This window comes from Serinus canaria, chromosome Z, assembly GCF_022539315.1.
Source record: "Serinus canaria isolate serCan28SL12 chromosome Z, serCan2020, whole genome shotgun sequence".
Lineage (NCBI taxonomy): Eukaryota > Metazoa > Chordata > Aves > Passeriformes > Fringillidae > Serinus > Serinus canaria.
In genome coordinates, this window is record NC_066343.1 from 43265318 (window position 1) to 43409496 (window position 144179).

The 144179-nt window shown below is 38.5% G+C and overlaps 2 protein-coding genes across 2 annotated transcripts in view; both read right to left on the reverse strand.

Annotated features, from left to right (window-relative positions):
- Positions 1-12573: 12573 nt before the first annotated feature.
- Positions 12574-98556, reverse strand: SH3GL2 (SH3 domain containing GRB2 like 2, endophilin A1). The gene is made up of 9 exons (XM_030236786.2): positions 98421-98556; positions 30361-30429; positions 28058-28130; positions 24545-24688; positions 22489-22622; positions 21263-21421; positions 19754-19857; positions 16408-16538; positions 12574-14010 (listed from the first exon to the last, which is right to left on the reverse strand). Exons 1-9 carry the CDS (start codon positions 98463-98465, stop codon positions 13811-13813), a joined length of 1059 nt encoding a protein of 352 aa, XP_030092646.1. The 5' UTR covers positions 98466-98556; the 3' UTR covers positions 12574-13810.
- A 30457-nt stretch (positions 98557-129013) lies between these two features.
- CNTLN (centlein) overlaps positions 129014-144179 on the reverse strand; it is a 181750-nt gene continuing 166584 nt past the window's right edge. Inside the window, 4 exon segments of the mRNA XM_050987362.1 lie at positions 129014-129076; positions 136966-137043; positions 138340-138448; positions 138450-138523. Coding sequence (XP_050843319.1) covers positions 129014-129076; positions 136966-137043; positions 138340-138448; positions 138450-138523 — 324 coding nt within the window.

A 144179-nucleotide genomic window follows, 5' to 3' on the forward strand; every position in this document is an offset into this window, starting at 1 on the left:
TCATAACTATTTTTGGTGTCCTCTGGAACATGAGTTCTCAAAGTTTACAATGAATGCACAGGAGAGACATGATAACAAGAGGAAATGAAAGTTAAAAGAATAATCTTGAAAACAGAGATTCAGAAATTGGTATCATTTTAGCAATATTTCCTCCTTCAGGGCAAGCTTCTTAACAAGGAGGTGTGCATCCTCTACAACGGTGCAAGTTGTACAGTAATTTACTATATCAATGCATCTATAGACACCATTTTATGTAACAGGGTCCTGAGGAAACTAGCTGGTGTTGTAACCAAGACATTTTTAATCGCAATTGAAAAGCCAAGTGATGTCCCCTATGACTGGGAAAAAGAGTAGCATTGCTCCCATGTTTAAAAAGTGGAGAAAAGAGGACACAGTGATCTACAGACTGGTCAGCTCACTAGCCTGGCAAGATCATGTAGCAGATCCTACCAAAAGATGGACTAAGGCTCATGAAAGATAAGGAGGTGATGTCAGGCACATAGTCCTTTACTAAGGGCACATCCTGACTGACATATTTCGTGGCCTTCTCTTATGGGATGATGGCAACAGTCAACAAGGGATGACTGATAGATGTTATCAGCCTAGACTTTTGTAAGGCCTTCAGTATGGTCCCACTCCATATTCTCATCTCCAAATACAAAGATGACTGATGGATGATTCAGTGGACAAGGAATTGGATGGATGGATGGATGGATGGATGGATGGATGGATGGATGGATGGATGGATGGATGGATGGATGGATGGATGGATGGATGGATGGATGGACGGATGGATGGATGGACACAGCCAGAGAGCTGGGGTCAGTGGTTCTGTGTCCAGGTGGAAGATGGTGACAAGTTATGCCATTGGCGATCTGTCTTGGGATGAGTGCTCTTCAATATCTTCATCAATGACATTGATGGTGGGGTTGAGTGAACCTTCAGGAGATTTACAGATGGCCTGAAGTTATCAGGTACTGTTTACACCATAGAAAGATGGGATGCTATCCAAAGGGACCTAGACAGGCTTCAAAAGTAGGCCCATAAGAACCACAAGAAGTTCAACAAGTCCAAGAGGTCCTGCAGCTGGCTTGGGACAATCCCAGATATAAATATGGAGTGGTAGAAGAGGTCATTGAGACCAACCTTGCCAAGAAGGACTGAGAGCTCCTGTGAATAAAAATCTGGACATGAGCCAACAATGTGGACCTTCAGCCCAGAAGGCCAGTCTTTGGTCTGCATCCATTTGGTACCTCATTCCTTGCAGTGTTCAAGCCCCAGTTGGATGGGGCTCTGAGCAACCTGATCTAGTAAAAGGTGTCTCTGCCCATGGCAGGAGAGCTGTAACTAGATGATATTTAAGGTCCTTTCCCAAGACATTTTATGATTCCATGGTTCTATAAGACCCTGTGTATTTTAATCTGGGTCTAGGAAGTCTTGCTGTAGGTACATCTTTAATTGCAGACATACTTGGGAGGTTACTGAAAATTGTTTGCTAAAGCTTATTTTTCTCAGAGAAAGTTAGGACTTATTTAGTTACAAACTGTCTCCCATGGCCTTCTATCTTAGAATACTGACTCAGAGGAAAACACCTGAAGAGAATAAAAGTTTGAGTACTTTTTCTAAAGCTAGAAATACTAGTTTTTTAAGGGGTTTGTTTATTTGTTTGCTCTTTCTACTGAAACACAAGAAAAATATGGCATATAGACTGCATAAGCAAGAAAAAACTTTTGCTTCAGTGGAACACTTAAAAACAAGATGGCAGAACATTAAATCTTTTCACTCTCCATTTTGGGTCAAAAGCATGAATTTAACAAAGAAATGAAAAACTCTCCAGTGCTGAGACATTTACATGTAAGAAAATAAAATTTATATTTAAATGTTAGAAAAAGTTATCTCTCACAAAAATGGATAAAATATTTTGAAGTAAGGTAACTTTAATCCTTTGGTAATAACATAATCTCATGGGGGAACAAGAACACCAGATAACATGACACAGATGAGTTGACTGCTTTATTAAGTGGACCAAACCAGCAGAATGGATTGTGGTAAAGGATTTTGCACACATGTCCACATGCACAGAGTTTCATGCTAGAATGCTGAGGATGCAGAAAAAGTGACAGGGCCTAGTGGCTCCATGTTGGCCTCTGCCTGAGGGCTTGGCAGACAATGCTTTAACAGTTGAATTCTGGGTGTTCTGTTTCTTCATGGTGCCAGATGTCCACATACCGGCTCCCCCAAGCTCTTACTGCTGGGGATGTTGGTAGCCACATCCTGTCTCAAACAGATACACAGTGGTATCACACTAGGCCTTTCCAGCTGTTTCAGGGGTTGTTCTGGCACTTTTTGATCCATGGCTCATTCCACTCAGTTCTTGCTTGCTTGCTTGCCTGTCACCTGTGGCTTATTATGTTTAAGTACCTTAGGGAAATGGTTGCAATAATGCCGCAGAAAAAAAAATACTTTGAGACAAAAATACCAAATATTTGGAAAAGAATAAAAATTTAAACACCCTATGAAAAGGATTTGCTTTCATCCATCACAAGATATTTTGCCATCTGTACTGTCTAGAAATTTTGAGAATCTATCACAGCACAGAATATCCAAATAATTTGGCATTGAGACTGCACATTCCTTGGAAACCTTGTATTTTGTAATCCAGATGGATTTAACTGTAGGGAATTCCCTTAGGTCTTTAGGAACAAAGAGCTAGCTGATACAATTGCTGTCACTAATGATGCTTTGAAAGGACCAAGGGATAAAGACAGCAAAGATTGCTTGCTAGAAGGGATTTTCCAGAGCTCATCAACAAAACATTTCTACTCTGCACATTCATGATACTTGCAAGGAATGTGCTGACACTGCCTTCCCTCCTACAGTGGTGTGCTCCTGGAAACAGAAGCCTGTATCCATGGAGCTCTATCCCCACTCTTGTGTTCTTCACTTATTTTTCTGTTCCAATAAGACCTAGTTTCTTTTTGTCAGACTGTTTTCTTTTCTTTTTAATTAATTCTAAATGGTCAAAACAATAGCTAGGAGCAGTGGAAGTCTAAGGAAAATACTTGTCTCTGTGTGATGCTGGAGAAAGACACATTTTACAGAGCTTTGGCATTGATGATGACATTTGGCACTGGTGATGACATGTCGTGTGGAGTCACGCAGGGACACATGGCAATGATTTGCCATCATTGCTCCCGTACCTTTGAAATCCTGATTCTTCTCTGCTTCATCTATACCAAGTTCCAGTGCATTAGTTTATTATTTTCTTGCTCCACGCCCTCTCCTTCTGCACATCAGCATAAAGTTGATATGATTATAATCCAGTTATGATGATGGTTTTAAGATTTCTCATGAAGAGTGCCTATTTCAGCATTGTTAAGAGGTACTTTCAGCTTTGCTGTTTACCAATAGGAATAACTTTTGGAATGTCCCTGCAGAATACAACTTTACTCCTAAAAATAGTTATTGTTCCTTATTCTCTCACTTTTATCTGGCAGTCAAGTTACAAATTAATTTATTTCTTAGTCAGTATTAGTTCCCACACCTCCTCTTATTCTTCATGCATTTTTAGAGGAACAAAACAAAACCCATTTGAAATTACCCAATGCTCACAGTGAGCACTGAAACAACAATTTCAAAACACACTTTGCAAAAAGAGATTTTAATTACTTATTCCTCAAGGGCTTAAATATAAACTAGTTATAATAAAAAATTCTGCTACTGGCAGGAATCTCAGTTTATATATGTGAAATATTTAGGGAACTTCAGATGAAAGATGCTATGACTTGTCAAAATATTCGCATTCTAATATATTTTTTGAGATAATTTGGCCCAAAGTAAGCTACTCTCCCGCAGATGGATTTTGTGACAGAGAGCTTGTGCTTGAATGAGCAATTTCAGAACCTATTCAGATTTTTCTTTTCAATTTTATGTTTTCTGAAGGTGAGTATCTGCAATTCTATTATTATATGGGGCAGAAGGGAGAAAAAATCTTAGTCTAAGTGTGTGTGTGCCTAACTGAAATAATAAAATTTTGTGCTGGAATGATCTGTAGCAAGCTGACAGCTAAAAATAATTTTATACAGAACTGATTGGTGATGTGAATGCTATTCAACTGTTTTACAGGACTTTTTGATCCTTAGGTGTATTTTATTAGCTAATTCTAAGCTCCATATGAAAAAAAAAAAAAATCTGCCACATTATGAAAATGTGACTCATGAAAGAAAATAAGGTGAGCTTTAGCAATTTCCACAGCTTGGGATTCTGTGTTATTTGGGGAATTTTAAACTCTAATATTCAGGTTTTGATGATACTGAAAAAGCAGACTTTCAAAATTGTCGTTGTACAATAGCCATTACCTACAGAAGTCACTACGTGTGTTAACAGCATCCCTTAAAACTTTACATTCCAGAAAGACAGCGCATCTATTTTAAAGTTAGTAACACTAAACTGAAATGTCAGGGCGCTCTCTAGCGGCTCATAGTGGTAGCACCTGACAGCACCAAAGATCAGGCGTTTGTAGCGCGCCGTGGTCCAAAATCCAAAAGATCGACTGCCGCATTTAATTTCAGACCTCTTTCACTCGTTAAAAACAGATTTACATCCCTCTCACATCTTGAAAAGGTGGCGGTACAACAGGCTGTATGCAGCTTGAAGAAACAGACTGGTTTCTCCAGTGGCTCCTGAGTGTGTGTCAGAATAAACCACGATCATAATACATCAACGAGGCTGCAAGGTTGTGCACCGTCAATTGACAAAATGCTTTCCAGAATTTTATGAAAATAGCAACCAAGAGTGTCCTGTTATCTTTCTTCATCTCATGAGAACCTACAAGCTCACTAAAGATTGTGAAATTCCTGCTTCTGCAGAATCTTTCCCTGCTCTAGTTTCCTACAGGAGCTGAGACAAAAATGGGCTAGTGACCTGTGTTAAGTTTAGAAAAAGACTGACAGCAGCACACTATCAAAAGGGAGACAAACACCAAGTAAACAGATGCCTCAGCTATCAAGTGAAAAGCTTCTTGTACAAAATGGAAACATTTGCTCCAGTGTGGCAGCAGCTAATTGCTGGGCATCAGCATCCAGTGTCTGACATAGGGAGAAAGATTTTAACATGTGTCTGTGATTCCAGTTTCTACCAGGGTTTTAGTATTAATATTAGAATTAGTATCTCTTAAAGTGTGCATAAAAGCCAGATAAGCAGACTTGTTTCTTGATACCACTCTTCATACTTCAACATTGAAGAGAAGCAGGAAAGGAGAGATTTTCTTGGGTTACTGTAGCCTCTCTCCCGTGGCCACGGGGCTGTGTGGGAGCCCGGCTGGGTGCCCGCGGCCCGGCCGAAGATGGCCACACCAAGTGCCACTCCCGGATTCCCTCCGGAACCCTGGTAGTAGTTACCGTCTGCGGCGTGGGAGCGCAGGCGGATCTCGGCTACGAGGTACCGAAGCAAAGGAAGGAGGAGGTACGCCTGGATAAGAACCAAGGATCTTTTTATCTTCTTCCCGGTGGGTTCAGGGACAGGCGACAAAGGGGGCGAAGAGCGGGGGACATTGATAAAGGGACTGGGTGTGATAGGAGGAGACACAAAGCTTACCAATAGCGAGGACCCAAGGAGGAGCGTGGGTTACAGCTAAGCCACTGAGGATCACGCAGGGCAGGGGAAAAACCACGGGGCAAATCATACATCAAATTAAGGAATGACTGACACAGAGAATTCTCGAGGTAAGGGGGGTGGTTACCATGACAGGCAGGGGAGGGGGGGCAGCTCCAATAGGGAGAAACCATTGTGAGGGAAGTACATGGGGGGAACCGAGGGCCGAACCATTATTGAGTTGCAAAGGGAATTACTGATTCTAAAAACACACAGTGCCACAGGTTACATGGAATTCTGGAATTGCATGAAGTTCCTTTAGACAAAAATAAATGAAAAATGTGTAAGCTCAGCATCACTTATTACTTTTGCAAGATGAGAATCAGAATAGAAATAGAAGCACCAATACTCATTGCAGTATTACTTGACACACCCTTGGACGTGGAGGTGTGGCGAGCACATCACCATTAAGCTGCTCAGTCCAGTGCAGTGCTAATGTTTTGACTTCCAGATAACTATGAAATTGCTGTGCATTAATACTTCTTTTTTGCCAAACACAATCCCAGAATTCGGTGGAAGACACCTTCAGCTTAATTCTGTTTTCAGACTCTCAGCTGAAGTTTAGGGTTTTAATGCTTTGTAAACATCAAAATGTCTCGCCTTAAATAAAAGCAGAAATTTTGTTTTGGCTGGATTAATACCACAGTTTTACAAAGAAAACAACAGATTTCTTTTTTTTTTTCTCAAGTCCACAGTGAAAACTCTGAGAGGTTTACGTTCATTTTTATCTATCCTCAATTACTCTGTCAAATATGGAATTATTATCATTCTATTGCACAGCTGGAGAATGAAATCTAAATGCACTACCCAGGCAACAACTCTCTATCAGCATGGAAAATCAAATCTATGCTGAGTTTCATCCTAGAACCTAAAACTGATCAGGTAGTTTGTGACCTTCTGATTTTGGGAACCCCATGAGATGCTGCCAGACTTCCAGCTCAAAGCAAAGAATAACTTCATGATGCTCCAGAGTGAAAGCAAGGAGCAGTTTCTGGAAGAAGGAATGGTAAGGATGTGGTGAAATGATCTGTAATGTCCTGCCTCTGGAAGCTTACTCATTTTTAACAGCTACCTCAGATTTACATACAGCCAAGATACCCGTTCTGCCCTGTCATATTGGACATTGTGGCGCACCAGACTTCTTATCCTCTTGATCAAAAGTGTTAAAATGATGGCATAAACATGCCAGCTGCCTTCTTACTTACTTTATATCTGTAGTTCTGCTTCTGGAAGACGACACTTTAAGGCAACTGATTAGAGGAGTTGCAGAAACTGATCTGCTGCCTCAGCACCACTCTTCCCTATACCTCACAGAGGAATTGGGTGCAAGATTCCATCAGAAGATCACTGTAGGATTGATGAAGCTGATGCATCTGCAGCTTCCTCTGGACACCATCACTGATGCTATCACCATACTGTGTCTTTCCCTCATGGTTCAAGTTTGCATTATAGTAACTGGAGCTGCTTATTGCTGCTTATTGCTGCCTAATGTAAAAGGACTGTGAGAGGCCACCTTTTTTCTCAAGGTTAAGGATTAAATTATGCCTGCAAGGTTTTCCATTTATGAATATTTTTCTCTTTGTGCAGTATTTGTTCTAGGATCATCTCTGATCATGTTTCACTTCCAGGCCAAAATCAGAGAAATTCCAGGAATACACATCCTTTACCTAGAAGAACAGAAGAGAAATAAAATTCCTCCCTCTTTTTCTTACTGTGCTGTTCCCTTACGATTTAGGAAGTATTCATTTCCAGTATTACCTGAAGATTCATCAATAAGAGAGGATGGTTCTGGTGAAACTTCCTACTAGCAGCTTGAACTTCCCTTCTCCCTCTTCTAAAGCTAAGGAGGTCTTGTACGTCATGCAGCCTCATACATGGGCTGAAGCTTCAGGCATATGATACCTCTTACATTCCTACCCAGGGTCTTCTGGGTTCTTCCTACTGGGTTCTTCCTGCTGATCTGTGGAAGATCCAGGCAGGTGCAGATATGAAATCTTTGACTGGGACTGCCCAGTTAGATTAAGTGCTCCAATTTTTGCTCAACATTTTAGATGTATTGAAGATAAATCACACAACAGATCTCAACATAAGTCAAGAAAATTAAACTGCATACTGCACTGAGTTCTACTTGCAGAATTGGCAAAGGATTATCCAGCTTATCAATTGCTAAGGGTCACAGATGAGTTTTGGCAAGCTGTCATTGCTTCTGAATAATAAATACAAATACTTGAGGTACAAACAAAACCCATGATGGCAACTCAGCTAAGTAAAAACTCAGTGGGCACTTCCAGAAACCAAACTTTAAATACAGGCACTTCAAGTGCATGTTAAATGTTTGATATTTTGCCAAGGTATTTGTGGAATTCTTCTTCTGCAGTCAGCTTGGTGCAATTATGCAAGTTGTGTATTGCCACATCCCCGATTAGATGCCTCAGTACCCCTCAAATACTTCAGACTGTCAGCCATTACAGCTGTGACAGTCTCACAGAGTCATAATGCATATTCCAGCTTTCACAATGCTATGATTTTACTATTTCCAACAGAAACAAAGTAAATTCTACCTCTCTTACAGAGAGAAAACCTAAAAATTGGGAAAATTGCACCTCCAGCTTATATATGTTCATTAGAAATTTTACTAAAAAAGCTGTCTTGGTGATGTGCATTACAGCTAGTGGCTATTGAAGGATCTTGCTGCCCCCGTGAAGGCTCTGAGCACAGGATATGTCCCATGTCAGTGCCTGCTGAGGGACAGGAAAGTCTCTAGATAAGCACCGTTGATGGTGGCTGGATAAATTGCTGAATCCTCCAGTTTCAGACAGTGACCTGAAGAAGTAACTGTTGTATCTGCAGGTGCTGTTAAAGCAGATCTTTGGTCAGAGAGAGGCCCAGCCTCTCCTGGAGCATCTCCATTGACAGACGAGGTGAGTGTAAGAGACGGTCTGAAGTTTCCCTCATTTGCGACACGATCGTTGCAAGGACAGAGACCAGGACCCTGAAGACCCTGCCTGGAGTTCTGGCCTGCTTGAGGTGGATGCTTGCCAAGTGATTGTTTGCAGGTGTGCTCGCTGTGTCACCACGGTCTTACACTTGCTTAACAGTGCCCACTCATCACATAGCCCATGAATTTCCCCACCTCTTGGCCAGATGCCACCTGCTTTAGAGAAAGTCTAACTTTCTGGAGTAACTTTGGTGATCCCCCAAGGAAAATTCTTCATCTGCCTCATGACCAGTGTCAATGATGGAGGTTGAAGCCCCCCCCCCAAGGACTGAGACGAGACCCTTATAATTTTAACAAAGGGGCGCTGGGCTGACTGAGGTGGGATGTCTGCCAAGTGTTACCTGCAGATGTGTTCGCTGGACCAAGACTGGTTTCCCATAGGCACCAGTCCTAAACAATGGGTCCTGAACTGGTGTGTCTGTACTTGTTCTCAAAGGACTTACTGTCCATTGTCCTGTACCTGTTCCCCTCCTGGTGGAGAACTATAAGAGACCCCTGAGTTAACCAAAGGCTCCAAGACATGACAAGACTGATCTATAGGCCGGACCACGAGGATTTTGTCTCTCCAATGGTAGAGATGAAACATATATACCCCTCCCCTCTTTCTTTCTCTCTCTCTCTATCCTTTATCTCCTTTCTAATCCTTCTATAGCATTTGCAGTGGGCAGTCAATAAAAGGTGCATTTGTTTTGATTAATACTGAAATCCCCTCTGTGTTGTTTTTTGCACTCTCAGATCAGTCCATCACGAACCATCACAACCCCCTCTTGTTCGAGCGCATTGTGACGGTGAGACAGAGGAGCTTGAGCCCCTTTATCTTTTCCTGCATTGTTAGTGCTTCAATTCCATGTTTTACCAAAGGTGGAGAGAAAGTGAAAGACACAAGCCCTAAGCAGAGTGCAAGGGAGAGCAAGAAGCATGAGGCTGGCTGCCACTACCCCACCAAATGAGCTGCGTGCCGGGAGATGGCTCTCACTACAAGGACTTCAGCTTGTCCACTGTTTGCCCTAGAGGCACCTGAAAGGGAGATGTTTTCTGTGTGTGTCCCAGAGTGACCAGAGCTTTCAAGAGCAAGCAGCTCTAGAACAGCTGCTTGCTGGCAGAAGTTGCTGTTTCTTTGACTGCTCCACTGTGCTGCATCTCCAAGGAAATACTAACGAAGATAACCGGCTTAGAAATTTTCTGTACATTACAGTGCACAGCAAGAATATGTGTGACAAATCTGTTCCCATCTTTGGCAACACGTTCGATCCAATGGCAAGGAAAGACAGAAAAGCCTTCTGGAAATTTCACCAAGTTGGTGCTTAAACTACCAGAGCGCTAAAAGTTTAACAAATATAAAATAATAATTACATAATAATAATTAGGAACATTCTAGACATTCTGAGCTTAAGTCTAAGACAACCTTCTGTGCTTTACAGAAAATTAAACATATCTATAGAATGTACTTGCTTTTAAACAGTGTTACCTGAGTATACATCCAAATTCATTGCATCATTTGCCTATCACAAAGTCAGCCTACTCCTGTGCTGGGAAGATTAACCATTTACACTGACCAGCAAGCACCTGAATCCTTGAGAGATGAGAAGCTTAGGATGCATTCTGAAACAGAACTACTACTCAGCATACAAGTGGCCATAAAGATTTGCAAGACCTACAAGTGTGAAACTAGAAAAGAAGTCCTCATAGCAGTTTTCAAGTCTTGTCAGAGTAGCTCTGTGGGAAAAGCAGTACAACTGTCTTCAAAGGGAGAATTGTCTGTAACCCAGATTCGACTCCCATCTTCTTTCTTTCTGGAGGGAAGGGGCTATTTTAAAAGAAGAAAAACCCCACATTTTCAATCACTTCTTTATTTAGACGGAGAACTGTTCAGGGAACTGTTGGGGTATTTTGCTATGTTTTTCACAAAGATTCACTCTGCAATAAATAAAGCAGGATAAGAACCTTACAGTTCAACAGAAAAAAAAGAAACCAACATCTAACCTAAAACATTTAGCTATATCTGTCAGTTGATATCTCAGTGCTGGCAGGCTTCCTAATTTCCTCTGTGACAAGCAGTTCTGCAGCCAAGCTTGGTAACTAGGAACCCATGTAATATTTTTACAATATTTCTGAAAACATACACCTTAGGAAGCAGGATGACAGGAGCTGTAAGCTTCCCAGAGAAAAAAGATTTCATCCATCAAAATCATATCTTATGTGATTTTAGATAGAGTCATGGAGCTCCATAGGCAAAGCCTTGAACTACCTGCTGTGCAAAAGCAAACATCCTCCTGCTTTTTTCTGGATCACCCTCTTTATCCTAGTACTGAATGTTTAGATACAAATTTTTGTTAGCCCTGGTAATTCCTGTCTTAGCCAAGTCAGATTTTGATCCTACCACCTCAGGAAAAAAGCATTCTTTAGGTTTTACCTGCAGGAGACTCAGAACAGAGCAATAAGGAAGTGCCAAGAATTCTGCAACATGTCAAGGCTAGGCCCACGTCATCAGGATGACTGTTTTGTGCAATCCTGATTCTATTTGTTGAAAGACACTACCATTCCCACACCTTAAAAACCGGGGCCCCTCAGCAGGGTGGGAAGCACTGTACACCAACCACCCTTTTGCTCTTCATCATGTAAATCTATCTCTGAGGTTGTTGCCCTGTGGTTGCATGCTCTCCAGAAATGCTATGGAATTATAATCTGACAAAACAGAGGTACACCAGTGCAGTACCTGTGACTCCTAGACCTTGATATCAAACACAGTTATTAGTTCTGCAACTGTTTGTAGTAATGCTAACTAACAGTAGCTGTAGTATGGCACCACTGATGCATCTGTAAAAAAGTTTCACGTCGATTGAGTTTGATACAGATTTCTTCCAGTCACTGGCAGAAACTTCCTTAGATACCAGCCATAGGATTTAGGACTGAACTGCAGTAAAAAGTTACAGGAATTTTATCTGTATCTATATTTTTTTAAATAGTTTGGGTTGGAAGGAACTGTAAAATATCACCTAGCCCAAGACCCCTGCAATGAGCATCTTCAATTACACACGTTTGCTCAGACCCTCATCCAGCCTGACCCTGAACTGAGCCCTGAATGAGGTGCCATCTCTGAAAGACTCTTCTGCTCTGTCAGTCTCTGTCGACGTGCGCTGGGACATGAACGTATGGCAGAGAGCAGAAGAGGGGAAAATATGAGTGAGAAACACTCTTAGCAGAGGAACACCAAGGCTGAAGAACAGTGAGGTGGAGACAGTCCTTGAAACACCAGCAGATAGTCACAATGAGTCCTGTGCTCAACTCACCACTGAAAAAGGGGGAAAAAATGAGGAGGGAGAAGCAGCAGAGAGGAGCTTTTATGGACATACTGTACACCTACAAGTACCCATGCCAGTGAGCAGCTGGTGGGGAGAGTCAGAAGTGAATCTGAGCTTGAGAACTGGGACAGGAAAAGTGAGTCTTTTGGTTCTCACTGCACAAAAATACTTGAATTTGTTTAAATTAGTTTTATCCAAGTCAAGTCCGCTTTGCTTGCAACAACATCTCTGTTTTTACTATAACCATAAATAAATTACAAGTTCCCAAATCTTTAAGCTTCATTAGCATTGTGGATGCCAGGGTTCTTTGATAAGCAATAACTTGTATCTACAAGACTGCATGCTAGTCATTGAGAGACTATTTTAATGTGGTCACTGTTAAGTTCATCCTGCTTATAAAGGCCATTACATGTATGAGATTTATTTGACTGAAGTAAAATGATAATGCCAAAAAAAGGAAAGATTTTTCACATTTTCAGGAAATGAGGAATATGCTTTCTAAAATAAAATTCTTGTCAGTTGAAGTTATCAAAGCAGATTTTAAAGCAACAAAGCAATAGTCCACAACATCATTCTAGTTATTCTCTCAGCATTTATTTGAAATAACAATACTTTCCATGATATAGTTTAAACATTAAGCAGTAGGGAATTGTCTTCATTTCACATCATCCAGTACTGAAGTGGCACATTCGAAGCAGCACAATAAACCTCTGATAGATCTGTACAATTTAGATAAATAGAACTCTGGATAACTAAACTAACAGAACTACTGCAACTGTTACCAAAAGAATGCCAAGAAGCTAGGCACAGCACTGTACACACCAAGTGCAGGAAGGAGGAACACAGGAGAACCAACTAAACAGATGGGAAATGTTTTTATATATACAGCCACATGTCTTCAGTTGCTCAACAGAAAAATAACATGTTTTATTTTGTCCTCATTGAGGAGAGAGTATGCACAAATGATGTTCAAAGAACACATGGCAGACTGAAACAAATGAAATGAGGGTTGTGTTTGGTTGGTTACTGTATTCCTCAGTGAATGAGTTTACAAAGGATATCTGGTGCTTAAGCAGCAAGGTTTTGTGCCAAGACTTGACAAGAAACATTAAATAAATGCCAGTTTTATTCCCCATCTTGCCCGTTTACTGGCATTTTGGTGAGCATGCTAAAAGTTCCTGAAGGGCAAATTCAGGTGGTTTGTGGTCCAACATTTCTACTACAGGAATCCCCATTTGATAGCTTACAGTTTACCTCTGGAGGGAAATAGGCCTTTTAACAATAATTAAGAATATAAAACTTAGCAGAGAGCAGCAGGACACACAGTACAGTGGTTCACTTTCTGAGAAACCATCTACACTTACACTCTCTCTGTGAGAACAGCCAGCCAGTTTGGTTGGAAGATACAATTCTGGTTAGTCAATGTTAGACCTGTGTGAACTGTATCATTAGGAAGGGAAAGATGGAATGGCAAGAACTTTTCCCTCTTTTTATAGAGAACTAAGACTGAAAAAGTAATATGGTGGTGACAGGCATTATCTTCCCAACACCACCTTCACTTCCTGCTACTTCACTATGAATTACCTGCTTTGCTTGCCATCATCTTCCCCGTTTCATCTCACTAATGGCTCTGGTTTCTACCAGGCCAGCACAGTCAATAAACTAATCCACGCTATGCTGGCTCAGAAGATACAACGCATCACCACCACATAGTATGACAACACGTAAACCAAAGATGCTCATTAGGAATCCGTAACTCTAACCACTGCAGTTTGCACTTGTAAGGTGTAAGAAGCAGCATTTTGAAAGCAGTGGTACTGACACAGCTATCTGCGTCAGAGGTGGTGGGTCAGCATTCCTAATTGGGTAATGGAACTAGAATATCGACATAATTGATGGGGAAGAAACCTGACTGGCCATGAAGCATTCCCTCATACCAGTTTTCATCAATCTGGTTAGTGAGGGTAATAATATCACCCTCTTTAAATCCCAGCTCCCCTTCATTCTCTGGTTCAAAGTCATACAGAGCTCGGCAGCATGGCTGATCCATGTGAACACCTAAGGAGAAGAAACACAGAAACAACATGCTTAAAAATCTCAACACTTAAGAGTAACCCTTTTACTACTGTACCTATGACAAATTTTGTTTTTTTCTGTTCTCACTAATATTATGATGACAGTTCTTCAATATTTGGACTGCCAAATTTGTTAGAAGACAGCTATTAGCTTCTGACAGTCTTCAGTTACTCTAGGTGCCTGCTGGTAGAAGTCTGAGAATCCCAAAAGAAAGCTACAGTCAAGCCCAGACCTTAAAGCACAACTATGATCAATTTGGAATCTAATTTTTATTTGTTAATAAAACACAAAAAATTAAGCAAAAGCTCTAACATATTTCCAGCTTTACTGGCAAGGAGATGTTTTGTCTGTTTACCTCAGGTAAGCAGTGTAAGTGGTAGCTTAAAACAACAGTGAAGATATAACTGTGTGTTTGCCCTTTATTTTGGAAATGTCACTGGTACAGCTATACCACTGTATATGCTCCTAATCCTCTTAATTTTAGTACCACACTTCCAAAGATTTTTATTCTCCATTTCCAAAAAACACTTTACTACAGGGCCATCAGGACAGATCCAGAAAAAGTTTAAAATTGAGAGCTTTCTAATATACTAATTCAGGAACATCTGACTGTAAACTCTATAGAATAGCTAACGGGTATTATTATAAGTCATTAGTTTGATGGGATTTTCATATTTTATATGAAATTAACAAACATACCCCCTCTTCCCTCTCCCTGAAGTCTCTATAGCTTCAAGCCTACCAAAACCAAAATTGTTACTGGTCAAAATATTTAGGATTTAGCAGCACTAAATTGTAAGAAATCATATCCCCTCCAGAATTTCCATAGTAAAAGTTCATACACTTTCAGTGGTCTAAATGAACCCACACATGCCACTTCACCATAATGATAGTTCTAAGAATATATGGTCTACTTTTTCATGAATACTGGCTTTAAAATTAGTAAGTTTCAGATTCAAACATTCTGTATATTCGTTTTGAACACTCATTTTGGTTAGAAGGCCCATGCTTGAGTTATTTTAGAACAAAAATTTTCCCTGTCTATAGATCTCAATAGAGTAAGTTTTTCAAATACCAGACTTAATTTATTAAATTTGATAGTGAAATCTTTTCTTTTCTTTACATATTGCTCAAAGTGTATTTTGGTTTCTTTGTCATGAAGACTGCTGTGCTGACATCAACAAGCCTTACAGCCTGTTTGGTATCCTCATTGCTACCAGATGAAATTTAGAAGAAGTAGCAAATAAAATCTTTTAATTAATCACTCCAAAGACATATTCAAGAATTTTCAAATAAGGTGTACTTCTGAAACCAATATACACTTCCAAATAAAAATCCTACTAAAGAAAATGTTAAATACTTCCCTCTGAAGAGGGAAATATAAATGCTGGAGAGATGTCATGAACATCAGTCTGCTCTGGCTCATCACAGACAAGTGTTCATGACTCTGCAAAAAAGGAGTAAAGAAGAAAATTACTGATGGAATGAGGAGAGCTCTAGCATGCAAGACTAAAGCCACACTTATGCACTAGGAATCTCAATTATATCCTTCTCCTTGTTAGTATAGAGAGGAGATTGTTAGGAGTTTGCAAGGTTGTGTAAAATAATTTCAGAGCCAAATGGTGATATTCTTCGTGTCCATATGTGGGAGAAAATCAAATATTCACATAATGATGTGATGGAAAGAAAGGAAATCCTGAGTAAAGATCTAGTGAAAAACACCTACTTTTGCAAGGTGGAACATGATAGCAATTGTCACTGAGGCAAACTTGAACAACTAAAATCAGGGTCTGGACAGAGGCCAGCCCTCACCATACCATGGGATAACACATCATTATTGTGTAAGAAACAAATAATAAGACTTCCATGGTATGCGCTGATATTAAATAAACCATTCTTTAAGATAGTAATTATGTACACTCATACTAATGGTTAATCTTGTATGTGCTGCTCCTACTTGGACAAAGAAAATAGCTCATATAGCTTAGTTTTTCTTTTCCCTTATTTTTACTTTCAGGTTCATTGTGTTATAATACCTGATTTTAAAAAGGAGGGTATGATTATGGAGTTCTGGCTGGCCTAAGGTTTCTGTATTTTCGTGGAAAACTTTCAATTGTTATTTTGGCTTTCTAAATGCCTATTTTGTAAAGATCTGTATTTCAGAGTAATATTTTAGGAAAATATATTTTTGACCAAAAGACAGCTTTAAAGCAGTGGATAATCCATCTCTGTTCTCCTGCCTGAGGATATGGACACTTCCAAAAAAAAAACCACTTCAAACATCTATCTTCTCTATACTATCCCCATTCCCATTTTCCCTCACGGAAGAACTAATCTCCACAACAAAGCATGCAATTTCTGCATGGAGACTGCCATTACCTGATGGTTTGGGTGTGGTGGCATGGGATATTCCTCCATTGTGCTGTGTATTGTCACCAGTGGAGAAATCCAGACTCATACGAGGTTTGGGCTGGTACTCTCGCCTGGGCTGAGACGATGCCTCTTTTATTCTGCCAAAACATCAAGGCTAAATGTCAAGACTTAATGTCTTGTTAGCAGATGAGATGCACCAAATATTTTTATTTCCAAGGCTGAAATTCTCATCCACCAGTTCTCCATAGAAAACAAGTTGAGTAATTTGGGGTAGGTTTTTTTTGTTTACAACAGTAGTTTAAATTACCAAAACTAGCCAAGGTGTCTCTGCCATGAAATTGTTAATTCTTCATTCCTTTTAGAAACCTACCAATTTGTCTATCTTCCTCTCACCTAACAAAATCAAAGAGCTCATAATAAAGAAAAACTTGTTACATGACTATCAATGCTTAGAGAAGGGCTAGACAAACATCTCTGTTCCCGTTTTTAGCAAGAATTTTGCTTCTAATCCATGCAAGGATTATTTATTCAGTTGATTGATGCCAACTCTTGTCATTTTGTAAGAAGACTCTGTGGGAATGTACTGACTTCATCTGCAGACTTGGTTAATTTGCAATTTGGAATACTTGATTCACAAAGGTACAAAAGTCCACTCTTCCCTACTCTCAAAATAACCATTTATTTATCATTAATTTCAACTATTTCTTCTAACTGAGAAATCTAGAGTTTCTAGAGAAGGATCTATTTACAGATTCCAGGGTAAAATCCAAGGAAGGGATGAACAGAATCAGAGCAGCTTATACAGAACAACTACCACATGTATTTCTAATTCCACATATGAAAGAACACTTAATATGTACTTACAAGACAAGTTGATTTTTCTAGCCTTTCCTATATCTGCCCTAGACTTGCTGCTGGAAGCACATTTTGATTCATCTATTGTAAAGACCTGCATCTAACTTACTGACTTTTGATCCCTCTAACAAGGTTTTCCTCACCATCCAAACTACCAGTATAAGTCAGCTCCTAGAGAGTGCTTTTCTTTCACAATAAAAAACCAAATCCATAAGCAAAAATAAAAAAAAGAAGAAAAAATAAGTCTTTGTTTTGTTTCACTCATTAGCAAAATTCAAGACAGTAAATTTTTTAAAATACTTAAAGTAGTTCTGTTATACTTAATGCTTTCATGAAACACCATTTTTTTCACATTATGAACTATAAGGTGACAGTTCTACCGACTTGCTAAAAATTAACCAAAAGCTCAGCATGAGCCATGTGTCTTAAGAAAAGAAATACCTCCAAGGAGACCATTCCTACTTCCCAGCTGCTCTGTCATGATACTGTGTTGGGAAAACTTCATCCCATTTCACGTGGTGAAAAAGGGAGTTTAAAATAGTCTTTGCTCACCTTCCAGTTTTCATTAATTTTACTGAAAATTTCCCAATGTTTGCCAAGCTCCTAATATTTCCCAGTTCCTGGAATAATGGCATTTTAAGGATATTTATGCCTTCCACTAATGTGTAGAAAAGAAATGAAATTCTTTCACTTGTACTTCCTGAAAAAAGTCTTGAAGTCTAATCTAAACAGCCATGAAAAAATAGAAAACAAGTGCATTTTTAAATTTTTCATAGTTTTTAGATTCTATTTCATACTTTTTAAGCATTATTTTGTGAATATTGTGCAGGACAGTCAGGAATGTGTTATAAATTCCAAGACAGGACAGTCTTGGAAGTTATAAGACATTGTCCATGCCAGGAGCCAGCATAAATAGGTTCCATTCACTCTTTCAAAGGCTACCTAGAAATCGGGCGGTATGTGCTGAATACATCACTGACAGTGAACAGTAACAAATCTGATCAGTAAAAAGTAAATAATTATTTACTTTCTGCTCTGTATAGTAAAAAAAAAACACCCCAAAAACCCAAAAAAACCCCCAACCAAACCCCAGGGGCTATGCATTACTTGCTACCTGCCTATCACCAGCAGAGAAAGACTAGTAGTTTGGACAGTAACAGCTCTGCATCCCTGACTCATCTCTGGCATGAACACATCACAGTGCTCAATTTCTGTCCAGCAGTGTGGATAAAGTATGATTTAGCCCGCAGCCTCTTTACAATTAGGGAGGCAAAAGATTTAGTTTGACCGAATTACCGTAGCCTTCTAATGAGAGGTCCTTGCAAAGCTAAAATCGTTCACAGCTGAAACTTGGAAGTAAAACTACTGACCAGTTAGCACAAATTTAAAAATGGCAAAAGATCATCTGAATTGGTACAGGAAGAGAAATCTATTGCAGAGATGTATGTTCACTTAATGGCATAATTTATGGACTACCAGATAAAACACCTGTCCCTGAGGAATTTTTAATGCTTCTGTAAAGAAAGAAAATTGCAGTTCTCTTTTGCAAGTGCTGAAAATTGTTCTGTTAGCTGTTTAGACAGTACTGCAAACTGTACCCAGGAACAGCCACCACGACAGCCTACCCACCAAAACAAGTGCTGCTTCTAGACACAAAGATTTTAAGACTCAGAAGTGAATGAGGTTTTCAGGATGCATGCTCTGAGAAAATTAATACTGACAAACCCAGCAGTATTAGCAACTTGATCTATACTAATGACATCAGAAAACAGCTGCCTTTGCACAGTGTGTGAACATTATCTCCCGTTGGGAATTATATCCAGCTTTTTCTAGGAGTCTGCCAGAACCGTATTAGTAGAGAAACCTTCCCTGAATGTTAAATTTCTTTGAAGAAGGATGTGTGTGTGAGAAGCTGATCAATTTGTTTTGATTTCTAAAGTAACTCTTTTAAAAAAAGATGTAGGAATTCTGATAGCATATGCAGTTATATAAATGGAGATGGAAGAGATAGCTCAAGTCCTGTATCAAGTTTGATCTGATAATAGGAGGAATATTTAATAAAGTTGTTAATAATGAGGGTCTCACTACTGGCTCAGGAAGAATTTCAGGTAGACAAGAATGCAATAAGATACTCTTTTTTCAAAATCAATTTTTAACATCTTCTTTCAGAATGAGCACACTTTGCGTATAAATGCACGAACAGTAAAGAATCCAAAATTGCAAGTATCACTGAATTCAGTATTTATAAATACTTACGTTCGGTTAAGTCAGATTTGATAGTTGTACTGAGCTGAGGTGCTTCCCTGAACTCATACTTAGTAGATGCATCACCGAAACATTTAAATCTCAGCTTGCAATCATCTAATGAAATGGTCCTTGATTTCATAAAAGAACAAGTACCAAGCTGAGAAGCATAACAGCATCACATTCTAGTCATAGGTTTTCTACCTCTGTAAAACTAACAAACTATTCAAGAAACTTACAAAAAGTGCATTACCTATCTTCCAGTTTAGAAGTAACTCGCTGTAGGATCTGTGTGGCCTGCTTGTGGTACTCCAGCTGGGCTTGCACAAGAGCAGAAAGCTGGCTCACTTGTTCAATCTGAGGATTGACATTAAAACATCAGATCTTAGGAGAATACTAAAAGCTCAGGCAATAGAGAATAAAGACCACTGTCCACTGCAAATGTAGTTTAACTTATCTCTCTAAAACCTTGATTCATCTTTGCAGTTAGCAGTAAATATTTACTTATTAGTCTTTATTCATTACCACATCTGATTATGACCTGATCTGGAATGGTAACTGCAACTCATCTCTGCTGATCATCTCTTCATGGCTGATTTGTATGAACAGCAGCCCACAGACCTACCACATTCAGCAAACACTATGAAAGTAAAAACGAGACTGTAATGAGAGTATAATACACCTTCTCTCTCCCTGCCTTTGAAGGGCACAGAACCACAGGGACTGTGGCCATGCTTCTATTGTATTCTGACCTGTGAAGCAGACCAAAACAGAAAGTTACTACAGACTCTGGGATGCAGAATAATTGCTGTGAGGGCAGAGAGCCTTTCACTTCATGAGGGAGAAAACACCCAGATCCCCACTTTGGGGGCAGTGCGATTGCTAGCGGTTTTCATAGTGCACAACGCCACAATGGTGTAATGTTTGCCAGCACTATTTGCACACATGGTATGGATGTTACTACAAAGATTAAAACTACAATACATTTCCTTCATTTCAGTGCAGCTATCTTTAATTCGTATGCAGATACCAGGTTCTATATGCAAATATTTTCAGGTTTGTTATAGCTCCTCTACAGCAATCTGGTAACAAAATGAGGGGTTAGAATAGATGTGTAATTAAAATAAATCAAATAATTCACATAAACAGGAACACTGAAAATAATTTCCTTTGACTACATATTCTATAAGACAGACCTCAGCTGACTTGTTATAGAGATGTTTTTTCTTGCTTAATTCAACAATTTCAACACTAAGTATAAATAGATTATTAGATAAACCTAAAAAATGCTCAGTCTGAACCAATATATAAGCAAAACATATTTTGCAGAGTCAGATATGAGCAGTCACAGTAACTTTGTATTTTCTATTCCCTGTTACATCCGATCACAGCAGAGACCATAGGGTTATGAGTTCATAATTTCTGATCTTTACAGTCCTCTCAGCAGCCCATACACTTGAGAAAAAGCCTTGGCCCAAACCCTATAACCACAAGCAAACATAAATAGTTATATTTACATAATACTAAGAAGAAAGATACTTCAGTTTTGCAAGTAATGCTTTGCATTTAGGAAGCACAACAATGCTGCAGAGGACTCACATCCTCTAGCTCAATTACCTATAAAATACCTAAAACAGTGTTCCAACAAGAACATGCTGTACATTATTACAGATTCTGAGCCTTTCGCTGTGTCCAACAAGGAGGAAAGTGCCTCCACTATCTTTCTAAGACTCTGGTCAAAGATTAACAAGAGTTATCTCACATCCATCTCCAGAAGGTTAAACATGCTTGACTCAGCAATTTCTTTTGATTCATCAAATTTCTCTAGAGCTTGACGAAGTTCTTCATCAGGGAGCTTGCCCTGTCTTTTCTTCTTGTAATCAAAATCCAGGCGTCGACCCTCCATTTTCTTCAGGTGATGCTAAACAACCAAAAAACACAAATACAAGTAGAAAATAAAAGACCTTCCCCAGCGTTCCTGAATCTAAGCAGGTAGTCCATGCACCCTTGGAAGCATATGTTGTTTGTTGCTCACTAACCCTTTCCTACAGGAGAGAAATATGGAACAATGACATACGTGGGTTTAAGTATCATTTAAGAAGCAACAATCTAAATGACAGACCAAGACTAATAAGAGGCCAGACAGAATGGATAACTTCAATTGCCATCTCTATAAAAGATACGCAGGTTTATTGCTTTTTAACTCTGATGAAGAATTACCTGAACACAATGTTTTTTTTCCCCAGATGTTCAGGAGAAATACTTTTAAAAGCACAACTTACTATATTTTTGTCTGTGTAACAGCATTCAGGAACAGAACAACACAGGATTTATTTTTATCATTTCTACCAGACCACTAAATTATCTTCATGTTATCTTATACTGAAGATTTCCTAGACTGTTACCTGCAGTAACGTTCATGTTCATCTGTTTAGCAGCTGCCACGTTCAACTGGCCAGAAGTAAATGCTACCAGCATGACCATGATGACTTGAAGTGTTTACTTTCTCTCAGAAGAATCAATTTGTCATGCACTACGATATTTATAAGCACCCATTTTCTAAATTATATCAAACAGTCCAAGATATCTTTCATCCACATACATTTAACAGTATGAGAGCCTTACTGAGCTAAGAAGAGCAGCTACTTGTGAAGATAAGCATTTGCCATACACTAGAAAATGGCATGTAAACATCAGCACATCTATTTTGTGAAATGAGCTTTCAAATGGCAAGATTAGAGTACTGTGTTCTTGCCTGCATAATACTGAAAATTTTACCATCAAAAAATGTTCAAACTTTTATCTTTCTCTTTCTATAGCATCATTAAGAGATACAGCATTGAAAGCAAAATTCAAGCCAAAGGGACAGAAGTCAGGTCATTTTCAAACCTGAATGTCCCGTTTTAAACTACGCAGCTAACAAAAATTCTAAACATATAGACAGTCCACACACTTGGCATTATTAAAATCCTGCATTGAGGGCAATACCTGTATTTCTCTCAGATCTTTGTCATGGAGATTCTGAAGTGGGTCAATGAAGTTTTGCTTCACTTCCATGTCTAAAGAGTCCTTGACTTCAGAAAGCTCCTTCATAGCTTCTCCCACATCAACAAGTGCTGGTCCTGAATTAAAAGATGCAGTCAAAATAAGTTCATTTCAAATCACTGTAGTATGAAACTGAGTCATGGAAACTTCATGACAACTTCAGTTAGTATTTCATTTTAGGTCTCAAATTTAGGAAAGAAACAGAGGATGATGCACTATGTGAAAGAGATAGATTTTACACTCCTGCAGCCACCAGAGTTCATGCCTTGTAATACAGCTGAATCTGTGCTTCTATGATGTGTAGGACAGGCTCCTCCACATCCCCTGTTGTCCATTCATTCCCCACTTTGTTGAAATAAATACGCTAGAAGAGAATTGTATTTATTTGGTGTTATCATCACCACACTGCATTAAAAAATAGTTTAATTCGAGTCAAGGTCTCCCCATTTCTATCAGTGAGACTGGTGACAGTACCAAATGTAAAAAAATCTTAAAAACTTCACAGATTGTTTTAGTGAAAGTTTTTTTGATGAGACTATAGACTTCATAGTACTACTACACTTGAGAAATCTGCTACACACACTACTCAAGTATATGAAGATCTGCTACACACACTACTCAGGTGTATGAAGCTCATAAACTTCATTAACCCTAACTGCCTTTTGAAATTTCCTCCAAGATTAACTTGAGTGCCATGAAAACTACCACTTTGTTTTACTTCTGCTCCACAAAAAAAAAAAAACCAAAAAACCAAAACAAGAAGCTCAAACATACTTCCTGTTTTGAGGTATAGGTTAGGGAGAAAAAAATAAAACCACTTTCAAAGAATATGAAGGATCTAAAAATCAAAATATGTGAGAAATCAGAAGCTTTGTCTCCCAAGCAGCAGATGCCAGCAATGCACTGCAAAATGAGAGAGCCTTCCAGATTTGAACAAAGAATGACAAATAGCTGTAATAGCTGCTGTTAGTTAAGAATGTGAAAAAAACTGTCATATCTATGCTGCATGGTAGTGCTATTGTCACAGAATATAAAGCAAGTTGCAAGAACTAGATCATTTTCCTTTTAAAAATTTGTTTGAAATTTAATAAATGAGAGGCAGCCAATTAAAAAAGTCAGCAGTATTCAGCACAAGTCAAACTACATCTGTCAAGCTTACCAGTGAATTACATAAAACAAGTAAGAAAGTACTTTTTCCATTCCTCATGTCTTTATGTCAGGAAAACAATTTTATGATGGTTCAAATAGAGAAGAGGATTTCCACAGTCCCATTTGAGGGTCCTGTATGTTGTCATGTAAAAATGGCCACAGAAAAGTCCATACAAACAAGACAGAAAGACAAAGCATGCTGTTGTAATGTCATAATGTTATGTTTTCATAATCAGAACTCTACTGCAGAATATAGTTTTAAAAGTCAATTTAACATATGTAACCCAGACAACTATAAACTCATTTGGGCTTGGAGGGAGGAGCAGTTAAGACAGGAATGTTCATTAGTTTCTTATAATGTGGAATTTGGTTGGGAAAAAAAAGGCCAAAGCCTATTAAAAATCTATTAGTTTTTATTCCTTGCTTGCAATGATGACAGTAACAGTTGGTTTAAGGATTCTGAGGACAAAAGCGCTTTGTTCTAGATATGGATAGATAATAATACAATTTCTGTACATGAACATATTTCAATCCAACATAGCCAAAGTGTCACATTTTACAACAGAGAGCTAAAGCCTATGGGTCAAAATGAAAACAATTTGACTTCCATTTAAACAAAAAGTTTCTCTAGTTGAAATCTTCAAAAGTTACTCAAAACAGGCCTAGACAAACCTTCAAGGAAAAGTCAGATAAAGCAGAATTTTAACGCTTCTTGCAGAGAAGCAGAACTCTAATGCTTCTTACAGATGTTTTTCCTCTATAAGAGTGCAACCCTTCAACAATGAAAGCTGTATGAAATTTTCCTACCTTTTTCATTGCATTATAATGGAAAGGGAAGTAAACAAGTTACCAAAGTTGCATTCTTCACCAAGTTCTCGGCCAAATTTCAGCATCGCATCTGCCAGCAAGGCTTCTGCCTGCGGATAGCCTGGTCCTTTTTCCTGGCCTCGAATTTTTGACATAGTGTTGATCATGCTGAGTTTAGCTCTGGAAGCTGAAGAAGGCAAGTGACAGAGGTTACAAGCATGTAATTGTTTGCCTACACAGGCATAAATCCATTCTTGTGTTTAAATTTATCTGAGTAACTTAAAACATATTTTAAAGCTACCATGTAAGTTTAGGACTAAGCCCTGTTTTTCATCAATTCTTTTCAGAACAAAGGAATGAAATATTGTTGGTCAATACTGTTTTTATGTTGCTGGCAGACTAGAGAGGAGTGTCTGTCCTGAACTTCTAAGACAAAGCTTCCCAAGAAATAACTTGGACAGGAGAAAGCCCAGGAATACTCCCAAGATAGCATGTTTGACATGTGACAGAGATGAAAATCTTGTTAAGATATCTACAGATGCATCTTAATCTTAAAATCCTTAGGTACCAGATGGATACCAGATTGAGCCAGCCTTACCCTCAAGGAAATGTCATCCCAGGTACACTAAAGATTAAACTGTGGTATGCCCCATTTTCTAAATATTTGAAAGTTTTTTGGTTGTAGAACATTAAGGAAAGACTATTTCCCCAAATATGATGTGCAGCAACCTTTGCAACACTTTTTGATTTTTATTGGGATTTAGGGAAACTCCTACTTCAATAAGGTTTTCAACTGTACTTCAGCTTGCATTTTATTTCAGACACACACCTGAAGAACAAATATTAAAGACAAAACACAACTATTCTAATTGATGGAAACAAAGACAGCAAATATAAAAGAACTAATTTGTTTGCTGCTGTGCTTTAGCTAATTTTTGCAACTACAGCATGTGAATGGCCTGAAGAGAGTGAAATAGTTAATACCACTTGACTTCAAATTTTTCCAGGTAAATCCAACTGGCAGCAACACAGACTCAGAGCATGCTTCTTATCTGTACTACTGTGTCTGCTACTGAAGGGTAGCTATGAATTCTACCTTCCCCCTTGAAAACGCTTGTTTTAAGAACATGATGCATACTTCTTTAACTGGTATTTCAAAATACCATGGACTCAGGTGAACTGTAGTATCACAGTACTATGTTATCCAAATGTTTTCCAGACACATTATTTATCAAGGAATGTGTACTACATCTCAGCTCCTGTTCTTCCTACCAAACCCAGGAAAAGTTTTAATTTTCTTTAAAATACTGCTATTAAAGGGGTTTTTTTCTTGTTTGTGGCTTGTTTTGTTGCTTTTTTTTTCTTTTAAAAATTAAATTTCCTCCCTTTTCCCAATGTAAGATTCCTAATTTTTATGAAAATGGGAAATACTAGAGAACGGCATTTTTGGTGACCCATGTAAAAGGTAATACAGCTGTAGGGAGAATTTTAAAAGAGAAAATGTTTTATTTTATTGAAAAAAAAATTACAATTCTTCTCACTATAGGGAGCCTTTATGCAACTGATGTAAAAAAATCTAAGATCAGGTGAGTGCTGAAAAGGTTTAGTCCTCCTTTTCTCGTACCTTTGGAATGAACAACATGATGTCATTATATTGGGACAAAAGTGAATCTTCCCCCTGCCTATTACGATGTTACTTTTTTTATTCCACCTGCATGTGCCACAAGCAGAGGAAGGGATATGGAAACTGTTCTTTCTTGCAGCACTGCAAATTTAAAACTGCCTGAAGTGCCTGAAATCACACCCATAGCTACCTGCAGCAATTTTGCTGTCTGCTTTTACCGTGAGCCTGTTTCACCACTCACAGCAACCATAACCACTCAGATGTGTCAAGAAGGCAAAAGCTTATTACTCAGTCTACACAGTGTTGCTTAACAGCAGTTTGACAGCAGTTAACAATTTTATCACTATCCCCAAAATATTTGCCAATCCTGTTGCTTTTCCTGCAGAGTACATTACGATGAGCAATGAAGCTGTGGACTCAAGTCATAAACAGAATTTCGTCTGCTGACATAGAAACTGTTCTGGTCACCGTTATTTTCTATCTAGCAGTTTTTGAACTTGTAAATACTATTTAAATACTATTCCTCCATTTTTTTCTTTTTTTTCAAACCAATGTCAGCATTATCAAAATATTATTTTATTTTCTGTGGTCTAACAAAAAAAAAAAATCACCAATTAATCTGTAGCAGCAATAGTCCTTCAGCATACCACACTGGAGTTGAAACATTTCACAGCAGTTCAAATTTATTTCTAGCTATTAGGAATAAAACTTCTCAGTGTTAATGTGTGAATTTGGTCTGTAGTTCCATGAAACTCTAAGATACTTATGGCAGACAGAAGGCCTAATTTTACCTTCAGGGAAGTGGTCCCAGAACCAGCCTGTCAGAGTCTGAGAAGTGTTTGTACTACACTCAGGCATATTGTATGACTCTTGGGGACAGGGCTGTTCAGGACCAGGACTCAATAATCCTTGAGGGTCCCTTCTAACTCTGCACATTCTGTGATTCTGTGATTTATCACAAGATAACTCCATTGACCTTAACAGTGACACTGGCACTGACTTACACTAGTATCAAAACACTTATGTTCCTAGATCACTACAGAAGTCTCTTTAATATTCAATGTAATGGTTTACTGTGTTTTGCAGGTCCAGATCACCCATTCCTGCAAGAAACCTTTGGCAAAAGAGGAACATGTAGTTCTCCATCAGCCCAATTTAACCTGTTCTTTCATCTCCCTATGGAAAAGACTCATTGGTTTTTCTTCCTATGGAAAAGACTCATTGTTTTGAGGGTTCAGTTTAGACACATCTCATAACACTTGATTTTCTGTCCTTTTCTCCAGTATGACATCAACAGCTCTTTTGCACCATCCCTTTCCTGTAACAAGGATGGGAAATTGGCAGAGGACCAGAGGAAAAGGGGTATCTCTTCTTACACCATGAAGGAAGTGTCTTTTGAACTTCGCTTTTCCATGGTCGGCAAGGACTGCCTGGTCCTTTTTCCTTCACATGGCAAATGACTGGTAAGGTAAAGGAAAGAGCTGCCTCATGCTCCCACCATGCCTCCCCTGATACCCAGGTGTGGGCTGTGCTGATGCCAGAGCCGGAGCTCCTGGCTTGAGCTGAGGGACGGGCACTGGCTGTGCCCTGCCCTGCTACCCGGGGCAGCCACAGCCATCACCAGCTTCAGGGAGACCCCATGCTCTCAGTGCTGACACACTGGCTCCTACAAGCAAGTTCATGGGCATGTGCTGCCCACTCACCTAAAGAAGGAAGGCTCCGAAGGGAAACAAAGCCTTCCAAAGCCACTCTCCATTCACCGTGGCAGCCCAGCATGGAGGCCTGTACTCATCTCCACTGTTTACCATAACTTCGCCAATTTTGTCAACCTTGATTGCACCAGTGAGGATGAGATCTGTCAGACTTTATACTGGTAAGAAAAAGTGTTTTCAAGAAGTGGTGCAAAACTGTAAAATTGTGAAATTAGGTTACCTGGATTTGGCTGAAGATACTCTATTGTCTTTGCCATTATTTCCACAACTGCCCTGCTGGTAACATCCACTTTCTAGAGGACAGAGTGTTAAACAAAAAGAAAAATGGAAGTTAGACAAAAGGAAGAATTTTTTCTCTCATTTTGTACTTATAAATTTTTTTAACTCTTCTTATAATTTTACTTTTATGGGCTTCAGAACAGCTCTGGTACCAGAACCTGGAAGCAGGTGATAATACCTGAAAAACTACTTTAGTATGAGTCCACCATTTCAGTTTATAGCAGGTCTCAAGTAAGGCCATTAGTACAGAGTACCTCAGAATGTGTTAGGAATTTGATACGATGTGCAGTGTTATTGATACGTTTGATGCATTTGATTATTGTACAGGAATAATTCTTTATATCACCATGGGAACCATCCACAATAGGGAAAACCTTTTGATAGAACATTCACAGACAGCTTTTTGGAGAACTATCTTTGATCCCCTAATAAGTGGCAAAATGAGAGGAAAGCAGAAGCCACTCAAAACCAACCACTAACAATAAAATGTGCTGTTAACCTCTTCCAGTGCAATGTCTGATAAAATTGGGGTAAGGAAGACTAGATATCCCTCAGTTCCCAGTCTCAAGAAACCAATCAGCATGAAGGCACTGACCTTTTATTTCTCCCTGGCTGATTCCCATATATAGAATTTAAAAATATTTAGGACTGAATAGCATTACTTTCTTCTACTTTCTTTTGTAGTAAGAAGTCTTCCTTTCTTAGGAAGCAGTCCCTGTCCATATCCAAGACTGAATGTAGCAAAGTATGCAACTATTCTTACTCTCAGAATCAGGTCTCAGAGAAAAAATGCTGCTTTGGCAGATTGGGGCACCCCTATAATGCCCTGTGCTCTGTATTTATGAGAACACATTGCATTTCTCTGCAGGGTAGCTTGCATCCCACAGAGTGAACTCCTTTATCATAATGGCAAGTTCCTATTTTAAAAAAGAACACCTGAGAAAGGTTGGTTGCATTATGCTGTCATCATGTCCTTCCTGTTTCCTGTTGCCATTGCCATCTGTCAGGTCTTGCTGTATCCTTTACATAGAGAAGCAGGAGAGGTCTGCCAGACTAGGGTAAATAAGTAGCTGAACTGCCTGGCAGGGAACACAGAAATGGCTAGGAGGCTGCAGAGGATAGTGGGGGCGAGGGAATGGAAGGCCAGGGATGTGCAGAAGGATCATGTTCACTACCTGCAGAAAAGCTGGCAGTGGACACAGAGCCAGGCAGGGAGTGTGGAGGCAGCTGCTGGATTTACTCCATTCCTTCCGCAGCTTTCAGTGCACCTGTCTCCTGGGCTGCCAATCCATCTCCCCCCCACCAAGTATGATGTGGGACCCACACCTGGCTGTTGCAATGTCCTGTTTTTCACTCTAAACTTTACCTCAGTTTTCTGAACCCACGTTAACATTTTCCAGAAGGAATGCCTATAGTGGTTACCCACCTAAACAGAAGCTGAGAGGAAGAAACCAGCTCTGTGCTTTCTTTGTAAGAAGTACAAAGCATATGCCCTTTATTTTCCATCCAAGTTTTTTTCCCCCACCTCATTATACAAAGGTACAGATAAATAGCTTCTTTTTCGCTTAATCAGAGTTACATATCAGATACATATGTTACAAATCTCCTAGCACAAGCTTTTATTACAAGATTTGACAGCACCTTTCAAAGCTGAAGCCTGAAAAAAAGCTGCACTACTGCTCCTTTCAGGTGGAATACAATCATTGCCACACACAGCTGTGGCTTTTTTTGCCTTTTTTTTTTTTTTTCCCTCCACTGAGATGCTCAGTGCTATCACTGGCAGCCTCATCAAACAGAGGGTTCTTCTCTATCTACCTGAAGCACATTGCCAGTGGAGGCTGCCTAACAGGACCTCCGAACCTGTAAATGAATACCCCAGTGCTACTGTCATGCCTAGAGCCTTGATACTCAAGGAACCAGGAATTACCAAAACCCTTCCCCACTGAAATGGCTGTCTTGTAGACTGATTCAGTTTTCAGAGATCATCTACAATGGTTTAAATGCACCTAATTTGTAGATGACTTCAGCCTCAATCTCTGGATGAAGGATTTGCATTATAGAGTTCCACACATCACATATCCCTTGTTTAGAAAACAAAAAGAAATAGAAAACTGACAACACAGTCCTGCTGAGCGAAGTGTTTCAAAATTCTCTGAGTGATTCCAGGACCAAAACCTTTGAAATTCCTGCCCTAGAAAGAAAAAATGCATGCTAATAATAAATATATGCTGTATTTAGACTTACCCTTTCCATTTCTTTGAAATCATCATCTAGTTTTGTTCCTTCTGCACCTCCTACTTTTTCACTGACTTTCTGCAATTAAAAAAAGAACAACAGGTTCAGCAACAACTGAAAAAATCTAGCTATAATATTTCCTTATAGAAATACTAGGTTTTTTTTCTGTTAAGTCAGTACAACAGTAAAACTTATTAGTCCTTCTGTAAAACTTATTTCCAGCACACTCTAAAGTTAAACATTCAGAAATAACATATTGCTGCTTAAGCCTCAGAGACCCAGTCTTTGACCAAGGATAGAAGCCACACTTAAGCACAAAGCAGTAAGAAGCTTCCAAGGCCTGGCTCTAGCTATCCAGAAGGCAAGAGGCACCTATGCCTGAGAACTTTCAGATATTGACTCAACCTGAAGTAGATCACCAGTAAAAACCAAGAGTTTATATATAAACTTGATGGACAGAGAGACAGATAGAGAGATTGATTTAAAAAATCCATATAGTCACACCATAAAAGAGCTTGAGTATTACGCAAGTTATGCATAAAATACCCAACTCACTTATCTGGATAGAAAGAAATAAAGGGAACTCTGTTAGTATGAGTTTAGTAAATACTCTGGGTTTATTAATCACTATATAAGTTATTAATTACTGATTTCAGTGAAGTGATTTGAGTAATAAATAAGAAGAAAGAAAATTAAAATTTCACTTTTCCCCTCTTGGTTTTAACTACTGTGGTAAGTCCTCTACACTATTTTTTTAGTCTGAAAAGGAGGAATATCCACAGTCACTTACATGCAATTAGTAAAATCCAGACATCTGTATGATTTTAAATTCACTTCAATTCACTACAACAAAGCTGCAAGTGCATCATGGCCAAGCACTTACTAATGCAGGGTGTAATTATCTGTGCAATAGGAAATAGCTATCAGCTCTGTTTGTTTTCTGTAGCATCTCACAAATTAGTAGCCAAAATGGTGCATTAATGAAACAATAATACTTTGACAAAAACCAGGAACTGTATCTTCCAGCATTTCCTGTAGAAAAGAGATGTGTAAAACCATAGAGACAGCCTCTTATAAATAATCTGAATATTAATGAATCTGTGGGGTCTGTATTACTAGACTTGTGCTCTACAGAGATAAGTGAGGTGCCACAAAACAAGCAAACACAGTACTGTTAGGAGTAGTGGACAAGGGATAGTTTCAGTGTTTTAAAAGTTTTTATTAATTAGTTTCATGAATTAATCTTCTGCAAATGGACATCCTACAACAGATAATATGGCTAAATCTGCACAGAAGCTTCCTACTATAAAGATTTCACATCCCTGAAAAAAACAGTATGCTAACATGCTAGCACTTTAATATTTAAAATAGATTTTTAATATCTGTAGTTCAACTCCAAGGCTACAAAGTACTCAAAAGGAATGAATCTCCCAGCCCTTTTTGGCTGTAACTCTACATTTCATAATTTTGAAATATTTTCACGGTTGATGAGGATTTGCAATGACCCCTCTTTTCATCCCCACAGATGCCCAAAATACCCTAATTCACATCTATAAAGCATAGCAATTGCTCCTTTCTTTCACATTCACCACTACTCCAGCTGAGGATTGTATGACACTCTTAAAAGCACAGCCCAGCCGTCTTCTGGAGTGGTCACTGCATAGTCAAATGGGCAAGTCACTCCTCTCTTCTAGACTTGCTTTCAGTTTTTGCTTACCTCACCAATATTAGGCTCACAATTACCAGAGTCACTCATTTAAGGTGGCTAAAAATACTATGTGCTAAGCAGAAAATTAATTTGTGAAGCTCTGAGGCAAGTAAAGATACAAATGGGTGAGTCAAAGGAGAGAGAGAGAGAGAGAGAGAGAGAGAGAGAGAGAGAGAGATGAGCTGTTAAGTCTTCAGCCCTTCTGGGGCTGGGAGTCTCTTCTCTCAGGATAGTTACATCACATGCCCTCAAGGAACCGTGCTCAACTCCATTATCCAGACAAACCTCTGGTTTGGAGAAGCACTGACAGACCTCAGGAGAAAAACAGCTGAACCAAAATCCCACTTAAAAATTTAAGCACTCTTTAGTTTTGATTACTTTTTTTCCTTGAAGGCCACAGTTGCTCAAGCAGTCAGAGATGAGTCTGACTGCTTGAGCAACCAAATTCTTCTAATTAAGAATTCAGATCTAAGGATAAAATAAAATTAAACCCTCAACAGTTCTTGCCCCTTGGATCAGAAGGGGATCATCTGATATCATTTTGATACCTCAAAAGAGGGTACCACACCTCCTTTCACACCAAAATCAAAAGTAGTCAGGTGGGACCTTTGAGCCTGAGAAAGGCATTTGCAATAGGGCCCACACCTATGCCATTATAGTAGTATTGACTAAATTTAGAGATATTTTTCAGCCTGTTTATATTCATCCTCCAAATCAACTATTAAAGCATTTTACTCGGGCTACCGCTCCATCAGTATCTAAGTTTGTCAGACCTGATTACCATAGGTCATGAAGCCATGCCAGCTTCCATCAGCTCAGGATCTGCTCTCACGCCAAAGATTTAAGAAGCTCTCAGGAACATCGTCAGCCAACAGCTACATCTGCCCAGAAACTGAAAGTCTCCCTGGCCACGTCATTTTAAAGCTTTAGCATTTTGGTTCTTGCTTTACAACAGATCTAAAATTGGGCTTTTTAAAGGAACAAGGTGATATCCTGAAAACATTTTTATGAATCAAGAATATACAGACTTCTTCTACCCATAATAATGTCACATTTTATGGTTGGTATTTTTACACTTTATTTGACTGAAAACCAGTGCTATATAGTCCTTTGGAGTAAATTCCAATTTTATAATGATCCTATTTCCAATTAGGTAGAATATGAATTCAACATCGGCTGGCCAGAATGGTTTCAGCAGGAACAAAAAAACTGGCATGACTCTTACACATTTCCCCCCCCCCCCCCCCACTGATAGTTAATATTAAAACACAGATTTTGGTAAATGTTGACAGGAGCTTGAACATAAGCCACAGTAACAGGAATTAGGTTTTGTAGATGGATTTCATGTGAAAAAAAAACTTGTTAAGTCATAGTTAGGAAGCCATTTGTTCCATTTTTCATGTATTAATGCAAATAACCCTTTTTTTTTTTTGGTGTATTGCTATGTTATGATGCAGTATGTCAAGGGACAAAAGAATGCTTGAGCAGTCACTATGAATATCTTGAAAATTCCACTAAACTTTTAAAGAACACAGGGATCATCACTTAATATCTCATATAGCAGTCCTCTAAAGATGCATCTTTGATGCTATCATCTCTCACTATTCACAAAATATTAATATAAATCAAACACGCATTAGACAGCTATTCTAGGGCACTGAATTGTACCAGAGTTCTGAACAATTTACAGGTCAAAGACCCGCTACCAGAAAAGACTATGATATGATTCTACCCAAACTTGAAAATGCAGTAAGACCTGCATTAAACTACACTCTAGTCACCTGAGTTTGCAGCTTGACTAATTTAATGACATACTAGTTTGGCAGCAAGAGTAGACAGCAGCTTTGTTTCTATAGAGGAGGAGAAAAAACAGTTCAAAATAGATTACCAACACAATACACTGCCTTTCCATATGATGAAAATTGAATGCCCTGATTGCAAAGTGGTCATAACACAGTAAGACTGAAAAGTAACAGTCTCCTCATTGCATGTATTCCTAACTCCAAACACGTATCCGTGGCACAATTTTCTGTTCCTCAAAGGAAGGCTGTTGACAGCAGAGTCCTATCAAATGGTCACAGAGGGAACAGGTTGGTAGAAAGAAAATTTTTATTATGAAAGCTATGGGAAAGATTAATGAATGAAGCTTACAAAATCACTATGGAACCCCTCTGTAGTTCATGCTCATGAAATTCAAGTCATCCTATTGATTTCTTATTCCTGATTGCTCAGTGTTTCTTCCACAGGTTTCTACAGTTCTTCCATGGTGTTTTTACTGTTTTGAGTTTTTTCTGTCACAATAAGGAAGCACAGTAAATGAACTAACTTCAGGTTTGTTAAAAATTTTCAGATAGGCTCTAAAATACTGTGAAGCTTTTTAAGCTTTTCAAACACAAGGACGAAGCACACATTTCAATGGAAGAAGTCTGCGTATGTGCAGTGAAGGTTTTCCAACACTGCAGCCTTTTCAGGAGAAAATATTCAAAAAGGAACATATTTATTTTTAAAAAAGCACAGTCTCTAACCAAGACTTTCTTTTTAAAAAATTCTGTCACACTCTACTAGAGCAAGAAAAAAACTGCCACTTGCAGGCTAATTTTTGTGTCTGGCTGATCCTGCACTGTTTGGCATTTATGGTATCAGAATTTGCTACCACAGAAAACATGTGACATCTGTAATTTAGATTTATGATCATGACCCTGGCTCTCTGTAGATTATGAAACATCTCATGGCAAATCACATTCTCAGCAATAACAGTCAGCAAAAGTGGAGGTATTCTGCTTATTCAGATAAATTAGAATAGCAATGGTAAGCAAATCCCACCACAAAAGCATATGTAAATTAGCTGCATTTAAGACTTCTTCTTTTTCAACTGGCATCAATATATAGACTTAAAAAGGACTTTTCCAGATTAATATGGAGATACCTTATCTCAGAAACATTAAGAGGCCGTAGAAAACATCAATATTGATTCACAGCACCTTATCATATATTGAAAATCATTTGAGCAGATGTAGAGCAATCTCACCCAATTTTTCCAGAATAACCATCTAGATAAGGGTAGTCGTCATTTACAAGCCAAATGAACCAATATCATTAGTTGTGGAAACTCAACAAATGTAATAAATCTCACAAGAATCCAAAGTGTTTGATAAGCCTTACATTCATACTGTAGTGATTTGTTAGTGAAATCGAGCAAACCCCACACTTGCATTAAAGACAACAGATTTCAAAAGGAAAGCTTGTAACACTCAACACTGCATTTCACATAATTTGAATTTTATTCTATTTTTCTTTTAAATATGTAAACAACTTGTGCAAAATAGAGACTGTCAATAGAACACAACATGAGAATATAAAAAGCCACCTTAGTAGTAAAATGAAAATAGGATCCAAATTTTACCTACATTTAAGTAACAGTAATGACCATTTACATTTCATTAGTAAATTTCTCTTCTTCAGCTGTAGAGCCACAAACGGAGGGCCACCATGCCAGCTGGAGCTCAGCCCCAGAAGATCCTTTCCATAGAGAACTGAGGAGCATAGTGACACCACTGCTATCACAGAAGCTGTAACAGGTCATGAAGACAGAGTGAAAGACAAAAGTAAAAAAACTTCGAGAACTAAGAATCTCTAGAGAACTTAATTTTTTATGTCCTGTTTTCACTGAGATTCTGATCATGCCATTGAGGCTTTGCTTTCTCCATGGCAAAATGAAGAAATGCACTTGCAAAGCACATGGGAAAATAGTTAGCATTAATTTGCACCTGCTACTGCTTGCCATCAGCATATCTAGCAGAAATGTTCACAATGTATTTTAGGTAAGCATCTGCCAGACAAGCCCGAGATTATCTTTTCTTTTTCCCTTCTGTCACTCAGTAGATATATTTAATCAGGGAATAATATACTCTGTCCCCTGATGGCACTGAAATCACTTTCTTCCTGCTAGAAATTTTTGTTTGCTGGCCTGTTCTACCACGACACCAAACTAGCCACAGGCTGGCTAGCTTTATTCACCCTTAAACGTTCCCTTGACTCTGCTATTGGATTCAGAGTGTGAACAATAAAGTGTGCTATTCAAAGACCAGGAAGTAAACTGAATTTTGGAAACTCAAGCAGGGAAGGCTATGACTGGATTCTAAAAGGCTTGCCTTCTTCTCTCACAAAGCATCGCCTAAATACCCTTTATACATATGCACAATAGCTTGGCCTTGCAAGTCCTCACAGCTGCTAGTAGTAGGGCCCACAGCCCTGTTTATGAGTCCCACTAACAGTCTGAAGGCAGGTCAGAAAGCCAGGGAAACTGGCTGTGGATGGGAACACGTAAGACACAAGAACTGCCAGTGTGAGAGACAGGCCATTGCTAAAGCCTGTCAAACCATGAATGAAACTCCTTGTGGGACAGGCTGTCCAGTAATGCCAGTGTGGAGCAAAAGCATAATATTTCAGCCAAACTATTTCTCCTCAAGAAGGATACACACAGGTAGGGATCCCAACCTCAAGCATTGTTACATGGTAAGAAATATGCATTTTAAACCTGTGAACCTGTCCCATGTTCTTTTACTCTTTTTATTTAGATTCAATCTCTTTTTTGATTTTTCATCTTCAGCCAGAGTATTCCAAGGGGAGGGACGAGGGTGGCTGGAACAATCCTTTCTTCAATCTGATCCAGCCTTTTGCTTTCTAACTGCTACCAAGGACCACACTGCAGAATTTCTGCAACTCCAGCAATGCAGGGGAAGTCATTCCCATTCAGCGCTAGTACACAATATGAAAGTATGCCACAAGCTCCTGCACTGACAGGAGTTACTGCAGAGACTCTGCTGCAATGCTGCTGCTGCAGCATCACTCTGCAGGCTGTCCTCTGGTAAGTGAAATAAAACAGGCTGAGTGAGGGCAGGGAAGGAACTGCAGAGGAAGTGCTGGTGCAGTACTGCTCTGTGCTGTATCTCTGTAAGGGAAGTCCCTGTCCAGAGGCATCCACACCATGGCAGATGAGGAAGGTACTACTCTATGGCAGACAAAAATTGAAACCAGTGTTATGTGTTATTCCAGTGACAGAAGTGGGCTGATAGCAGAGGCACTGCAAGGCATCCATGATAACAGAATTAATTTCACATATTTAAACTTATTACTGAAGTCTTGCCTGTTTACCAAACACACACTTCAGGAGGCTGGCTCTCTGCAAAGTTTAAGTTCAGCCAGAAAGCTGGTCACAACCCCAGCACCCCTGAAGTTTAGAGTGGCCTTGGGAGCTGACAAAGAGAAGCTGGCAGAAGCTCAAAAGCTGACAGAGAGCTGAAGACAGTCAGAACACTGTGTGCTTTTTTCAACACTCTCTGTCCCCAGAAGGACACGAGTATGAGAAAAGGAAGAAATTGGAATTAAAAAGGTGGCTGTGTTAGCTGGAAAACATGCCGATCTCTGTTTTTTTGCAGTACAGGAAAGGAGCAGAGAATCTATTCCTACATGACATCCCTACTTCCAGTGACAACAGCACCATGATTCTGTCAGTCTCTATAGTGAACCTGTGGGCAATAAAATGCCCAAAAGTTTTTTACTTTTGTGCAAAGGGATCTGGATTCAGACCCACATTTCTTACAAGTTCACTGCACATCAGTAGTGGGAGCCCTGCCCTACACTGCAGTGCCACAAAGCAAGAAGACATCTGTACTATATTTCTCAGAGTGCCAAAAAAATTCAGTAGCTGCCTGTTTCTTTGATGTAAGATGATAAGGGTGGTGGTAGGAAATTGGGTGATAAGGAAATTCTAAGAGAGCGGCAAAACTAATCCAAAGCCACTAAAATTTTTTTGAGTGCTCATGTTTCTTTCTTAGAAAGGTACATAGCACTGGCTTTCTCATCTGGATTGCTACCAGTGGCCAGCTTCTGACCTATCATGCTCTATTATCATGTGTAAATAGGATTTGTATTTGAAAGACTGTACACCTTAAAATGACACATTCACTCAAACTTCCATACCTCTCTCATTTCTCAAGCAATCTTTAGGGCAGATGAGTGGCACATGTACAGTATGACAATATATGGAGTGCGAAATGAGAGGAAAAGAACACAAAACAGATATATCCATTCAGTTAGCATCCTAATCCTATTTTTATGGATCGTGATCCATCTTAGCTAAACTACACACACTAACATATTTGCTTCCTCCAATGCAGCTTCTAAATTCATCAAGAACAATGATCTCTGTCATCCCAATGCTTCACTTGGCACATTCCTTACCACAAAGTAGACGCAATCTGGGCCCAGGTGACAGGAAATTTAAATAATCCCATGGTTTTTAAACTATGTCCCCAGACTGCTTGTCCTCACCTACTCCATTTCAGCACAAAACAGTGTTCTCTACAGCAGTGGTTTAAGCTGCCAGCTGGGAGGCTGAGCTCATACTCACTCTTCATGAAGAATGTTTAGTCTTGGTACTGATCCAGCAGACTTACATGTGCTAGACATCAACTTTGAAAAACACTGGAGTATTTCACAAGTGGTGAAAAACAGTCACAGCAGGTAAAGAGGGCTAGGGCACAGTCTACAGCTTGCTAAAATCTCCACAATAGAGAGTCCAAATATTTGATCAGCATTATGCAAGTAGTGATGGAACAATATTGATTGGTAAAGCAGACATTACTTTGTTAGGCAAATTAACAGCCCATTTTTCTAGAGCGTTAAAGCTTTGTAATTTTTCCCTCAATAAAGGAATGAATTAAAGTCGAGCAGAAATACATAGGGCATAACTGTCCAAAAAAAGAGAAAGAGAAAGAGGAAAAGGAAAAGGAAAAGGAAAAGGAAAAGGAAAAGGAAAAGGAAAAGGAAAGGAAAAGGAAAAGGAAAAGGAAAAGGAAAGGAAAGGAAAAGGAAAAGGAAAAGGAAAAAGGAAAAGGAAAAAGGAAAAGGAAAAGAGCAGGCAAAATAACAGCAACCAAATTTAGGGCATATTTTACACCTCTACATAATGTATATTAGACTACATGCCTTCTGCTGAGTGAAAGATAGCCTAGTCTTTAACATCTGGAAATGTGAGAATGCAGGGAGCATTCAAAGCTGCTAGAGGATAAGAGAACGTGGCTTAAGTGTGATTCATCAATTTAGCAGCCGTACAAACTCTGCCATTGTAAAGTTGCTCCTGCTACATTTGGAAAAGGGTTTGTTGGAAACTCTCACTGAATTAATTGTAATCTAAGAGAAGAAATTAAAAGAAGATTGTGAGGAAAAACCTGTCTGTAAGCTGTTGCTAGTACTGACGTACATTTTATTTCTGGTTTTCCTATTGCCACTACATCTAAAAGGCAGTCTACACAGCACAGCAAAGTGCCAGTCCAAACTATTTTCTTATGTTGCTGGCAGGCAGTGTTGATAGCTTATTAACTACATAGTTAAGAAGCCAAACCCATCCAACACTTTCAGTTTGATAGCAGCACATTTAGAAATTGCTGAGATCTGCTTTAAGCTCCAATTTTTTTTTTTTTACATGAGCACTATTTAAATTAAACTGAATGCATTCCCATTACACTGATGTCCTCTGTCTCAACTCACCATGTAAGAGCAATATATCCCAAAGCACTGGCCTGTTTTTGGGGCTGGAGAGCACCACAATGTTACAGTAAAGCTCTGTCAGCCACTGGGCATTTCTGGGGTGACCACCTGATGAACTGAAATGGTGGTGTGCCTTTTTGTGCTTCTGAGATATATGCAAGAGAAAAAGATGGGGGGGCTGAGTGAGCTAGGATTGGATGAAACATACCCAGATAAAAGAAGAAAATGACTGGAGGCACCACTTAGCCTGACACTGCCTCTGCTCTGTGTTCATAACACTCATTGTGTTATGAGCACACTACACAGAGCAGAGGCAGCTTTTTTCTGCAGCAGCAGCAATACATGGAGGAAGAGCATACCTTTCCTACCAAAATGAAAGCATAACCACAGACTTAGGGATTAACATCTTAATTTGAAGATGATAATTTTCCTCTTTTCAACATTGTGTGTATCAGCTACCAATGATAAAGATCATTTTAAAATGTAAGGAAATTAAACTTGCATAAATAAACAAGAGACCCACCAGAAGGACCTCTGACATCTGTGCAGCTACACAAACCTTTCTGCTTTAAGCAAAAGCAGAGCTGAGTCTGCTGCTCTCTGATGGGTACTGCTCCCCAAGAGGCACCAAAGAAATGAGAAAGATGACCATAATATCCCCCTGAAAATAAATTATACAGTAGCATTGATCTCACTGGCTGGTTCTTGACTACTGTCACATCTGATCACAATGCAACAAACAAACTCTGCCCTAGTTGCAGTAATGAGTCTATGGTTCTAGCTTGTATTCAAGATATCAATGCTCCTGTGACAAAGAAAAATTAGAACATTTTGGTAAGTTTTTAATTTACAAAGCAGAATCTTACTACTAGAAGGGATATACAGATTTTTGAGAGACAAAATGAAAAATTCTTTTTTGTGCTAATGTTAGCTCACAATTTATTTGATGGAATCCTGGTGAAAATATGATTAAAGAAAAAAGCCAGAATTTTTTAAAAACCCAAACAACAGAGGACACAGGTCCTTGCTCTAAGGATCTGTGGCCACCTCAAAACTTGTAAAAATTTACACCGTTGAGTATCAAGATATTTGCAGTCCTCTACAATCAGTGTTTCAGGTTTACATAGCAGTCAAACCTCTGAGCCATTGCAGATCTAACCATATACATACCTGAAGTTTCACAGAAAAGAGGAATGCTTCTCTTCATGTACAAATTCAGTTGCTGCCTTCTGCCTTTCCCCTGTAATTTTAACAGTATGAGAAAAAAGTATGGCAGTTTTATGAAGTCTTCAAGACCTGGCTGTGCAAGCTCACTAAAAAATGAGGACTTTGAATTTTAAAAACTGGTTTGGAAGTTGCAAATGTGGAACTGCATACATTTCTTAATTTTTACAAAAAATTAAAAGTGACAACAGATTATTTTTGAAATTGCCTTTAACAGTTAATCCATTTTTATGGCCACTCCCTGCCCTCAGTGTCTGGAAGTCCATCACTGACAATGAAAGTGTTTTTAAACTCCATAAAGAAAATGTTCTTAAACTCCATCAGCACACACGAAAAACAAAACAAGCAAAGTAGATTCTAATGTGCACATGCACAAGTAAATAGGCTACTTGCAGAGATGAGAGAAAATAAATCTGAAAAACACTGAAGTCTTCACAAAAATAAAGGTAAAATTTTATAAATGCTGCCATTTCGTCCTTCCTAAACCACACCGGAGGCATGTTCCTCTGAAAATTGATCAATCCCTTTTTAGACAGTGCACAGTGAATAAAACCATACATACATAAAGGAAACAATATTTTCAACTAGGAGTGCAGAAATGTAGACATGGAATATACCATCTGGTGCTAAAGCCCCACCTGATTCTTTCAGCATTTAACGCAGATGAAGAGCTATCTTAAGAGTCCTTCTCTTTAGAAAGGCAGCTGCAGATTCATGTCAACTATTACACAGCAATAGTTTATTTAGATTAGTTTATTCAGTTTATTTCATCCCATTTAGAAAGACCACGTTTGTCTTTGAGAGACTTGGAAAGACCTATGCCCATGGACTCTGCCTGCCTCCACATCTACAGGCACCTCACTGACACCTCTCTTCTCCATGTTGCAGTATACTTCTGACACAGGACACGTCATACACTCCTTGCCACATGCACAGAGACTTTACTGGTCCGGTATAACACGTGGAGGTTACAATCTCCTACCTACAAAAGAGTACTACCTCAGGAGAAAAGAGGGCACGCGAAAAAAGCAAGGAAAGCAGAGCATGATGGAGACAGGCCCGTCAGAAGGTGTAACACAGATGAATCAGCTTCCATTTGATGACACAAGTTTTTCTAACAGATGCTCTATGCTGCCCTATCAGTGGAAGATTCGCTTCTTCTTCTTTCATCCGTTTCTTAAAAACATGTACCTCGTGTTGCCAGGCACTGATTTGCTTTATTCCAGGTCCTATTCTAGAGGTAATACATTTCAGCAAAAAGAGTATTTGTACTTTACAGAATACAATTAAAGGGACATGCAAAATAAAGCTCTGAAATGCATAGGATTCCCCTTCCATTTGAAATAAACTAATGAGAAATGTTTTAGAAGACAATCACCTTACACTACAGTGGAAAGTAGAACATTTTCTTCCCTCTGTCCTCCCCATGTTTTCCATAGTGGCAAGTATTAAAACCTGTCATGTATTATAGGGTAAAAACACTTTGCAGTCTGCATGGGATATCAAAGCAAGTATGATCCTTTATGTTAATCTGCTAATTAAAGAGAGAACATTTATATTCAATATGAAATTAACCACGTGTTATTCTGTGGTGATGTAAAAGCAAATGTAACAAAAATTCAAACCAGACGAGGTTTTCAAATGTCAGAATTTAAACATCACAACCACAAATAAAAATATAGCAGTAATCTCCTAATCTAATTAATGAATGAGACTAATCTGCCTAATTATCAATGTGTTCAGAGCTACTGTCCATTTTGCAGACAATTAACATGTTAATTTCATCCAAAGTTTCATCTTGAGGGGGTGAGGTGAAGAATAAGTTGGACTGTATTCTTACAGAGCCTTGAGACATGTAGTTGGCTATAAAAGTAACACAGAGATAGAAAGGCCACTACATACTTTATTGGTTTACTCTGCCTTGGAAGTTGCTCAGTATACACAATCTGAAGTAAAAAGTAATTCCTGAGAAGTCCTAAATGTTTTACACTGCTTTTTCTTGATTTAAACTACTACATTCAAATTAGTTTCTGAAAGAAACAGGCAAGCAAAACTTTACAAAAGGAAAGCAGCAGAAGTGATGCAGTGCTAAACATCTGACCTGCTTAGCGGATGAGGGAAGAAGAGCTGTGGATGTTGTGCTGTGGATGTTGCCTACCTGGACTTTAATAAAGCCATTGACACCATTTCACACCACATGCTCTGGGACAAACCAGAGAAGTTTGTCCCAGAGTTTTCACTGTGTGAAACACTGGCTGGATGGCTGGGCCCAGACAATGCTGTGAAGGGAGTTAAATCGAGGAGGTGGCTGGTGACCACTGGGTATTCCTCAGGGATCAGAACTGGGGCCATTAGTATTTAATGACAGATGAAGGGACTGAGTTCAACCTCGGTGAGTTTGCTGATGATACCAAGTGGAGCAGAAGTGTTGATCTGCTGGAGGGCAGGGAGGCTCTGCAGAGGGATCTGAACAGCTGGATTGACGGGCCAAGGCCGAGTGGATGTGGTTCAACGAGGCCAAGTGCTGGGTCCCACCCGTTGGTTACAACAATCCCAGGCAGTACCACAGGCTGGGGGCGGAGTAATACAGGCATTACAATACATATCCATACAGATGAATAGGTTTTTCTAAATAATTAAAAATACATAAATAGTTTATTTAAGATATATATAAATATAGGCATATAAGTACTAGTATTCTCTCTTTTACTGTTAGCTACTGGCAATTCAAAATTAAGGATTTTAGCGGTTGAAAATGATGAAAGTAAATGAAAGTAGGAAGTACAAAGACAGATAAATCAAACTGGATTTTGCAATATCTCATTTTTCATACTCCACTTATGCTGAATATGTCACTCACTTTGAAGTTGTATAGACTGGTGGACAATAAATAAACTATGTTGTGAATATGGATGAAATGAATAAAATTTGAATATTTGAAATGAATAACATTTTCCCTGTGAACCAGTTCTTTAACTACTCTGTGACTGGTAAGATACAGAAAAATAAACCATTTTTATATCTTCTTAAAATATGCAGGAGGAGTTGTGATGGATTTACAAATCTGTCATGTTGTGCCTCCTGATTATGGTCCAAGAATCCCATACCCAGACACTCTATGCCAATATAAATATGGACAAATGCTAAACAAGAGGTGCAAAAAGAGATTTTTGACACAAAAGTTTAGTAGCACTTTTCAAAAGCTAAAAGAACATCACATATAATGTCACTGTGAAAATTAGCTTGATAGACACAATCTGACAAATTAGAGCAAAAAACTGTATGGATACATGTACTATTGGTGCTCTCAAGACTTACTTTCCACATCTTACTCTTCAACCCTTAGGTGCCCCACTATGAATATGTGGACCATGACAAAGTGGGCCATGATCCACTGAATCCTGTTTGTATTAGAAGTTTCAAAAGAGACACATGGGAAAGCAAGCTGTGGCTGTTGCAGTGGTGGGAAAACAGGAGCTTGGAGAAGAGTTCCTTCCAGCACAACAGAAACGTAGGACTGGTTCTGCCATTACACTTGTGAAAGGGCACAGCGGGATGTGTGTGTGCAGGGGCTGGGGCAGAATTAGGAAAGCCAAAGCCAATTGGATCTCCTTTTAAAAATGTCAAAAGATGCACAGCCCAAAGATTGTTTTCTAAGAGAAGGAAAACTACCTCCAGCTATACACTGTCTCCTGTACTTCACAAGCATGAGGCAGCAGCTGTTTGTGGAGATGTCAGAAAAATCATTACAAGCTCCTGTCCTGGTGGCCACCCAACCATTTGCTTTTATTTCTGATCACTATATACCACAGTAGAATCTGTTCATGCATTAGCTCTGTCACAAGCTACCCTGACTTTATTTTTGTACAGTTTCAGCAGCAGTACAACCTTTGCTGAGATAACCTGGTAGTGCACTCCACTCTTGTGACTGATGACCCATTTTATTTAGTGGACAGTGGGGGGATGAAAAGGCATTTCTGCTCTACAGTTTATATTTCATTATCAAGCTTATCTTACCACAGTACAGCCATTCTGAGGGATAACGCTACTTTAAATTACTGAGGAAATTGAAGAAAGAATTACTGTGCTTAATGGAAAAGAACATGTAATTTGCTCTTACAACAAACATTTTACTTATCTTTAGGAGTAACTGATAAGTTTCTAATTCTTATTTTCTCTATAAAGTTTTTTTGTGAAGTCGGGCTTTTGCCAATACATTTTTTCTTAACACACGATGCTGCTTCTGTCAAGCAGAGCAAAATGAACAGTTAGAATTGCAAATGAGTACTCCCTTCTCTTATACTGTGGGAGTGTCAGGAAAAAAAAAAAGCAAAAATCCCCTAAGTTTTAAGTATGAAAAAACACCTTAAAATAAGGACATCATGCCTTGACATAGCTTTATCAATAAAAAAATTAACAATCATCCTAAAATTTGAAACAGTAAAAATAATTCAGCACAAAATGATATCAAGTTACAATTTTGCTATCCTGACACAGAAAGAATCCTAGTTAAAATTCTGAGAAATTTTACCTCTAAATACTGCAGGACTGGGACCAGATGTAATAACCTACAAACTGACAGAGCTAGCCATTTCCTGAAATGAGGCTGCTAGTGTTTCAATGTCACTGTTCTTTGTGTGAAGAGTAGCACCTACTTCCTCAGCTTTTCTCTCTTTTGTGTCCTGGAGCTGTAAGTCTGCCTGGGGAACATTGGGACTATTTTTATACACAGTATATACACCATAAAGCTAGTTCAATCTGTCAGGACTGTATGCTTGCCACTGCTGAGGCACTAGTTCTGAGGAGAGGTGCACCTCAATTTTGACACATAAAATGCAGCAAAAGGATACGTCTAAAACCCTCTCATGTTCCTCATGAAGCTGCAAAGCCTCCTGCAAGCTGCAGACAAAACCAGTAAAACTGAAGCTTTTATGACACTGACCATCTCATGTGGTACAATCAAGGAGATGACTGATCTGAGCATTGATCAAGCAGGTCAAATGAGACAGCATGATGATGTTTTGTTCTTCCCTACATCTCTTCTATGTAATAGCTTCTGACTGAGATGCCTTTTGTAAAGACCATCAGGAACCCAGAGGATCTGCACCATTAATAATTGCAGAAAGATTTTTGCAGTTCAGGGCATCTGAACAATACCTATAAATAGTAACGGCCAGTACACTACAGAGTAAACTTAGGTATCTTTAAGAATTTCTCAAACAGTTTGAATTAAAATTTTGAAGCAAGTGAAGAGAAGAAGGAACTCAAAGTGGAGAAGGTCCAAAAGACATTATTAAGATCACCTAGTGCATTGGAGAAATTTGCATGTACAGTACATATTCAAGTAGGTTGCTATCAGCTTTTTCCAAAAATTTCTCTGCGACCTCAGAATACTAAAAATCCCTTCAGTATATGGTTCTTGATGATTTAAATGACCAACCATTCTTACTCAGGTAAAGGCATTCTGGCTGTCATTATAGACTTTGCTGCTGCTAAGACACAGCAAACCTTACTTTCTTTTGCTATAAACTATGTATTTTGATTGTACTGAAATGCTAAAATTACTGCATGGTAGCCTGCTTACCTAACTAAAGGTTTTACTTTTACAAAGGATAGAGTAATAATGGTAAATTTGTATTAAATCTGTCAGTCTTCTCAATGGAGAAAATGGTAATAAGGGTTTTCAGACAGGTCTTGCTCCTTCATGGATATTTGAGACAATTGCATAAGTGCAGTGCAAAGGATTGGTGGGTTTCATAACAGGCAATATTTGAAAAATTTTTAATAACTAAGTCGGTTAGTGAAACTTTTGTGTCTAGTCATCCCACTCCCATGCTTTCTTTTCAATACTATATTCCTAGTTACCCCACAGAAATACTTTCACCAACAGAGGCAACAAAATTTGATTACGTTAAGAGTGTTGACAAAGCTGCAAAATTGAAATTAGTATCAAACATATCCGGTTTGACATCACTGAGGCACATGTGCATGTCTGTGCTGCGCAATGTAGCCCCAAGACAAAAATACCCAGCTGCCTCTGGGCTCATCAATAAGAGCCAGGGTATGATAGATGTGATTGCACAGAAGGCAGTACAGGAAGGCAGAGGAGTGCAGCAAGCCTGGCACACCTTGAGGGGCAGCCACCTCTGAGCACAAGTAGGGTCTCCGTAATGAGAACAGGCAAACACTTCGGGTGTTTGCCATGGCTAAACAGGCACTGACAGCTGAGCTTCTATGCACGGGAAGTGGCAACATGAGAGGTTGCTAAGAAGGAATGTAGAAATCTTGACTGCATATATAGGGATAGCAGTGGAAATCTTCAGAGCTCAGCTGAAGCCAGAACTGGTGAAGAACACCAATAAATGCAGGAAAAGCTTCTCTCGTTGTGTTAGGATAAAGAGACAATGGAGACTCCTTGTTGAACAGGGTGGGAACAACTGTAAAGGGCATGGATAAGGCCAGAACACCTACCATTCCTAATCTTGGTATTGATACTTTTTGAGATTATCCCAGTAACTAATCAGAGACTAATCAGATTCTGCATGACCAAGCAGATGAATGAAAAAATGGCTCCATCAGTCTCACAGGCTAATGGTTCATACTCTGCCTATAGGCTGATAACAATTGGACATGATCAAGGGTCTGTCCTGGAATCTCATCATCTGTTCACCACCTTTTTATCAAGTTAAATATTTAGAGAAGAAGAAATTTTAAGGAAGCAGTGTATAACTGAGCCCCATCTGCAATGCAGAGCTACAAAAGCATCACCTCAAAATGCACGCAGAAAAAGAAAACTGCCAGCTTCAAGGCTGACAATCACTAAGCACCATAGGTTAATATAAATTTTCAGAAACACAGTACATTTTTACTGATTTATAAGCTGAGGGTGCAACAAAAAAAGGGAGTTCTAGGACCAAAAATTATGGGCATTGAAAGATCCTGAGAGCAATCACCTTTTTAGCAGTTATTCTCCTAATACTGATGCCTTTTGCAAACCCTAGGAGATAAGAGAGGTCCCTCAAATGAGAGAAGAGTGAACTTTTTCATTATTTTCTTAAAAGAGCAGTAATTATTTTAAGAAATGGAGAAGTCTTGCCCGGAAAGCTCCCTAAATCATGTAAACACTCTTATTCAAGAAAAGCAGTGGACACGTGCTCTATTTTCAAAATCTACCTGTAACCAATTTACATTAAAAAAATAACAATAAAACACTCAAAGATAGATCTAAGTTAGATATAAGTTAGGATTGCAAAGCCAGGAGACAGTATTCATCATATAGAGGTTTTTACCATGTATTTAATAACCCTTACTGCTCAGAATTCAGCATAGAGTTTTATTGCAACAACTCTGAAGTAAAATGTGTCATCACTCAAAATTTGTTTAACTTTTTATTACACCTGTACAATTTTATTCTTTATAAATATTACTCTCTCAGAGAAGAAGTATACTACTGATACCAAAGTATAAAGGCTTAGATCCACTATCCACACCACAACAGGGTTTTGTTTTTCTGCAAGCACTCTCAAATGGCAGCTAAAGAGCAGAAAAGTCCCAGGTATGCTGTCAGCTATACATCCATTCCGACATAGCTTTCCCCCCAGTGTTTGGATTTGAGGGATATTCTCTGAGGTATCATAATCCAGCCTTACACAAACACTCTCACTTCCCACACAAGTAGCATTTCTTACTAGCTAGTCCAATTTATTATCAGGTCAGCCTCAGCTGTTGTAGTTTTGTTTGGGAAGATGTCAGATAAACCATGAGTCATAAGAGAGACATTATACAATGCTGTGAAAAAAACCCCAACAAAACAGGATGAAGGAGAAAAAAAGAACAAAAATGCTAAATTTCTGTGGATAACTTTTGAAGCATCTTGGAACAGTCCCAGTCCTGATAGAAAATGGATCCTGGAATAGTTTTTGTGCACAAACTTACTGCTGAAGTAATTGTTTTCTGACCTTTTTTTACTCCAGGCAGGAGGCACAGGATACCTTTTTAAAAGGTATCTTTGTAGAAGATGCAGGATAGCAGGTACTGTAAGAGTATTTGACATTCAGCTCCATAAAGTTTCAGCTATAGGCAGCTCCCTCAGGTGTCCATACTGTACCACTAGCCTATGCTAAAATAATAATCCAATGTCCAGTGCTTGTGGAACTCTAGTCTTCCCCCTGAGTTTCCCCTGTAGTTTTTTTACTGTCCGCACATAACCGTTCTATTTTCAGCCATTCCACATGCTTACTTTTCCTTTACTGGAATCCCAGCTGCCCTCTACTGCAGACATTTCTCTCCCACCATCTCAAAAGGTCTTTCTTCCTAAAACAACTGGGTGAAAAAAAAACCCCCAGAATTATTATCTGCAACTGATCCCACTTACTGAAATATTTTACTAACTACACTTCTGGTGAACAATCTATGTACAGCAGAAATTACACTAGAGAAAGAGAAATCACAAACCCTGAAGCTTCAAGTATGCAATTTGCTGCACAGAAGGAAATGCACTGAAATCCTCAGACTGGCTGTGCAGTTTGATCATACTTATATATGACTTGCACCAAATAGAGTTGCAAAGAAGTGACAGAATGATTTTTATAAAATCCGAGCTTAATATAAAGAAGTTTCATAGAGAAAGAATAATAAATTAACATAAAAACATACATATTAATTGTATACCTGAAATATTTACATGTACAGTAGGCATCAAACATGCTGTAACCAGCAACTTTAGTTATCAAAACTACGTCACTATAGTTTGCTTTACACATGAAACATGTGCATAGAGGAAATTCAGGAAACCTACTGCAAGATGACACTGAAATATTTTAATACCTGTGTCAAGTCTCAGCTAATCATCAGTGCTGAATTCATGGCTTTGGCAAGTTATTTCACCTGTGGATATTAGTTTCTCAGTTCCAATCAAGTCCAAAGGTAAGGACACCTTCCATTAGAACAGGCTTCTTAAAACCCCATCCAATCTGGCCCTGAATGCTTCTAGGAATGGGGCATGCACAACTTCCCTGGGAAACCTGTGCCAGTGTCTCATCACCCTCACAGTAAAAGATCCCTTCCTAATATATAATCTAAACCTTCTCTCTTTCAGTTTCAAGCCATTTCCTCTTGTCCTGCCACTGCCTGGTCTTGTAAAAAGTCTCTCTCCATATTTCTCGCAGCTCCCTTCAGGTACTGGATGGCCACAATTAGATCACCCCAAAACATTCTCTTCCCCAGGCTGTTCAATCCCAATTCTCTCAGCCTTTCCTCACAGGAGAGGCGCTCCATCCCTCTCATCACAGCGGCAGTCCTTCAAGTGGTCAACATCCTTCCTGTGCTGGAGAGCCCAGAGCTGGACACAGCAATCCAGTGGGGTCTTGCCCTCGGTGAAGCCATCCTTGACGTCTCAAATCACCTCCTGATTCTCCCTGTGTCTTAGCACAGCTTTTAGGAGCATCTGTTCCATGATCTTCACAGGCACAGAAGGGAAGTTGTCAGGCTCTCATTTCTACCCTTTTTGAAGATGGGTTTTACTCTTCCCAGTCCCCTGAGATTTTGTCTGACTGCCACAACCTTTCAAATATCAGGGAGAGCAGCTTGGCAACTACATCAGTGAATTTCCTCAGGATCCTGGGATGCAGCTCACCAAGTCCCACAGACTTACATATATTCAGGTTCCTCAGGTGATCATGAACCTGATATTTACTTACAGTTGGGAGTTCTTAGACCCCCCAGTCCCACCCTGTTGTCCCATCCCTTGACAGCTGTGGGAAGATAGGTTGCCATTGAAGACTGAGGCAAAAAAACCCAATTTGAGTATCTCAAAATTCCTTCTCCTTATCTACAGTTACCAGGCAGGGGGTCACCTTCTTTGACCTCCCTCCCTCCCTCCCTTCCTGTTATCATACCTGAAGGAGACCTTCTTATTCTTTATTGCCCTTGCCAATTTCAGGTCAGCATTACCTTGGCCTTCCTCCCCCCATCCCTACACAACTGAACCTAAGGATCTCTATACCCTTCCCAGGTCCTTGTTTTCACTGTCTGCATTTGCTTCTCTTCCTTTAGTTAGACCAGAAATTCCCTACTCAGCCATGCCAATCTCTTGCCTTCTTTGCCTGAATTCTTGCTCCTGAGGATTGCCAGCTCTTGTGCTCTATGAAGACTTCCTTAAAGATCTGCAAGCTCTGTTCTGCTCTCTTCTCCCTGAGAACAATTTTCCAGGGAATCCTACTGACTATCTCCTTGAAGAACTAAATTCTGCTTTTCTTAAGTTCAGGGGTCTAACTTCTTTTCTTAGCTGATTCACATTCTTCAGGACTGTAGCATCTGACTCCTCCTTCTTTACAGGGGCACCATTACCAGGAATCTCTGTTGCAGCAGTTCCTCAAAATAACTCTGTTCATTGAACTTTAAAATGCATAATGAGGATTTAAAGTCTATAATGGCCATTGTCAATTTTGCCAGTTACTATTAGCAACAGGGACACCTTGTAAATATTTTTGATATTCAAGATGATGACAGAGAAGATCTTATTTTCCTGGACAGTACCATTATGTGTCGGTCTAAATTCATTATTTTAAAGACACAGATCATACTTTGCTGTTGTCTGATGTAGATATTAGAGACATGTTAAAAGTCTTTATGTCTGAAGACTGTTGAGGAAGAACTATGCTCCAGCTTTGTTTTGCAAGATGCTGTGTTTGTACCTGGGCAAACCTAATCTTTGACTTAAAAAATTGCAGATAGATCTTTGTACACAGTTTAGCTTCAACTATACCAGCTGTACAAACTTTGGTGGAGCTGTGACTCAGAGAATATTAGCTTTGAGCCTTTTTTCATAATCAGGACACAGCTCTTTCCTCATCACAGATGGTGGTGGGTACTCTAACTCTTGGATTTGCCACTGATTCATCTGAAGTTCACCACGCTGTTATCATCTAGCACTACTAAACTCTCAGGTTTTTTAGAACTTTGTAAGCCCCATGTAAACACTTTTCAGAGAGTAGCTATAAAATAAAATTAAAAACAGGAGTAGGTGCTTAAATGTCATTCTGTAACAATTAAAGACATTTGCTAGCTATTCAAACTAGGTTCAAGGAAGGTTCTATAATGCTTTTCAAACCTATAATGCCATTATAGAAATTTTGAACTGTAAGTAAAGTCACCAATAACATTTTTTCTAAGAAACACAAGCTAAAATTTTACCTTTTCTTACTTATGAAATGAAAGATAGATTTGCTAGAAAGTACAAGCAAAAAACATCTAACAGAACTGAAAAAGCAATAAAAACAACATCCAAAAACACACATAAGAAAAGCATCTAGTATCAAACAAGGGATGAAAATTATAACAATCAAAACAAAAAAGTTAAACCAGTGTAGGAACAGAAAACTGAAGAGAAGTTTCTGGATGTAAGAATAAAACAATTGACACAAAACAAAAGAATGCCAGTGCATGCAGAGATTTTTCAGCTATACAAATCTAAAATGGAAAAGAATAGCTGAAACTGCAATGTAAGCATGGAGATGTGCTGCTCCTGTTCACCAGCATAAAATATACCACTCCAGGTGGTTTGAACATGGGGTAAAAAAGGTCCCAGGGAGTGCAGAAAATGACAGCTGGTGTCTTTTAGATATTGAGGCAATCAAGATCAAGACAAGCAAGATCTCTGCTAGATTATGAGATTATGCACAATTTTCTAGGCTCTGTGATTTACATTTCAGCTGAACTGGACAGGTGGGAGAATTTTAAGTACTTTCATTTCAAAGAAAAATTTTTTGGGTGAATTGTAATTCTCTTTATAAACTGAAGGTCTACACTCCAACTCACAGCTCAGTAAGAAGCTAAATCCACCTTTGTAGCAGGCACCAAAATGCCTTGGGTAGCAAGGACATATTGGCTGGAATTCAGCTAGAGAAAGACATCACTAGGTCCAGGCAGCCTGACCTGGGACCAGCAGCACCATGCACATGACCCAGTCACACCTGCCTACAGAAAGATGTGGTGCTCGAACTTTCAGGAGTTAACACAACACTTTCAAAAGTATGGGAGAGCCACAGAGCTGAATCTTTCACGTGCTCCACACTCCAGTTTTCATCTGTGACTGAGTTAAGGTTTCCAGAGAGGTACCAGTGGAATTAAAATAATTCTATTATGTGGAAAATAAAAGGGAAAGGTAAGTGTTGAGAGAGTCAGGAATAAGGGGTTTTATTATTTAAAAAATCCCTAGGTCTCTAGGATCAGAATCTACCAACCCCAGAGATCAGGATCTTTTTGTGCTATAAGTTTTATCACATACAACCGAGTACATGTTGGAGAAATGGCAATTATTTAATTCTTTTAACTTGGATCTAAAATGAATAAATACTACATTAAAATGCTTTATAATGCTCTCAACCGAACTCTCACCCTCTCTTAGTAACCACTTAAACCAAATTTCAAATTACAATTTTTCCTCAGTTTCACACTAACTCACACAATTTTTTTTCTGAGCAGTATCTAATGCTACTGGGCAAGGATTAGATTATATCCCAAGCAAATATTCAATATCCTGAATGGATTCAACTTTGTTTCTGCTTCAGATTTATGTCTGTGTACACTGGCTGGAAAAGGTGATTGTCATTATAACAGCATCTTTCTTCAGTAGTAATGTTAGGACTTTTGCACAGAGCAATTACCATAGTAATTCCTGTAGTTGCCCTGGATGTATAATCAAATAAACCACTACACACAGCATTTTTCCTTTTGAGTATGAAATTAAATTTATCTAGCTCTTTTCCACTATACAAATGTTTTGGGTTTTTTCTTCTTATGGTTGGAAGATATTTTCTGGCAATAAAAACAATGTTTCAAGACCATGAACTGGAAGAGTATTTCAACATCTGCAATCTTACCTTCATCCAAGCATGTGGCAATGGTTTCAGCAATGCATTTTAACTGATTTCAGAGACTTCCCTCAAGAGGACTAATTATGCATGCAGTGGATGGAAAGTCTCCAGGTCAAAGAAACAAGCATTATCTTTTGAAAGGACATAGACTGGAAGAAACTAAGTTGTGGAAGAGCTGTCCAAACAAAGGATTTCTCTCCTGTCAGTTCAAACAGCAAGGGGAATGTCCTCCAATTAGTAAGTGAAATGAGATATTGTTTTCTTGCAATCATGTTAGATTTTGCACTAAGTGTAATGATCCAACATTTCCCCTCTGATGGTATTTATTTGGTATTTTATGATGACAAGTCCCTGATTCAGTGTACTTTGCAGTAAGTTAGAAAGGTTCCTGAGCCTGTCATTATTCCTCTGTTCTTTTCCTTATCCTTGGTGGTTTTTTGCATTTCTTGTGATGAGCAGTTAACTAGCAGGCTAACATATACCAGTTCAACAGCTGCTCACTAGAGGATACATGTTTCCTCACAAATAAAGCACAGCATGCATCTCACAAGTAGAACTAAAAAAATGCCAAACCGGAGATATTAGACCATAAAACCTCCCTCAATTTTTTCTCTGTGACATACTTGAAACCTCACAACTCTCCTATAGTTTTTAGAGTATTTTCAATCCCAGAGTATGCTAGCAAGAAACTTTAGATCATACCAATGTCCCAAAACAACTGACTGCTAATCCATTAAATAACTTCAACGCATCACCTTTATAACTGGCCTTATCATCACTTGTCCTGCAAAAAGCACCTGCAAACTCTGTATCAGCCTGCAAGCCCATAGGGTTTCAGTTTGGAAAACAAACCTGTGGTTCCACTTTGCTACACTGATACAAAAAATTGAGAAGAAAGGGAAGGCCACAATAAGCACTCCCTTCACCTACTGACAGGTAAAAAGATACCTTCATAACAAAATGATGCAGTGCCTCTGCACATGACAGCTACCAACACCACAGTTTTCTCCTACTAGCATTCTGTTCCAATTCTGAAGTGTCTAATGGCATTTTATTACTCAAAGCTGAATAGCTTCAGTTTAATTTATAAATATTAAGGTTAAAACTTGTTTATGTATTTCGGCAACTAAATATACAGTTGGAATAATTTTCCTAAATCATATTAGCTTTAATGAGAATTAATTGTTCAGTTGTTGGAATAAGTCTAGCAAATACTGGCTCTGTTACCAATTAACTCAGTAAGGGACAGTTCTCTTCACAGGTAAAATGTAAGGAGGCCTATGTGAAAAAGTGCAAAAGTAAACAATGTATTTTGAGTTCTGCAGTGTAAACAAAAGATTAGAATGTGCTTCTGGCTAATATTAACCTGTTTGCATAGCAGAGAAACCTTGGATCTATATACAATATTGCTGAATAAAAAACCACAAAATGTCAAGTCATTAACAAGCAATTTCAATTTATGAAACTGGCCCAGAGGGAACATAACTTTAAAAACAGTGCCCTTGTTCTGTAAATTTTGAATCAGGTTATTGATATAATTGTACATTAATATATCATGCAAAAAAAATTAATGTCACAAATAGCCATGAAGCTATATGACACTACCTCATTCTATTTTTAACAAAGCCCAGGCAAAACCCTGCACTGAATATTTTTGACACAGTAGAACACACAATTCCAGAGATGCTATTTAAAAAAACCCATTAGAAAAAACCACTTTGTTATTATTTAATTGAAAATTTACATAAATTGTCAGAGAAACTGTTTTTTTCTGGGGCCATAAATTCCTGGACTGGTAATAGCTGAAGTTTGTTTATAAGATGCTATGTCACTTGGTGCTCACAGCAACATCCCTGGGAATTAGAAGACTAATTCCCTGAACATGGTCAGCTTTGTTTTAAAGCAGGGTACTGGACTGCTCTGCAGCAGGGCAGGAGCACCATTACTTTTAGCTCCACCTACACAATTCATCTTTATACAAGCTGGTGACTTACAGATCAAACTCTGTTAACCTCATTACTGGTACAGAGATATTTAAGCACCTTGAGGCAGGCAATTTAATTACCTTAATAACTCACATAACAATATATTCACAGATCATATGTCATCCTAGGTTACATTAATTGGTTTGTTTTACATCCACTTTAGAGAACACAAAATCATCCCATAACACAGCCTTCCTGAAGTAATTTCTTCAAACATGTAAGCTTCAATTCGACTTATAGGAACAATTTTCTGTATTTTCTTTGTGTACATACTATAAATTAATAAGAATGAAAACCTTTGTGTTTTCCTGAAGTATAAAATCAGAAACATAACTCAATTTTGCTCCTACCACTATCTAAAAATAAGAGAAATGATCACATTATAAACAGAATGTACTTACTTTGCTTATAGACGCCCACTGTGACTGCTGATGACATAGAAGTTGAAACTGACAAGCAATTTTTTGTTTCTTTATAGTATAGACTTTTAGTTTTAAATCATCTTTTCTTTATATCAAACAGATTCTTGCTTCAATACACTTTCAGTCCTTGTTCTCACCTTATAAAAATTTTCTGACTTAGATAACAGGGATGCTGAATCCTGAGCTCTAAAGAGGTTTTAAATTCTGCTTTGTTTTCTGCAGGAAGTATCTGCTTTCTCATAGCTCTCTAGCATAGCACTGAGCAGAGCACTTTAATCAATTGCAGAATGCTTTCAAGCTGTGGTGCCTATTTGGCGCTGTCCTGAGACAGGGATTTGACAGCCTGCTATTTCTCAGCTTTGCTTCTGCAATTCAGTACTTGCAAGGCTCAGAGGGACTTCCAAAAGCCCCAGTTACACATAATACAGCTCATCAGCTCCTCATCAGGAACAGCAAGCCAGGTCTGTTCTCTCTCTTTTGCTCTCTTATCTTTAAGAAGAAATCATTGTCTTGTGATATTACAAGTGATGGAGGTCCCACATCTCCCTCAAAACTTTGCATGGTTTCATTGGAGTCATGCATGTCACAAGGAAGTAGGTTATCTGTAAAAACATATGGAATCCAGTAAGCTCTTGCTCTAGAGGGATACCCATTGCAGAACAGTAATGTGGCCTATTGAGGCCCATTGAGAATTAATCCCCCTGGCCTGAATCTCATGTGATGTGTCTCCTACACAGTGCAGTGCAATGCTGCTTATGCAGATACGAAGCAGGGGGGTAGGTGGGCACTGGGAGTCTCTGAAGCAAATGTTGTCCCAGAATGGATGCTTCATACCTTCAAAACAGTGAGAAAGCAGGCACAGATAACTAAAGTAAATTTTGGGTTTTGGATAGCCTTCTTTTATCAACAATTCTCCATACCCTTAGGTAAATTACTACTAAAAATACATCTTCCTCACAGGTAGCCTTAGAATCATAGATTCAATTAGGTTGGAAAAAGTACCACCATCAAGTCCAAACCAGTCAACCTGGCTGTGCAAAGTCCACCACTAAACCATGCCCTTAAGTACCACATCCACATGATCTTTGAACACTTCTGGAGATGGTGATTCAACCCAGGCAGACTTTTTCAATGTCTGATCATCCTTTCTGTCAGCAGGTTTTCCCTAATATCCAATCCAAACCTCTTCTGGTGCAATTTGAGGCTGTTTCCTCTTGCCCTGCTTCTGGTTGCCTGGGAGAAGAGTTTGACCCTCACCTCACCACATCCTTTTTCCAGGCAGTTGTAAAAAGCAGTAAGGTTTCCCCTGAGCCTCCTTCTCTCCAGGCTAAACACCCCCAGCCCCTTCAGCCACTCCTCAGAGGACTTGTGCTCCAGACCCTTCACCAGCTCCATTGCCCTTCTTTTCTCTGAATTATTCAAAATAAATAACATGGGATTGCTGTGTGCAGCACACAGCAAATGTCTACATAGGCATTCAACATTACCAGTTATGCCATGAAAAAGGCTTGCCAGCTTTTAAACAGAAGTCATTACCTGATCATTAGTAAATCATTTGTGTTTTAAATTTACTGTGTGGCTTTGCCATAAGCATTTAAAGAGGTGGAATTTGAAAGAAATATTTCACACAAGAGTTAAGATGCAGATAAATTCTTTCAAAATAAGGAATTCTTAAAAATATTTAAGAGGTATTTTCAAGCAGCTTTAAAATTAAAAAAAAAAAAACAAAAAAAAAAAAAAAACAAAAAAAAGAAAATTCTGAAATTCCTGTATCCTTTAAGAACTACAGGATACTTGGCACCACCATGCTAGAATCATTACCAGAGAAGTACACTCACTTCCTGTCAGTAAATATAATTTATTTATGAGCAGTTTTTTTTTCCACTGTTGCACCCAAGCATTGTTCTAGGCTGTTTATTAAGCTTCCTGAGTCATTCAGAAGCACTCAGAAAAACTTCAGAGCATTTTATTTCAATAAATTAACTTAAAACAACAAAAATAAAAAATAAAGGCTAAAAAAACAAACACCAAAAAAAAAAAAAACTCCTACAGTATTGTTTTCAAGAAATAATGAACTTTTTACCTCCGAACATCATAGGATCTCAATTTATTCCTGTACTTATCCTTTTCCACATTTTGCATTCCAGATAAATGTTCTTTTTGGGTTATGAGACAGGTTTCTTTTATGCTGGTTCAGCTGGATTTACAGTTTAGAAAAGAAAAATTAAAAATTACCACCTCCAAATCCAAGGGACAGTCTTGTAATGAAAAAAAGTTGAATATAGAACTTTACCCAAGTGTTTCAAAAAAAAACACATCAAAAGTGGGTAGTCCTGACAAAATGTAATATTGGTATCAATACTGGAATATAGAAGTTGTAATCCTTCTATCACCGATACATTTACACATGGGCTATCACTGACTCTCTGATATGCAAATGGTACAAATGCCAAAGAAAAGGAACAGAGTAATCACATCTGCCACCAGTCAAAAGAAAAATCCAACTCTCATCTTTTAGAGTAAACACAATGTAGTCCATGGTCACCTTCCACTCAAGTACTGAAGTACTGCATACCTTAGAAAAGATTTTCTTTACAGAAAATACAGAAATTATTGATCTTTCTTGAAGGTAAGAAGTCAAATGATTATCTTCAAGTTCAGCAAAGCAGCAATGGTTATTACATAATTTAATATGCCAGATGTACCACTATTATAATCTGATTTGTCTGTCATGTGAGATACAAACACACAGCATGGAACTGGCCTCTGCAGTGCATGAGAATATTCTGTGCTGATCACAAGAAGCTCTCCTGGGACCAGATTTATCTCTTAATTTTTATAAATAAATTTATACAAAAATGAAAAGCAAACTAGGGGAAGATGCTGGATCACAAGCAAGATTGTCACCTCTGCGATTCTTTGCATTAGAGACCAAATTGACCAGGCCAAAGGAGAAGCTGGTGCTGACAGCTCTTGGACAGCAGCACCCTAAACTGCCAAGCTTTCCTTCATTTCCCTTGAGGAAAAGCTGTCACACCCAATCTGTCCTCATACTACATAACATGAAACCTAACTCTTCCCCAGAATCTTCCTCCCTTCCTGTCTGGTATTTCCCAGGTGTTTTGATTTGCACACATAACTTTATTAAATGTCCTGGCCCACAGTGCATTACCACCCTGTCCCCTGCCTTCCAAGACTGTTTCTGGGGACTTGCCCCACCAAGCAACTTTATAAGAAATCTAGGTTAGCTTGTTCTAGTTGTCCAACTGAAAAATAAAAATTCCTTAAAATTCAGAGAAGTAATGTAGCAGTTGTCTTAACTTGAAGATTTGTATTCTTTGATTTGATATATATGTATAAAAAATTTAAATTAATATTTTAAATTTATAATAGTATGTAAGTTTATAATAGTATGTAACCATAATTAATGTATCTTTAATAATAAATTGTATTTCTAATAAGTTATTTGCAATCTAAAATTATTTCTGAAATACTGTCTCTATTGTTAAAGTACTATCTATGTAACTGTATTGTAGAGACATAAAAACATAAACTAAACCATATGCATAAAATTGTTTTCAGATAAGAAAGTTTTACAGATGCATTAAAATATAAGAAATGGCACAATTAGATTTTCTAAGTAACTTTAATTTAGCTCCTAATATGCTCTCTGCATATATCGCTAAGGTAAATAAACTTATACTATTTTTGAACTAGGTGCAAATTCATTATCATTTTCTCATTCACTATATAGAATGGGCAGCATTACTTTAAAAAACCCATGGGTTTCATTTTGTTTCTGCTCTACTGTGCAATCTGTACAGAACTGTCTTTCAACAAAACCATAACTAGCATAAAGATTAAATTCTTCACAACATCATTTCCCACCATAATAATTATTATCTGAGAGCATGTTTGAATTTATTTTCATAAAAGCTCTGTAGAAAACCCTATTTTTTAAATGCTTGTAAATACAGTTCTGATATTATTTTAATCTGGTATTTATAGGTGGACAGGCATACATGATCATAAACACCTTTGCAGTTATGTACAAAGCTTAAACCCTGCTCAGAGACTTTTAAATTTTTTTTATTCAGTCCAGTAGTAGTGACAGGGGCTTCAGAGTTTCACTCAGACAATTCTAACTGCATTGCTGAATACTTATGGTGCTCAAGAGAACATCACTCATCTAAATATTGCCTTGGTGAGCCCCACATGTCCTCAGGGAAAACACACCTTCAGAAAACATGTCATATTGTAATTCTGAAAAACTTAAAGATAGGTATCACAAGACATCTCAATTATTCCAAATGACTGCAGTGAGAATTATGCAGTTAAAGATCAGTACAATTCAGATGGGGTTAAAAACATGCACATCTTCCAAGAAAGTAAAAAAAAAAAAAAAAGTCTATTTACTTGTTTTTACAAATTCACCAGTTCTAAGTACAAATGATGATGAAGAGCAGAAAACAGAGAAACATAGAGAAAAAAATAAATGGAGAAATAAGCAAAAGAAAGGGAGGAAATAAAGAAAAGTAAGCAGAATGTGAGAAGAAAGCTGAAAATAGAAAGAAATAAAAAGAATAATTCACAAAACATGGCCTGTTTAATAGACGTTGCTTGCACAACAGTGTCTTTATCTACTGTTTGATGAAACAAGCACAGCAGTGACAACTAGTTTCCTGAATTGCAGCTTGCAGCTAATTTGTTGCATGACTTGGAAAAAGTAGTCTTTAATGAAGTCACAAGTAATTTTACCCACACATTAATATTTCATCCAGTCACATGCAGTGTACGTCCAGCCACGCAGCCACAGACCCTGTGCTGCACCCCCAAGAGTGAAGGTTGTCATGGCTACTGCTACTTCAAAAGTCTTGACTTCTCATGACTAACATCTTATGATTAAAAATAGTATTATGACAAAATATATAGGAGATAAAAAACACATCTTTGGGCATGGTGCTATGAAAACACAGTAAAAATATGGCTGGTTTTTTTTTTTAAATTCTAAACCACTCAGTCATACAATATAAAAACTTACTTGGATTATTTTTCCATACATATAACAAAAGTACTCCTTAATGTTCTTGAAAAGACACAATTTCTAAAATCATCATGAAACACAGGGCTACTAATGTCCATTTTTAAAAAGGTGCCCTCTTAATTGCAAATTATCACAATTAAAACAGGTGGTACTGAATGATCTGGTTGAGGTAACAATTTCTTACACATACAAGAACATCTGATTGATTTTTTTTTTTTTTAATGCCATACTGAGACTTTGTGAGTTTGCGAAAATCTTGCTTAATTGAGAGCAACAAAATCAAAACTAAAATAAAGCTAAAGGGGAAAAAAAGGGGAAAAAATTAGATTTCCTCAACTATTTTGCTTTCACTTCATAGAATGGGAGTACTTTATTCTATTCTTGGCATGAAGACTCAGCTCTGCTTACGCAAGATGAGTCATAGGGATGTTTCCCTTATGGAAGTGCCAATTTTGGAGCCTTCATTACTTTTTAGTGGAATATGTAAAAGCTTGCTACTCACTACGACATTGAGGTACATTACTCTATCCTAGGTCTTGACCCTAATTTACCTCCAACTCTTTTCAATACACATTTCTTCCTCTTAAAGATATTATTAGCGCATCCAGAGTCAGTAAAATGAGGGTTTAGAATCTGAGAGTTCAATTCCCAGCTGAAGTTCTGTGAGACTACATCTCCTGTGATACCAGTTTCAGTTGTACTATTTCTGCATCAGTTGAACTCTAACAAAGTCTCAGCTGGAGAGAACCAAAACCCACTTTTTCGGTTAGGCTGGTTACTATTTAGGCTATTTTATTCTTGTTCCTTGCTGAAATTTCCCTTGCCTTACCTGCTGAAGGTATGTCCTGCAGAACAATGAGTAGGAGCTGTGCAGAAGCATTTCTGTGAGTTTTGGGGGGCTATCTTTGCGTATTAAAGGAAAGGTCAAGACATTTCTTATCTGCTTCCTGGTCTGCAGTGTTTTCCAAACCAAAATCGAAAGGATTGTCTAGATCTAAGATGAGTCTGTCTACCATATGTGGCTGCAGAATTTATAACCTTTAATGGGACTTTACCCTAGCTGAGCTGTAATTATTTAAATCAAAACAAAACAAGCCTGTCTTAAAAGAGAGCATGTTCCAGAAATATTGTGGATCTATGACTATACATATATATAATTTGCAGCAGGTTTATATAAATAATTATTACTCAATGGACGTACAGCACAAAACTACCAATCTTTAAAACATATTATGATAATATGGCTGCTAGACATCTGCAGTAACCATTGTCTTTGTTAGAGAGATATTGAATATCGACATGCAGAAAGGCCAGAGAGATAATACTCATAAAAGAAGATGGACATTTTGAGGTGAAAACAAATCACTTGGAGTCAAGGTTTTCTCAAATTTGGTAGATGCATGCTGGACTTTAAAGAAAGGTCTACCAGAACCATCTAACTTCAGCATTAAAGGGCTGAAAAGCAAGCTGCACTTCTGAATATGATTAATGATATGATTAATGGAATGATTAACCTGAAAATGCAGTATGTTTTTTAAAAAACAGTTGCTTTTTTAAGCTGTGGAGGCTTGAAACTATTCCATGCAGCTATGCTTCCTTTCTTGTTCTATTTTCTTCTGGTTTAGGAGACAACGCCCCAAAGCACAGAAAAAGAGTCATGCTAAATGAAGGTGCAGCAAAGGTTCATTTCTTCATTGGTTTAAGACTCTTAGCCTCTTATACCTTGATAAATTTCAATACTTACACATTTTAATTTCTGATCAAGATGTTGCAGTTACCAACTGTGTCAAAAGGGCAGCCTGTTCAGCATACATCTAGCTTCAGATTGATCAGCTTTATTAAAAGGAGCCTTGTAAGTGCTCCTGATACAAAGAGCAAAGGAGAATCAGAAGAGCTAACTTCAACTGCTACTCCTGACTTTGGGGGAAGGCAAAGGGTACGAAGCAAAGTTGATTTTGACCTCTGATGTTTTTCGCAACGTCAACAGCACTATGTCGTGTTCATTCATTATCTTAAATGATCATGTGGTATTTGCTCCTCACAACAGTGCAAAATACCTTTGGATACTATTGAAATACTGTAACAGTGAGTAAAAGCATTACTGTGTAAGAATAGAGAGCACAGGAAGTGAGTGATAGATCACAGGAGGAAGAGAACATCAGAGAATCTGGGTCCAGACACCCCATGGGAATACTGAGATATGGAACTCAGGACTCCAAAGATTGAATTTGCCTTTACAGCAGTTACCCTTGGCAACTGCAGTGTGGCTATGCAGCTCCATCTGGTCCTAGTGAGAGTAACTGCACTGCAATGTCCCATTAGACTGCCTGGCTTGGGTGCTACTGTAAAGTGCAATGTGAGTTTCTGGGTCCAAATGTCCTACTGCAGCAGTAAAATCTTAGCTGCTTTTTAAATCTGCTAAAACCATATCAACATAGAGATACTGTCATTGTCAGGATACTACCTGAACAAATATGAACAAGGCATCCAAAACCAAACCTACATCTTCGGCACACATAAGCTAACCCAGATACTCACTGTGTAACAGATAAGAGGAGTTTTCATCCTAATTAGCTGTGAATGTCCTGACAAGGAAGTGCCATCAACAAAATAGCTTTTCTTTCCAGATCCAGTTAACCTGGACAAAAATGTGCCAGTTCATACTGGCTATTACTGGTGGTAAAGCTGCAGGTAGATCTGCACTTACTCCACAAAATGTGCATTCTCTTGCTATTAAGCACAACTACATTATCTTCTATTAAAATGTCAAGAATTGAGGCAAACTGTCTCAGAAAGAGATCATTTTGGCCATGGTCCCCTTCCTCATTAAAGGAAAAATCCCACCATAAAGCAAAGCGGTGCAGCAGCTGGAACTCATGGCCAGGAGCAGAATCTAGCAAACATGCAGCCCAGGCAAACTGCTGTCCTCCTCATCTAAATCCAGAGTTAGCTTCAAGGATGCTGACTGCTGTTCAGCTGAGTTTTCAGCCAGCCAGCCAGCCAGCCAGTCATTTGAAATCCATATTGAAACGTGACCTGGCCATCGAGGTAAGCCATCTACAGTCTGCAGGTGTAGGGCACTGTGCATTGCAGCTCCAGAAAGACCTGGTACTTACACTGGGGTGATATAGCTCCCAAGAACGTCTTGCCCAAAGGAGATCTGATGTCATCACCTCCTCTCTGAAGAATGACAAAATACCTATTTCACAGTTATTATTTCTTAATGGCTCCATATGGAAATATGCCACTCATCATAGGAGATAGCCAAAATGGAAGCCAGTGCTTGAAGTACAAACGTAATTCATTGATGATATATAATACAACACCACAACAGCAGATATTCTTTCCATATCTACCCACTTGAATTTAGAATATGAGACAGAAGATGCCTTTCAAATTTCCCAATAATTTCCTTTTATTCTGGATTAACACACTCAAAATACAGTGCAATAGGGGGAAAAAAAACCACTCTAGGGACAAAATGTATAGCAAGATGTGAAAAAGCACCACTTACTAGTCCTCAATGTTTTTCAGAAGATAGGTATTTTGATTTTTCCTTGAAAATAAAAAGATGAAATCTTTCTGCTAAAGACAGATTCAAAAGAAACAATACTTATCAAGACTCCCTGTCTGCATAACATTATCTTCATACCATGATCTCCTGTGATATTCCATGTGATAAAATTACTCAAACTGACTTGTTTTGGAATATTTGGTCTCTTAAAAAAGCAAGTATAAATTTAGTTTCTGGTGACAGCTGCTGATACTCTCCAGTGATCTGAAGAAACAGACACAGTCTTCAATTACACAGCACTAGGTCTTCATCAAAAGGAAACTCCTATGATCATAGTCTGTTATTGCCATCCTTAAGTGGCACAATCTGTAAGGGGGGGTGGACATTACTTGTGTTCAATTCCAAAGAGACTGATTTCTTAATGAGTTCTCAGTGCCACTTGTTAGTTAATTTCAAACTCATTGATCCAGATCACGATCATAAAGAAAAAAACAGAGAAAAGAGAGTGGTCCTTCTTTCACTTGTTCAATGGTTATTTTTAGAAAGTTTTAAGGTAGGAACCAGGTTCAGAAGTTGTAAATATTAGAAAGAATCATCCCAGTTGGACATATTTTATTGCTTCTGTTTGTTATGGATGAATAATCAAATGTAAGGTTAGATACTTGCAAATTCTATTTTTTTAAAGCAGGTGGGGAGATAACTGGGTGTCAAGAACCATTCATTGCTATGGTTCTGTCAGGGACATGGAGTTTCACAAAGTGCAGTTTCTTTCTTGGAAGACACTTCTTAGGATTACATTCACTCTGTGATTAAATCAAATAAATGTGAAAACTATTACAGAATTTAATTAGCAGCTTGACGTTCTTAACACAAGCTGTTCACTTACACGCAACGTCTGTTTATTTGGAAAGGAACAAGTGCATTTGGACATTTTACCAGGGATTTTGCCTAATACAGATGTAAGTAGCTGTGAGATAATCACACCTCCACTTGCATTCTTGTGTCTGTCCCGTTCCTCTGAAAACAGACTTTATCAGGCCCACAATACTCTTTAAATAAAACTTCTGTTAGAGTGATTCTGTCTGGTGCTAAGTTTATGCAGCTTAACTTAAACAGTGATAAATGTGCAGGTTGTCTATGTGATCATGACAACAGTATCAGAATGGAAAAGCTCAATTTTTTTAACAAAACCAGGAATTATTAAGAGTACTTAGCTTCTCTTTCTTTCTTCATATGCAATCTCTTTAAGCTGAAGGTTGAAATATTATTAGCAACATCAATCTCCCTGTTAAGGTCTTTACAAGTCCAGGAGGGTAAAACTAGCAAGCTAGTAATCTCTTTGTCATTAACCTATTCTGCTTTTTAACTCTACAGATGAAACTGTAAAAGCAATAACTACATGAGAAGCATTTTCTCTGCCTGCACATCAGCAGCAATGATACACCTTTGTTAAGCAAAGCACGTTTATTAGGGTTTTCTACATACACATAAATTAATCTCAGTAAGGCTGTGTCCAAAATCCTGAGAGAGCTCTGCATGACCCATTTTCCCACTAAAAGCATTAAAAAAATAGCTTTTGATTTCACTCATTTAAAATGCACATCCCATACAAATGATAGTTGCACAGGAGAGCTAAATAAATAGCCTACACCACTGCCTCAGTTTCCTCATCTTTGAAAAGAAATAAAAATCTTTTAGACACTGTCACAGGAGGCACTATAGGAGAAAAGTGCTATTGCTCTATGAAAGAGTACTGGCTCAATGAAATATCCCAGTCTCCTTTGATGCCATTTTCTCCACATTTCTCCTCATTTTTTAAAGATAGCCTTTAAAAAATGACTGCACATAATTTCTAGAACTTTGCAAAGTGGTGCAGCACTTTCCTCTCAGAAAAAAAGAAAAAGTGGTCGAGTTCTACTTCTGAGGCCTTGCTACACCAGCACGACATAAAAAGCATAGGAAAGAGAGATATATTCCTTGCTTGACTGTTTGACAGACAGGGTACCTTTTGGGTCACAGGATCTGGACATACTGATGCATATTCTGTAAACTGACTTCCCTCCTTGTCCCACTGTCCTGCTCATACACAGCAGCAGATGTCTCCAGAACATGTTTGACCTGATTGCTCTAAATGCACAGGCTTAACTGCAACCAGCTGTCCTAGGACACAGTCAGCATTTAAATACTGTTGTGAGGAAGCCAAAACACTATAATTCCTTCCCCCCACCCCAATCCTCCTATTCTTACAGAAGCTACTACTGAAACCTGCTTGCTTTACCTCTACAGATGCCAGCAGGCCCTAGTGTCCTGTGAAATGAATTGTTTATGATGCTTTGCTGAAGAGGAAAATATACTGATTCACTATTCTGGAGACCACTTGAAGCTCCACTAACACCCACATGCCACCAGAGTGAGCTCAATTTTCAAACATTTTTTTGTTTGTTCTTCCCGCGTGTCACCTTCCACCTACAGCCAGGGCTCTGTTCCATTTGCAGCTTTCCAAATCCTCAGAGGATGTTTAAGGGAAGGGAGTACAGAAAAAAAATTCAGTAACTGTGCACATCTGTGGTTTATGTCAGGTTGTTAATTATAACACTAACCCTGGTTAGAATTAAATAAAGATTTGGTATAACAAAACTTATATGGCAGTAAAATCTAAGCTAGAGATCTTATAAAGATCTCACAGCCATGTTTTCAGTTACTCAAAAGATCACTTGTTTGTTTGTAAGATCTGATTCAGAAATAAGTTATAATATTCCCACTCTGGTGACTGAAAGACTGCTAACAAAAACAGGAGGCACAGACAATGAACATTACTAGTCTTAAGAAGAATTCTCCCATTTTCTGAATGAGTGTTTCAGGTCCTGGTAAGAGAAGTGGTACAAAGAATCCACTACAAAAAGAAAGATGGCATTCCCAAGGTAAGTATGAGGCCAAATCTTCTCACTGCATGGAAAGCATGAAGCATTGACAAATTAAGACAGATAAGAGTCAAGTTTTTTAACACCTGTTCTGAATTATAAGCAAAGTGCTCAGCTACTAAATTGCCTAAAGCTTAGAATTCAGCTGGTTGGTTGTAAAAATAGAAGAAAGTCACTGACAGACTGTAGTCAATAAACTAAAGACTAGGCGAGACAAGATTTTAAAAGCCAGTAAAATTTTGCAGGCATTCTGGCCCAGGAGTAGGCAGAATAGAATTTTTAAGGATTTAAATTTTTACATTTTAGAGACAGCTTTCAGCTACATCTGCTTCCGGATGCAGCTGCAAAGGCAAACGGCCTTCAAAACATGTAACGTTACTGTACGCCTGTATGGACTGCAGAAAAGAATCTGTCCGAATTTATCAAAATAAGCCCGACATTTTTAAGTTAGAAAAATCACTGTATTTAGGATGTCAAAAAAATCCAAACTATAGAAGACAACTTTAGCTACCTTACAAAGACACTGTAAAGCTACTTTACAAACTGCCCTGTAAGCATCTTCAAATACTGACATGCAGCACCTTCACAAAACCTAGCCAAGAAGTCATATTATGTAGAGAATTTCAAGATCCTTCCACACCCTCAGAGAAGGGTAAACCTTTGCAGGAATAAAACTGGCTTATAAGTTAATGATCTGTTATCCTTGATGTGCCCCAAATGAAAAATAACAGATGGCTCTTTTCATTACTGATCTTTGTGCTCATCAATGCCTGAGCACAAGCTCTTCATTCAAAGAAAATAAGACTGACCTTACTCTAAGAAGTACCCAAACATCAACTGTCAGGCAACTGTGGCTGGCTCATCTTCTGACTGGAGGAAGCAAAAGTGACATGATTTCACCCAAAAGAAGTGATGACCCATTGTCCAAGACCAGTGCAAACTGCATCCAAACAGACGAGGAAAAAATCAAAGGGGAACCAGCCGAGTGATTGAGACAGGGTTTTTTCCTGTCCGTATTCCTCAATACCAAAACATCCAGAGTATCTATTACTTCAGGTCCCATTGGATTTGTATTATAAACCATTGTGTATTATCAAATTCCAATGAAATCCTAAATTTTTAGTCAAACCTTATGCTTAAGTGGACAGTTTGCTCTATTAGCAGTTTAAAAGCCAAATTTTTACCACCTTAGATGGTAAAAGAATTTAGACGGAGAAAGAATTATAAGCATTTAACCCTTGAAATGAAAAATGTAAGAAGCTTCATTGCTATGAGGCCATTACGATGAATCTTCTAATGAAAAATTCAGACTGCAGAAATGGTATAATAAGCAGATCAATGTCAGATACAGGAATGAATAGGTGAGATAATTTATTTTAAGTAACCCAAAGGTAAGCATAACCAGAGTGACTCATTATGAGCATAAGTATAGACCTATATGCATCCCAGCTAGCAGTTGTTGTCTGCTTAATATAGCAGCTAACAAAAAAACTTGAAAGCTTTTAGCCATACAAAAAGTGCTAGTTTGTAGTGAGACAATTATTTACGGTGAGTAATTTTTATTCAATTTATTTTTTATTTGTTTAAATACTGCTACCAGACAAGCAAGAAACTCCACATCACTTTCTCCATAGCACATTTTTATTTTGTTGAATAAAACTCTAAATATCTCAAAACCACATTTGATTTTAGTCCAAAAAATTTATTACTTCATAACAAGTGATGGATCCTCTGATATAACTTACAAGTATGGTAAGTCATGTTCCCTCCAAACAGAGTAGCTATGCCAAAAAGTTTCTAATTGTAGAGCGCAGAGATCTGTTCTGGAGTATTCTTAAAGTTTCAGACTTTTTCCTCCTTTTTCTTAATTCAAAATAAACATTTACCAAAGTTTCTAAATTGTAAAAAGTATGGGTCTCAAAGGAGCCTGGACAAGACAGTATCACATGATACTAGGATGTTTTGCATCTGCAAACTTCACAACACTGCAGTAAAAGTGTCTATTGTCTTCCTTGCTTTTCAATTATGATTTGTGTCTGAACAAAAACCTCAATGAAATAACCATGTCTCCATTGCCCGTTAAAAAACAAACAAGCAGAAAAAACCAAAAGCAAAACTAAACGAACAACAAACAACAACAACAAAACTTACAAAATTTAAAAATTAAGGATAAAAAGCCCAAAGGTTTTTCTGTAGTTCTCAGGAACTACAAAGGGGTTCACACTTAGTTGTATAAGCAGTTAAGATTACTTATCTAGCAGATATACCTTGCTGTATTCCCTTGAGATCTTACAGTATCATCACATTATGTTATATAATGAGGAATTTCATTAGTATTACTTCTGTCAATGTTTCTCTTTGCAGAAAGTTGTAAAAGACTCACTTTAGAGGTTCAGTGGATGGCATCCAAGTATCAGTGTAAACAGGATTTCAAGATGAACAATTTTCATCCCACTATTTTTACTAGTGGGAAAACGGGGGAAAAGGTGGATGATTTGGTTTGGTCTTGGATATAAAAGTCAGGAGCATGCTATTAGTAGATCCTGATATTAAGTGCTGAAAAGTAGTTTTTCCCATTAGCTGAGGTTCTTTGTTACCTGTGTGAGAATAAAGCAACAGATAGATGTATCTCATGGAAGATTTCAAATTCCTTCATCTGGGCAATTTAAATAATTCTTTACTCAAAATACCCACATTCCAACAATCAAACATGTTTCCAAGCACTGGAATACACCTGACCTTAGTATGGGAATGGAAAAGTGACAGATATACACATTGACTTTGTGACTTTTGCAGGTAAATCCAAAACCACCGTGTAAAAGAAAAAAAATGGGCTAGTCTGTTTTTACATCTGTGTTTCTGTTAGTGTGCAGAAGATAAATGCAGAAATTACAGGATGGCAGACACTGAAAGACATCTACATGACACACTATTTTAGCAGCTATTATGTTTTAGGAAAGCAGAGATGACACAGTCATTACTTGTCTGCATATATTGAGAAACAAATCAGCAGCAAGGAAAAGAAAATATAGTAAAATACTATGTCCCAAGAGTGATGTTTCCACCCTGTTACCAGGTGATTTAAACTCAGAGCTGCACACTCTCAGCTGAATAAATTGTCCACAGTTTTTCTCAGTTGCTAACTGGCAAGGTTTTACTGAAGCAAATTGATCTGCTTCCTGTATAAAGATTGATAAAAGGCATTACTCTGCAAAAAGAAAAAAAAATATTAGTACTTTAATTCAAAGGACTCCATTAAGAAGTAACATTTACATAATTTTAAAAGTATCATTTCATCTTTCCCTGCCTTGAATTTAATAAAACTAGTAGACTTAAGGAATGAAGCCATTTTTACTGTCTGATAATTACCGCAAAATTTTCTTATTAGCATCAAATCAAATATCATGATACCTTTACACTTTTCTAGGTAGAAAACTCAAAAAAGTATTATGGTGTCCTTAAGAAAAAAAAAAAATCTAAGAGCCTCATACATCCCCACCTTCTCTGGAAGGCCCTTTAAGCAAAGTAACTCACAGCAGACCAGACCATACCCATTTTCACACAACTTAGTCCCAAATGAGAACTTAGCCCAGAGAGGAAAAAACACATCTGAAATATATCTCTTGGAATTAAATTCCCTGAATTTTTTTGATCATAATTTTTCACATTTAATATAAGAAGTTAAAATTTTATTTAAGAAGCTGACTGTTCTTGTCAAAGTTTAACTTAAGGAAAAATAAAAAACTTAAGCAGAAATGGTGTTTTACTACAAGAACTCTGCTTGTTTAATCCCACCTACCATCTTGACTTAAGATGGTCTGTGAATTAATTTCCAGAGAAGATCACCAACCCTGCACTAAGTGAAAAAACCAGAATCCTGCCCTCCCACCAGCCTAAAAGTCCAAAATACAACCTCTATTTAAAGGTTGAGGGGGGAACAACCCCAAAACAACCAATCTTTCTTAAAGAAAGTTGTTTGTGTCTGTAAAAGAGACACATTCCAAACTCTATAATCACCATGTATTCTATCAAGTAAAGAACACAAACTGTACTACCATAATGTAGAAAGCCCGTATGGGTCATCATCTTCTAACTTCTCCTCTGGCTATGGTTTTATTAAGATGAAACACAAATTAGAATCCTAAAAAATAAGAAGGGAAAACATCCTCTTGTGGCCCTATTTATATGCAGGTTAAAAATTTAACAGAGTGGAAGAGTCAGACTTTGCCAATAACTAGAAGTCATCACTAGCTGATAAGGACTAACATTCTATCCACACAGTTCCTGCTATAAAACATCATTTGAAAATGAAGCTCCATTGAGAAATCTAAAATGAAGACCAACCATGGAAAAAATCCTTTCAAGAAATTACAGACAGGAGCTTAGGAAGACAACAAAAGTTATTATAAAGGAATTTTGTTTTAAACTGCATATACTGCAGGTGAGATATGAGATGATTGGAGAAATGTTTATTTATACACATGGCAGGTTTCACAGACTCAAAAATAAAAACAAAAGAAGTTTATACATTTTTAACTCTAGAAAGCACGCAAAATTATTCTAAAACATGGACTTTCTGGAATTCCCCAAAATCTATGCTTTATTTTAAAAAAGAATCATACAAATTATTTGGAGACAATGTTCTATTTTGATAACAGTTGACACAGAACCAGAGAATGGCATCATTAAGATATCAGTTTCTCAGGAATTTTGCTTTTGGCTAGTTGCAGAGATTTCAAAGTTTATCCTTTCTTTTTTCATCTTTTTTTTTTTTCTCTTTTTTAAACAAGCATGATTTTAAAAAGTTAAAAAAAAAATTAAGGACCTAAAAAAATAAAAAATTTAAGGACCTATGAAGAGGACACTTTAGGAAAAGCTCTCAAGATGAGTGGCAAAATCATAATACATCAAAATTAGAAGGCAGTTGAATCAAATACACCTATTTCACCCAGATCAATAATAAAAAATTAATTTTTCCAGTACTGGAGGCAGATATCAGAGTTTTGCAATTTCCTTTCACAGGCATGGATAATCCCCAGGAAGCCTTTGCCGAACAAATGCTTATTCCAGAAGCTGCAGCAGTTAAATAACAAGCTAAGACAGCTGGGTTCAATTTAGGTTGCGGATTACTGATACACGCAAAGAGATAACCACTGAAAGGCTGGTGAAAGCCACAACCGCTGCCATTACTGAACCCCGTTGCTGTGTCCAGATTTTTTTCTGTTTAGAACATTAAGGAAGTATTTCTAAAAGACTACTGTTTTCCAGTGGAATAAAGATGTTATTTCTAAACAATTCTTTATCAAAAAATAATTACTATTCTTAACACCCATTTTCATCTCTCTTAAGGAGGTTAAAAGCATAGAAATTTGACATTCTCAACTTTTGTAGGGCACACCTTGTCTATATTTTACTCTGTAACTGATTGTTATTTCCCATTTAAAATCTTTGTACATGGGGAATAGACTTTGTGAAGGAACAATTATTATTGACAATGGTACAATTTTTTTTCTTATTTTGATCAAAAATGCATTCTGGTAAGAAATGGGTTTGCTCGAGACACATCCCAAGCTCTATAATCATCATGCATTCTATCAAGTAAAATAGATGCCTCCAAACCTATCTACTTCCATTTCTAGCTCTCTCAATTTCAATGTCTATCTTGTCCTTTCCTGCGAGAAATCTTAAGTGGTTATACACTGGCTTGCCCAAAAGCAGCAGAGGATTCACTGCCATATTTTCAGTTAGCTATTTGAAAAAATCTTTATTCCAAGTACAAGTCCTGGAGTTTGCTATGAGTCCATCAACTTTTTATGACAATCTTCTGATTCCTATTTTTAGTGAGATTTTTCTTTCACCATCTAAATACTGTAAGCAAGATACCAGATTCTGCTGAAACAGTTAACGGCAAAATGTGCTCATTGATTACTCATTTTGATTCCACGTGCATATCTTCACTAGACATTCTAATTTATTAAGAGTCCACTTTAGTGTGTAGTCCTCATCCTGTCACAGGTTACTCATCAAAATATTGTCAAAGTCAAAGAAAAGAAAGGAAAAGTACCGATACTGCTGCAAGACTATCCAACTGCTTTGTTGCAGATTAATTTATTTGTAAAAGATATTTACAAACGCTGAAGTGATGGAATGAAACAATTGCATGGCTAAAGCAACAGTTCCGCACAAAATGTAGCTCCTGTAACTTGATCAAAGCCTATGTGATGGCACATTTTCTTTTATGGACAGAACATTTTTGTGACATCTTGAGCTTCTTCTTTAACTTTTCTTTTTCACTTTTCTTCCTGCTTAGTAGTCTTTTACCTTTTCATGCAATCATGATAGCTGCTTCTGGAATATCCTATTTGTGAATCTTCTATCTCCATACTTGCACACTGATAACTTGTATTCAAAGCATCAATTAATAAGCCAGTACCCTAAGAATTAGAGTATAGAGCCCATGAGAAGTTAGAATGTCACTTTAGTGCAGTTGTAGTTTGCAAAGCTTCCTTATATTCAGAAATGGAAACAAATAGTCTTTCCTGTATTAATTGGTTTCTGGGTCTGAATCTGAGAATCATTTAAATTACAGGACGATAAAAATATTTATCACAAACTCTTACTTTTCATGTTTAAATTCTAGTAGCACTTTCCTGGAAACCAATTGTAACAGCATCTGCATAACAGAAGCTTTTCAACACAGGAACATTCTCTTTCAGACAGAAAGTAGAATATTCAAAACATAAATATGCACTTAAATCACATTACAGAAAGCTCACAGGTAAGCCTTCAAAGGTAAGCAATTCACTTCCATTTAAATACTGTACTTTCCCAATGCATATTAGCATTACAGCTATCAAAAGTTCATCTGTTGAAACCTGATGAAAAGAACTTTTACAGGATCTGAAAGCTTTTGAAACATTATTCACCATCTATAAGTAGCTGGAAGAAAGGCTGCTGTTCTATCACTGCTCATGGCTGCAACGGAAATAATTCTGGGAGAAATAAATGTTTGCTGAACACAGGTAACTTGCTGACTATTGGTTAACTGGTTGTATTACAGTAGCAGATGCTCAAATTTTTTTGATCTTTCACAGTAGTCACATTGGTATAGTGATCTGTGGCTGAAGCATCATTTTCTAGTAGACTAGGAACAGGACAAATGACTCAAGCAAATGGCAAGAGCCACCAGATTCAAAAGGACATTACTGAGGTTGATACTTGTCACAAAACCAATTAGGCTGGAAAAAACCTCTGAGATCATTGTCCAACCTCTAATTGCACACCACTATGTCAACTAGATCATGGCACTGAATGCCACATTCAGTCCTTCCTTAAACACCCCCAGGGATGGTGACTCCACCATCTCCCTGGGCAGCCCATTCCAATGTCTGATCACCCTTTCTATGAAGAATTCCTTCCTGATACCTTACCTAAACTTCCCCTGGTGTACCTTAGAACTACATTCTTTCATCCTGTCACTTATTGCCTGGAAAAAGAGGCTGACCCCTACTCAGGCAGTAGTTAGAGAGAAAACATGACCCCTGAGTCTCCTTTTCTCCAGGCTAAACAACCTGGAGAAACCTCCCTCAGCCACTCCTCACAGGACTTGTACTCCAAACCAGCTCCATTTCCCTTTTCTAGATACACTCCTGTGTCTCAGTGTCCATTCTGAATTGAGGGACCCAAAACTGCACACAGGATTTGAAGCGTGTCCGCCCCAATGCCAGGTACAGGGGATTAAGCCCTGCCCTGCTCCTGCTGGCCACACTGTTGCTGGCACAGGTCAGGATGCCATTGTCCTTCTTGGCCACCTGGGCACTGCTGGCTCATGTTCAGCCACTGCCACCAGCACTCTCAGGTCCTTTTCTGCTGGGCCACTTCCCAGTCACTCTGCCCCAGCCTGTGGCGCTGCCTGGGGTTGTTGTGGCCAAAGAGCAGAACTCAGCTCTTGGCCTTGTTGAATGTCATGGCCCTCCAGCCTAAACAGATCCCTTCACAGAGCCTTCCAGTGCTCCAGCAGATCAACAGGTCTGCCCAGCTTAAATCCGTGAATTTAGTGAGGGCACCCTCACTCCTCTCACCCAGATCACCAAAGGAGATATTAATCAGGACTGGACCCAACACCAATCCCTAAGAAATGCCACCTGTGCCTAGATGGCAGCCGAAGGCAAACTGAATTCACCATCACTCTCTAGGCATGGCCATCCAGCCTGGCCACCTTAACAAAATGAAGACTGCACCTGTCCTTTTCCAGGACAGTGCTGTGGGAGACGGTGTCAAAGATATTGCTAAGTCCTGGCAGACAACATCCACAACATCCACAGCCTCTTCCTCATCATCAGTACAGTACTGCTATGTCATAAGATGCTGTGTTTGCAAGAAACTTATTTCAGAAACAGTGATATTTCAAAGGTACACAATCATAAGCAGTGTGCACCAAGTTGGAGAAAAATAGGTATTGAAAAACATTTCTATATACAAGCGTCTTGCCCGAAAAATGTCTAAACAATATCCAAACAGTATAATATCATTCTGTATCTATTGTTCTCTTTACAAAACTATTATTTGATTTCTTTTAATCAGGAGCAAAAGTCTTCTAAGCAGCCTTTGAGTACCTTATGGAAGTACTGAACCTGCCTTAAAAAATAGTACTTTACAAAGAAAATAAGATATATGAACTGCAAAAGGAATACAAAGTTTATAAATACCTACAACAATATCTGTTTTGAGTTCCCATTTAATAAACAGATTTTTTAACCGTCAAAGAGCAGTGCTCATAAAGCACAATTAAAACAGCTTACAAAACGTGTCAGGATTATATTTCAATAATGATCTTTAAGTTCAACTGTTCAAGAATTCAGGTTTTTATTACTGAATACTGTATCAGCTTTTGGTAACAAAGATGTTCTTAAATATTTTAAAGTGGGTCTCTTCAAGGTAGATGAAAGTTTAGGAATAGCAAAACACTTATACCAACTATGTAATTATATCACCTTTTTACTTTCCATTTATGTAGCATTATATCTTTTCAAAAAATGGAAAAAAGGACTTATTCCAGATGCCTTGGCTTCTTAAGAGTTGTCCTTAGCACCTTTTATAAACACCATATGAAATGCATGAGCTGTTTCTAAACAAATGGGTAAACAGAGGCCATGACAATAGTGCTACAGCATAAGCTGTGCACAGGCAGCCCAGGACCAACTGAGACCCCAGCCTGTGTTTGTGGAGCATTATGTAACCTACAGATAAGCCATATACAGCTTATCACACCCTGTGACTAAATACAATCTTAACATCCTATCAGATAAATCAAGAGAATAAAAGTAGTTATACTGCTTTGTGAGCTGACAATAAATCAGTTCAGAGGGCAGGGGACAAGGCTGCCCATCAATGGCTCATAAGTCAGAATTTCTCTGATCAGGAAAGCTCCTGCACATGATCTGCTGCCCATGCCTCCCAGGACACTGCATTATATAATCACTGTAATACTCTTAAATCAACTGGAAAAGGCCAGGCACAGGGTAAAGTGTGTCTCCTGTGCTCCCCTTCTCCCTCGTAGGAGCTCGTAACTGATGGTAACCGGAATTTGTTAAGTAGGGGCCTGAACCGATGCTGTGCTGAAGTCACCAAGCAGCTTCCAGCTGCCAGGCAATGCAGTGCCACTCCCAGCGACCAGCCCCCAACTCCCCCTGCCTCACCTCACACCAAACACAGGCAAAACCACAGCGCAAGACACAGGAGATAAATCTTACACAGGCACAGACACTGCAGGCACCAAAGGTGCCATCTTTAAAAGTTTCCTAACAATGATGTGCTGATGTGCTGCCCAACACTCTAAAAATGGACCAATGTGGGTCTTCGAGCAAGGAGTTCAAAAGATTTCAACATAGCTGCTGTAACTCCTAGCAGGAGAGAACATGTAAATTAGGCTATTGACACAGCTCAACAGCATATCTGACTGTCTGGAGATGAAGATGCTGACAAACTCTTTATAGCAGAAATATGTTTCAAGAAAGCTCATCAGGAATTGAATTACGTGTGCCTTTTAGAAACACAATGACAATTTTTTTTCTGCTGTCAGCATCCCAGCTTGAGCCAGCCACAAAGAGTACAACTTTTTTTTGAAGGGATGAACAGAATGAATCAGCTCTGATCCAATAACAGTGCCTCTTTCCTATCCTCTATCTCTGCCTCATGTAAACCCACAATAAACCCAGACAGAGAGCCTACAGATCCAAGATTAACCTAAACCACAGTGCACCTTTAGTGACGGATGTTCCTCATTTAGTCACCCAGCAGTCAGCCACAACAGTAATCGCTATTTAAGCAGGAGTCAGAGCCAAGGCTGAGGCTGCAATCAGTCTTTCTGTTCAGATGCATATAAAATTAATTGACCACTTAACTGAAAAAGTGATATTTTAATTTCAAAACATAGTCTTGAATGTGGTGTTCATCCATTTATAGCCAGAAATGCAAAGAGAGGCAAAGTATTGCAGAGAACTCCTTTTACTTTATTGACACCTTGCTGGAACCAGTTTATCTGCAAATTCCCAAATGGTTCTGCTTCCAAGCAGGTCAAGGGATAGCAAGGAAAAGGACCTGTAGATGTTTTCTCTGTATCCTGAAAATCCCATGTCTGAACAGCAAACTGTTGTTAACTTTCTATGCCTTTGCAAGTGTGAGGTTTAAATGGAAAATATTATTGAACAACTCACACTGACCATGACACTGTTTCCCTCAGGGAGCCCGAATTCAGCTGTTCAAAGCACTAGCCACTCTTGTAGTCAGCTCCAGTCTGTTGCAACATTTTTATGTCTAGATAGACTTCTCAAAAAGTCCAACTTTTCTTCTCTTAGCACATGATGTTTCCTGCTAATCAGTACTTTTTCCGCTGCCTCCTCATGACTAGTGTCAGGGGAGTTCAAAGGAAAGAGGGAACAAATACAAGACAGTTCCTTGAGCGTCCCTCTTTTAGTGGACATTTTAAATGTATCTGAATCTAAAAGGAATGTAAAATAAATAGCATTCTGCTGGAAGGAAGGCAAAAGTAGACTAAAGACAAACTTCGCCACAGAAAACTTTTCCTTAGGCTGAAATAAACAAAAGCAAGAGCTGAAAGTAAGTGAAGCTTCTTTGAAGGAGAGGTCACAGGGGAGCCAAATGCTCTGGGACTCCAACACATAGCACATACTATTCTGTAAACCACAGATTTAATGGGAATGCCAGAACAGCATCATTGTTCCAATGTTATTGATGTTTGCACAAGCAAGCAGAAAGCAAAAAACAGTGGAAGACTCAGTTTTCAAATCAGCAGTGTTCTGGGGAAGCCTAGAAGAAATGTGATCTTGAAATGTCCCATGGACAGGGATCATTACCATAATGATGCAAGTTTAAGGTCAATATTGGCTATTCTGCTGAATATCTTTTGTGGTGATTTCTAAATTGCCAAAGCTCAAACCAAAAATCTCATATGTTTATAGTCTTGTCCATAAAGCCAAATACTCCAGGTGTTTATTTTACTGTCTCTTTGAGAACTCCTGTGACAAATGTGGTAACATTTTTAGTGTTTCTCTACCTTTGGACTGCAAAAAATCAGAGCTCATTTAACTTTTATTTCACTGATAATTCCTCTGCTTGGCATAGCAACTACCTAAATCTCAAGTATGCACACTGAGAATTAGGTATTTTGAATATGAATGAAATGTCAAATGGAATTTTCTATACATAGTTCAACTAAAAAGTCATTCTTTTTTATGCTGTTGAACATACCCTGCAAAGTATTTCCATTTATGTCTTAATTAGATATGCCATTCCTACAAAACATGGTTATTTTGAATCTCCCATCCAGATCTACTTTCTTCAGATTTCCTCAGAAGATTTTTTCCTCTGCATAGTAGAGCCTTGAACAATCCCTTTGACAGTGCTTGATTCTGCAGAGTACTCAAAGGAAGTTTACAGTAATTTACCAAATTAAGTTGGATTGGGCCTGTTGCAGAGTAAAACATGCAGTACAACAATCGCTGTGGCTTAGCTGTGCTGTGGCATTTTGAAAATGAGCATCACTGACTGTCTCAAAGGCTGGTATGTGTCAGAACTTTAGCCATCATCACATCACAAAGGCACTCTTATCAAACAAAACAAGACTGTTATTGAAAGACTAATTGTTATTGGTATAGTTTGGACTATACAGTCAAAACTATTCGTCTATTACCACACATTACTCATTTCTTAACTAATTGTTTACTACCATTTCCTGAAGTTACTTGTGTGAATGTAACATTAAGGGGATTATTGTGGTGTGTCAGAAGTTCCTATAAAAACTACATCCCCATTTGGAAATGCATCAGCATTTTTCCTCTCTCAAAACAACTCCAAAAAAAGCATTTCTTAATCCCAGCATTTGTCTTTATAATGTTTGTGTTGCCCTTTTAGTCAGCTTAGAATGGAAACACAAATTTTAAAGAGGTCTTTTTTCTGTTCCTATAAAAATCCATTATTTACATGAAAGGGCTTACTCAATAACTCTTTTTTTTTAGTAGAATTAAATCCCCAGTTCTCATATTTGCACAACTAGAGAGCTTCCCCGTGAGGTGCTGAGAAGAAGGATAATAAATACTGTTATTTGGTTTTAAATGCCAATGAGGCTTCATTAACCAGCCTTGTCCACTAATCCCCACTCTTGTGCTCATAATTAACCTGGTTTGTCTCCTGACAAGTGTATTCTAGAGTGAAACTCCATTAAGCCCTCTCCTTCTTTTCTCCCAATAGTGATTCTGCTGCCACTTGCATCCCTAATGGTGAGGGAATCCCTCACTTGGACATCTGAAACAAACTGACTTTGCTGATGGCAGCAGCATGAAGACTTCAGGGAAAGGTCCAGATGATATGGTCCTCTCTGCCAACGTGAAAAGAGAGACAAAATTTTTCTTTTCTTTTACTACACTACTTGCTCACAAGTGGGCTGTGTCACTGGAGGTCATTCTTGCTTTCAGAGCTTTTCATTTATAAATTACCTCTTCTACTCTAAGAAACTGAAGTTGCTTAAGAAAGAAGAGCAGAAAATTGGTGAAACACTGTCTTACAAACTGTTTGAAACATAAACAGAAGCTTCTGCTCCCCATTAAAATTCTTGTTTGGACTTTATTCTACATCCTCTACATCTCATTAATAAATGTTGCAGTTTATCAATAATTGCCAAAAATTTTATGAAAATTTGCATTTCTTCGCAAAACCGCTCCATTCTATAGATGGTGTTAAAACATTACTCCTGTGTCATGTGATTAATTATTAGCAACAACCATCTCTACAAGACAAATCAGCCAGTGGCTCCATTAGAAAAAGAAACACTGAATAAGGAACTTAACAGTCAACTTCTTTTTCAAAGAGCCATAAAAAAAACATCCTCCAAGAACCTGAAGATCTGTGCTGATCCCCATGACACAGGCTGACACTATAGCTCTCAGCAGCCTCCTGCAGCCTGGTCTCATAACTCATTTTTGCTTCAGGCTCTTTGGCCAGAATGTGTAACAGCACTATGTGACCACACTCTCGTCCTTCCTTTTTCCTATCCACCATTCAGGCAGACCTACACTGCATACTTGCCCTAACACAGCTAAGTGTTGGTTGGGAACTGACTTGACTCTTGATCTCCAGACCTCTGCCAAAAGAAGCCACTCACACTGAAGCAGCAAAGCAATTTCTTCTTCTGCAGCTCATTTTACTTGTAAGAACTTCACAATGGCCTTAATCCCAGCATGTTTTTAATACAGCAATCACAGTTATTTATCAGTGCCACATACTAGTGTTTCCATACTGGCACAGTGACCCTTCGTTTGCCAGAGCCTCTCTTTCCCTCTGTCACTGAAGAACACCCTACAGACAGAGCATCTGCAGCTGTCTGTCTCTCAGTGTGGAAAAAAAAATGCAATACTTTTGTTTTTATAAAACTACTCCATTGGGGTCAAGGTACCACCTAACACAGATGAGTCATCTCCGCAGTGTTAGACACAGGAAAACAATTCACAGAGGAGAACTAGAAGAGGTGAGATCTAATGCAAATTTTATAGAGGAAAACTTTATTTAACAGTCTTAAGAGCTGGATCAAGAAGTTTCACGGTCATTTGTGAATATAAATAGTTAAAACATGTTATATAATGGAGAGGATGCAATGTACAGCACTTAATGAAAGCATTCATTATGCATGATTGATATACTGTCTCTCACAGTAGCCTGCTGGACCAAATGTCCAGCACACAGCTAGGAAAGTCTATAACATGTTGGGTGAGAAATTGACTGATGGATAGATGGGTAGTAAACCACATCACATCAGGCTGGCAGACAGTCACCAGTGAGCTTCATGGAGCACAGTTTTAGGGCCACCACTCTTTGCTTTTATTTTAAATTACCTGGACACAGAAATTAAAAGTATGTTAAGTACTTTGCTGATGTTATCAAAAGAGGAAAAGCTGTGAACTTCCTCAGAGGTGGAAAAGCCTTACAGAAAGATAAGGATGAAACTAGAAAGGTGGGCAGTCATCAGCTACATGAAATTGAAAAAGAGCAAGTGGTGGATTTTCTACCTGTGATGGGATAATCCAGGTTATACGTGCTGGAAAGCAGCCTCATGGAAAAACAAGAGGGAGTTTGGATTGATGGCAAGTTGAATATGAGCCAGCAGTGCCCTGCCAGCCAGTAAGACAACTGAGGTGTTCTGGGGTCCCTCAGGCATGGCATCACCAGCTGGGCAAGTGAAATGATTGTCCCTCTTTGTGCTGGTGTAGCCTCACCTCAAGTTCTGTGTGCAGTTTTGGGAGCTCAGCTCAAGGAGCATGTCCAGAGGAAGGTCATCAAAGGAATGAAAGATCTTCATAGAAAGACTTACAATGAGGGATCACTGATGTCACTTACTGGAAAGGTCATTATCCCAATGTCAACACTGGGAAGAAAAGACTACATATTATGCTTAGTCTATGGAGGAATTTACTTTGATTATGAAACATCTGTGATTTTTAAACTTTGAAATCCTGCAATTTTATTTACTATTTTCATAAAAGCTTCAGAACTTGGAGGCAAACAATTAACTTGAAAATATCTACTTCATGGAGTTTTAAACTAAACATTTAGCCCCTGCACTTCTTGAAAGGTTTGGAATCATGAACACACAAAGTTTCAAATCAAGAACAATGCAACTCAGTCTGGTATATTTTTTTAAATCATGCTTTTAATACAGCCTCTCAGTATCATAATGGCCCACTTAAAGATTTTTAAATGTTCACAGCTGATTACACTATATATGTAAAAATAGTACTGCTTGTCTCATTAAACTACCATCATTTTCTACTTGGATTTAAAACATAAAATATTAATTATCACTTCCGAAGGCACTTTCATCCCTCAATTTGAATGCTCAAGCTTAAGATTGCTAGAAAAAGCTTGATAATCCCTTTTCTACTAGTATCCACATCTTCCTTTTTGCTTATGTTTGCAGCACACATACATACAATGGATGCACCATTTTCAGATATTCTGCTCTGGTCAGATGGCAACAATTTTCTCTGACATACCACTTCATCACCTAAAGAGGAACTTTCAGATTACTGGGGTATGGTGTCTATATCTAAATATCTCCTATGCTGATGCATAAATAATATGGACATATACACAAAATTACCTATATCCTTTGTCTGAGTATTGCATTCACATCCCTAATGGCTGGGACTGCTTGATACATAATCATATACAGATATGTGAATAGGGATGCTCCATAGTAATTTCATTGCTAGTTCCACAAGGACAAGTAAAGCAGAAGAACATGAAATGAAAAAGGCTTGCATGTCTACAGGGAGACTCTAATTGGATTCAAGAATTTCAAATTCATCTCCAAATGCAGAAAAGCAAAGACTGACTCACAGGTCTTTCCACAGAGAATGAATATGTGAAATTAGCAGGAAAAATTCAGGTTATGTGGGCAGAAGAAATGCTATAAACCCAAATACATTTGTAGTGCAAAAAAGCAAGTAAAAGCAATGTATTTCTATGGCTCCTAAGAGCTTCACAGTGCCTGAGAGGGTGAGGGCCAGAAGAGGAGCGATTGCCACGTACACATCAACCCAGAAGCAAACAAACACTAAGACATCTGAACACAGCCAGAGCTGGATTAGTCTCAGGGGGACAGCTACTTTTCATTATGTCACTCAAGAAATCAAAATACAAAACCATGCATACGTGTTAGTGTAAATACATATGTTCAGTCTGAAGGAAGTGTATCAAGAAAGTGTCTGTCACCATCTAGTTTTGTCCTCACAGCACCAAGGACACAGGTAGAGGGCTGGGTGTACATGTAGGATTCCACTGGGATACACCAATCTTTACAGTTACTTGCAGCACCAGCTACAGCAGTCTGGAGGCAAAGCAATCTATGTGTTGTTATTTAGACACATGATCTCGGACCTTGCTGGGCACAACTCTGTTGAACCATCCACCGAAAAAATACAACACAGGTTATTCAGGTTGTGCTCTACTCCTTGGACAATTCTGTTTTACTGATTAGCTCATATTAAAGGATGAAGATAACGTGTAATATCACTCAGTGATGTCATTAGGTCTAAAGGGAAGAAAAGTTGTAACAGCCCTAGAAACACAAGTAAACAGAAGGAACAGAACTCTCCAAAGGCTGTTTGCATAAGTGCAGAAAAGCATTCTTTCTGCAGCATGACAGTAAAGTACACCAATGATGACATTTGCCTTAGGAAAATTTAAAGAGAAAAAAGCCAGACTATCCACTTTACACGATGGCTCTCTGTAACAAAGAGGGCTTTTTGAAACTTCCAAAGTCCATGCAGCCTTGGAAGTTTTGCCATGCACACGTCCCTACCAAGGGAGACTGCAGAGATCACAATGACTCTACAGAATCAGACAGATACATAATGACGTGAGCAAAGCTATGATTAAATAGGGGGTACACCAATTAGTTTAAATATAGAATGGCTCTCACCCACATATATTAGCAAAACTATAAATTCCCTGATTGATTCAAGTATTATTCATGAGAAATAGTATTTGTTACAATTTATCAAGCTTTTGTGTGAACTTCGGGAAGTGCAGCTGAACAGACCAAATTTTAAAAAGATGATGAATTATGACCAACTCATTATCAGCACTGAAAATCTACCTTTCCAAATACACTTTCTTCATTTAAATCTTCAACTCTTCAAAGAAATTAAATAAAAGACCTTAAAAGTAACGTAAGTATACATCTTTCTCCTACCACACACCAAAAAAAGGTTGAGGTGTAAATAAAGACTTTGAGGATGATCAAAATTCATGGTTCGTGGCTCTGATCAAGTACATTGCTTTACTGGAAGTATCTGGAAAGATAAGCCTCCAGAAGCCAGGAGACATCATATTCTTGACCCTTCAGAGGGATGCAGAATTCAGGATCTTCCATCACACACCTAAAATATTTCAGTTTTTACAATGAGCTTTTCCTGTTGAGTGTAGATTAAATTCATCAGATCTTCCAGTCCCACTGATTACTTGATCAACAGCAAAACCAAAGTTTTGCTATCAAGGAGAAATCACAGGTCTATCTTTGTCTGCAAAGTGAGATTTTAAAACAATGTATTTCAAAACACTGACAACAAACAGGTTTGGCAGTACCATTACTCACTAGCACTGCACACTGGGGTAACTTAGTAAGTCAGAACTACACAGCATGTATCTTCAGCAAGACCAGCATCTGTCAAGATCATACACCACTCTAGTCATTGGGTTCTGGCTGCATGAAAGCAATGGCTCAGAACAGAAAATAGAAAGAAATACAGAGCAAAAAAAAAAAAAAAAGCAGAATAAATAGACATTTGCCTTCAGGGCCACGTTTACAATAGCTACCCTCTTTGGCATACCCAGAGATCATGAATTCACAGCTTCTTCATGAGTTTACAGCTACTTTTCCACTGTCACAACTTTTGCACACTAGGCGAGACAAAAGTGATGCAAAGCGAGGAGAGGATTTCTGAGCAAAGCTTGTGCTGCCAGGGCAGATCCCTTGGTTACAACTATTTACTGCCTAGCTTATGTCTGGGTGCACAGAAAGAAAGTGGTAAAGGATCCTTCACTTCTTAGTGGAGGCCAACTAGGGCAGACATCAAAACTCATGATGGAGCACAGAAGTGGTTCCTCACCAGCCTCCTAGTTTGCATTATTCAAACCTTGGAGATGTGAACAATCAGTGCTACAGCAGGGCACCCAGTACCTCAGATTTCTTGAAGATGACACTCCTAGATGGCAAATCAGCAGGGCTACCAAGACCACCAGAGATCACAGGGAGTGTTTCAAGAGTTCCATCCTCATCTCTTTATAGTCCTGTGTTTTTTGTGCCCCAGAAAATACAATCTAGCTCTTTAAAATGAGATGAAGGTAAAGAAACCTGCTCTGCCACATCTGTTAATTATTACACCATTTCTTAAAATGCCCTCTTGATCCATAAATTCACATGATTTCTTTTCTGTGTGGATGATGTTGCTTTTCTTCTGGAATCTGCCCATCCCCTTGCTTGCAAAGGAAGTTAGTAGTAGCCAATCAATTTACTAAATTTAAAACTCAAGTCAACCCATCAGCTGAACAGAGAGCTCTTCACAGATGTCTGAAAAAAAACTTTAAATATTCAGATGACATAGAAAAACCTGTCTGGAACTGGAATATTTCCTACAATTTTCATAAGCTTTTTGCACTGTGTGACTTTCCAATATAGACACTGACTCAGAAGTTCAGATCAGCTGCTACCTAACTCTGTCTGAAAGAAAGCAAGAGGGAGGGGCACAGTCACACACCGTCAAAGACCAGGAACACATTTTAAACTGGAACAGCTCTCAAAGGAGGTAAACCTTAAGAAGACAAAATGGCTCAGAGGAATTACAGATGGTTCTTTGCAGTGCCTGTCATTTGTCTGCTGTTATGTCTGGTTTCCCCCTCAAAACTCTTAAGTCTTATATAGTTATAACAAACCCCTAGGTTTTGCTCTTGCATTACTAATTTTAAAACACCTGGATTCTGTAATTTCTCCTTAATGTTTGGGATTATATGCTGCTAAAACTGGTAATAATATAATAATAATAATAATAATAATAATAATAATAATCATAATAATAATAATAATAATAATAATAATAATAATAATAATAATAATAATAATAATAATAATAATAATAATAATAATAATAATAATAATAATTTGTTTTAAAATAATTTCTGAATGCTTAAGATAAATTAGTAAAAATGCCCAGATCAGCAGAATTTAGTCTGCAGAATGTTTTCTTGCTGCTGAGTAAAGGCTTACACCACATGCATTAGTGAATGTCTCATACTAAGAACAAGGTCACCTCCATTGTACATTTGTATAACGTCTCCTTTGGAAACAAAATACTGGGAAAATTTTGGTAAAACTTGACTATGCACTACTTGCAAAATCTGTGATAATACATAAATGCTTTCAGCTTTCCTTAACAGTTAAAATATTAAAAATATTTTAAAACATTACATTAAAGAATTAAGATAAATAATTTAAAACATTTTATATTACCTTTTAAAATATTACATTAAAGAATTAAAAGCTACACTACATTGTTTTATAATTTAGAGCAATAGTTAATGCCAGGACTCTTGTTGTTTAAAAACAAATAAGGTATCAAAACATAACAAAACCAAGGCTTTCCAGTCTGCTAATCAAATACACTATTTCACTAGAGCCAAGGACTCACAATAATAGAAACAACAAATTAATTGCTTAAGTCTCAGCTCCTTGATCATCCTGACCTGCTGCAGAGGAAAGTAGGCCCACAAACCCTATTAGAAATTCCTCAGATATCAAAGGATGGCACAGAAAAAGAGGAAAAAGTCACTTTTTCTGCCCTCCTGGTTGCTCTGCAGTAGAGATGTGGGAAAAGAAATGGTTGCAGAAGAGGCCACTGCAGAGCTTTGCTTGTTGGCTCAGGCTCAAAAGGGCTGTGGCAGGAAACCAAGTACCTGTAAACATATTTTAATTTATCTTTTCCCCCTGCCACTTCCACTCTTCCTTGGGATTTTCTGTCAGACTTAGGTTTCCCTGTGATATGACAGAACAGAATTCCTATACCTTTCTCACAAGTCTTCCCTGTAGCTTAGCATAGGCACCAGAAATGACTGCTACTTTCTTCTTCAATGAATAGGAAGCAACCTCAAAAACAGGGCAACAGCATTTTAAAGCAGTCTTATCTCTCACCTGGGAATACTAAGGAGCAAGTTGGCATTATCTTGTCCATGATTATTAATGCTTCCAAAGCCTCAATATTTCACATCTTAAAACTATAACCACAAACCCAGTCACTTTCAAGGGGTATACCAAACACCTGATGACTTCTGATACAGCCATGGTGTGCTTTGGTATCATGACTACATTCATGATGTTGCAATAGAGAATAGGGGGAAAAAAAATTCACATTCTCTTCTGTTAAGTCCTCAGTGTAGTGTTAATAAAATTACTAAAACACAGCATACAAAGACAACACCTGATCCTACTCTCCCCACTTACTGTAGCTCTCTGCTACCTGCTCCATCACATGCTTCAAATGGCTTCAAAGAGCCCTAAATTTCTATCCCTGAGCCCTCTGGCTCAGCCATCCACAAGGCTGTCACTCATATTCCCAATCTGGTCTTCATTCTTTGACAAACAGCTCATTTGACATCCACAGCTTCTCCCTCAGCAGCTTAATTTACCTTCCCAACTTTAATTTTACTGCAAGAAAATTAATACAGCATTTAAAGGAAATGCAATTTACTGTAACAATATTTCCATAGGTTTTAAAGAAATATCAGGAGGAAATCAGGGGGAAAAAAAAGTCCACAGCAGTCAATCTGTTTGAGATCAAGAAGTTCCCCTGAGCACACATGTAGTTAATCTGCAAACAGAAATGAGAAAAATATGGAACTAGAATAGGCTGTTTTATTGCAGCTTCATTAAATTTTCAAATCTCTCTTGCTCCAATGTGCTGTGGAAGAAAAGAGAGAAAGAGTCTTTTACAAGGAGCAAGATATAACGTCTCTAGAGAAGCTTTCAAATCTGCTCAGAAAGACTGCCTGCATTTTACAAAAGTTGCTAGAAATCTCATATAGCTGTTTTCAATACATAATTTGGGAAGTGGTCTTGTTCTTAAGATGAGAGGGGTAAATCAGCAAGTATCTTATCAGCCCAAAAGAAATAAGTGTATGGTCAGCCCTTGGGCATCACATAAATTTTCTCCTATAGTCTGGCAGACATTTTCAAATAGAAGTCCATCCACACTTCAACTTGTTTTTATCTCAATAACTTATTTTTATTATTAGAATAGATTCTGCAGTGGAACCAGCAAGCCCCAGTCAGAAACACAACCCAAGCATGCTCATCTCTTTTCTTGGGTAATACATTCAGGCTGTGCATCAAGAAACAAGGCAGCCAAACCCCAGCTCCTGCCCTTGAGACTCTCTAGACCTCAAGAGTCACAACTGCACACATGTCCAGAGACTTATGTTCTTCTGTCACACGAGATCCTATGTGGTTTAGTCACTTAGGACATGCACTGAACAGCACAGAGCAGAAGAATGACAGGTCCTTTTCTGCAGATATACTGAAACTCATCTCAAGAGTCTGCAGCAATGCTGTCTCACATTAAAGTACAAGGGTCTTCCCCCTCCTTACAGTTATGGAAAAGGAACACACTGGGAAAACCTTGCCTTTCATCCCAAATAGCTATACATCTGCATAGCCAGTGTGTGTTAGTGCATTCTGCCTTTGCAGCCCATCTGGGTGCTCTGAGAGCCCCTCGGGGGGCAGCGCAGCGCGGCACTGCAGGGAGCGCCAGGAAGACGCTAGCCAGAGCTCAGCTCCTGCCTGGGAGGGCTTTCAGCTCCGCCGGACTGCTGGAATGAGTCACCGATTTGATGCAGGGACTTGGCTGATCAAAACCCAGCAGAACCTTTGGCAGTCAGCACTGGGGAAACTTTCCACACACAAAATAGAAAGGCTCTGTCAGTCTACTCAGAACAGCAAACTCTCCCTAGGGAAAGAAAAAAGCACTAAGTCATGGAAAGCTTATTTTTCAGTGGCTGTCCAGCAGTTCTTGATAAAAGACTATCCTGAAATCAGAGCAGCAGAGGAGTATTGCCTTTTGCTTATTCCTCCTCCCGGAGAGAAAGGAAATCTGTAACAGCTGGGGTTGTCATCTTAGAAACAATGTTAGCTTTTTCCCTCCTTAGTCACATTCGATTCCACCTATACTGACCATTAAATTCATGCTGACTTCGTTAACCCATTGGTGATACTTAAGCCGTATGTTTTGGGAACAGTTGTTGTCTTTGCTCCTGGGCTGGAACAATACACATTATCACTGTGTCCAGATCAGGAACTGGAATGCTGGAGGTAGCAGGCTAATGAAGCAGGAAACAGCAAGTGCTAGTCCTTCACGAACATCTGCCAATCCTTCTCCCTCTAGTTAGTCACTACTCATACACACCAGAGCAGACACTTTACCTCTGTTCAGTTTTCAAGGATCCCTGTTGTGGACCTCTCCAGGCATTCATCCTCACTCATCTTCCTTTCTAGTATTTCACTCCTGCCCAAGTCTACTGTTAAATAAAAAAAATAGGATACTTTCCAGAAGCTGCAGAGCTTTTGTTATTCTATTTCAAGTGTTACAGATTTTTGGCCATAAAAGAGCAGCCTTCCTAAAACATGCCAGTCCAGGCCTTTGAAAAGTCACAGGTCCAAAATCACCCTGACTTACATATTTTGAATGACAATATTATAAAACAGAAAAAAAAAAAAAAGTTGTTTATCTTTTGGTGGTTTTTGTGTTTTGATGTCATATATATTTTTGGCTCTTTCTCTGGCAAGAAAATCCCATTCCTTCCATGCAAAGCTTAACTTTCTTTCCTATATGTCTTTTTTTTGCAACAGCTTACATAGGTGAAACAAAACAGAAAGAGTCTAATAGAGGAAAAAATATTTTTCTGCATTGAAAAGCTAAAGATTTATATAATTTACTAAGTTTGCCTCAGCTTTCAGCTTACAACTTGCAGCAGTCATATCCACTTTTGACAGAGGTGAATGTGCCTCAGATTTGGCAATATGTTTTTAAGCAATTTTGTGAGAAAGAAAGATTCCCTGCCAGCCACAGAATACTATGTGCATATTTAAAACCCAAATCTAGACTGCAAATAATAACATAAGATCCAACCACTCTTCCTGAAAGATAAACTTCCATTTGTTAATACTCATGAAAGGCTCCTTGGATGATGGAGTCTAGCCAGTAAATGTGCACTCCTGGTTATTGTGCACATCAAGGCACATTTCCACATTCAAACATTCTGATTCCTAAAAACGTTTGCATTTGATAGGAACATTCTTCATGCCCCAGCTCCGTTTTAAAAGTTCTCAATTCCTTTCATAGAAGTAGAAAATAAAACCAAATTCTATCCATTCCTGACCAGTGCAAGAAATTGGATGAAGCAACCAATAGTTTTAACTAACTGTATTTGGATGACAAAGATAACATTCCCAGAGGAAAAAAAAAAAGGTTAAATAGTAGAGAAAAACACACAAGCTGGTCACCTCTCATGCCTTAGCGAGTTCACTGCAAACACCTTCATTGCACTGGAAAGATAGGCCTTAGTTTGATGCCCTCAGCTCCCTTATCAAAAAAAAACCAGTCAAGTTGAAAAGCTGTTCTTCTAGAAGTAGAAAGAAACCCATCCATTGCAGAGTTATACTTGTAAAATTGCAGCATTTCCATTTCAGCCCTCAGATTACGACGCCATAACTTTCCAAGGCAGACAAGCTCTAAGTGACTCATCTGGAAAGGCAAACACCACTTATTTTTGACATTTATACCTTATGAATTATTAATTGGTTTTCTGCATCTAGATTGATTTTGCATGGAAAGGAATTTCTGGCACAGACCTCAAAGCTGAAAAGTGTACAGATTGGAAAAGAACTCAGCAATAATATCTATCTGTCTAAGTGTTGCTTAAAAGAGCAAATCCTGTTAGTCTACTGAAAGTCATAAAAGACTAAATGAACATTTGCAGGAAAATTTTCTTTCTAGAGGAAAAAAAACCCCAGGTTTAATCTCTAATGAAACTTGTTCTTCTTTCCCCCTGTTTCACTGTAGTTGCACTCTTTCCCAAAGATGCAGAACAAAAGCGATGTCTAGTGCTTAATGGCACTTTAAATTGAAAGATAAACAGTGTCTCTGGTGTTTCTGCACAACAGTCACTGAATTTCATAACCCAAAGGTGAAAAACAAGCTCTATATCAAAATGTTTAGATAAACTCTTTTCACAAGCAAAGACCTTTTGCAGCCAATAGAAACTGGAAATTAGGCAATCAAAAGAGTTACAATTGATGTATAAATAACACAGGTTATTAAAAACATCAAACTGAAATCCACAAAAAATATGATGGAGGCAGAGAGGAATATAAACATTTTAAGTGTGAAGTATTCTGCTGCCGTAGAATTGTAGAGGAAAAGGCAGGAAAAGCCAGCATTTTTTCTCTATTTTAGAATTTCTGCTTACAAAGGATTCAGCATAGCAACCCCTTTTGACAGTGATAACAAATCCAAGAACACAAGACCACAAAGCACAGCCTGATGAAAATCAACCTAAATGCTGACAAGGATGACAAGGATCACAGCTAGTGGCACCTATCTACTCTGGAATAGATATGCATTCAATTCTCCATCCCTCCTCTAGTAAGAGGTGCAATTGCCAAATGAGTGGTTGAATTTCTAGTTCTTTCAGAAGGTCCTCTGGCATCACACCAAACCACAAGGTTATACTGCTGCTGACTCAGCATCATCTTTGCTGGGATCAAATAACACTTCCTTTCTGTGGAGAAATGATGATGGGCAAGAAGGTGAGTGTAAACTGCTGCATTCAGTGTGAACCATATGATGCTGCAACAACTACGTCAGTCCAATTTCAGTCTACAGAATAAAAATAATTTGAAATATTTTTATATATAGTTTATTTATAAAGATATGTCCTCCATCCCAGACACAAGAACATCATCACTATTACGTCAAGTGCAAATACATACTCACAAATCATTCTGTACAGGTTCATCACAGTGATTTCCATCTACAGGCAAATTGAAAATATGCTGAACTTCAAACAACCACTTCTAACTTTCAGTTTTCTACTATGCAGGTCTGTAGAGCCTCCATAAAGGGAAATCTTATGAAAAATGTAAGCACAATAAATAGTAATTTCTCTCTTTTTTCTCCACTTTGGGAGGAAAAAAATAATTAATTTTAACTCTAGCACTTCTATGACAGATTGGATGGATTCCTGTGATGTGCTATAACCTCAGATTATAAAACCACTACTATTTTGTCTCTAAGATTAAGTGCAGGATTAGATAAGCACTGAAAGCAAGGTAATTGTGCTGTGGCAAACAACATTGCAGTAATACCACGCTGTAGCTCAATTTTCTTTGGTCTGATTATCCACACACACTTAAGAAAGGATAAGCACCACCATTGTCCATCAGGGGCCACTGCCTGAGAAGAGAATCAGAGTTACAGAAGTTTCTGGAAAGCAGCAGAAGGAAGACCTTTTAGTACTAAGGAAAGAGGTTTGGAGGATGTTTTGGCTGTCCCTGAACATACCACAGACCTTCACTGGTAAGAGGGCCATGAGTCAGGGCACTTCCCACTAAATGCTGTCCAGACAGCTTCTCTTCACAGGTACTCACAGACGGCAGCAGCTCCATGGGACCCACAAAGCAGATTCCGTCCCTCTTGTCAACCTTTTAAAAGTCAAAGACTTCACTGGTACACCACCAGGTCACGACAGTCGATGTTCAAGCTCCTCAAGTCTCCATCCTTCACAAGAAATAGGTCAGACCAACCCAGCACCTCCCTTCTGTTTAAAATTAGGAGCTAGGTAAAAGTACAGAATTTTCTGCTGAGTAACCTCTGCAAAATCTTAAATTAAAATTGGTTTTGCTGCTCCAGCACTTTTATGCAGCATGTTATCTATCAGTATGCTAGGCATGAGGACACTGTCTTTGAGTTTTAAAACTCAAAGACAGTTTTGCATAAGTGACCAAGAGCATCCAGTTCTTCCTTGCTATTTAATAATTCGAGTTAAGATGGGAGTCAAGATATGAAACAAAAATTTGGTGCATGCTATGTTCTGAGGGGAGCATCCATGGGTATTCTTTGCCTCCAGACATCTCTGGGAGAAAACTTAGAGATGGGTGCCATTTAGTGCTCCAACTTTTATATACATATATAAAAACAGAAAGTGCATCCGTCAGTTGGAAAGTTACTACAGTAATAGATGCTTGAGAAATGTAAAAAAAAAAAAAAAAAAAAAAAGGCATGATCTTTTTAGTACAAAAAGCAGCAGTTCCTCCAATCAGATTTAGAAACAGGGTTTAAAACTGGCGCAGACTGTTTAAACCATCAACAACTCGGAAGGGCTACACAGTATCCAACTAAAGAGCAATTTAGATTAAAGTCAATTTTTCACCCTTTCAATTATGTAATATCGATAAAAGGACGCATGGGAATGATGCCAAATGTGAATAATGTATCTGGCAATCAGCTAGAGTGCACAAACAGAAGGAATTTCCCTACCTGCTGTGGAAATAATCCCCTCTGCAGCTAAGTATTGTTTTCTAAAAATAGTCTTTATTTCCAAATCAAAATTTTGCTCCCTTTCCTTGATCTCAAAACGTAGTGCTCCACACAGAGAGAAACCAGCAGACTGCCAGTGGTGCATGTCTCTTGGGCAGAGGTTTCTAGCAGCCTGTTTGGGCTCTATCCTCAGAGCCACACCACCCTGCAAACGACTCTCCTCCCACCTTCCTCAGACTGCTCACAAGAAGGTTCCACACCGCATGAGAAGGGAGATCATTAAGTTCCACAAAACTGATGCATGGTGCAGCGTTTGCACTAAGAAAAATATAACACTGCCCAGCTTTCCAGGCCAACTCCCACATGTACCTTTACATGTGAGGAAACATGGCAGGAGAAAAGTAGACCCACTCTGAGTCCAGCTTCAACCATAGTCAGCGGAAAAGACAGGTGATGTCCTACCACTGGAAAAGCAAACACGGCTGCCACATAACACTGCAGGACAGTCACGAACATGTTATGAATACAGAGTATGCTAGAGATTAAGGAAAATATTGATATCAACAGAGAACAGTAAAAATTGGTTAGCTGCAGTATGTTTAGTAAGTGGACTGTGTCATAGATTACAGAGAAAAACATCTTACATACTTCTGACCAAGGAATTCAAAAAACATTCTGGCAGATGAACCCCAATATTCTCTTTTTCACAAGAGAACCTGTGTAGACAGGCTCTGAATTAGCCCAGAGTCCCTAGGAAGACCACAGAATTTTGTGGACAACTGCATAGCTTGGCAGGAGTCTCATTTGCTTCTTATTAACCAGCAGAGTCCTTCTCTTACTGCACCATTCACAGGTTACCTTGCCAAAGATGGAAGCATAGTACTTTCCACCTAAGTGTCAGCATCTAACAAGCTACTGACAATGATGAATGGAGTGTAAGTAATTTGTTCAGATGTTTCTTCCATTACCAAACATTTTTCTCCATAGAACTGTATAAACTGGTTAATTTGGTCTGGGTCTTGGGACAAATTTAATCATGAAAGCAGAATACAGTGGTAGAAAATAAACCATACTACAGGCTTTTGGTTCAAATCACCACATTCATACTGCTATTTAAATGTCAGTCACATTTATTCAGTTGTTTCAAATGGAACATCAGATGTGGCCACTCCCAGAATTTTTGTTAATCTCTTTCCCTATGAAATTATTACTTTCTGGCAGCTTAGTTTTGACTGTGCCTCACAAGAGCCATATTATGCAATGAATGCAGTCATGTGGAAACAAAGCTCACGCTATTTTAAAACAACTCTGTTTAAATGCCCTAGACTGTCAAATCTGTATCACCCAAAGTGACTGTGGTAGTTTTATAACTGTACATAAACCTGGAGGAAGCAATATTCTGTCGGTCACACTGGCATAATACTACTGGCAAAGGAGTCTGCATGCCTAAAGAAAAAGGGACCATTTGGTGGCATAGCACTTTGTTGCCCATTTCTGGAAAAAAAATGCTTTAGATCTTCCTAGCTTCAGGATGTATGATAGATCTGCAGTGGCATGTTAAAATTCAAATGGGGTAATTTCTCCTTTTTAGGTGCTCTGTGGATATTGGAAGTAAATGAACAACCTAAACTGCTCCCCACTGGTCAGTCTAACATCTGTATGAATGCAATTCTGTATTAATGCCAGGACTTCCAGATTCATCCTGCTTTTACAAACTCAGGAAGATTTCTCTAAACTTTATTTATCTGCTGCACAGAGGTAAACCCATTAGTTTGTATGAAAGGCAAAAGGGTGAACACTCGACTCATTCCAGAAGGTGCAAAGGATCCTCCTGCTCATCAATGTCTCACTGCTGTTGCAGTTGGTCCATGAGAGTTGACAGGCATTAAGTTCTTCAGCACAGCTGCTAAACTGGCAGTACTTCATGCAGGTTAGCTTGACATTTCAGAAGTCAGAAAACAATAAATGAAATTAAATAAAATTTTTACATTGCATAAAATAATCCAGATGTGCTCTTGATATGACTTAGGACTCTATTAAAACACCACATCATATTAAAAAACACATGAGTAAGAACCAAATCAATAATTTAGAATTTTAAAAAAACTTCCTGTTTGTCTGATCCTATCTGGAAAGCTTCATTCATGCCAGCAATGTCAGTCTGTATTTCACCTGGTGTTTAACCGCTAGTCAAAAGGATTACTCCCTGGAGCAAGGTCAGCACAACTATGTCGCAGATTTCTCACTCGTAATGCACGCAAGCCAATAAGCAGATCACTCTTCAACATACTTGCGAGTCATTCTCATACATGAATGTGTCTCCATGGCCTGCATGAAAACAAACTGCGAAAGTCAAGGCTGGGTCCAAAAATCCCTGGGTCATCAGATGTCAGGCTGCTAAATCTGGCATCAGAGACTTAAATATTTTTGTTCCAGACAGCTAAAACTCTTCCTTCCTTCTAAATGACAGTACTGCTGACAATCAGTGTGAGAGTGTCATCTGAAGGACAACACAGCAGGCACAGACCTTTCACACCATGCTCCCTCAAAAAAAGATGTTTACCTCTGCTGCTGCAGATGCATTCTCATTAGCTTACAAAAATGGAGAACTGAGATTTCTAGTACTAAAATGTGAACTTCATCTTGCCTACTTCTTTAAACACGGACAGCACAGACACTGAAATTCTTATTTTCAGTACCAGAACTCATTGCCATAATGCTCATAATACCAAGGGCAGTGGGGGAAGAAACAACAAAGTAAGCAGCAGCAGATGGGCACTGCTGGATGGACTCAGGCACCCTTACCTGCTTCTTATGCCATCTGTTTTGAGTGCAGCCTTTTTCTTGCATTTATTTTACCAATGATGCAGCACAATGTGGCATGAAAGGTGAGACACAGTGTTATCCAATACCTTTGTGCACCCATGCCAGACTTGGTATAAAACCATTGCATCCAGAGTTATAATGTGCATTCAGAGTTATAGTGTGAGTTATAAGTTGCAGCAGTAGGTGTGACTAAAAGGGATGGAAAATCAGAATTTGGACAAATATTTGGATTAAGGATCATTTTTTCAGGGAATATTTCCCCATAGTGCTCAAGAGATGAGATGCATGAGAAGGGCAAATACATGGGTGTTGAAAAGTCAAACAGCTGAATGTATCTTGTGTGCCTGGATCTATAGATTGTTTCCAGTGACCAAGACTCCTAGCTGAAGATGCCTGCAATGGAAAGCAATTGGAAATAACTGTGGATTTTGTATTTAGTTATTTAAAAACAAAATTTAAAAAACCAAACAAACAAAACAAAAACACAAACAAACAACAACAACCAAAAAAACCAAAACCACAAAAGAATCCCAAAAAACTCAAAACCACAAAAAAAACCCACCTACACTGCACAGGTCTTGGTGTCAGCTCTCTAGATCTAAATCAATTCCTCTGACTTCTATGAAACCATTTTAGATTTAGCCCTAAAGCTCACTAAGTCAGAAATTGTACCCTTGCAGACTGTAACACACAGATTTTGTATTATGAAACAACTCAACTACTGGTGAAACACTCATCCTGACCTTCCTGCAATATCACACCATGCCTAAAGCAACAGAACCAAACCTCATTACTCGGATTTCACCTGTGGTCTAGACCCACGAAACAAAAAGGTCACGTTTATTGCTGTTTTCCCAAAGTCAGGCTAAAACAAACATCGCCAATGGAAACACGGTGCACAGACCTCGGTAGGGAAGGTCCGAGCCCGGGGCGGGTATTTGCTGCAGCAGCTGCTCCCGCGGGTCCAAGCGCGGAGGTCAGGGCAGCCCAGGAGCTACTCCCGCACCCCGGGAGCCCCTGCCCACTGCCGCAACGCGGCCAGAGCTGACTCGGGGGAGGCGCGGCGGCCCGGCAAGCCCCGGCGCTCCGCAGATGGACACCCCTGTAGACCCACCATCCTCCGTGCACATTCACGCACCGCGCACATCTATGCGCGCACCGCGCACACCCGGCCAGACACACGGCCCCTCGCACGCTCACTCATCACGCACGACCGGGCACAGCATCCGCGCAAACCCACTCACCCCGCACTCACTCGAATGGAGACCCGCGCACACCCGTGCATGCCCACGCACACGCCGGCCGCAGCCGAGCGCTCTCCAAGCGCGGGGAGAGGGATCGGTACCTGCGTGGCTTTGTGGAACTGCTTCTTCAGACCGGCCACCGACATGGCGAGGGCAGCGCGGAGCAGCCGTGCGGAGCCGAGAGGAGCGGAGCGGAGCGGAGCGGAGCGGAGCGGAGCGGAGCGGAGCCGAGCCGAGGCGAGGCGAGGCGAGGCGAGGCGAGGCGAGGCGAGGCGAGGCGAGGCGAGCCGAGGCGAGCCGAGGCGAGCCGAGGCGCTCTGTCTGCCTGCCTGCCTGTCCGCACCGCACCGCGCCCGGCGGAGGCTGTCAGACGGCGGCGGCGGTGCGGGAGCGCCGTGACGTCAGGGCGGGACGCACCGCCCCCGCCCCGCAGGTGCGCCGGCAGTGCTCGCCGCGGGGCTCCCGGGGCCGCCGCAGCGCCGCCGCCGCACGGCCGCCGGTCGGGGACCTGCACCCCGCACCCCCGCCCGCCCCCCGCCTGTGGCCGGCAGCGCTCGCACACGCGCGGACCGAGGGCTCGGCCGGTGCGGACACCCCCGGGATGGACACCCGCCCCCAGCCGCGTCGGTCCCGGGCGTGGGGCTTCTCCGTCCTGCCCCAGCCGCGCGGACCTCGGTCTCGCCTCAGCAGCCTTTCCGGCAGGGATCGGAATACTCGTCCCCGCGGGACATCATCCGCCGAAATGAACCGAAAAGAAATTGGCGGAGCAGTAATGGGGGCAAGAGAGGAATACAGTAGCAGAGGGAATGTCAATGTTGGCCAGTTTTCTGAAAAAACGTTTCTGGCCACACCAGCTTATTTGGGCCTGATCATGCCTCGCTGAAGCACAGCTGGTAGTCGAACCCTGGCTAATTGGGATTCTCTCAACAAGTGTGCTGTTTTCTCCTCCCGTCAGATTGCCAGTGGTGCATAGAAAAGCACTTCTGAATTTTGCCTGTTCCAGCCTTCTGGTGCGGCTGTTGGCTGGAGAGTAAAAGCCTAGAGCCCAGATAAAAGTCATGTACTTTCGCAGTTCAGTGTTACAAATACTAGCAGATCAGTAATTAGCAATTATTAGGCTCTGCCAGCAAAAGACTAAACAACATGAGCAATGTGATCCAAACACAATGATCCTTCTCTGCAGGCTGAACCAGTCACTGCATATGTGTGCTGCAAATTAGCACAACGGAGATTAGCACACTCACAGCTCCTCAGCTGTTTGAAGGCAGCCATGCTACACTGGCCTTTAATTTCCATCACAAAAAACACTCATCACTCGAGCTAGCTAGCATTTTCAGAAGCACCTGCTTAAAGCTGTTAATAAACCCTGTGAGGGCTTGTCATGGTGCTCCACACAGGCTTGTTGCACCTAACCAAGCTGCCCTGCTGCAGTCTTTAGGCACGCATACCATGTCAGCCTTACCAGATATGGGGAAAGGGATGAATGATACCACACCTCTGAGCGCCCAGAGGCAGAGCCAGGCCTCCAAATCACTGGTACAGGGCAGTTCTTGGAAGTTACTTGTAGTGAAGAAAAGGATCTGAAATGGAAGTCCTGTGAGCACTTTCAGAAGCATCATCAAAATTGTTCATCGTCAAGAATGGCAAAATAAGAATACTTCTCTTCTCACTGAAGAGTGGGAGATGGTAACAGCCTCGTCCTGAGCATAAGTAGGAGGCACTGCTTTCTGGACTAGTCCCAGGTCCGCACAGAAACACGTCCATCCACTCTAGTAGTAACATTGTTTTAAAGGATGAAAAATCAGACCATATGGAGATACTAGGCAGAGAGTGGGAGTCTCTTGTGCCAGCCATTGTGCTTTTAATAGAAAACTCCCATTGTGCCTAGTGCCTGAGAAAGGGCATTTCAGTCTGAAAACACAGTGAGAACTAAAAAGTAAACCTATGATAAATGCCATAATTTTGAATTATTTGTATGAAATTAAGAATATATTTGTATGTTACTAAATAACTGTCTTTCAGTGGTAACAGTTCAGGATCTAGCTTTTGTTGGCTATTTCAAAAGAGTACATTCCTATCCACTACAAATTTTATGTGAAAATGTTATAAATAAATAATTAATAAATAGACATATAAATGTCCACTAAATTCAGTATTGGGCTGATGAGCTGGAGATACAAGGTATCCCTCATTTTCAAGGGTATTAGAAACCTTGCTGCTCCCACTGCCTGTTGATTGAAATGATACCCGGCGATAAATCTTTGCCCAAATCGTAGTTGAATGCCCTGACTCACCTATATTACTGTCTCTGTATTCTCACAGCTTAATCTGACACTTCTGCTCACATTTCTTTCCTTTTCTTTTTATTTTTCTTCTAGAATATCTATATTCCTGGGAGCAGAAATCTTTATTAATCTTTGTTAAAGCACAGTTCATGTGAATCAGTGTCAATGCACTTAAAACCCTTCTGTGTAAATTAAATAGTGACACTTCTTGGACAAAGAAATTAATTTAGTGGCTGCTCTTCAGTATATCATGTCATTTGTGGTTTCTTCTCCTGGAGGAATTTAAATAATGCTTTGAAATCAGCTTTACTGAGACATCTTCTGGTTTTAATTAACTATAGCAAACAACAAATGCTTGCCTACAAGGTATCACTTCTGACTCTAAAATATTTTTATGTAATTATGAGATCTACACCTGTAAGTCCAAATCCATTTTAAAATTAATAAGTATGATAGCACTTTTTTTTATTTCATATGGAAAAAAAAATTCTAACAATAACTTAAGAATCTCACCCTTGTTGCAGCTGCAAGAAATAATCAAGTGCAAAGACAAAGTGAAAGACAAAGTCTTTTGTAGGTGCAAGCCTAGTCCTTTTGTTTCATGGACTTATGCCATAAGGCTGTGAATCACTACAGTTCTTATATAACATACAGTTGAATCTGCACATTTAGAACTGCATTTCCATTCTGACACTCATTTAGTGAAATAGTTCACTAAATGAAAAATGGAAATATTCACTTCAGTAGGGCTTCACGAATTTGATTCATACTTCAATTGATACAGCTTTTTAGAATTTTTTTCTCTTAAAAAAGTAGGTAGGTAATAGTTGAACTGCACAAAGTCATGTAAAGCATAATAAAATCCACTTAATAAGTTGCTTACCGAAATAAAATAAAATGCTGAAAGTACAATTAAAACATTAGCAAAAAGTGTTTGCAAAACCAAAAAACTAATTCCAGAAGATGGCATGGACGCTAAGTCCTTACAGAAATTGCAGTGGAAACAAATCACTCTGTTTAGCACTGGGGTAATAAAATCACATTGAAAACCAAAGGTAAATATAATAAAACTAAAAAAGGAAACCAGACAGCATTATGAATACAAAATTTTCCAGGTAAGTAACACCAAAAAAAAAAACCAGAAAACCCCACCCTAAATATTCTTAGAGCATTCATTCATATTTTACTGGGGAAGAATTTGGGTATTTGTTAAGTTCTGTATGGTGCTATGTCAATAATTGTACATGAAATATTTGTTGATATTTTCACAATACTTGAATAAAGACAGAAAAACATAGACATCCTTATGAACAGGAAAGGCTCCACAAAAGATTTGGTTTATCACTCACAACTGATCAGGAACTCTGTGTCTCAGTCAGAAATTAAAAATCAGAACCCTCATTTAAATTCTAATCTGGACTACAGGTCAGCTGGCAAAGACATCTAAATCCAAGCTGTGTAAAATAGCAGGCAATGAATAATTTCATGAACTTTAAAATAATGCTTACTTTTAAAAAGGGTGAAAGATGGCCATGTAAGTGTGAGACATAAAGGAAGCAAACAAAAAAATCTGTTATTATCTCTTAAAAAATTATTTCCTTCACCAATTAGGAAATATTTTGTCAGTTTATGAAGATAAAAATGTGCACAAAACATAGGCAATAAGTTACAAGCAAGGGAAGATGGAAACACCTAACAAGGAAAGAATCAAGGCAGAAAAATATCAATAACCCCTATCTTTCTGTTTGAATTACAAGAACCCTTTAATTTCATTTCACACAAACCAATAAAATTAAGAAGCATTAAAATTAAAACAACATTGTTCTTATCAGTTAAGTATTATTACTCTTCCAACCACAGTAGATATAGATTGAACAGCTGAATTTTTGTGCGTTTCAAGCATGGAATATATTATCCAGGTTTGGTAGGTTCACCCTTCCCAATCATCCATCTCCGGTCTCAATAATTCACAATGTCTGTTTTTTTCTAATAGATGATCAACAGATGGGATTTCCTACATTGTCCAAGAGTTCTTCTTTATAAAAGTACAAAAAACTTGACTGGACACAATACCATTAGTCTCACAGTGTTCATCCTCAAAAACTGTTCATTAAAGCTCAACAGGACTTTTGTCCCTACAATCAAAAGAAAACAGGGTCTGTGTTGTTTTCCATCGTACCTCAGTAACAAGCACTTTCTTGTTTGTCTTAACTGATGAGAGCCTTTTCTGACAGGATACTTTTGATAAGGTTATTGAGGAACTCTATCCTGTCTGTCCCAAAAATACATATTTACTTCTAGTCCACGTTGTTTGAGGTGGGCTATTAATCCTGCTGTCCTGCATGAATTTGTGATTCGCCTTGTCCATTATAATTACATACTTTAAAAATGCAGGACAATGCAATAATTAATCTCTTCTTTGTGGTTAACCTCCAGCAGTAAGCTAGTAAATTTTTGTTAATTTCTCCATTAGTTATGAAGAGAGCATGGGCTGGTTCTTTTCAAGCTTCAAATTTCCTTTCATTTCAATTTTGCCAGAAGTTAAATAAGTAATTAGATCCCTTATTTACTGAATACTGCCTAGTATTCAGTAAATTAATAATAATAATAAATATATTTAATAATAAATAATAATAAATATATTTTAAAGAATCATATCTAAAATTAATTTTCAGTCACTTTCACTTCTTTAAATAGGAATTTTTAGCTATGTTTTTTAGGAGTAGCCGCTTCAGAGTAACAGCCAAGAAATACCAGAAAAATACCTGCAGGCAAGACAGAGTCTTTGGCCAATAAATTTAGCAGCAGTTTACAGCTAGGGCACCTAGCAGCACAGAATAACCTGGACCAATTTCAGAGATGCTGGAGGACCTTACACAGTTCCTTATGTACTTGCTGCATTGTCCAGACATTGGTGTCTTAGTAGGCCAGAAGTCCTGAAAGTGGATTTTGAACACCTTCAGGTTGTTTCTAGTGCAGACAAGATGCATGCGCACATATGCCTGTGTTTGTGTGCATACAGAAGAGCAAGAAGCATGCCTTAGGTGATCAGATAACTTAGATTTTGCAATCAAAAATTTTAATCAGCAGAACAGTTAGGCTAAATTGCTCATGTTCTGTCCCTTGTCTCCTTGCAACAGAGGATGCGCTACTAAGCTGCACAGATGCCAGCATGGCCACATCCCCAACTCCAGGGAAACTGAGCACTTGAAAAGGTAAGCATAATTTGTTCTTCATTAAATTAATGAGTGCTCCTTCTGTTCTGTCTTGGTAAGCAGTTCCCTGCAACACCATATCAGCAAGACTGTCATAAACCAAGCACTGCAGAAAGGGTATATGTATTTCAGATGGCTTAATCTAATGTGGGCATAGTGATATATTTCATCAGTTTGCTTAATTACAGCTTCATTACACGTAGATGTACAATAACAATATGTTCAGATAGAGATCATACAAAGTGAGAACTTATCACAATTATATTCATGTTGAAAGATTCTAACTCAGTTTTTCAATTCTGTGCTGTAATTACAGTTGTACTGAAATGACTTTTTATATTTACTTTTATTTTTAATCCTAGTGGAGATGTTTCTAAGTATTTCAATCTTTAGATACTTTTAGCCTACTGTCTTTGTCTCATTATGATGCACAAGCCAATGCATACCTTCTAAAGAAAATTCTGTCTCTTGAGACTATTCGGCCTGAGAATCAGTGATGGCTATTTCTTCTCAACTTGCTGAAAAAAACATTTTAGGGCACTAGAAATGCCATGCAGAGGGACCTGGACAACCTTGAGAAGTGGACCCAAGGTAATCTAATGAGATTTAACAAGACCAAGTGCAAGGTGCTGCACCTCAGTCAGGGCAACCCGCGGTGTCAACTCAGGCTGGGGATGAACAGATCAGAGCAGCCGTGCCCAGAAGGGCTTGGCCGTGCTGAGGGATGAGAGGCTGGACATGACACAGCCAAAGGTGACCTGGGCTGCATCCAGAGCAGTGTGGGCAGCAGGGCCAGGGAGGGGATTCTGCCCCTCTGCTCTGCTCTGCTGAGACCCCACCTGCAGGGCTGCATCCAGCTCTGGGGTGCCAGCACAGGAAGAACATGGATCTGTTGGAGAGAGTCCAGAAAGGGCCATCAAGTTGATCAGAGATTTGGAGCACCTCTTGTATGAGAGAAGACTAAGAGAATTGGCATTGTTCAGTCAGGAGAAGAGAAGGGTTTGGGATGACCTAATTGCAGCCTTCCAAGTACATTAAGAGAGAAGGGTTTGGGATGACCTAATTGCAGCCTTCCAAGTACATTAAGAGAGCCTGCAAGAAACATGGAGATTGTTTACAAGAGCATGTAGTGAGAGGACTAAGGGAAATGGCCTCAAAGACTGAGAGTAGATTTAGATTAGATATTAAAAAGAAATTCTTTGCTGTAAGGGTGGTGAGACACAGGCACAGCTTTCCCAGAGAAGTTTTGGATGCCCCATTACTGCAGGTGTCCAAGGCCAGGTTGGACTGGGCTCTGAGCAATCTGGTCTTGCAAAAGGTTTCTCTTCCCTTTGGCAGGGGATTTGGAGCTAGATGATCTTTAAGGTCCTTTCCAACCCAAACAAAATCTATGATTCTGCTCACTTTTCAAATTTCTTTTCTTTTATGAAACAGGTTATTTAGCAAGGACAAAACATTACAGACGAGTTGTGTTGGGAGATGTATTGGGAGGGAATCACAGAAATACTAGATGAAACTACAGAACCTTCCAATGTACCCTTTTTTAGGGACTTCATTACGGTGGAAATAATATTCAGAGGTTCAAATAACCAGTGCAGTCAGCATGAAACAGCCAAATTTTTACAACAAATTATATTAGAATATGAGCTTTAAATAACAAACAGACCTTTCAGGTTAGCAGCAGTCACTGAAGCAATGAATTCTGGTTCATTGATGTGCCATTAACCTCTGTCATAACAATTTCTTGCCCAGATATATTTGTGTTTTAATTACCACAAATCTGTGTGAGGTTTGGGCACCAACTGGACTTTTTGTACTATTGAATACCCAATTATTAGTCTTGTGTCCAGCTGTTCATCTTGCTGTCCATGGGTTTAAAGGCTACCCCATCTGTGCTTATTTGGTGTACTGAGAAGAATTATCTGCCACCCTTGGCAGAGATTAGCAACAAAGTTCACAGATGTTGAGACTTATTCCTAGTGGTCCTTACTGAAAGAACAATGCTAAGACACTGAAGCAAGTCCGTGGCTCCACAAGCTTGAAATAAACATGGGTTTAACCTAATTGCAGAATAATTTCTGAGACTTTTGAATGGAACAAAAAGGCCAGACAATGGACAAAAGAAACAATGCAAGAGTGATTGGCGCATTCAAATATTTCAGCTGAAATAAGATGATCCTTCAACATCTCGATTTTGACCTGTTGCTTTGGATGTTGCATCTAGATCCCTCTCCCTCCATTCTGAGCTCATGTTGTTTGTTTTTTCTTTCCACCAGTTATGTAAAGATTGAGAGCTTCAATGAAAATCTTGCAATAATTATCATCTAACAATGCTGTGTACTGCACCATGCAGCTGATCCCAGGTAAGCACTGAGCCATGGGCCTCAAACATGAATACACGTGCCTTGAGTTCTCTAACCTAGGTGTTCAAGCTGGAGAGAAAGAAGCCTTTGTTATTCAGCATACATCACACCCTCATTAAGTGGACTGTTCTACCCTCTCTAGGCTTGCTACTGTACAAGCACCAGTGTTAATATGAGCACAGAACATCCCAAGTTCCCAGCCTTGTGTTTCCATCCCCTCACTGAGTAAGAGAAGCTGAAACAGGGAGAGCATCCAAGCCACAGCTTGGCATCACCCACTTTATAGATTCCTTTCTGTTAATTAAGTAACCAGTACACTTCTCTCAGCTATCAAGATGATTCATATTCCATCTCTTCCCTACACAAGAGGGGCTTTCAGATTTCCAGTGTAGGTTTTTTTGTCCATCATTTGTATGACTGGCTTGAGTTGTAACAGTTGAGTTTGTACAGTTGTACAGAAAGTGATGAATTGACTGCCAAAGCCTCTTCAGTGGATAAAGGGAAGTCATACAATTAATAAAATTGCCTTATTTTAATTGATTAGAAACCACTGTTTAGACTAACCTCAAGGCTTAAACTAGAGAGAAGAAGAAAAAAGAATTAATTTTTCTGCTTCTGCAAACACAAAATAGATAATAAACTAGTCCCTCTGCTCCACTGACTATAAAAAACCCCCAAACCAGTCTTACCCTGCAGAACCAAAGATTACTTGCCTATTCTCTGTAGCTTGTACTTCTTTGCTGCAGGGCCTCTCAAGCATTTCCCCAAAAAAGTGACAAAATTTATGGGGAAAAACAAAAATGTTGTGTGATTATCAAGCTGTATTTTCCCATAACCTTTTCTATACCTGCATGAGGAACTCAATGCAACCTCAGAAGGCAAGACAAGGTGAAACCAGCAAAGTTCCTGGTGTTTCTTCTGAGCTTGCACTGCATTGTAGGCAAGACAGAGCATCATAAAAGCAGGCAGCAGATTCCTGTCAGAGCACAATATCTTTCCAGAAAGGCTCCAGTCTTCAGCCTTTTAGCATTTAAAATGCAATAAATGTGAACACCCCATAAGAAGTGGGATTAGGATATCAATGAGAAAAGAATAAATCTTGAGCCCTCCCCAAACTACTCAACCCATCTCTTTCTGAGCAACCTAAAGGGGTCATTGGTGTTGCTTAGACAATATTTTATAATATTACATCATCCCTGGGATTCTGTGGAGGTTTCTTTAAAGCACTGGCTAGCTCTTTTCATTCCTTCCTTTCTACATTCTAGCCAAGAGGTACAGTTTTTTATTTCCTGTTTTATCTCCAACATATAGACCCACAACAATCATCTTTATCCCAGAGAGCGATAGTGCTATTTTTGAGAACAGTTCAGAAATTAACTAGTTCTCCTGGATATGTTTATGCCAGAGGTTTAATAGCCAACTGTTGCACCACTTCCACCTGTTATTTGAATGCTATGCATTTTTTTCCACACACCATTATCATATATCTTTTTTCCTTCTTATGTATGATATTTGAACCACCAAGCCTTGCACAAAAAAATAAGAAAATTAAGAGAAAAAGTGTCTTTTACAAGTCATTGGTGCATTATACAGTTCAAAGGGACAGTATTTAGCAAATTCATGTGCATTTTCCCAGTTTTTTCAATAAAAGCAGCCTTCCTCTACTTTGTGTTCAAGTGTGATGTCACAAAGCTAAATCCATATTATATTTTTAGTACAACTGTGATTTGCATGAAACTGCTGCAGTATATGAGGCTATGGAAATCCCTAAGGTGGAACAAAATGAACTTGGAACTAAATGAACTTTCTCAACTCCTGTAAGCAAATTTGCATTGAAAAAAGAAAACAAAATAAATTTTAAATATTGAGGAGTAATAATCTCCTCACCCAGCTTTAGATGTATACAGGAGAGACATAGAATCATAGAATGTGTTGGAAAGAACCTTAAAGACAATTTTTTTCCCAAAGCCCCTGCCATGGGCAGGAATCCCTTTCCCTAGATCATATTGCTCAGAACCCCATCCAGCCTGGCCTTGAACACTGCCAGGGATGGGCATCAACATTTTCTCTGGGCAAGCTATTCCAGTGCCTCACCATGCTCAGAGTAAAGAGTTACTTCTGAACACCAACCACTCCCCCTTGTCCTACCGACTACATGCCCGGATAAGAAGTCCACCCAGCTCTCTTGCAAGCCCCCTTACAGCAGTTCTTTCAGGAAAAGCTGCTGTAAGGCCTCCATAGAGCCTTCTGTTCTCCAGGCTGAACAACCCCAACTCTGTCAGCCTTTCCTCACAGGATAGGCGTTCCAGTCTTCCGGTCAGCTTGGTGGCTCTCCTCTGTACTCACTCCAACAGATGTCCTTTTCTCCATGTCCTTTTCATGCCAGAGGCACCAGAGCTGGATGAAGATACTGCTCGAGGTGGGGTGTCCTCAGGGAAGAGGGGCAGAGTCCCCTCCCTGGTCCTGCTGCCCACGCTGCTGTGGATACAACCCAGGACACAACTGGTTTTCTGAGCTGTGAGTTCTCATTTACAGGTCATATTCAGTTTTGTGTCCATCAGAATGTCAATTTCTTTGCAGGGCTTTTCTCAACCCACTTATTTCCCAGTCTTAATTTATGTTTGGGTTTGCCCTAAAACAGGCGCAGTTTCTTACACTTGTCCTTGTTGAACTTCATGAGGTTCACATGGGCTCAGCACTCAAGCCCGTGTACTTGGATGGCATCTCTTCCCTCTGAAGTATCAACTACATCATTCAGCTTGGAGTCACTTGCAAAGTCACTGAGGATACATTTAAGCCATCTTTGCATCTCTCTAATTAACGAAGAGATAGATCTGCTTCTAAATCAGAAGTTAGCTGATTCATCTGTCTGTTTTCAGATTACAGGACTACCTTCCATTCTGTCAATAGTCTCTAAAAGATAAGTAGATTGTCACCTTAGATGGGGATTCTTCAGTAATTAAATGCCTAAAATTAGGCATTTTGCTAATTCTAGTGTTGCTGGGGGCAGAGTAGAAGAGAAGACTCTTGTGTAGAGGGAGGGAAGTACATTCATTTATTGTATCAAAAATACAAAAGATATGAAGAAGACAGAGTGTTACAATGGAATAGATGTAGATGGGATAGATGTAGATATTTCCACTTCTTACTAATTAAAGGTTGTATAAATAAACCAGTCATTGACACTCACATAGCAGATAATGTTAGGTTTTCAAGACTCAGAATTCACTGCTTACCAGTTAAGTCCACAGGATTTTCCCAATGCTATTATTTTCCTAGAGAGAATGCAAACTGCTATAAAGAGATTATTTAATTCATTACAAAAATACCTGAAAGCCTCATAATGATGGAAGAAAAAAGAAAGAGACTGAAGAGCTAATTATAGAAATAGAGGCAGGTGCATTTCAAATTGAGTTGTCTTTTCAATATTATTTGAGGAATCCTTGTAATCTGAAATTTCCTCCCCCTTTTTCATTAATACTTCTTTTTTTTTTTTAGTTTGCATCTATGTCAGATACTGTTCATAATTTCCTATTAGAAGACTGCATCTGATTGTTGAAAAAAATCACTTGTTTGATTTTTTTTAACCTATAAGTTACCTTTATAATTTGTTGAATAGTAAGTTTAGAGGGGCAAGTCTTGAAGGCTGCCTTCTGGGAGCAAAAAATCTTGAAATAAGACAATAAGTTAAAAATTTATGACACTTTTTGAAGCAAGAATCTCTTTCTAATCATACCTTTTCCTCATGGTTTGAAAGAAAGATCATTTATGGGTTTGTTATGTTTGCAACGTAACCTCATTGTTTGCAATGCCACAGTCACTGCAATCAGTCAATTTGTCTTTTAAATATAGCAGCAATTACACTGAGGCTTTGCTAAACTGCCAAAACAGTACCCCAGAATCAATAAAAATATGCTGGCATAAGCATTTGGCATTTTGAAAAATTAATTTTGGTGGAAACTATTTTGAAAATATTTTCTAAAGGAAATATTATGTGGGAGTGAGGAAGGTAAACTAACAGAAGGAAGGAGAGATCTGGTTAACATGGGAGGTATCTCCTCTCCCAGTTAAACAGACAGAGGCATGCTTTGCTGAAGTCCCAATGAAACTTCCCTAAGACATGTATGTAAACAGAAAAAGTAAACAGTATTTAATTAAGTACCTATAATGTTTTGTTGAAATGCACACAGACTATATTTCATAGGTAGGTTGTTAGAACAAAGGATAACATTGGTAAAGTCAGGCAGGTTTTTGGAACATTTAAAGGGTCCAGAACTTTTTGCAGAAGGTTTCTTTTTCCAAGTATGCCACTCTGGAGATCCAATATAAGGGAATATCTTTCCCTGCAGACTTGAAGAACCTTCTAAAAGATGATTTTAAACTCTCAGGGGTGCAGTCCTTGCTCAGCACATTAACTATAATGTTTTACTGATATTCTGCCCCAAACTCCCCTACTACTTCTTGGTCTATACTTCTTAAATTAAACATCCATATTAAAGGTAAGATATGTTTATCCATATAAAGATAAGAATCCCTATTTTTGTGCAGTTTCATTTGCAAACTGAAATTTAAGGTCTGATTTTCTTTTAGGAGAAAGTCAGACCTGCTGCAGAGGGGATAGAATTTGTGCAGAATCACTTTTATCTCCCAAAATTTCATTTGGTTTCATGAAGTTAAATGTAGAAAACCAAGAAACAAAACCAACCAACCAAAAACAACAACAACAACAACAAAAAAAAAGATTCTGCAATAAATTCATCCAAGTATTAAAAAGTAATTCTTTATTTTCTTTTGAAGAAGAACAATGAAAAAGAATAAAAAGACTTGCCTTAGACCTGCTATAAAGAGAAATGCTTAAATGCTCCTTTCCATCTGTTTGGTTTCTCAGAGCCCCCTAGGGTCTTCAGAACTACTCAAAGTGGAACTGCTCTTCACTTGCCTCTGTCTTAATGCTTGAAAATTAGAAACTGACCCTGGATCACAGGTCATGTAGCCCAGTGCTGTCATCACACCATTCTCGCTAATGTAATTTTAAATACTTCAGCAACGTGAGTGAATACCAGACAAAACGGGCCACCTGCTCCTAGATGTTGATGGAATGCCAAGAGTCTAAGATGATAGTCAGAAACAAACAATTGAAGGAAGCACTTACTGCTTTCCCATTCAACATCCAAGACTTCAGACAGTGCCAAACTATAAATATCTTCAGTTCAAGCTGCTTAAGGTCAGTGGATTAGCATTAACAGTAAAAAAACCTCCGTGCATTAAACTCTCTTATCATCACAATTAGTAGACATGTTTAGAAAGCAAAAAACAGTACAGAGTAACTGCCACAGAGCAATTAAGTACTGAAACTGTATATTGTGATTCTGTGCTCCAAGAATATTAGGCCAGAAATTTTTCAGCTTTGTTCTTACAGCTATTAACCAGCCCTAATTTTTAGATCACTTCCAAAATCCCAACATTGTGCTTTCAGAAGTTATTCATAGCATATGGGAAAAGACCAAGCACAATTGTTATTCCATGGAGTACTTACAAAGAGGCCCAAATCCAAATCTTTCCAATTCCTATTCTGTGTGATCAATCAACTAAATTATTTTTAACATTATTTTTATCATATGTTTAGATAGTTTCCATTACATCACTGTAAAAAGAGGATAAAATGTGCATCATATCAAACATCCAAATTGTATTAATCATTCAAGGAACAGTTTTTCACATACATTTTCAAAGCAGTCATTGACAAATTCACAACCATGAAATCTGTTTTCCCTTGCATATTTCCTCCTGACCCTCATTCACTAAACTATTTTCTTACTGTCCTTTTTTCTTTGTCCTTTCCATGATCATTCTTTCCCTGCACATTTTATCTATTTGGTGCACTGTTACACTTTCTTCTTGATTCTTTTTTGCCAGCTGTTTTGCTCTCCAATTTATATGTTGTATTTTACTTCATCTGTATGCCATCTTGGATCTTTCTGTTTCTTTCCCTTCAGTCACAAGGATGCAGTAGAAGTTACATGTACCTGGGATGACACCTTTCCTTCTGATGGCAGGTAAAGAGGAAACTAGAAAAATTAATGTCCAAGTCATCAAACAAATGTCTTAAAAATAATGGCCTGTGTTTATGGTTCCTTGAGAGATAAAGGAGTAGCATTAGTGACACATTATCATCTAAAATAAGTGGATTCCCGTAATGTCTGGTCTCACTCATCCCATGAGTAAAATTTTAATGTCTGTCCTTCTATCAGATATGGTTACCAACATATTTCTAAGTATAAAAGCCAATGTATGGAGAGACTTCAGATGGAAATTCACATATTGCCTTATTTTGGATGAGAGAAAGATTAGTAAGAGATTTTGAATACTGCAAAATGTTTCCTTAAATATAATAAATAGAATATTATTTCTGTAAGAGTGGGTAATTTCCAAAGGAAAGACAGAATTATAGGATATTCCCAAAAAGGTCTCGTCTTTGGTTAGTGTAGTGATCATGATCTGCGTGAAGTTTTCAGAGAGAAAACTGAGCACTTTGAACCCACTATGAACTAGTTATTAGTGGATAAACATCTTTGCTTTTCAGCTGGAAATAGAGAAAGAAAACATTTCTATTTGCCTTTTTAAACAATTTTATGAAGAATAGTTTTCCTTCATTTCTATTCCCTGTATATTTACAAATTCTGCAGCAGTGTCTTGTATTCAGATTTCAAGTTAAAACAACTGGCTGAGTTAAGAGCAGTTACAACATCATCAAGTAACCTCAAGGCCCACTCTTCCTTTGTGTCATGATCTTTGCAGTGACAGAGTGCACTACTCATACATCCCTGGCACTCTAATATCTTCCTTCAGGAAAAAGAAAACCAAACTGATGTACTCCTTAGGTGTTTGGAAAATGGATTTGAAAGGAGGAAAAGTTCTTCAGATACAAACAGGGTTTTTTTTTTTTTTGTCCTGTTAGGGTAAAACATTTTGAAACTCTGTGTCACAAAGTACTTTTTAACATTGCTATAGCAACAGTGGTGGGGGTTTTTTGTGTTTGGGGGGTTTTGTTTTGTTTTGTTTTGTTTTGTTTTGTTTTGTTTTGTTTTGTTTTGTTTTGTTTGTTTGTTTGTTTTAATGAGATGATGCAGTCACTACTTTAAGAACTTACTGAAATAGCACTTTGGTTGCTACTCAATCTAAAACTTCCTGGAGACACAATTTTGCTATTGAATTTAAGACTGATTTGTCTTTTGTGAACTAGGACCTCACTGGGCATTTCTACGTGATGGTCCACTTGCAGAAGGTATGTGAAAGGTTTTGTGATGCTCCTGCTGTCTTTTTACCATTTGTCTTGGCAAGGTTTTGGCTGTTTTTGACTTTTTGAGGAACTGACAGCACCTGTCCCTGTCTGACAGAGCCAGTGCCAGTCCACTGGTGACAGTGGCACCCCTCTGGGATAACTGTTGTCGTTTGAGCCTGGCGCAATGCTGCCAGTTCCCCCATGAGAATACCTCTTTCCCTGGTATCTACTGTGAGATGTGATTGATTAGAGACAGAGCAGAGCAGGCTCCAACTTAAGATTGAAAGAAAAAAAGAACTTTATTAACCTAAAACTACACAGAAAAACACACAGGACGCACAGAACACAGGATGAAAACCTTCCAAATTTCTTCCTCCTCCCCCCACCAAATTTCCAATTCCATTACCACCCTTTGGATAATCAATTCTCAATTCCTCGAGGAGTCTCTCTTGCACCACAGACTTCCCCAGAAAACAGTCAAAACTTCTCGTGTTTCCATGTCACGTGTGGCACCGCCCGGAGAACATTTTGCCATCGTGACCTCTTCCTTCCATGTCCAGTGCTCTCACACTGCACATGGATCAGAGCTGCTTCTAGGGTTTTCTCTTTAAGGATACTTTGTCCAGTTCCAAAAAGAGCACAGTCCCTCTCCTTTTGGGACACCTGTCCCCCCCAAATTTCACCCCCTGGGGCTGAGGGGTCTCTTGAACAGAGATCATCTTCGAAGAAGAAGAAGAAGAAGACGGAGGGCACCACCACCACCCTCCTCACCCGTCGTCTCTGTTCACACTCCTCCACATCACTGCACTCTCCTGGCTCTGAGCCATTGCCTCCCCCTAGAACGCAGTCTCTGTGTCACAGGAACTCAAGGGTTCTGTCATGGCTATCCAAGAAAAGTCCAGCCAAAGGCCACTCCATCATCTCCTCCCACCTAGGATTCTTCTCAACTGCTCTCAATCTCATCAACTTCAGGAGGAATCAGCATTTGCAAGGTTTCCATCCTTCCCAGAAGGGTTAAAAGTCCCAGGCTCTGCCGGTTTGGATCATGAACTCCCATGGCTTGCTGCCCTGCTGGGAACTCCCCCTTCTCCTTCATGCCGGCCGCGCTATCACAGGCACAGGCTCTGTCTCTCTCCCTCTCTCTGGCGGGGGGAATGGGGGATGGCTGCCCTAAGCCCTCACAATATTCTCCTCCACCCTTCGGCCTAGGCCAGGCCTACCTCCCTCCGGCCGCATGGCTTCCCTCCCCGCCACCCACCTCAGAGCCGGGCAGGGGAGGGTCTGCTCAGTTCCAAACCAGAAACCAAAAAGGAAATTCCCCTGGGAGTTCACAGCTTTTAACTCTCTGTGTTCTCAAACCAGGTGCCAATATTAAAATCTGAACACCAATTGGCGTGACCACACCATCACAAAAAAACTTCATTTCCTCTCAAACCACGACAATAACTTGTTTAAGAAGTGGTGGGAGGGGGAGCAGAGCAAAGAGTGGAATCAAACTGTGCAACAGCAACTGCAGCTGGAGAGAGGAGTGAGAGCATGTGAGAGAAGCAGCCCTGCAGACATGAAGGTCAGTGGAGAAAAGGGGGAGGAGATGCTCTGGCCCCAGAGCTGAGATTCCCCTGTAGGCCAGGGTGCAGACCATGATGAGGCAGCTGTGCTCCAGGGTGGAGGAGATACTCAGCTAGAACCAATGCAAAATCCCGCAGCAAAGGTGTGACCCCATGGAAAGAAGCCCAGGCTGGAGCAGGTCTGCAGCATGACTTGACCTCGCAGGGAACCCGCGCTGGAGCAGCCTGTTCTTGAAGGGTGGCAAATCCTGAGGGACTCACACCAAGTAGCTGGTGAGTGACTGCAGCCTGTGGTAGGGATCCACGTTGAAAAAGTTCATAGAGAACTGTCTCCCATGGGAAGGACACCACACTGGAGGAAGGGAAGAACAGGACGAAGGAGCTGTACAATAGAGCTTTGAACTAACCACAGCCTCCATTTCCAGTGCACCTGGCTGCTCTTGGGGAGAGGTTAAGTGGAGAAAAGTTGAGCCTGGGAAGAAGGGAGAAATGAGGTGAAAGTGTTTTAAGCTTTGTTTTTGTTTCTTATTGTCCACTCTGACTTGATTGCAAGTCTATTTTGCCTGTGACAGTAATTGGTGAGTGATCTCTCTCCATCCTGATCCCAATCCATGAGACTTTCTTTATACTTTCTCCTGTCCAGCTGAGGAGGGGCGGTGATGGAGCAACTTTGGAGGGCACCAGGTATCCCCCAGAGTCAGCCCCCAGCACACCAATACACTGCTATGAGGTGTCCTATAAAATCTGCAGCATAGACATAGCCCCAAGGTCCGAGTCAGAGGTGGAGCCACCTGCACAACCAAAGGCTAAGCTGAGGGCTGTGTTTATAAAACTCCGCATTTTAGCAATGGAAACAGTTCTCCTGTACTACTTTGCCCGTGTAACATACAAACTAATTCGTTTTCTACAGGTTCCTAATTCTTGCTTGCAGGACCTTCTCCCACCCGCACAGTCTAAACATGGCCAAACATCTTTGTTTGAAAGATGTTAGACACACAACAACCAACAAGGACTACTCTGATTTCTGTGTTGCCCGAAGTGAAATCTTTATTATATTTAAATCGAAAGAGATTTTACATCCGTTATCAAAAGAATCTAGTCATTTTTCTCATTCTTGCCACATAGAAAATCCTGAAATTTAAAAGCTCAGTATTACATCTGAATCTGGATGGGGCATGTTGCTGTACAAGGTGAACACAAGGTAAATAGATTTCTAGTGGAAGGATCAAGACATAAAGTTTCTGATACTTTTTCCTCCTCCCCAGGCCTGCTATGGCAGGCTGGATTTCTGCAGTCGTACAACAGTCTGGATTGGGAAACTTAGGCAGCTGAAAAGGTGCCAAAGAAAAGAAAAAAGATTGAGTTTTCATTTATCTAGATAGCTGCTAGAACCAGGCCATGGGCAGTAGCAGGATGTGCAGCCAAAGCAGGGAAATAATGGAGAGATCATTACCTTTAATGGCAGCCACTTATTCTGTTGGTTTAGGGAGATTGTAAAACCACACTGCCTGGTCATCACAGCAGAAAGAAACCCAGACTGGAAAGATGGAGCAGCTAAAACCCCAAATATAGTTTAAAATCTGTACAGATGAGTACAGACTTTGGGGTTGTAGACATGGCTGTTGAGAAAATTTTTATCAAAACCTCACTTTTCAAGGAGAATAAAAGATGATATTTGGTTTTGAAGCACATGATAAATTAAATGCCTTTTTGTTGTTGGGCAGTGGTAACTGAATTCTATGAAACCAGAGACAATAGTACTCCATACAAAAAGTGAAATATAAAAAAAAAAGTTCTATTTTAAGGAAAGTGCAAAAAAGAGCATGTGGCTAACCTCATTAAAAAAGAAACAGTCTTGTGATTTTGAAGGACTGAATAACTCTTGAGAAAGCAGATCAGGAGAAGATTCTGGGGCAAGAAGTTCAGAGACGTTGTGGATCAGGTGAGGCAGGGTTGAACACGATGAATTTCTGACAGAACAATAAGACACTGTCAGGGGCAGGAAGTCAGAGTGTGTAATGAAGCTATGCAGGAGTTCACAACACTCAGTAACTGAGCATCCAGTCTGAAAAGGAACAATATCTGAAGAAGACAGGTGCCACGTTTAACCCTGGTGGGCAGCGGAGTCCCAAGCTGCTGCTCATTCACCACCACCCTGGTGGTGAATGAGGGAGAGAATTGGAAGAGTAAAAGTGAGAAACGTCATGGCTTGAGACAAAAACAGTTTAATAGGTAAAGCAAAAGCTGTGCACACAAATAAATCAAAACCAGGAATTCATTTGTCACTTCCCATGTAGGCAGGTATTCAGTCATCCCCAGGAAAGCAGGGCCCGATCACAATTGGCAATGGCTTGGGAAGATCAAATATTGTATCTTCCTCTTTCTCTCTCAGTTCTTCCTAACCAAGATCATCAACCAAGAAATAAAATTCTTAAGTTTACAAAGATCAGCCAAGCAAGTTCACTGTACATACATGTGCTCAGATGAGCTCTGTCAATGGAAAATGCTGTGTAATTGTGGCACCTATGCATTAGACGCTGGAGGCAAGAACAGCGTCACAGCACAACAGAAAGTATGGTAAAGAAGGCAAATAAAATGCAGTGATGAGTTTACCCTAATGTAGAAATACCAACAGAATTTAAATAAATTAATTATGTTCTTTGCACTTTCCCCTTCTGGTATCTCTAGTATCAAAACCATGGTGAAAATGAACATCATTTGTGGGTTGAACAACCAGCAAGTTTGTTCATTCACTGCTGCTTTTGGTTCCCTAAATTCAAAGGTCTCAGCATTATCCCATATTCAAAACTAACACAATCATTTATCCTGTGACTTGAGTTTGATTAGGAATCAACACCTAAAGCTTAGTCATATTCTACATTAAAAATTGCCTCTTCTTGCTGATTGTTTTCTTTGGTTTACAGTGGGTCATAAAATTTTAATATAAATACTAGTAAGCAGTAAATAATAAGATGGATGATGAACATAATTGTGGTCAAATAATTTTATCTAAGAATTTTTTTTTTATCAATGAAATCTGATTTTTTCATAAGCTGAGTTAGGACAGATAGCTTGAATGGGTTACTGTATGTAGTCTACTATATATATAATACTGAGAATACATCTTAATATCAAGTCTAACTCCCAGTAGTTAGCAAGTTATTTATGCTGTTCCTTTTGCTTTAAGGTGGTTTTTATGGCAAATGAAAGCTACAAAAAGATGAGCTCATTAGGGAGAGTCAAGGGCAGGCAAGGAAGAATGTACACATGTATATTTCATTAAGCCAATAAAAATGATATATAAACCACTGCAATGTCAGAAACAATTTAAGGCTTCTCAGGGTTGAACTACACTGAAAATTTCATGAGCATCGATCAGGATTATTTTGTGGCACAATCCATAGACGTTACAATTGATTTATTTTCCTTTCCCTAGTTTGATAGACTTCTGGGTAACCCCTGTGAAGTAAATGACACTGGATATTTCACGAAGGAAGACTTGTTTTTCTATCTATCTACACTTCCTTTTAGACCAAGTAATTGTTTACTTAGGGACATCAGCAGCTTATGAAAAGGTGAGACACTTTTTATTCACTCACAGGAAAGTCACTGTAGTTACAGCAGTGTTTCAGGATTTAGGACTTCAAAATACAGACCATAAATAGGGGCATATTTATTTTGATTTATGTATGTGGCATTTCACACACTATAAAAAAATATTGTGCAGCAAAGCACCACACACAAGAACAATGAGTTGCTTTTGTTTTTCAGTTGGCAGGTTTCAGAAGAATAGAGCTTAAAAGTGAATTCCAAGCCATTCCTTGTCACTGTCAAAAAAACTTTGTAAAAGTTTTTAAGCACTAGGAAGTGAAGGAATGAGTCATTAATGTCAGAATTTATTGCTGGATAATATAAAAATCATGTTATGATATATTTGCATCACACTTTATGAATTACAAAATATATATCTATTTTTTAAAACCAAATTCTATATTTGTGTGCTTTTTGCCTTGGGATTGTTTGTAAAAGACAAATTCTTAACTACTAAAAAGTGCTTGTAAGTTCATGTCCCTGTTGGACAGTTTTCCCATCCTTATCATAGTACCTGCACAAACTTCTAGGTCTTTGATCACAGATTTGAAGCAATCTCTAGTCCTCTAGGTATCTAATGTACAACCTACCAGCAGAGGAGACTGCAACAACACAGCATGACAGGAGAATTAAAATGTAGGAAAAGCAGCATAGGTGCCCATTGGAAAGAGGAGCTCCAAAGGCTGTCATATCTTATTACGATCTGAGGTCGGTGTGGTGCAGCACTGGAAAACAAAGCTCTGGTTTTTATGTCTTTTTTGGACTATGACTGACTCATTTCACACATCTGAGTAGACCCAGTATTCCTGTTGCCAAATTTCAGTTTTTGGATGCAAGACATAAACACTGCTAGACCTTCTACTACTTTACATCTGTGTGTTGGCTTTCTTCATTGAGTTTAAATATTAATTACCAGCCAGATGCTGATGCTAGTACGGTTCCAGATGCTGCTGCCATGTGCCAGTCTCCATCACACAAGCTAAAATCCTACTGATCTCAGTAATTTGTGGACAATGGTGGTAATATTAGGCTTTGATTTGTTTATGTTACCAACACAGAACATCCCCACTTTGAAGTCAAAACTACGAAAGTGTTTTGGAGGCCACTGAAAAGTTGTTACAAAAGACACTCTGCATAAACAGGAAGCTGGAACACCTCATCCAGGTAAAGATTGCTATAAAAATTATAATCTTAATATTATTGCTGTACTATGTTTACTGTTTGAGGAAAATGGTTTTTTTCTATGAACAGAAAGGTCTCCGATACTTTTTGTATCTCTGACAAAATATAGGATCATATTCTGAGGTGGTACAAGCATCAAAATTAACAGCATGTGGTTAATGACAAGACCAAAATTTAATCGTTATGATTTCAAAAAGAACAATAAAACAAGAACATACTTGTATTCCTTGCAACACCAAGAAATATTATGAGTTTTTTTAAAGGAAGCTACATGAAGGAATTAGCCCAGGACCTGCAGATGGCCTTTGTGTCATAGCAAATGACAAGGAACTTGACATGAACAAAATAAGAGGGATCCTGCCCTTTTATTGCTCTGCTAAATAGAAGACTTCTGAAGACACAGAAATTATAAGAATAAGAAAAAAGCAAAACTTTAAATGATTTCTTCAAAATCCCCCCAAAATGGAATGTTTTGAGACTTTTCTTCTGTAGAATACAGAGTGGGTACAGACAGGAGAAGGCAGGAAGGAGACCTTGATAGGCATTGAATGCTTGCACTGCAGCATCATTCTTCGTTCTTCATCCCTCTCACATGGTCAGGTAGGAGACCTTGACAGGCATCGAATGCTTGCACTGCAGCATCATTCTTCGTTCTTCATCCCTCTCACACAGTCAGCTCTGAAGCAAGAGGATATTTAATACCCAGAGGACTTCTAGTGTGTTAAAAATTCAGTACATACTCAGGTCGCGTCCTCATCTAGATTGCACCATCTCAAATCCTTCATATTAATGAACACTGAAATATCCCTCTTAAATAAATGGCGTATATTCAACTTTCAGCAAACTGCATATGTCAGTCAGTAGGCAAGACAGCTTCACAGGAAACCAAACAGAAACTTAACCCACAATGAGTCAGGATGGAGTTTGCACTCTGCCTTGAAGTCTCAATATAAATTTTTAAATTGTCACTATATCAAGTGCCTGCTAAGTTTCTGTCATCATGCCAGGATAAATTCTGAATCAGACCTCACAGACGACTTACAAATCCTCTTTGCATAGCACCTTAAAGAGATACTATTTTGGGAGAGGTTAATACCATGAAAACCGCTTATCCAGTTATTTCCATGCAGAATGAAGCTTTGTAATGGAACTCAGCCACTTCCTGTACCCTACTTGGCTCCATAGTGTGTACTTCAGAGCCATCCAGTGTTAGACACGAGGTCATTTACCTAAAAAGCAATCTGATGCTATAATACTTCAGTTCCTAATTTACCTCTCCCAGTTCATAGCATGTATGTCCAATACACATTAATTAAAAATCTTTTAGAAGCATTAGTTTTTAAATTCAATGGCAGAATTGCAAGAGATAAACATAGAAAAAGAAGAGGATCACAATGATCTGAGCAATTCTGTGTCCTGAAAAAATAAAAGATCATTTGACTCCTATTTCTCTTAGTGGCAGCTCATATCAGTTGCAAACAATGTGCTCCCTGTTCGCTCATTGTTTGGAGGGGAAGTCTATATTATCTGGAGGGAATGGCTGAGTCCATCCTAGAACACTGAGAACTTACTCTGTGGCCACTTCCTTCAACAGAAAGCCCCATTAGAACTTCCTCTGAAGGAGAGAATTTTATTGTCAAAATATTTAAAGAATTATCACTGCTTATTTTCTCTTTTAACTGGCACACCATGGAATCTCTTCCATGAGGAAGGGACCATGGTACTTCATTTTGCTGTCTTTAAAGGTCACAATCTTCAGTCAGTGTTGAACTAATGTACCAGATTTTTTTACGAGCTCTAGCTCAGACTAACACTTCACAGACATTCTTATCAAATATAGGTTGCTTTTAAAATAATAAATGAATGCAACAATAGCCACAACACTGACATACAAACATTCACTAACTTCACAGCCCTGTAATCATAACTGTGAAAGCTTGGAAAATCATACTGGAGGCAGAGCACGAGCCAAAAAGTACAAGGAATCAAAGCAAAGCTAAGACAGAAGCAGCAAAAGGGAGGCTGATGGGCTGAAGTGGAAAGTGAAGTCTGTTCTGCAGGAAAAGCAAGAGAAAGTGTCTCAGCCCAGGCTGAGCTATGCCCCAGGAATTCTTGTCTCCAGTCCTGTCTTCTGTTTGGCTTTCCTGGGCTGATGCTGGACATGAGTCACCACTTCAGTTCCCCGATGTTTGCAGGCTGTCACCCAATGCATGGCTGTCAGCAGCCTGCTCACGCAGCTCCTGGATCCAGGGGCTGGAGGACACCGTGTTCCTGGAGAAATTTCAGGGCACAGGGAAGCCAATGGGTGAGCCCCAACTCATACAGTATCTGTGTCAGAACATCAAACTGTCCTGTTCTAAACACCACAGTTCTCCAGAGCTAGATGTTGTGCCAGCTAGTAGCCTCACAGGCTTCTTAGGCTGGGTAAGCATGCATGAAAATAGAGAAATTGACTAGACAAATTCCTGTCTTGAGCCAGATGCTCAAGGGTAGGCAGTACGGAGAACACAAAACTGCACTCCCTAAATCAGAAATTTTCTGATATATGTGATATTCTGCTAGTACAACAACTGATTTCATTTTTCATGTATTATTAAAAAAATTCTAATTAGTTAAAAATTCTAATTTGAAAAACAAGCTCAGAATCAGCAGCTTCACCACATGAAGATCTCAAATTAAATGTAATAGAGATAGTGAGTTACGCAAACAAGCATTCAACCAACCATTCACCCTAGCTTTTCTAGAAGGTCAACATTATTCTCCAATTTGCAGTCACAAAAGGTAGATCATTCAAAAAAATCCATATTTTAAGTATAAAAATGATTACATTTTCAAGTGACCCCTTCAAACCTTGATTTTCACATGGATGAGCTATAGTTAGAGCTCCTGTTGGCTACGGTTATTTGTGATGAGTGGTTATCAACAGAAGAAAAAATCCTTATAGAATAAAGGCTAATCCCTTGAAAAAAGCAGTTCAACATGGGTTCCTAATGCAGAGTTGTAACTGAGAGGGTAAATGTAGTCTCTGCATGTATAACTAGAGAAAGATCAAAGAGAATAAGGAAATAGTACTTTTTCAATAATTATAATCACATACTGCAGTTATTACTTGACAGAGATATTTTTAAAAGTTTTCTGCAGAATAAGCAATGTGCAAAGATACTTCAAAGATGCATTGTAAGGCTTGAGGTCCACTGATGCCCTTTGCCCCCACATGCACACCATGATTTATAAGGTCTGTCTAGCTCACAGCCTTAATTACCAGTGAGGAGCGATTTTTTTAAATTTTTTTTTTTATGCTTATAAATACCAGGCTTTGAAACTGAATCTAGAAAATTTCAATGGGAAATCTTAAGCTGTGAGAATTCTTGATCATAGAGCTACTCTGCTGGGTTCTCTATCACATAATTTCTTCAGCCCAGGTTGAGTACTGTTTTTAAATACAAATGGAAGTGTTTTGTGCTAAAAGTTCTGTTTTCCTCCACAACGAACAATCACGAAGGAAATCTGTCATCCCTCAAAATCTAGGATTTTTTGAATTACAGATAATTTTGTTTGATTCCTTTACCAAGGGAATTTTCCTATACTAAAAAAATGTCAAATCTATGCTCTGCAATAGGTTCAATAGGTCAGAGTCACTCGAATCTCTTCTTTATACTGTCTGATAGCAATTTCCAAATAGGCTCTTAATCTGATAAGCTTATTCTTTCCCAAAGACGGAAGCCTTACATTTCCTCAACCTGTTAAACAGGCTGTAAAGTAACCCTCACAGAATGCTGGACTTATATGTAGCTGAGCAAGATGTGAATACTTCTCCACTTATCTCAGAAAGGTTATTATCTTCACCTAAAAACCAAGATACTCAGTAAATATCCTCAAAGAGCTGGACTCTTTGCTTACCTGGCTCTGGACCCATTTGGAGTTATATTCGCTTCAAATACGAGTTACATATCCATTTTAAATCACATAAAGTGATCCAATGGTGATGCGAAAACTGTGTGCAATGGCACACAACTGTGGAAATTAGCTTTTGTTTTCCTTGTTCTGATATTTACCTTGGAGTGTAGCTAGATATTAATTCAGTTGTAGAAGTGAAACAGAAAAGAGAATTACCTAGCTGAAGGTATGACAGAATTAAAATTCAGACCTTTTTGAGGTCTGAAATTTAGTTCAGACCTTCCTTCCTCCACAGCTTTTCTGCAATCCTGAAAACAAAAGCCAAAAACTTAACATAGCTAGCAACACAAAATAATTAATTTCTAAGTCTATGATTACAGCAGAAACCAAGAAATGTTCCCAGCTCTCTCAATCACTTACTATGCTACAAGATATTTCAAACAGTTACATACTGTGAATTCTCACATCACAAATTGGCTAACCTTAAAAATACATCCTTACTCTATGTATGAGAACATGGACACTACAGAGAAAAAATAATCAAGTTTCTTTCTTTCAAGAATACAAAAAAAGAGCTAGTACATCATGACTATAGGAATACTTTGAGATGTTTTAAATGTCTCCCTGAACCCCTCCTGTTAGGTCTTACACTAACACTTCAGTCTCATGTAGAGTACCTAGCCTTGAAAATTGCAAACCATTCAGACAATGAGGAAGTCCAGAGGCACAGGGGGAGATACACACAGTGCCTTCTCTAACAAAGAATCCTCAGGACAGAAGAAAATGGATCTCATTTGTATGAGATCTACACTTAGGAAGGCTTGTATCTTTATTCCTGTCAAGGTAAATTAGGATTTGTGTGGGTTAAACAGATGGCACCACAGAAACATACTGTGAGAAGTGACTATTGCCAGATACCTTGACTTAAATTTTTACATTTTAGCGTATAAAATCATAGAATGGTTTGGGTTGGAAGGGATCTTAACGATCAGCATTCCAACCTCCTGCCACGGGCAGGAACAACTTCCACAGGTTGCTCAGAGCCCCACCCAGCCTTACTTTGAGCAATTCCAGGCACAGGGCATCCACAACTTCCCTGGGCAACCTGTGCCAGTATCTCACCATCCTCAGAGTAAAGAACTACATCCTAATATCTAACCTAAACACATTCTCCTTCAGCTTTAAGCCATTCCCCCTCATCCTACTAGATAGTCTTTCTCTCCAGTCTCCTTTTTGGCCCCCTTTAGGCACTGGAAGGCTGCTCTAAGTTTTCCCCAGAGCCTCTTCTTCTCCACACTGAATCACCCCAACTCTCCCTGTCTTTCTTCACAGGAAAGGTGCTCCAGCCCACAGATTATCTTTGTGGCTCTCAGTTATGCCCCAGTACCCTCAGCAGGTTTAGGGGAATGTTATTTAATTAAATCTGGGCAATGTGGCAAATTTTAAAACACCAACAAAGTAAGTAAAGCACTTCACAAACTTGAACTCAGTGAATTTACAATTAGCTAACTTCAACTTATCCAGACACAACAAGGCGCTTCCTAAGGCATTGACTGGAATTTTTAGTTCTGGTTTACAATATATTTAGAGAAAACTTAGGAGAAGAAAGAGAGAAAGAAAGAGAAAGGATAATGGTAGAAAAACATCACCACCTGTGGATCCATCAGTGACATTCCATGGTTGCAATTTTGATGTCCATTGGTCAAAATGATGCCCGCAGTCTTTATTGATCTGGAGTAGGGGAAGACAACAAAACACACATTTCAGTGGGTTAATATACACTCCAGTTCAGGTGGAACACTCAGGTATTTCCCCTGGGGTGGGGACTTTCACACTGTCTGAGGCAACACTGTGAATCATGTTGTAAATGTGGGGACTATGCCCATTCCTCTGCTGGAAGGTCCCAGCAGAGAAATTACTCTGGGGGCATTCTGGGGCTCAGTTTATGACACATTCTTTCATGTCAGTATAATTGAGCCATTTACACTCTATCAGAAGGGATGATTTAAGTGAATGTCCCAGTAGCTTTTTCTAGCGGGAGGGGGGAGAGGAGTTTTACACCTGAGCCAGTTGTGTAAGGGACGACACTGCTAGAATTAAAAGCATTCTCACACCTCACAGAGTCTGCTTATCAGCCTCTTCCCTTATCTAGCTCGAACCCCAGCGTCTTGCTAAGCAAGGGGTGAGTTGTCGTGGCCATCCTCTGGTGCTCACACCCCCTGCACACAGGTTGTTTCTTAAGCATCGACAGCAAAACACCCAGATTGTTTGAGACATTAACCATTTACATTTCAGTCTCTCACACCATCCTGTGGACCTGCTAGTGCATAGTAAAGATTTTTGAAAGGGCTAAACATTTAAACAACTTGGAGCCACTGTACAACTTTGTGTATTTCATATTTAATGAATGCGTGCCTAAACACACACACGCAGACACGTTTCTATATACATACGTATAAAATTTTATACATATGTATGGCTATAAAAGTTGCGTTATTTCCAGGGCCTCACCCTTGTGTCACTGTGCGTGAGGACAGCAATCTGCCCATGAATTCACTTGCGCAGCCGTCAGCTGCTGCTGCCCGAGGGACAGGCACGCCTGTCACAGCATCTCCGGGGCGGCAGGGATCAGAGCGTTTTTGGGGAAAAGTCCATTTTTTGGGAAAGTTTGCCATCTAGAGGCCGTATCAGGCAGCACCGGGACAGAAAAATACCTCGACAAAAGAAAAAACAGATTAAATGGATTTTTTGGATGTCCATAGGCATAGTTAGTTCAAAAGAGGACTGCCTTTAATATATCTAATGTTAGGTTTGATAGCAGTATCATCTGAAAGTGCTGAGCTGGTGATTTTCCCCAGATCAGAATCAGTGTAATGAGCTTGGTTATAGTGAAAGGAATTTAAAAAATTATTCATAAAATATAACAAAAATAATGAATCTTCATATTTTTACAGCAAAAAAAGATCTTTTCAGAGACTATCTCCTGCTCTGCTGGTGCAAGAAAGATCAACTAAGTACCAAAAACAAGTAGGTTCATTGCAGATAGAGCTCAACATCTGTGTCAGCAAAAGGCAAAAATTTTTTTTTTTGAAATTTATTTTCTTTTTATCATCCTTTTTGTTGCTCTTGCAAATATCTCTCAATCTACATGATATTTTATCTCTGAAAAATGTTGACTGGTATTTCCATTTTTGTTTGTTTATATCAAATTAGAGAAGAAAATAATTTTTGAATACCATCTTTCTTAATCTTTTAAAGGCATATTAACGGTATTTGGCAAACTTTGCAGCAAAGTTTTCAGAAAGACAGCAGTGTTATAGATTCAGAAGCATTTGTGCATAAATATGTCTCCAGCTGGGTTTAAAGATTTCATATTGCTCTCTCTTTTCAGGTAAAGTAGATAGTAATTTGGTTATGCAGTGTCCTTGCTTACTCTTGCATCAAGAGAAGATTTGTACCCAGCTGCCCAAGAGATACAGAAGTTTGCAGGGGCAGTAAAGCAAGATACTTGAGAAAACGACGGTAGTCTGGAAAATTCCCTCTTTTTGAGACATATTTTCTACATGAATTAGCTGATGCTCCCTGCATTTCCACTACGACAAAAGATCAAGTGTTAAAGATCAGCACCAAGATCAGACTGGCACCAGTGGGTGTTTGGCAATGTGGAAATGAAGATAACGGGGAAAATTTTCAGGGACCTTTGCCCTCCTGAAGTGCTTTTCACTGAACTGCAAGAGACGTTTTGATGAAATTATGTTCAAACACATCTTGCTGGAATTACTGAACAAAATTAGAGCATGGTTTCTACATGTTGTGATGGATTTATCTTCCTCAATTTTTGTTATCACTGTTTTATTGGCATTGGAGTCCATGTAAATGTTTAGCTTCTGTAAAACCTGAGGCAAACAGTTCCAACAGCTCCATTTCATTTGCATGTGGGTGGCATCCTTTTGCTCACTTGAATATATCACCACACAATTTCATATGATGGCCCTTATTTCTTGCATTGATCAACCATTCTTAAAGAGGTGGCAGTTTTTTCATACAGGGATAGTTCCCAGTCTTAATTTACAGGTGTAGGTGGAGTATGTTTCCACGATTTTCTCTAATCCCAATTAAAGTTCTCTCAAGCTCCTGAGTTCACCAGGTTCAACTGAGCAGAAGTTTGGAGGTGCCTTCCTTTTGTCAGAGACGCCAAAGAACAACTCCACCCCACACAATTAGAAGATACATGATTATATCCTAGGAAAACACTGGACTGACATGCAGAAAACCTCTGTTTCATGCTTCATTTAAGCGAATTAAGTCCAAATAGATCTTTATTCTGATTCCCCCACTCAGTATTGATAATGGTATCTGTTGTAAAACAACTAGTTATCCATAAATGAGACATATATAAGAGCTAAACATTAACACTTGAATTCAGAAACTTGTGTCTTGTTTTTTTGTCAGGTAGGTTCATCCAGAGGAACTCGAACTCTAAGATCAAAAATGTGAAGAAGCAGCAATTATTTGTTAGTAGTGCCAGAGAAATCTTGGTGGAAATAACTGGCTAAAACTCTACAGTACCTCCCCAAGGCACGTGAGATCTTGCAGCTACTTGCTAATAGCTGAGAAAGAACTGGATCTACTAGTGAAAAAAACTTAACAGAAAAAACTTTATTTTATTGAATTTTTAAATACATTGCACACATTATGCTCCAGTACGCTCAGAGTGAGTACAGCTTTTTCTGTATTGCTCCACACAGAATATTTTTTATTCTACAATCATTCACTTTTTCTAACATAAAATCACATCGTTTTATGTAGCATATATCATAAAGTTGGGTTTTACAAAGAAGCTAAAAGAAATTAGGTATTCAAAATCGCAGTGATATTCCCAGTTCCTTTGTAAATCCTACTTGTACTGTTCTGATTTAGAACAATCAGGTATTACTTGGCTGCTTTTTGTTCTTTCAAAATTGTACAGCTGTGTATTAGTCATAACAAAGACATCCTCTCTCTACAAAGCCTGCACATGTGTTCACTGCATTTAAAGGAAAATAATTTTGAGCTTTGCATTGATTTGCAGCATTTTTTCTCTTCAGGAATCAAATACCACACTGCTTTCTAATAGGAATTTAATTAATTCCTCTTGTTCAACAATTAATTAGTTCATGGTTTCTGTGTATGTATTGAACATGCATATTGACAGTTCTTTATGAGAAGAAGAAAGACATGAGGAAACAGCACACATTTTAGTCATACTTTGCAAATATAAATCTTAGCAATATCATACAGTGTGCTTCATGAGGGACCTGCACTCTTCTACCTATTTCTTCTTCTCATTTTATTTTTCCAGTACAGAATTCATTAAGTATGAGGCAAAAGGAAACTGAAAAAGAAACAGAGAAAGAAAAATGATCATTAAACTTTCTTTTTTTTCTTGTGAAATGCATTTATTAAATATCTTTAAACTATGAGATTTCACTTAGTTCTGACAACTACCACACACACATTTCTGATCTTTAAAGTTCATCTGCCTGGTTAGTGTCTGAAAATTTGCTCTCTATCATAAAAATGATAAAAGAGCAGTGTAAAATGAAAAAAGATAAACTCCTTATTGAACAATTCATGCTTTACTGACCATGTTAATGATGTAAACTGCAGTACCAGCATCTCTGTCATTTATCTTCAATCAGCTGATCAATAAAAGGTTACAGTCACCTCTAGGGCATGCAGAAATGGGAGTGTATGAGTGTAAGTTCACTACTCTCAGGAGGATGAGACAGAACTACCAGTATAATTCTCAATGCTGTAGCAAATTGCCTTAGACTCACACACAAAACCTTGTAAATAATTAAACAACAACAACAACCAACAAAAAAAAAAAAAAAACCCCAAAAAACAAACAAGAACAAAACCCCAAAACAAAACAAACAAACAACAACAAAAAAAAACCTCTCAAAGCAAAATAAAATCCTAAACCTCCAACTGCATTAACTGGAATATGACACAAATATCTGCTTCTGTAAAACATGATACCAAAAAAATTGTAGTGACATATCTACAGAGAAAAATTAAAACCTTTTTTAACTTCTCTGATATAAAAGATGCATTTGCACAACCAATGTCTTCAAAGGAGATTTGGTATATTTTTCAGTGTCATCGCTTTAATGCTTAAAGAGGTTTTCTTTCAAAGTCCTGCTATATCAGTGCACTGTTTGCTGGGAAGTATTTTTGGAGGTAGTATAGAAGAGTGGTCATGGCAGCTCCATCCCGAGTGGCTGTGCCAGAGGAGAACAGGACAGTTTTCCTTCACTGTTGGAAAGTCTCTATCAGCTTCACAGAACTCTGTCAGCTTACTGAACACATGGTGAGACAGTGGTGAGTGAGGGGTCAGTACTACACAAATAGTAACAGCTCATTCAGAAGGAGAGATAATTTTACATTATAAAGCCACCAGAAATTAATAAGGTAAAATATAGAAGCTGGTGGAACAAGCTGCTGGCCAATCATCATTTTCTGCTTTTCACAACTTTAGTTCAAAGCAACACTTTTCCATCTAGAATTTCTATCTAGTTCCACACTTCAGTATTGCTGCTCTAGTTTCATTTTTTAACTTCTCTATGCCATCTGAAAGAGAAAATTGTATGGTCCTTATGCCAGATAGAGTAGTGCTTGTTTCCTAAATAGACATGAATCAAAAATTATAAAAGAAACAAATAAAAACCTCAGATATAAAGCACATCAAATACAAAATGAAACATTTGAACTGATATACAGACATGAATCTATATACTGATATTTATAATTGCTAACAAGTCAGAAAAAAATCTAAAAAAGGAAAACCTTGTTAATAGAAGGCATGTAATGTAAAGAGATAAAATGACATCCTAAGTGCTTCTCAACAGTCACTTTGTAGTTACAGAAAAAGGACAACAGTATGTATTATTTCCTTTTTCTACAGGAAAGGGGATTTTCAAGGACTGGTGCTTGCTGGCCAGACATGTCTCCATCTGTCATAAATAACTTTTGTGTGTGGTAAGAAATTTCTAGAAGACATCTACACCTGTCAGCTTTTGTCTGTGTGCTACTGTGATGACTTTTTGGGGAATAGAGGGCTCAAACTCACTAAGCACAAATCTATTCAGTGTAATATAAGACATAACCTTATCTGAAATTCTGTGACACTTGCTACTATGCTTTAAAAACACTAACTCCAGCATCCTGTTCACTCTAATTTCTCTCCCTTTTTTCTAGGTATGTTTACTAAGAGAACACTGAATCATTATCTCAAAGTCTCTAATTCTTCTTGCCTACCTTGACTACATCCATTTCTGATACATTTCACATCCTTAATGCCACGCCTGAGATGAATGGCTTTTTATTGATGTCTCTGGCTTGTATCATTCTAACTACATTTTACATGCTGCTCACTACTCTCTGTGGCTTCCATGTCATAGCAAAGTGATCTTTCAAGAACTCTTGTCATTCAAGTGATTAATTTAAATCAAGAGCATTTGAAAGTGGAACATTATGTCATTCTTTCAACATTTGTTGGTTTCATAGAAAGTGCTGTATGTTTCTCTCTGGTTTTCTTTTCTTGCAGACACCTAGAACTGGAGGGTCTCTACAGTCTTAATCTTTAATAGAATCTTGTCAGATTTACTTTTAATGATGACTCTGTAACTATCTGGGAAAACTTCAGTTGCATTTCTCCCCAGAACTTCACAACCACTGAAGTCATCTCTACTCTAAAGCATTCATCCCAGCTTCAAAACCTGCCATAAACTTGGGGAAGGCTTTGCAAGTTCAGGGAGTGCTAAGCGCACACCTAAGGAGTGAAAGCTTGTTTTTACCACTGATCATGAGACATTTTAATACAGAATGGTACTTCTTTCATATTTTTTAGAATTATCTGTGCCACAACCCACTTAACATTAATTGTGGAGATCCTCAATCAGTAAATTATGGTAGGCTTTAACAGAAGTGGTATTTAGTTGGACTGTATGGTTTCACAACATCTGAATGTGCAAACTACACCTGGAATAAAACAAATTTATTTATTTGACTTCCCAGATTTACAAATTTCTTCTTTGATAGTAGGAATGCATATGAGTGAAAGGCATATTTCTTACACAATTTATCAGACAGATATCTTGGTGTTTGGATAAATGTAAGGTTATGTGATCTTAAAGAGTCAGAAATAGTGACAGTAATTCTCCCTCTCTCACTTATTTATTCTGACCCTTTATTTGCCTCTTTTGGAGTTCCCTTCTGTAAAAAACCAAACTAGTAATATTTATTGACCTCAAACCACATGACTGAGTCTCTGTCAGCACAAGTGCATAAATATACACCAGTCTGCAAGTGGAAAGCATTATAATGAATGCAAGGCAATGTTTTTGTTCTAATGAGACACAGCATCTGCATTTGCAGAGTGTAGCATTACTTGCTTCTGTTTCACAAACTCTAAAATGTGTTAGCATAAATATAAAAGTATTTAGGTTTTGGAATATACAAATCAGTGGTTACAACTGTTTCACACCTCCCCATGTGGGTCATCAGTATAATACATTTTCCCAGCAAAATACAATTCAAACACACTGCAGAGCTGCCTTAGACTGATTTAAGTGAACAACAAAAAATAATATGAAATAAAACTAAGCACTAGGACCAAAAGCTAAAACATCCTAAAATCACTAAAAAAGAAAGTAAAAAATTAAAAAATATATATATTAATGTTTCTCTTTATTGTTGTTGCCTTACTCTTCTCTCTTATTCTCCTTCATGGTGGCTGCATATACATCACCATATAAATACATATGTGCTTTTTATCCTTAGTGACCAAGCCAATTTCTCCTTGTTTTCAGGTTAGGATGAGTAACATAATATAGGGTTTTTTTGTGTGCATGAGATAAAACATAGATTTATGCCACAATGCATTGTCAGTGCACAGCACTAGGCTCTTATTCTCATAATGAGAAGAAAATCAGGACTTGGTATCAGTGCTAATGGTGCCCAGAATGTGATTCAGACTTTCAGACTTTTCCACTGTGCTCGTGCTGCTGTTTGAGGTGCAGGTACTTGAAACACCTGGTGATGGTGTCAGTGGTGATTGTGCACAGGTGTTCTACAAGGGTGAGTCCACTTTTCTGGATGCGAGCTGTTCAATGAACACACAGACTGCAGAGAGAATAACAAAAGCAAAGCAGGCAAGTTACAAGCTTGCCAAATTTCCAAAAAGAAATATGGAAGGAAACAACTGTGGCCGTTAGTGTCCATTCCCAGATGACAGCAACAGAATATGCCTTTAGAAGCCAGTGCGAATCCTAAAAAGGGGTTGGGGAAAATCCTTACTGATGATTAGTGAATGTGCTGTTCTCAACCCTGTTCTAGAGATGTGTTACACAAAGAGTGCTGACAGAATAGAAGAAAGGGAGCCTTTCTGGAGTTTTTCACTATTGGAATATGACTTTTAGACCCATAATGAAGTCATGTGAGGAAAAATTTTATTAAGCAGTTTTGTTAGTGTGAGATGTCATATCCCAAGGAGTGCATGAGGAGAGAGGTAAGTGCTGCTGTAAAAACTTAGGCAGATGATTCACATTTTATTAAAAAAATAATTATTGGAGACTTCAGGCAGTAATGTGGATTGGACTGCCAGGCTGTACTCACACACAAAATTATTAACAGATTTTTACGAGACCGTGTGCTTTACACTAAGTCACAGTAAATGAAAGCCAAGGGTAGTATAAGAAATCATGTTTAAGTTATATGAGAAGAAGTCATCCTCTTGGCTTAGCCATAAATTTCCTGTGATGGGCAAAAGATTGTTTTTGTTTGAGTTTTAGGGGGAGTGTTTATGATTATAAGAAGAGAGTACTACTATAAAGAGCCAGGCTCAATTAATAAGACATACACACTCAGATGTGAGTGATAAAGTGGGTAAAAGCCTCATGACTTGCCTTGCAGGATGTAATAAATAAACATGTTGAGATAACCATATTTATTCCCCCGTAAATATTATAAACCACTAAAAGCTTAAACATCTATAATTTGAGACTTCTCCCAAGTCCAAACAATTATGCATAATTAGTCTGATGCCTCTACACATGTGCAGGTATCAGGTATTTTTGTGCAGTCATGTGAAAACTCTCCACATACAAATTCTTCACAGGTCAGAGAACCTTTTCCTTTTGTCCCATGGTCAGTTCAATCATCTCAATAAATCATCTTAATAAATCATTGAGATTATTTATTTTTATTATTTCATTCTTTAGTGAGAACAGTCTAGAGTTTTTCTGTATAAATACAGAGATAGCAGAAAAAACCCCACTTCTTGGTCATTCAAGATGTAGATTTAGACAACAAGTGATTTTTACCAGCTCTGCTGAGTTTATAATATGACTGTATTTTCCTATTATATGATTCTTGTTTACATTATAACATCACTATGCAGAGATGTCTCTTTCAAATCATAAGCCTCTTATTAGTGGTCTAGTTTCTTGACATAGTAGTTGATAAAACAAGGACACAAACTCTGACTGGTATCTGTTAGTTTCAGGAATGCAAAAGTATTTATCAGTAAAATATTAATAATCTTGTGAAGTTGACAGATATGAGACTTTTCCAAGTCGTAAGAGTATGAAAAAAAAAGGTACAGATGAAGTGAAAACAGACTTGTGGTGTCCTTTATCATTACACTTTAGGGGAATCTATAAAATGACAGTAAAATGCAACCAGTGCTTCACTCAGTCCCCCCCAAAATTCTAGTGCAGCAGTAAAATGGTGTATGTCAGTAATAAAAATAAAATGTCTATGACATTTTAAATGTTATCGTACTGTCATAGTAGAATAAAATTAGCTTGAAGAATGATCTAAAGGGATATGATGCAGTTCATTATGTATAACAGCAATAGCAGCAGTTTCCCAGTGTTCATAAAGGTTTCTCCATTAAATTTACCTCCAGTCAATAATTAGGACTCCACAAATAAACCTAGGCAATTAAATCAATACTGCTGGGCAATTATGTTTCAAAGTCCTGGCTCAATGGCACAAAAAGACACTATATCAAACTGCAATATTAAGTGATCTGATGCAATTTTCCACTGAAAGTTTACTTAGAAAAACAGAAAAGGGCAATCCTGCATCTTTGTTCAAGATGCAAATGGTAGCACAGTTTGCCAACATGTAACACTTAGCAGGCAGTCTGGCTGCAGAAAGCCTGCATTTCACCAAGGGCTTTAATTTGTTGATCAGAAATATTACCAAAACCTACTAAAAGAAACCACAATCAAACTCTGCAACATATGAGTAAAGCATTTTAAAGGGCACAGAGCTGTTCCATGAGCTGCTCTCAAACACAGATGAAGAAATCTTAACTGTTTCCATCCATATGCCTTAGCATGGACAGAAATGAAAAGCAGAGCTGGCTGCTCCCCAAAACCACTATAATCCTCTTGCAATTCCAAAAATGGTCTGCTTGCCAAAAGTTACTTCTACCCTCGGTGTTTCTTCTGAGGAACCCCACAAGATGGAGCAAAAATCACAGAAAATCACTGTTAACTTGTACACAAACGTACGTGGCTAAGAACAATGAGGTCTTCTATCCTTACATAGCATTTGCAATCTTAATATACCAGGTTTTGTTCAGCAATTCCTTCACTCTCCATCCCCTGGTTTTTGCTCTCTGTCTATAGCAGATGAAGAAAAGTGATAAAATGCTGCTTAATACTTTTTGGCGATTTACCAAATAACAATAAAAAGCAGAACAAGAAGTCTTCATTGTATTCCATGGATCTGATTCATATTTTGGAGCCTATAATGTGAACAGAATCTTGACATTTATATATTTTTTATAATTCTTAAAATTAAGGCAATTAAGTGACTATAAATAACTGTGCTTTTAATGCTGAGTTTCATGTAGCATTATGAGGTTTAATTAAAATGCCAGGTTTTTTGACAAAGCCAGTAAAAACAAACTGATATTTCTATTTCCTATGCTGCAGCAATTAAGCAGTCTTCACAGTAGTAAGTTTTGATACTAAAAGAGGGAAAACCTGTCATTTGTTAAAAATCTGGTCAGAGGATACAATCTCAACACAAAAGTTATTGATGGTTAAATACATAAATCACTTGTGTGTGTTTCTTTAAAATAGCTTTCAAAATATTTTCAGTTATTCACATTCTTAACTGATACTAACTACATCACTAATGGGCCAATGCTAGTGAATATGCATTTTACACTGGATTTACAAATCAAGCTTTATTTCTTTCCAGACATCAGATGCCCATCATTTAAATAAAAGGGAAAACTAAAACTGTAGCAGAAAAGTTTTAAGAGTCAGGGTATGTTGTCAGTGATGTCCAAACAAAAGCTGACTATGGGTAGAAAAGCTGGGCTCTCACCTGCCAATAAACTGCCCTTGATCACTTACAAGAGGGGAGCATCCCAGCAGACTCTGTGTGTATTAAAAAAAAAGACTTGAAAGAGAAGAAAAAGTATCACACAGGTCACAGCAGCAGTCTCAATGGACCCCTCAGGGATTTCTGCTAGTCTCAGACTTGTCATCCTCTATGCAGCTTTCCTCTCTGCCCAGAAAATGTCGATAGGAAAATGTTTGAGGGGCCTCTGGTGGAAATTTTTTCATTCTTTCTGCATTGACAGGATGCCAAATCAATATTTACTTCCCACTAACAAGCTGCTCGAGGTCTCAGTAGAAAATATTGTAGAGAATGCGAGAAGACACGATAATAAACAGCTGTCTGGCTATGAGGAAAACATGAATTGACTGGAAACAGGTCCACAGTAAAAGGTCACAGAAACCCATGAACTCCTCAGGTGTCCATAACAACTAGTAACTTTAAAGGCACATAAAAAAAAGTCTCTTTTTCCTAAGAGGTATGAGAGAGCAGATAATTTTCACTCTAGCGAGCATTATACAGTGTTTCAATAATTCAATTAACAATTTACCAAGATCTGTGCTGGTTTTCAACAGCTTTGCTTTACTGGTTATATTAGCTTAAGTTTGCTGTTAAAGTTAGTTATCACAAATCCTTGATTAACATCTTCTCAGTTTTACACAGTAGCTCTGATTTTAAGAGAAATACAAAGGAAATGCTACAAAACAAGGATTTCACATTACTCATCACACTATACTTTGAGACCATCAACAACACCATAATTACAAATATAATGTATTAATTACAACCTAAAAATGTTGTAGATAATCAGAGCAGGAAGTTATAATTCATTGTCAGATTATATAAATTGAGCACCTGTGCTTCAAGAAGTTTCTGTATATGCTGTAGCCATTCTTTATCTTTTTCCAATTCCATTTTTGTTTCTGCTGTTTCCTAAAAACATAAAAACATCAGGGGCAATAAAGGAAATGTATAACTGGGTATACATTAGATATAGAGCATGTGGAAGTCGGAATCACATTTGCAAAATTTGTTGTCTGAAGCATACTCATCAAGTATCAGTGCTCTATTAAAATTTTAAACCTACCCTTGTCTGTGCATGCTTCTAGAAATACGCATAGCATGTTCTTTTCATATGAAAATACTGGTGTATGTGTGATCTATGGCTAAATTGCATGAGTTCAACAAAAAGGTGCCTGAGTCTATGCACTGACAGATAGAATATGTAGTGCATGTGTAGTGTAAATTCATCTCCTGTCTAATAAATTTGTTTCATATTTATAGTTAAGTATGTTTATATGTTTTAGACATACATTCGCAGTGACTATAACAAAAAGATACAGAATGCAGAAATTACTCAGGGAATGAGAGAAGCATAGGACAACTCTGTCAAAGTGAATCACTTTATAGGGTTGTATAAATGTTAGTAAACAGGGCAAGAATCAGCCCATTTTATTTGTATTCATGAGTGTAATCCCTATCAGTGCATACACATACCATGCACTGCTGTTTCACTTACAGGAAAGCTTCCTTTTTGTGGCCTCTTTAATATAAAGCTCCAGCAAAGCTCAATCTAAGTCATCACCAGAGTACTGTTACAGACCAATAATGGCCAGCTCCTAGACACTTGCTGAAGTAACTGTGCAGGCTTTTTCATATATTATTTGATCAGGACTAAATAAATCTGGATAAGAAATCCCATCACTGCATCTATTTAATAGAGTGATTTGATGAAACACTATCAAATATTTCACAGTAAAATGTATGATAGAATCAACAAAAAAGGCTATGAATTCACCCAGAAACCATCTGTCTACCAGAAATACCTTTAATAGGTATCACAATTCAGAGAGGAAGTATCAACAAAATCAATCTGGCACAGCCAGACATACATTCTAATTTTGTTTCCTTTAATGTAGAAGTCTGTTTAAAACATACAATCCTGCCAAATAGCCTCACGAAAAAAGAAAATACTGAATAATAACTCTAACACATACATATACTCAAAGCAGTATGTGTATATTTATGCCTGCTGTAAGTCTTGCCACCTTACGACTCTCTAACCTGACCTTTTCATTTAGATTAAAACCTTCTTGATTTCTGTGCTGTATCCTGCACAATGAAATTTCAGTCTTTACCTGCAAATCCTTTTCTTCAAGGAAGGATAAAATCAGCATCTTCTCATCTTTTTTACTGGACTTTTTTACTGAAGTCCTTAAAATAACTTACCTCATCATCTCCTTCTTGTAGTATTTCATAAAGACCAGTTGTTGAAACATTAAGGATAGATGCTGCTAACTGAATACTCTCTTGGAAAAGACCCATTTGCATGCTTTCATTTCTCCCTTTTTTTGCAAGTTCGATTTTTTTTTCTCAGCTTTTGTACACTGAGATGTAATTCTCTGGTTAGAGTCTAGAAGACATAAGCAAAAATACTCAACTGTAATTTTTTTTAAAGTGCAAATAAGATGATAAAACCAGTATAGTTTAGACTAACCTCCTTTAGATGGGAATTATCTTCATTCTTTGTTATTGGTTCAGCAGGATATGTGCTGGAATATTAAATAACATGCTACTTAGAACACAAAACATTAATTAATACAGTAAACCAAAAAATGTTCTTAAATCTACATACTGTTTTGGTATGTTTTTAGCAAAGTAACTCTTCTTATAATGCCATCATTAGTAAGACAAAGCAGCTTCCACAGAATCAAAATCCTTTCCTGACCCAGTCTAACAGAAATGTTCTTGAAATAAGAGCATAAGTGTCAGGCTTCAGTGTGTGGTCAAATAGAGATTTTTTTTTTTTTGAAGCTTATTGACATTCTCTGCATGCAGAAACACCAGTATACCTCTTTATTCAAAACCTGAAATTTTGTTTCCCAACAGGAGAGGGTTATTCAATACTGTCCTGGCTACCAAGCTCCTAACTTACCTGTTTCTCAGGTTCTTTGTTCAATGAAATAGCACTAAACATCAACGTAATTCATCAGTTTTATAACAAAGGTAATTTTGATTTAATGCTTATGTAACTAAAGTATGACAAAAATTTGTCACCAAAAGCTGAGCCAGGCAATTTTATTTAAAAATTGTTAACAAACAAGAGTACTAATTGTTAACAAACAATGGTACTAATCCATTTTCGGAAGATCCTCCTAGAATATTCAACTTCCATGACTCAAATAGAGCCATGATTGTCAAAGCAAACACCTTGGCTGAGTTGAAAATGAGCAAAGAAGGTTTTCTTTTGATCATCCCAGTGAAGCTCATCTTATTACAATACATGTCAACAGTAGCTGATCAACACCTCAAAATTCTTTTTCTACGGAATACCTTCATCTCATAGAAACTGACTAAAGGATTATGAAGCCCATTATATTGGTATTTTGGGTAAAGTATTCTACAGTCTCTAGTGTATTTGAAGCAGTCCTTAGAGAGCATTTGCTAATACATTTCAACAAAGGCACAGCAGACTCATGGAATTCCAACATTTTTTTCCCACCACTTCCCAGATTGACATTGTTCTGTACTTATTAAAATTTAATCACTAAAAATAAAAACACACCTGCCACAAATCTGGGGAGAGGAAGTAGAGTGAAATTTGTCCAATTTTCTTATTAAAGTGTGGGTCCCTTCATCCACAGAATTTCCAACAAACTATTTCAGACATAAACCTATCTGTGAGTGCAGAGCTGAGAGGAATGAAGAAACTTGAAATGTAATGGGCAGGGACCAAGTGCAACTTGAACTAAGCTCATAGAAGTAAATAGACTAAGAGAAGCGGGAGCCCCAAATAGAAAAGCATGCACCATGAAAAAAAAAATACAGTTAAATGACATGTTTTTGTAGCATTTGAAATGGTCTAAGAGTAAATTGGCTCTTCCAACATATAGGAGATTTATTTGACAATGGAAAAATAAATTCAACCCTACTATTTCAATCAAGTTGAATCAGCTTCCCATGTTTCAAAAAGACGTCTCTCTCAGGCATAAGTGATCACTCTAGAAAATGCACATGTGTAACCTGATGCAAAGAGGAAATGTAAATTAAAGGAGCAAAATAGGAAGAAAATTACCTGCAAAGCCACTTGGCAAGGCTTCACAAAGCAACAAAAAACCAAAAACAGACCAAAAAAAGCATGATAATAAAAAATGTTAAGCATTCACTTGAATGCCTTAGAAAACAAAGAAACATTGCCAGGCCATAGTCATTTGACATTATTACATAAATGTTATTGGTGTATCCAAATTCCAAAAGAAGTTAATGATGAATGAACAAGCTGATAGCAACAGTGGAACTCAGGAACTGCAACTCCAGTGTGATACGCCTTTAGTCCACTGTTCCAGAAATTAAGGTGCCAGAAAGAAAAGTATCAGAAAGACATAGAAGAATCTATAGCATCAATTTAAAAAAAAAGGAATTAAAAAATTGAAAAAAATTAGGAAAAGAATAAAGAAAAAGCAAGTTTAAACAAAAATCACAGAAAGAGAAAATTACAATGAATAGATTTTAATATGCAAGAGTATACTTTATATATAATCACAGCAGATAATTCATATGGAGGACTTGCACTTCAATTCCTCTGTCCCTTGAGCAGTTCAAATACACTAAAGCATATGCAAAGCACAAAGCATATGTGAAAAATAAGGCTACTTTATGGATTTTAAAACTGGACTCCGAGATACTAACTATTTTTGAACCTCCCTCCTTCATGTTATTGATATAATGTTTTGATATAAATTTTAACACTAAATAAGTGCCTTGAAAATTATAGTCTTCCTATGATTTTAAGTTGCTTTTTCTTCTGTTATTTTCTCATCCATAATATGCTAGTGCATTCATGCGCTAAATAGTTTACTTATTAGTGATTTAATTTATATATCAGTTCATGCCCCAATACAGAAAGGTTGAGTTTCAAGCCACTCAGTTTTTAGAAACTGAAAGACCCATTTCCAAACTCAAAAGTACAGACTCAATAGTTAAGCAACACAGGTTTTCCTGATCAGTGTACTGAAGGCACTATAACATTGTTCTGTGATTAAGAATTTGATCCAATACATTCTGGAGGTAGGTGTAGGATTTGAACAAAAACATTTCCCTCTGTGTATTTCAAAATTGTTTATTTTTAACCTAATAAGCATACATAGGTGATGCAAGCTACCTAAAATGAAATCAGTGTGGTGCATGACTTCTGTACTATACTGATTTATAACAATGCATTTATTAGTACCAGTAACACTAGGATTTGAGATTTTATGGTTTTTTTTCTTTTGCTGTCAAATGTATAGGATATTTTGTTAGCAAAGCCATTTTCCTAACTTAGATGTTACTATCAGAGTTATTCCTGTGGGACACACTTTGCTGCTACCAGCCAACTAGAATAGGAATTCTTGATTAATTCCTGAAACGAATCTATATCGCTTCTTGTCAGACCAGTGCAAGTACCACTGATCTGACAAGGAAAAAAGCTTATCATTCTAACAAAATTACCTTAGAGTTCCTAGTCCTTTTAAATCATTAGCAATTGTTGAATTACCAACCAACTCCATTTCATTTCTATTTATACATTACAGATGTTGGGTTATAAATAATTCTGAGATATCTCCATTACAAGCCTTTTTACTTCATTTTCACTACCTCAAATATTCATTCTTTAGAATATATTGTTTTCAAATTTGGCCTCAGCATGTAATCACTTCTTAGAAATGCATCTTTTGCCACTTTTGAGATGTATAAAGACAAAGTTCTTCTTTCAATTAGAAGGTCATATTTAATTAAACACTCAAAGAAGCCTTGGTGGCACAAAGACCCTGACAGCACACTATTAATAAGGCCTTCACATCCCAAAACACTGACACTCACACTGACACTCGTTGATCCTGGAATTAACACAATTTGATCAATGGCCTTAAGTAATGTTTTATGACCAAGACAATGCCAAAATTTTTTCCTGTAATTACCATGTTAATTTACATACTATTATTGTTTGTAGCATAATAAAACTTAATGGTCCCAAGACAAATTCTGACAGTAGCTAGCACTGTACCTGTGTATAGCCAGGTTTCAGTCCTGCACTGGTGCAGATCTCATGTCAGAGGCCATGTCTCACGAGTCATGGATAATTTAAAGTTTTACTGCATTTTGTACTATAGTAATAACAGTGTGCTGCATCTGCCTGAGATCACAGAATCATCAAAGTTGGAAGAGAGCTTCAGGATCACCTAGCCTTTAACCACAGCGGCCAAATTAAGGTTCAGTTTAGCTTTGGCCCTTCTAATTTTCTCTCCACATACTTGACAGCATCTTTGTAGTTCCCCCAAATTACCTGTTCATCCTTCCAGAGAGGCTACACTCTTTTTTTGTCACAAGTCCATGCCTAAGGTATCTGTTAAACCAGACCAGTATTTTTCCTGCTGGCTAATCTTACAGCACAAATGGAGATGTAGTTTATTGTCTTCCAACAGCTTCTAAGGTGCAGTGTCTGGGATTTGTAACTAAATCAGAGCTGAAAACATACCAGTAATTTCTAAACACTGGCACAGTGTCAGGGTCTTCTGTTTCTTTCTGTTTCTCATGCTGCCACATCAGCAAGTGGGCTTGGGATGCACAAAATGGAGAGAGGGATCACAGCTGAGATGGACAACTAGTCCCAAAGTGACCAAAGGGACATTTCCCACACACACCATGTAACAATAAAATCTAAGGGAGATGGTGATTTGTCTGTTCAGAGACTGGCTAGGCATTGATCTACATTCCTTGGGGGATTTATTCTCTTTTCTTTGCCTCATTAAACTGTTACTAACACACAAGTACACAAGTTTTCTCACTTTTGCTTGTCCTATTCTTCCCCTGGTCCTACTGGGGCAAGGGAGCAAGCCTCTGTCAACAAAGAACTGTGTGGTGTTTCATTGCTGGCCAACCACCGCAGCTGTTGGCCATCAAAGTTGGAATATTCTTCTATGTGTTTGTGGCAGCTGTTGGTCAGCCAGCCACAAACACATAGAAGAATATAATGTACAGAGCAATTTTATATGTAGCATTGTGTATGTAGTTCAATAGGAAAATGTCCTTAGATACAAGTAATGTGTTCTTAGAAACTCACTTGTTTTGTAGATTAGAAAAGTATATGGATGTGGTTCAAAGCATTAAACCAAAACTGAAGTGGAAAATCTTTTCTAAAAAGAAGTTAGTTTCCTAAAGAGTCAAAAACATTATGAAGATGTCTGTGAATAACAAGAGAAATTTCAGAGAACTGAACACTGAGCTTAAAGAGCTCTGCTTCTGTGGTGGAATATTTACTGCTGGCCTAAAGTTAGGCTAGATCCTAATGTCACAAAAGGCAAAGAAATATTACAACCCCAATTACCTCATAATCAACAAAATGAAACAGAATGAATGGACAAAATTACACAAAGAGGTGTCCTATACCATTTCAGCAGCTGAAATAAGCATTCAATGAAAGTATAGTTATTTGTTCCTTATGCCGTCTCTAAAAATGACTTTCAAAATACTTTCAGTAATAATGTTTAAACTGATATCACAGTATGACTTAAAACTCTTCTATAGTAAATTCATTTTTTAAAATATATTTATATATGATATTTAAATTACTTCTGCTCCTTCCCTTGAAAAAACAACACCTTCTAGGCAAAACCTTTTTTTATCAGAAAAGGGACAAGACACAAAACCAGACCACTACAATGGTCTTGTTTTGCTTAGGGCTATAACATGTAGCATTCTGACCCAAGGGAAGGAGAAAGCCTGAGGATGTTGATTTAATTCTTATGATTCTCACAGATCACAGATCACATCTCACAGATGTCATTTTTAGAGACTAAGCAGACACCCTGTAAGTAAAGATGTAGAGGACATACAGCCCAATCTTCACCAAGTTCAGTATTCAAACTTCCATGGCAAACTATTAAAGTAGCAATAATATTATTTTACCAATATCACACAGGCCACATTTATAAGGTGATGGGTTGGTTTTATTTACCTGTCAACAGACACAGTTTCAGCTGCGGTTCCAGAATTTATTAATACACATGTTCAAACATGATGTGTCTCAC

Coding starts and splice junctions, on each gene's coding strand:
- SH3GL2 (XM_030236786.2), bottom strand. CDS start 98,465: ATGTCGGTGGCCGGTCTGAAGAAGCAGTTCCACAAAGCCACGCAG. Junction 22,623..24,544: donor TGGTGAAGAATGCAACTTTG/GTAACTTGTTTA, acceptor CTTTTAATTCAG/GACCAGCACTTGTTGATGTG. Junction 16,539..19,753: donor ACTTCTAAACTGGAAGATAG/GTAATGCACTTT, acceptor ATGTTTTGGCAG/AATAAAAGAGGCATCGTCTC.